Source organism: Bactrocera tryoni, chromosome 4 (genome assembly GCF_016617805.1).
Source record: "Bactrocera tryoni isolate S06 chromosome 4, CSIRO_BtryS06_freeze2, whole genome shotgun sequence".
NCBI classification, from domain to species: Eukaryota; Metazoa; Arthropoda; class Insecta; order Diptera; family Tephritidae; genus Bactrocera; species Bactrocera tryoni.
Window position 1 is genome coordinate 38,779,560 of NC_052502.1, and position 144,179 is coordinate 38,923,738.

The window sequence follows — 144,179 nt, forward strand, 5'->3', positions numbered from 1 at the left end:
TCGTTTAAAAAGTAAACAATTTTTTTCCTAAATTATATGAAAAAATATTATCACAAAATCTCAGTTTCTTTTCTGATGGTATTTATGGTTGTTAAGAAGAATTTAAATGTTATGAAAATCGTTTTTGTTAGTGGTGGATAAAACGCAAATTACTGAAGAGATGAAAATTTATTCAAAAATGTAATTTTATTCAAAAAGTTTATTGATAGTAATAGATTGGAGGGATATGTTCGAAACACTTCCCACAGTTCCTTGATATCATCTATGCAGTTCTCAAATTCTAGCTTGCCTCGTCCAGCTTCGGGAGTTTTCTGCTTACCAATGTTTCACCTTTCTATGTGATTCTAAAATTCGAGTCCTAGGCAATATGCTAACTTGCCTATATGGACAAACCGGCCCTTTGTGACACATAGTATGAGGGTATAAAACCCACTGGGAACCAGAGACAGTGATTGAACCCTATTCAGAAAGTTTGCAGAAAGTAATACCTAACACTAAACAACTTCCTTGCCACGCTCGAGAAATGCGATTAATCTGAATCCTTTATAATCCCCCAAATTATTATAAAAGAAGTAAGGAAGGGTTAAGCTCGGGTTTAACCGAACATTTCATACACTTGCAAAGGTGATGGCAAAATTTCATGTCAAAAAATGTTGCGAACGACTTCAAATTTCATTAATCGACTAAATCGTGAAAAATTGGTTTATAAACACTCGTAAGTTATTTTCTTTATGGTTCAGTTGCTCTTATTCCTTGACTCAGCAGCTTCTTCAGACAGCTCCCTAGTTGAAACTAATATATATTGAATGACATCGGAAGTGTGCATCAAAATTTTATGAACTGAAGAATAAAGGTAATACCAGGAATACTTGGATGTTAGTTCTCTTGCAATATCTACTGAAAAATTTTTAAATTTGTTTAAATTAGTTTTATACTCTGATATTAGCTAGTTTTCTATGGTAGTTATTTCATGTGATAATTGAAGATCTTCTATGACCTGTTTTTTGTTTGTCGACAATTAAACCCATTGTTTTTACGAAACTCTCCCTGAATATTTCGTTTCCCTCTTATCACATGAGCATGGATCGTTCTTTTCCTACTAATCAAATCCAACCATTGTCTGTCTTCAAGTTATAAGAAACGTGCAGAAAATATTCGAGAAATACCATATTAACCACCTCAGTAGATGTGACTGATGTGGTTTCGGTTAAGGCATTGCAGGCTTTGCCATGCAGTGTAGTTAGTTGAAGAATATGATTGGTATAGAATTTTCGGTTGGTAGATGTTTTGTATTCAATCGAAGTCAATTCTTGCGGTACAAAGTCAACCGGAAGTTCGAAAATCTTTATATTAAGTATATGGGGGCAAAAGGAAGAATTTTCCCGACTGGACACAATTTTGACATGTAGACATTCCATAATAAGAGAAGGATTATCCCTTCATTTCAGTTATATACTCACATATATCACACATTGACCGACATTTTCGATCAAAAGTCAGGGGTCTAAATATTCGGTACTGGGGTCTTGAGCGGCGATAGCTTCCGATTTCATCCATTTTCACACTGTCGATAGAAGATCTTATAATATTGGTGCTGCGAAAATTTAGTTGTTGCAGCTTTAGTAGTTTAGGAAACTTAAACTTCTTAGGGGGCGGGACCACGCCCATTTTTCTAAAATTTGTTTTCTCGCATGTGCCTTTTGCTACTTCGATCTCCTGTGCTATGTTATGACCTTTAATACGTTTTCGGTTAATGACGGTTTGTAGGCGTGGCAGTGGTCCGATTACGCTCAACTGAATTTCAACTGCAGCAACATGTTGTAACAGTATACAACCGTAATGTAGTACAGGAGATCGCAGTAGCGGTCTAAACATATTTAGAAAGTGAGGGCCATACACAACCCTATAAATCTAATACACATATCTTACAAATCACAATCGAACAGACAAATCCCACCAGCATTTCCTTTGATAGTGTGAAAATCGGTGAAATCGAAGTATAACCACGCCCCTCCTCGTTTTACGGTTATGTTGAAAACTAATGTAACAACTTATTACATAAATCAGAAACCTCAGAAACATTCAGATAGGAAAGATATTGTCCTCCCCAAAAAGCTGCTCATTTGCCGCCGATATCGGGCTACGATTCAAACTTATCGATAAAAATCAAGTCCTTGTATGGACATTTTATTTATTTGACAACATATTGGACCACTAACTTTTTCCAACCGGCTACATTTTTTAGATTGAGCACATGTATAAAAAAGTAAGGAAGAGCTAAGTTCAGCTGCCACCGAACATATTTACTCTTGCAACTTGCGAGAATCCAAGCATGGTGTTAGGTGTATGGGAGCTAAAGAAAGTAGTGACCCGATTCAGGCCAGTTTTGACACACAGGCAAACCATTGTCAGGAAAAGATTACCCTGAATTTCAATTATATACTTGTATGTATCTCACATATTGACCGATAGAGGGTCTTGAACAGGTTTTGTTGGACTTATACAATGTATGGTCATAAGATGGCATACGCTACAACATTATTCATATTGAAAAACCCGTTATTTCCACTCTTATATGTATTTTTACTTAATCGTGGTCAGCTTCAGATCCTTAATGGTAAATAACTGATTCCTTTGCTCGAATAACTATAATAATCAAGCCATCTTGTACTTATGGGGGTATTCTGGTCTAGAAGCATGAATTTCAGGTAATTTTTAAAGTGTCGTAAAAAAAGGCAATTCATATTTTTACTATCCATTTCTTATTAGTTATTTGTTAATTCTAGAAGAGTACAGAAAAAAAATTAAAAACTAAAAAGAGTAAAAAATTTCAAAAAACGAAGTGGGGGTCTCTAAAAATTTCCACGTGACCATACCCAGGATTTCAACCCTCCTAGTTATCTGAAACCAAAAAAAAAGATTATTAATCTAAAATAATATCGCAATGGCCGGAACTATGGAAAAGTGAGAAAAATTTATTTTCACAAAATGGCGACTGCCTTAAAAAGGTTTTTTGGATCACTTTTTCTGACTATTTCGAATTTTTTAAAAATCATAAAAATTTGGGGAAGGGGCTAGTTCCAACCATAGACAAGCCTGTAAAGAAGACTCTATAAAAATTTCAAGTAGAACCTGAGAAATCGTGGGTATCGTTTCGAAAAAGTCAGTTTTGAGAAAAACGCGTTTAAAGTTTCGCGTAAAGTCTTTTGTTCGATTAGTTCCGGCCGAACCAGTTTGGATGCCGGGTCAGAAAAATGCCTATATCTCCGAAAATAATTTGAATTTTAAAAAATCCTCTTGTACACATATTCTTGAATAGTTAAACTTTGAAAAGATTAAAAAAATTTCGATTTTTTTAAATTTCTAGACCAGAATACCCCCTTAAAGGTAAATAACTGATTCCTTCGCTCGAATAAGTATAATAATCATGCCATCTTGTACTTATGCTATTATATCTTATTTTAAATATATATTTTACATACAGTTTCAATTCACAAAGCTATTGGACTTTGTTAAATATTTCTTCAACCATCTGGGATGAACGTGGTGTCGATGTGTTTTCTATTAACCTTCCTAAGACCAATAATTTTTTAGCCTTAAAAAGAGAAAATAAAATTTGGTAACGCACATTCCATCAAATGTCTCCTTAAACTAATTTCGACAGATTCCAACGCTCTTTGATTTGAGAGCACTGTTTGTAAATTGAGTAATTGTGTAACAACTCATATTGCTCTTTTTCCATTTTTTTTTAAATCCGCGCATACTCTCGTTTCAGTATTCCAAAACCTTCACAACTCACTCGCTTCTTTTATTTTTATAACACAATAGCGCTCGTATGACAAAACTTTCTGAGTAAAATATTATATTAAAAATGTCAAAAATGCCTAAGCGGAATCGATTACGTCCACTTACGAGTCTACAGTTTATCTTATTTTTATCCGCTTGTTCAGCGTGGCTAGTAATATAGCCCAATAAGTTAATTTTTTTTAAATCATTAAAAATCAATTAATTGGTTTTTTGCGAGAAATATACCTAGTTTATAATTTTAAATTTTTAGTAAAATTATCTTACCTCGAAGTTCAGAAAACACACTCATTTCTGTATTGTAAAGAATTATCACAAAACCGTGATTTCAATAAATTTATGTATATAAACATGTACATATGTAGTTCATATGCATGTGTGATATACGAATCATGAGCAAAAACCTTTACTTTGAACTCAAGTTCACCAACGCTTTTCTTACTTTCTGTTTTCAACCCTATTATGGCATTTGGTTTTGGTGGTGGTTTCCTTAAAGACACCTAACTTCCTTCCGCATAAGTCCAATTGACCTTAATGGACACTGAAGAACCTTTGCCTTTCATCCTTCGGTGTCACTCTGACTAGAGCGATAAGGTCATTTTTGCTTCGTTGTGGAGTTCCGCATCTGGTCAAAAGGGATAACTGGCGGTCAATTGGGCATGTAGATGGCATTTAAGTCAAGGCACAATTCGAAATCTGCAGAGAATTGTTCTACTAAATGATTGATAGCTTGAGTAAAATCCAAAGTGTGCGCCTCTATGAAACAACCCAAGAAATATATAAAACAATTAGTTTTTGGGATCAAGTTACACACTTAGCCATTATCATATTACATATGTATGTATGTAAGTGTGGGCAAGAATGTAGTGTATCTTTATTTGTGTACATTTGTGCTTTTTGGCATGTGACACAAGCATCTAAGTAAGAAAAACGTATTGTGAAACGCTTCAAAGGATTTGGTAGCTGAAATAAGCAAATGTATTTAGCATATTAAAATCACATAAACCTACAAACATATTCGTATCCATACATGCGTTCGGTTGTATACGCGTAAAGCCTCTTTACTCTTGTGAAAATATCGAGTTTCAAAAAAGCCGTTTTAGTAAATATACTTATCGAAACAAACAAACTATGTGACTTGGAAAATATTACATTTACTAAACTTGTAAATGGAATCAAATTCAAACGTCATTCATTTGTGGGTTGTTTTCAAGGACGGTACACCGAAATAAATTCACAAGAGTTAAACTCCACGGTTATCCATTTGTTTTCATGTAACCCTTCACTGACCGGAAAGGTTTGATAGCTTTGCATATGCATAAAGAATAACCTAAAAAAGCTTCAAGAATACATACAAACATTGGTTTGTGTTTGTGTACATACTATTTGAATGCAAAGATTCCGTGCCAAAGACTGTGCATATGCTTAGAACAGAATGACCGAGTGAAATGAAAATATACCATTCATTCGAGAAGTATCCTATTCAGCATACATTTACTAACTCATGTTATGACCACCTTCACTACTGATTAAGAATGCACAAATTTATCTCCATTTGACCCTCTTCAAAGTCCTTTTTATAGTCATTTAGTGTGCTGGCCTTCTTGCCAGCCACTTTGAAGCACGCATCCACCGCACCTTATCAACCGTTACACCAGCCTCCCACTGCCCAATATTCGTATGCCAACTGCAACCCCAAAAGTGCGGTGAAGCCTTGAAAAAACATTCAGGCAACTGTTCGACCTGCAGACCACGCACTACTAGCTAGTGGTCTTGTCCCTTATTTTATGTTATTTATTTTTTGTGGGTGTTTCAAATGATGCTTTCGTACAATTCAAAAACATCTACATGCATGCACATGCGAGTGTGAATGTGCATATGTGGGCTTTGACACTAGTACGAGTATAACCAGTTTGTTGCAAAATATGTATGTATGTATGTTTCTCGAAATGTGTACATACATATGTATTTGGTTTTTGTGTTGTGCGGACGCCTTTATCCGCACAAGTGGACAAACAAGGACCAATGTGTGTATGTATATCAACAAATAGATATGTGTGCTTGGGCTTTGTAAAGGAGTACAGTATGGAATGAACTCTTCTCTGAGTATTTGAACAGTGATGCTGAATATTTGCAGATGTTATTTTTACAAAGTTTCTTTCTCACAACCTAGATTTCCAATTCCTTTGAGTTTTTCTTTCCCTATCGCTTAAGTGCATTGAGGCGAAGGCTTTTTAGTTTGCGTCCACACATAAATGCGATACCAGATGGTTAGGTACATACGTATGTATGTATGTATGTACATGTCTGCAAACATACTTACGTAAGTAGTTCTTAGATTGCAACTTGCTTTAGTTACTTCCTTAAAGTTCAATACGAATTGGCTAAGCAACCTTATCTTGGTGGTCTTAAATACTAACTTTGGATAAAGGAATATAATTGTGTGAAACACGATTTCAACCGATTTGTAGATTAAGATTATCACTACATTTAAAGATGCAAATTAATATCAAATTCTGGACTTGAGCTTTGAGGAACAGTGAAGAATAGTATTTAAAGTATATGAAAGGCAAGCCTAGGCATCTATTGGAAAGCGATATATGAGTTGCTTGTAAAATAGTAAGTTTTATTTGGCGAAAGAGTGACTCTAGCAGTGTTCTCGCTGTTTGATCCAAGCACTAATTATACCCTGAATAGGTTATATTAAGTATACAACTAAGGTTCAAGGAAATGTCGAAGACCCTGTAAAGTAAGAGTGATGAGCTGAGTTAATTTTGCCAAGTCCGTCTGTGTGTCTGTCTGTATATACTAAAACTAGTAGACAAACTCTTCAATGAAAACGTTTTTTATTTTATCTTCACGAAATTTTACATAAATTTTGGTTCTTAGCAGCATTATAATCTCCTAACAACTTATTCAGATGAGATCACTATAGAATATACATAGCTCTCATACAAGGTAAATATTATTTTACACCTTTCTATGTTATAGGAAGCACACCTGTAAAGATGTTGGTTTTGTTTTGTCATCGATAGACTATTAGTTGTGCCTAACCTAAATTATGTGCGGAAGTCCGAAGTTTGTTTGGTTCGTTGATATAGCCTTAGCCAATGGTGTCTTAATTTCTAAATAGGAAAAGTTAGAGTAATCGTTAAGGGAAAACAAATTTTGACAAAGAAAACGATCATGATCTGTTCCGTGATCGGTATTCTACTAAAAATTGAGTTTTATAATTAAGTTTGATACGATTTACTACGTATTCGCTTGCTCTTTAATAACCTATAAAGTAATTGTTGCTGTAAAATGCTAGATCCTCCCATTCTAATCAGAAAAAAAGTTAACCAATAGCAGCAGAGACATTAAATAATTGATAAATACGTACACTAATAGAATTCCTCCCCTAAGTATTTGTGTCGAGTGACCAACCGGTAGCGGAGGGATGATATTTTGTCTTTGCAACTTTAGATTACCTCTGCAATCTCATGCCCATATGTTACTTAACACCATAACTGTGGCTTAAGTTTGTTTTAGTTTACTATTTTGCCTTACTACATTATCAGCTAAAATAATAGTAGGAATTTGCTCCGGATAATTGTTTCCTATCATTATTTTGTAATATTAAGAATACTGCCAAAGAAACACACCATACGATTTATTCTTTCAGACGACTTAACCTGGATGACTTGAAGATGCTTTGAGCGATTGTGGAAATGTCAACAGCATTTGTAGAACTTAGAAAGTGTTAAATATTGGCATTGAGCCACGAAATAAAAGTTAATACAATTGTTAGATCTTCTACGGGGATGAAAATAGTAACTCCCTAGTTTGAAAGTACGTTTTTGTGGCTGGCTAAGCCTGTGACATTTTAAGAATGCTCGCACATCAAATGGATATTTTGAAACAAAAACTATTTTAATACGTTAGTAGTAGAATGTATTTGCTAAAAAACTTAGTCCCCGACAAAAATAAATAAACTGCAGTGTATGAGTTCATAAGCAACGAAAGCCCCGCCGAGGACGGGATTAATTTTTAATTTGGAAGTTTAAATGTGCCTAGTAAATTAATTTCTGTTGTTTATTTTGTGTTAAACGGCGTAAGAACTCGTTTATATTGTACTTTACCAGTGCTAGATTGTGCATTGTCCACGTCGGACACGCTGTTTCACGTTCCAAACTATTACATTTATGGTTTTAAACTGTCTATACAATCTTGGGTTAAAATTCTACTCTGGTATCAATAAACGGGCCAATCTTTTGCAAACATATTTTTTTTACCAACATATGTACATATGTACATATATCTCGAATACGACGGTGATATACTATATAATTACATAGCCTACAAAAAAATAAAAATTTTGATTCCGTGTCTCTGATATGATTTCACTCGGTCTTGTGGACTGACATAGCTATTTCAGTCGACAGTTTGTTGATATACATACGTATGATCAAGTTATTCTCTGTGTTGGCCATTTCGGTGGCGCCTGGAAATTAAAAATAACCTGCTTTAAAATAAAAAATTGTTTGCTTTAAGTCCGTTTTTTCACTTTGAGGTGCAAAAACAGTCTAGTCTTCTTGATGTCTATCCTTACTTAGGGAATAGGGAATGATGACAGGATTAGATGAGGCAGCGCTTTAAGTTTTCATAGATAAATTACGAAAAGATTTTTTTTACATGATAATTGTAAAGAGTGATCCATTTTAAAGGTCCTAACTTTTTTAAAGAAAAAACACAGAAATTTCAAATTTAATGTGGATTGTTTATTACCATTCTTTGGCATATATTTTTTTAAAGCTATCTCTTTCAAATGTTGGCCGCGGCTAAGTATCAGATGGTCTATCCGTTGAGTCCAATTTTCGAAGACTCGTTCTAACATTTCGACTAGTAACTGGCTGATGACATGCGTGATGTTTTGCTCCAAGGCCTGAATGGAAGCGTTATTGTTCATATAGACTTTAGACTTTACATATTTCCACAGAAAAAAGTCTAACGGTGTGATATCAATCGATCTTGGAGAGCAATCGAAAGGCCCAAAACGTGAAATTATCTGCTCACCGAAGTGTTATCTCAATTAATTGATAAATCCATTGATTGATGCGATGTGTGGGAAGTGACGCCGTTTTGTTGAAACCAAATATCGCCGAGATCAGCAGCTTCAATTTTAGGCATAAACAAGTGGGTTATCATTGCGCGATAACAGTCGCCATTAATGGTTATGTTCTCTTTTTGAAGATATATGGACCGATGATTCCACTGGCCCACAAACCACACTAAACCGTTGCTTTTTTCTGTATGAAATAGCAGCTCTTAAAACTTTTCTGGAAGCTCTTTGTCCCGAATGCTGCAATTTTGCTTATTTACATACCCATTGAGCCAGAAATGGGCCTCATCGCTGAACAAAATTTGGCTCGAAAACGTCGGAGCCGGGCCAGCGGATTCGGTTCTTGCACAAGCTAAATTTTGTGCGCTTTCAATTTAAGATCTCGACGTAAAATGCGTCAAGTCGTTTCATAAGTCAGTTCGAGTAGCTGCGAACGGCGACGAATCTACTTTCCATGTTCTTTGTGTATACTCTTAGCTACGGCTGCTATATTTTCTTCACTGCGTGCTGGACGTTGTTTACTCAGTTCAATATTATCCAATAATGAATACTGGGTGATGGCGTTGCGAATAGTACGCTCAGTAGGCCGATTATGTTGATCATAAGTTGAGCGAAGCGCGCGAAACACATTCTTTACAGAACGTGAATTTTAGGAATAAATTTGCACAATTTATCTTTCCATGATGAAATACCGTACAATACTGAACGAGAATAACATGACAGCTTAACAAGACACACACGTGATCAGTCAAAAACGGGCTATTGAAAAAAGTACCTCTATTTGGATCACCCGTTATAAATATAAAAGTATCGCTCTGTCAAGCGTTTTTTATTGTAACAAATTTAAGTAATTCCATATTTATTGAAGGATTTCCACGCTACATAGGGGTATATTTTCATTTGCATGTTTACGCGTTACACATACATACATATGTACATGTGTATAAATGCAATTAAATCTGGTTTTCCTATCGGCCGCTAGAGGGCGCCTGTCCCAATGGCAATAAACATTTCTAAATACTTAACCAGAGAATGTTAATTACATCATCTGTAATCGATTAACATTCTGCGCTATTGAGTGAGAACTTGCGAAGAATACTACTACTACAATCCTTTGTTGAATACAATGGGCGAAGATTTGAAGACGGGCCTTTCTAGAGAAGGGTTGGATGGATTTGATTTTAGTAGGATATTGGAAGGCCGATTTGAAATTATTCCAACATTATATCAAACTGTATAAAGACTACTACTATATTATATAATAATCTTCATGTTTAAAGTTAATATATATTTTTTTTTTAAGTGGGCGGTGCCATGCCCTTTGTCATTAACATTACCGTTATATGGGGAGTGAACGGGGTTGTCTTTCAATTTCATCAAGCTTGCTCGTACGGATGGACGGACAGACAGACAGTCAAACGGATTTCAACTTTTCTCGTCATTCTGATCGTTTATATATATGTATAACTTTATATCTATCTCATTTAGTTTTAGGTGATACGTACAACCGTTAGGTTAGCAAAACTATAATAACTCTGTAGCAACTGGTTGCAAGAACAGAGAATGTAAAGACATAGAGAAGGTACAAATTGAATTTTGTATGATTTTCGATTGGACGGCGCACAGAGCTCAAAAACTTGAAGTACGGAATTCACCATTTTCGCTGCTATTTAGCAGAAATGAGCACGTTCTCTGGCAGAAATATATGTAAAACGACTGATCTCACGCGAGAATGAATAAAGAGAAATGCTTTGAAGAACAAATATACAAAGTCACATATGCGTGATTATTTTGTATCCATTTTGAAGGAATTTTGTTTTTGGAAAAATGGCAAAAATTTTAATTTTTTTACAAAATCGGAAAAATTAAATAAACAACTTTTTATACTTTTTCATACAATAGGAATGTACAATGAGCCCTGTAAGTTCTCAAGCAGAAATTTTTGCAGTTTGCTTGCCGGCCGTAGATTATAGGTTTTTCTTCTTAAGGGGGTATTCTGATCTAGAAGCATGAATTTCAGGTAATTTGTAAAGTGTCGTAAAAAAAGGCAATTAATATTTTTACCATCCATTTTTTTATTAGTTATTTGTTAATTTTAGAAGAGTACAGAAAAAAATTAAAAACTAAAAAAAAGTAAAAAATTTCAAAAATTATGAGCTGACGAAGTGGGGGTCTCTCAAAATTTCCACGTGACCATACCCATGATTTCAACCCTCCTAGTTATCTAAAACCAAAATAAAAGATTATTAATCTAGAATAATGTCGCAATGGCCGGAACTACGGAAAAGTGGGAAAACATTTTTTTCACAAAATGGCGACTGCCTGAAAAAAAAGTTTCTTTGGATCACTTTTTCTGACTATTTCGAATTTTTTAAAAATTATAAAAATAAAAATTTAGGGATGGGGCTAGTAATCAAGTAAATCGGTCCAGTAGAACCTGATAAATCGTGGGTATCGTTCCGAAAAAGGCAGTTTTGTGAAAAACGCGTTTAAAGTTTCGCGTAATGTCTTTTGTTCGATTAGTTCCGGCCGAACCAGTTTGGATGCCGGGTCAGAAAAATGCCTATATCTCCGAAAATAATTTGAATTTTGAAAAATCCTCTTGTACACATATTCTTGAATAGTAAAACTTTGAAAATATAAAAAAAATCAATTTTTTTAATTTCTAGACCAGAATACCCCCTTAAGCTTTCAGTTCTGCCGCCATTTCTTCGTGTTTGAATAAATGGATATAAATTGTTCCGCAGCTGTTTTTCTTTAATTTTTATCATATTGAAAGGCGTCAAAATGTTCCCCCTTGTCCCCCTCTGAATACTTCAATGATGTATGTATGTATATATGTATATGATATAAATTCAACGTTAGTCCCTTTAGTATATTGTGTATGCGAGGAAATTTAAACCATAGGCCAAGATCTAGACTAATTTCGTTCATATTCAGCTCTAAGCCAAATTAGTTGAAGGAAAAATTGTTCTCTTAATTTTATAAAAATATTACTCAGTCAGAAATCACTATATCGGCTCTTTTTTAACTAGAGGAAGGTCTGGACTGAATGCATTAACATGTGGCTTTACTTACATGTGAAGATAACTCACACTCTAAATGACATAGGGGAGCTAAAGGTGGATCGATTTCACATATTTTCTCTAATAAACTATCGCATATCCTGTGATGTATGTTTAGTGAACATTTTCCTGAAGTTACTCACATATAGACCGATATATGCGATATAAAGCCAACTGTAAATTTGAAAATCTTGTATAAGGTATATGAAGACTGCGGGTAGTATTGATTCGGTTTTATCTATTTATAGCAGGAAAACATATTATTATCAGAAAAAGATGCTCTCGGAGTTGCATTATGATGTCTCAGAGTTTTACCAATATACATATAAGGAATAAGGTCAAGCAGATGTTTGAAAATCTTTATATTAAGTATACAATGAACACAAGAATATACTGGCATTAGAAAGATACTCCCTCTTAACTTCATAATTATAGTTTTGTTGACCTAACGATCTTGTGTAACACCTAAAACTAATCGAATTAAATATATACTTAAATGATGAAGAGTTGAATTTCGGTTAGATAAAATCGGTTAGTATATGCCCTAGCTGCATATACCTTACAATACCTTACATAAGAACTTTAATATTCCGGTTGACCTTATACCGCATGCATTAGTCAACCTGTAAGTTATCTTAGCAAAACAGTGAACATATAAAAGAAGATATACCTATCTAAATCGATATCGTTAAATGCCGAAAATGTGTGAAATGTATGAATTGTCTTCATAGAATTGCGTGAAAATATGTCCTTGAATATACTTTGAGTAAACTCGACTTTAAACCGGGCATGGCATAATGTGGTTTAGCGCTAAATATGAAAGTAGTCAAGGTCTTGGCCTTGCTCTAAATATTAATTCTCGATCTTTTGGTTGATATTGTTCTTATTTCCCCCTCTTATTAAATTTAACCCCTTTGATTGAATTTCTATCAAATCTACTCAGTGTAGAAGTTCACGCAAGTGAGGAAAGTTCTCTGATTGCCATTCACTTGGGGGTGACCAGAAACGATTATTTTACACATGACTCAAGCAGCTCACGACTTTCGGTCTTAGACCAAGTATTCTCTGGGTAGCCAAAGAACATCCGTTTGAAGGCGAGCTAAAATGAGTAGGCAAACCATCCCTCCCCAGGATTGCAATGAAAACCAAACATACTCGGAAGAGAAACCCCCTTTTGAAGACGACCATGGCAAAAGCGTTAAAGATAACCATTTAAGGGCATGCACTTGGAATGTTGGAAATTGAAAATGTGCCGATACCCAGCTCGTTGATGTCCTCGTAAAAATAAAGACTGACATCACCGCCGTCCAAGAACTGCGATGGACCGAGTACTATCATTCACCCCGGTGGATGAATGTCTACCACAATCCGCATCAAAGCGAAGTTTTTCAACATACCGCTGATCTTCGCCCACGCCCCAACGGAAAAGAAGGACGATGTGACCAAAGATGCCTTCTATGAGCGTTTGGAGGGCACCTATGAGAGCTGCCCTCGCCCCGATATCAAAATCGTGCTTGGCGACTTTAACGCCGGGGTGGGAAAGAAGGTATTTTTGGCAAAACAGTCGGTAAATTCAGCTTCCACGAGGAAACATCCCCAAATGGGTTGAGGCTGATCGATATCGCCGCGGCCCGAAATATGGTTATCTGCAGTACTAGTACGCCCCGAGGGAAGAGAAAGACGATGTGACCATAGATGCCTTCTCTGAGCGCCTGGAGCACACGATCCCCCAGAGGTGAGTGACTAATGCCCAGAGCATACTAAAATTATGGAGGGAACTCTTCTCCTGCCTGCTGAATGGCAGTGAAGCCATAACACCAGTAGATGGCGAACCCGATTCCCCAATCGTTGACGATGAAGCGGATGTTCCATGGCCCGACCATGAAGAAGTTCGAAGAGCAATTACCCGTCTGAAGAACAGCAAAGTGGTGGGGCAACGTATTTAAGGTTCTATTGAGCGTATTGTGTCAAAGATTAAAGCCCACCGTCAACAAACTGATTGGACCTTATCAGTGTGGCTTTAGACCTGGCAAATCAACAACCGATCAGATATTCACCATGCGCCAAATTTTGGAAAAGAGCAGTGAAAAGCGAATTGACACGCACCACCTCTTTGTCGATTTCAAAGCTGCTTTTGACAGCACGAAAAGGAGCTGCCTTCATACCGCGATGTGAATTTGGCTGTGTAAACTGGCGTTGAGGAATACCAAACGATGTTTCAGACAAGGCGACTCCCTTTCGTGCAATTTTCATTCCATGTACTCTTGGAGCAAATAATTCGAGCTGCAGAACTAAATAGGCAAGGTACAATCTTCTATAAGAGTGTATAGCTACTGGCGTAGGCCAATGATATTGGCTTTATTGGCCTCAACAACCGCGCCGTTAGTCCTGCTTTCTCCAGAATGGATAAGGAGCGAAGGAAATGGGTCTGGTAGTTAATGGGGGCAAGACGAAATATCAGTCGTCAAACAGTCGTCACTCTCGCGACTTAGGACCTACGTCACCGTTGACAGTCCTAACTTCGAAGTCGCAGATAGTTTGGTCTATCTTGGAACCAGTATTAACAGCACCAACAACGCCAGCCTCGAAATCCAACGCAGAAAATTTCTTACCAACAGCTGCTACTTCGGACTGAGTAAATAAACCAACCAAATTCTATAAATGGTGCAGAGGTATGCACGATGACAACATCTGATGAGTCGACGTTACGAGTTTTCGAAAGTATTTCGATGGAACGATGGACTGTATAAGCTATGCTGGATAGGTCATGCCGTCCGAATGGACTAAATCTCCGTTAGAAAGACCAGTTGGAGAAGGACCTGGCTTCGCTTGGAATTTCCATTTGGCGCCACATTGCGAAATGAAAAAACTTTTAGCGCTGTAAGCAGTGTCTATGGTAGTAAAGAAGAAGAAGTTGTCTCATCTATTTTAGTTGCTTGGTTTTAATATATGTAAATATTTTGCACAAGCAAAATATTGTATTAAATCTAAATTTGATTGTAATTCCGTCGGATTCTTTGAGTAATGAATGTTGAATTCTTGCTCATAATTTTTTAATATAAAATTTTGGAACCCCTTTGTTTGAATTCTCCTTTTTGAAAGTGTTTTGAAATATAAGCCTTGGACAATGGTAAAACTAGTCTAAAATGGGTAAATCAAGACTTAGTAGCAGTGAACATAACGGTTGTACCACTTTTATGAGGCATCCAAATACTTTCTTGTATCAATTCAATTCTATAATTATACCCTGAACAGGGTATATTAAGTTTGTCACGAAGTTTGTAACACCCAGAAGGAATCGTCGGAGACTCTATAAAGTATATATATACTATATAAATGATCAGAGCTGAGTCGATTTAGCCATGTCCATCTGTCTGTCTGTCCGTCCGTCCGTCTGTCTGTCTGTATATATACGAACAAGTCCCTCAGTGTTTAAGATATCGTTTTGAAATTTTGCAAACGTCATTTCCTGTTCAAGAAGCTGCTCATTTGTCGGAACTGCCGATATGGGACCACTATAACATACAGCTGCCATACAAACTGAACGATCGGAATCAAGTTCTTGTATGGAAAACTTTCACATTTGACAAGATATCTTCACGAAATTTGGTGTGAGTTATTGTTCATAGTAATAATGTAATATCGGAAGAAATTTTTCAGATCAGATCACTATAGCATATAGCTGCCATACAAACTGAATGATCGGAATCAAATGCTGGTATGGAAAAATTTGGCATTTGACATGGATTACTGCTTAAGGTATTAATATAATCTCCGAAAAAATTGTTCAGATCGGATTACTATAGCATATAGCTTGTATACAAACTGAACACATAGTTACTAAAAGAAATGCATCTGTGAAGTATATATGTATTAGCTTCGGTGCAGCCGAAATTAACGTTTTTTCTTGTTTTGTTGTTGACTTTGCATCTAATGTTATATCTCAGCCACTAAATAACTTATTAAATTCAAATACGGTACAGATGCTCATGTTTTTAAACTATTATAGATAGGTAGATATGTGTGTATTAAAATATTTAAAAAATTCGACAATTGTAGCATAAGCTGTATAATAGCTAAGTAAAAAGATTTTGTATACTCTTTTAAGGGGCTATACCACTGTGATACTTTCAAAATTTGTTTTTGTTTTTATTTTTCGATAGTTTATATATTCAAAAATATCCTGTGAAATCGGTATCTGTATCTTGAATAGTTTTTGAATGGCAGCGTTCTAAACAGCGACCGCTCAGAGGTCCAAATGTATACATACATTTACATATATGTATACATATGTATAAGTGAAATTTTAAACGCGTTTTGCTCAAAATGACATTTTTCAAAATTGCTGACAACATAACTCAACGAGAAATTGACCGATCGGCTTCAAATTAAAACTGGATATAGTTGAATACTTTTACTATACAATGAACTACGATATTTTTGATTAGCTGAAAATTGTCAATTTGGCATTAAAAACACGACCATTTTTTCGCAAAAAAACGATTTTTTTTTTTCAAAATTACGCAATTTTTTTATTTTTTGATATTTTTCAAAGATCGTTCATTGTATAGAAAATAATATTTTCTTAATTTTTGATATTTTTCAAAGATCGTTCATTGTATAGAAAATATATTTAAGTTTAATAAACATTTTGAATTTTTTTGTTTCAGCTACTCATTCGACCAGAATCATGTCAACAGTTGAGGCACTTTTTTCGGCACTTCCGCAGACAGCACATAACTCCGTTATTTTTCAATATTTTTGTAAAAAAAAATTTTTAATATAGCTAAAAATATACTTTATTACGTCCATAGAACATCGAAACATTCAATCTAGTACTTTCTTTTAAAAAAATGCACGAAAATCGCCTAATTTTTCATGCGTCACACTGGTAATAGCCTCTTAAGCTATAAAAATGCAACTGTGAAGGGTATTAAAGCTTGGCTTAAAATAAACGTTAATGTTAATGTTTTATTAATCTCAATTAATAAATTTATTCTGCAGATAATCTCTTGTTTATATTAATTATAATTTTATATTTATTTATTATAAGCTTCCATTGATGTAAAAAAACGAATTAGAATCATAAATAATATATACAATAAAAAAAAGCTTTCATAACATCCTCATACAATGCGTTGTTTTTTACATAACATAGTAATTACTGCACTTTAGAATTATTGTTGGGTTAAATTTGGGTTCTTTTTCTAACGACTTTTTCTCTAATTGTGCTACGTATGACTCAACAAAAAATTTAAACAACAATTTCAAGCTAATTGTTTAATTCTTTATTTAGCCAATGTTTTATATACATGTGTACGTATTTATGTAACAATTTAGATAAATTGAATCTTCTTCTAACATAGTTTTTATGCTCGTCTGTACCTAGGTATGTATATGTGCATATATGTACATATATACGCATGCATGTAAACGTTGCCGAACATTGCCATTTCCTAAATTTGCCATCAAAGGGTTACATTTTAACCCTTTATGTCCGAGCAGATTTCTTATGATGATAAATTAATTTATTATGTACGAATCACCTTTGCATTTTGCCCAAAGGGTTCAAGCGTTACCTACAAAATCATCCCCAGAATAAGGAGAAGCAACACAAACACATTTGGGTTTGAATGAATGTCTCGTGTCACAATGCTTCCAATGTCCATGCAAAACGGGCCAATACATTTGGTTATGTAAGTATACACACATGTGTGTATATATGTATGTATGTATCTATAAATAAGTATGCATGTGATATTAACGAGCTTAACATCGCGGGTTTGACCATGGCGTCTTGTAGCAGGGTGGGTAGAAACGCGTGTCCAGTGGGTGTATAATCTCCATTTTCAAATATGGCGTACGCAATACTTACGCTTGAAATAATCTACGACTTGTCTTTCCACTAAAGTGCCGAATACAAGTACTTGCTAAGATTACCATTGTTACCAACTTTTTGCTCCACGCATGTAAAGCTTTGAAATAAACACATCCTTAATTATTGCGTGGAGATTTTGTTTATTCGTTTCGCATAAATTCGTGAAGATGGATATATGTATGTACTATGTGCGGCAGGCAAACGTTGACCGTTGTCTCAGTTCTTGTCATTGTGGTCTGTGTTTGTATGCCTAAATACAATTTAACAAAAGAATAACATAAGCAATGAACTAAATGGAAAACAGTGATACATACAGATATACAATGTACATACGTTTGTAGGTTGTAACTTTAACAACCGCACTGTTAAGACAAAAGTAAGCAAATCTCTGTAGCACATATGTATGTATATTCATGCTGTAAGCATACGAGTACTTCCTCCAGCGGACTTATAAAACTCACCCTCTAATCTCCTAGTGGACATCAAGAAGAAACTTGAGCCTTTCTTTCATAGTTTCAAGAGCCATCACTCTATCCAAAAAGCATTGTGACTTTGCTTTTCTGTCTGCTTACGGTCCACACGACAAGTAAAGTACAGCTACGCTTTGTGGGCATATGCTACCATAAATACACATGAATGTACCGTGCTATGCTCAAATATATGAATGCGTGCATGAATGAATGCAAACCTTAGGCTATCCTATAGCTTCAATAGGTTTTGCCTTTCAGCACCATATTGTCAACCTGGAAACTCACAATAAAAGGGATAAAGCACTGCATAAGTGAATTATTAAATCAGAAACCCAGTAACGTGAAAAATGTGTTCGTTTTTGAACGCATTTTTTTTGTGATACCTTTACTGTATGTGCAAATAAATATTCATAGTAACCGCCATTTATTAAAATTGTTAAACCGTTATTGACAAAATTTAAAATGATAAAAAGCTTGGTTTCCCTGAATTCCGGAAAAATAAGATACCGCTATAGCCAAGTGTGTTCGGTATTAAGCCATTCATGTTCGTGCATTGGCCAGTTCTTCATGAGAGGGTAGCACCGATTTTCTTTACAATTTTGTATAACATTAAATAATTTTTTATTATTAATATACTTCTGTATCTTAATTTACAATCTGTCGTAAAACAATAAGTTAACATATTTGACAATTTTTATTCACATTGATGCTTTAAATGAAATTCGGTCTTTAAATAAGGTTTTGTAACTATTATTTAATAAGTTTATTAGGTAATGGAGGATGGAGTCATGTGAAAAAGTTCACGCAAGTGAAGAAAGTTTTCTAATTGTCATTCATTTGGGAGTGGCCAGAAACGATTCCCTTACATATAGCTCAAGCAGCTCATTACTTCCGGTTTTAGACTAACTATACTCTGGGTAGCCAACAAACATCCATTTGAAGGCGAACCATCCTCGCCAGGGTTGTGTGCTGGGTTTGGGACCCGCCACGTAAAAAACTTTCTTCTGACTGGTAGTGAATGAGGGCAAGACGAAATGTCTCCTGTTATCAAAGACACAGTCGTCGGACACGCGACGTCACTGTTGACAGTCATAACTTTGAAGTCGTGGATAATTTCGTCTATCTTGGAACCAGTATCAACATAAACGCAGAATAACTCTTGCAAACAGGTGCTACTTCGAACTGAGTAGGTAATTGAGCAGTAAAGTCCTCTCTCGACGAACAAAAACCAAACTCTATAAGTCACTCATTATTCCCGTCCTGCTATATGGTTGAGAGGCATGGACGATGACAACGTCTGATGAGTATACGTTACGAGTTTGCGAGAAAAAGGTACTGCGGAAGATTTATGGTTCAGTCCGACGAGATTAGCATAATTCAGCAAATTAAAAGACAGCGGCTACGCTGGCTAACTCACGTCGTCCGAACGGACGAAAGCAATTTAGCCCTGAAAGTATTCGACACAGTACCTGCCGAGGGAAGCAGAGGTAGATCTCCACTCCGTTAGAAAGACCAGGTGGAGAAAGACCTGTCTTCGTTTGGAATCTCTAATTGGCGACACATTGCGAAAAGAAGAAACGACTGGCGCACTGTTGTTAACTCGGCTATAACCGCACCAAATCGCAATTTTTTCGGGATGCAATGGTGACTCATGGTGTAAGTGGGAATGATCAATAACGCATATTTTGCTTATGTACGAAGCAATTCAGCCAGAAATGAGCAACATCGCTGAAGATAATTTTTCGATGAAAATCCGGATCACTTTCAAGTTGTTGCTCAGCCCAATTCACGAACATACAACGGTTCTGGTTGAAGCGGTTTTAGTTCTTGCGTCAATTTGTTCTTGTAAGGATGTAAGCCAAGATCTTTTCGCAAAATTCGTCACAACTACGACGGGTGGGAGACTGATTTTAGTCTTCCTCAAGTGATGCGCTAGCGGCAGCAATATTCTCGACACTACGACGTGTACATACTTCTTTGTCTCACTGGTACGGCAACATTTTGTATATGAGATGTTCCAGTTGCGAAGCCAACATTGTAATTCGTTTAGCAGCGCGTGTGCAGTTTCAGCAGTTTCGCTAGACGATTAGCAGTGTCATCTGCATACGTAGGTTTCCTTTTATATTTCGGGAATTGGTAGCACTAGTGTTGAGTTCTGGAAACTCACAATTTTATCATAAAGTTTGACATTTTTGATGATATCCATATTCAGAACGTTTTAACACATGAGCACTATTAAATTGCAAGTATTTTCACGCGATTATTTTTTGCAGTTAATTAACACGTCAAGAGCGCATAGATGATATTAATTCAATTTTTGACGATGAAGCTGCAACAAGGACAAATTTGTATCGATGGTATGGTGAATTAAATGGAGATCGTAGATCACTGCAAAACGCATTTCGGGAAGATCGTCCAAAATCAGTTGTTGTTACGGAAACTGTTTATGCTGTCCGCAAACTAATATTGCCAGATTGTGACCTATCGTGAGATAGAGGCAACTATAGGCATTAGTTGGACATAAGTTTATGCCGTTGTATCCCACAAAATTTGTCGATCGCTCAAAAAAAACCGAAAGCCAAATGGCTGTATGTTTTTTTTTTTGAAAAATGGACATGCCGCAAGCATAATACTGGAATAATGCAGGACAGTAAATTCAAGGTGGAAAGGAACCATTTGTTTGTCAGTAGTCTTTCAGGAAAATAGACCGTCGAAGAGGGATCACTCTTCACCACGAAAACTGCATTTTTGAGCACACAAAGCATTTATTTGATGAGTTATCCTCCGTATAGCCCTGACGTGACAACGAAACTTCTTTTTATTCCCGGTCGTAAAAAAATAAACTAAGAGGTCAACGTTTTTCGACACTTGAAAGAGCGGTTGAGACATTCAAAAGACATGTTTTGCAGATACCTTAATCAGAGTGTTCCACAATTAGTTCAAAAAGTTGCAAAAGTGTATAGATCTTAATGGAAAAATTCCGCTGCGCCGTGCATACATATGTATGTGTATGTATATCTGAAACCAAATTGATGGTCTGGAATAATGGACAATAATTTTCGAAGAAATATTCTTTCAAGTTTTTTCGACAATATTGTCAGTATGAAATAGTAGTAGATAGGCTTGTTTGGCTTTGGGATCATTATAATTTCAGCATATTTACAAAGCGTAGGGAAATGGCTTAATTTGAAGCTACTGTTGAAAAGCAATACCAAATATAATAGACACTTCTTATAAACAGCTTTAACACTAGAACTACCAAGACCGTGATTTTGAGGGTTTTCAAATAGTTGGCAACAGCGTGTGATTTGCATATGTTTGATCTGCAAAAACTGCATTTCAGAGATTTCATCAAAATACCTAGAAATAGACTACGATTTCGAGAAGCTTTATTGCTACAGTTGGCTGCGGCAAAGAAGGCGGCTTCGTGTATTTGGTGAGTAATTATCTCTACTACATCATGTAAATCTCGAATTGAGTTTCTCTTCATGTTGAAATCTATATTGAATTCAAGTCGGGCTTAAAACTGTTTTATGTCGGATCTCTTTTCTAATATACGCTGCATTTGAGCGGTGAATAGAGCAGGAATATTAAAATGAATAAGTAGAGCGGAATGGACTGAGCTAAGATTGTAATTATTTGTTATTTCAGATTATTGATATTCTGGGATCTAAGTATGTCCGTTTAAAATTTTTTTCATTGTATATTTATGTATATATGTAGTTCCCGACTTTTGAGATTAGTAAGATGGGATCCCCATCTTGGCTGGTTGGTTTTGAAATCAAATCAGCTAAAAATTTACTACCAAGCTTGTCGAAAAATTTAGTAAATGACTGTTTACTTATGTTGAAATGGGAAGGTAGATACAATGTGGTTATGATGGACGCAATTTCAACTGCAGACAACGATATCGGTTCTAATATCTAATATTTCAAAGTTGCAAGGGTGGTTGCAAGTAATTAGATCGTAAATATTAATTTGGAAAAGAGACTAGTTAGTAAAATGATTTTCGGAATTCAAGAAGATACCGATGTTGTTAGTTACAATGTAATATTCGACTTCTAATATATGATTGCTAGGTCCATTGGCCTTCCAATTTGCCACCTTAAGGCTTAATTGCATCCTTTTGAAACAAGAGAAGACATCATAGTTATTAACGCGGAGGTCAGCTCAATTTGTTTGGAAACTTGGTACACATGTTTCTCGGCATCTGCATCAGTTGGTATTGCAGACGGGCGAAATCGGACCACTGTCACGTCCATAAAACGCGATTAAGCGAAAACCTATAAAGTGCCACAACTAAGCACCAAACTAAAATAATGAACTCTAATTTGGCACAAGAGATTGCAGTGAGGGCACCTATGGACTAAAAGTTTTGAAAAAGTGGGCATCGCCCAGCTCTCTAATTGGTTTAATGCAAAAATCTCTTAAAAACCTAAGCTACGTAAACCAAATTCCTTCGGTACAATCCCGTAGGCACCTCAACCGTCACTGTAAAATGTAAACAAATCGTAGAACGGTATTTCTAAAAGCTACTAAAAGTGCCATAAATCAATAACTGAATACAACACAGACATAAAATTTAAATAAAAACATCCGCGATGAGAAGGGGCAAAAATTTTATGGTACCGCACACGTTTAGGTGAAATCACATATCTCTTGATCCGACCGACCGATTTCAACCAAATTCGGTATGTAAAATTCTTCTCGCATTCCTATGTAACAGTGGCAAGAAGAATTAATATAATGGGATAAAACTTTACGCGAATAATGACTTTAGAGTATAACATTTTCGTTTTTCTGGCAAACCTTATGCCGAATATGTCGGTCAGTGTATTTATGAGTTATATATAGTGCATGTATATATGTATAACATTACTTAGATTCTGATAATCCGGTTGACGTTTTACATCTTAAGGTATATCCCTGGCTTTGGTTCTTCCCAGTTGCAAGAGTACTATTGTGATGAAATTGAAAGGGGAATTTTGTCCATCAGAGTCTTCTTCGATTCAGCTTTTATATCCTCAATTGGGGCAAAACGGTGTCCTCGGAGTGGTCATGTGTATTTGCTAAATAGGCAGAAGTTACACGAAGGTAAATCAGGCGAATGCGGTGGTTGCGACACGATATTAGTTGAAAATGTGGCGAAATGATCACGATTAACTAATGCAGTATGAGATGGTGCATTATCGCACTTCTTTGTTCAATAAATTCAGACATAGTAAAATCGAAGAATTCACTTTTAGGGCCTCACAAAACTACGCGTATCTCGAATACTATTAAATATTCTGACGTGAAATTTAGCATAGATGTCACTTACAGTACTTCCAACTTACAGAAAAAAATTTACCGATTCAAAAAACACGCGAAGTATAAATTAAAAATTCACCTTTCCTTTTTTCAAATTTTCACATCTTTCCGTGCTGTGGTTTTGGCGTAACGCGCGGACATACAAAAAAGGCGGTTCATTTGATTTGCTTAAAGCTTGACAACCTTGATGCAACTTACTACTAAATTTTCCTCATATTCCACAGTAATCGACCTTAAAGTTTGGTGATGTTAAAGTTTTCTTGATATTTTGGCTTTCATTAAATCCTAAAAATGTTCTATTGGATTGGCGTCTGGTGATTGTGATATCCAAGGTAAAGTAACAATTTATTTTCTTGTTTTAATTGAGTACAGAGTCTGCTGCTATGTTTCAGATTATTGTGTTTTTGCAGAATCTAATCATGAATATTTTTGCCATAAAGCATTTCAGATCGGTTAACTACAGTAAACCATTTTTTTTTACATTTTTTTTGTTGTTATAGCGTTCAGGTATTCTGAGAAGCACTTCAAACCCCCAAATCCATTAGCAGAGAAACATCCGTAAAGGCACTTTTTGGGGCGTTTAACACTCCTTTGAATAAATGTTTGTTCCTTTCTTATCCAAACACGTTTCAAGCGGTTGAACAATACAAAAGTTGACTCATTATTAAATATTAAACTGCTCCAATCGGGTTTACTATAAAAAAAGGGGTTTGGTTACAGTGCAGCTGCGTTTGATGGCAGATCTAAACCGTTTTTAAATAAAAATTTTTTTGCTTTTCTTAGATTGAGTGGTTTCCTCACAAAAATAAGGAAACATTACGAAGATCGAAAAAACTAAACAAATTGTACCCGTCAGGTCGCAATTAAACATGTGTTTATTTGCAAAACAATAAAACAGTTTTCCGCGAATTGGTCTCCCAAACAAGAAACCTTATTTTTTGAACGCACTGTATTTTTTTTTCAATTCATTCAATTAGTAATTTGCCATCATATGGCGATTTTAACAACTTTGATATAATTTCTTCATCACTTTTAGATCCTGGTTGAATGGTAATCTCTGCTCCTTACTATAATTTCAAAATTTTTTCGAAAATTTGTCCAGATTATTGCGAAGATAGTAAAACTTCATACTCAAATTTGTTTTTTTGAGTCTAACAGTTTGCCAGAATATTTTGCACTCTTTTTTCATAATTCGGTACTTAATGGTGGGAAATGTTCAACAATCTCCACAAAACTTTTCCACGATTCACTTTCCAGAACAGTCATAATTTTGATAAAATCTGTATCATTCTGTAATTGCCATATCAAGTATTTCACCTTTCAGCTTTTCCATAGTAAGTTCAGAAATTTTCTACAAATGTCACTAAAATAATATTCTTCTACGTCTAAAGCTTTGACAAATTGTTTTATCATTCCTAACTTCGTAACGTATTAAGCAACATAAGTAGTTCATTTTGAAGAAAATAACTTTGGTGTAGATGTTTCAGCCTCTGATTTAAGAACATCCATCAGTAGATTGTTTCGATATACATACATATGTACATACATACATACATATTCCATATTTTCATGAATAAGATCCGCACATTTAAAGCATCAAAATTTGCTAAGAAATCTAAATTGTATATTTCTGGTTACGTGGTGTACCTTTAATTTATACTCTTGTTTTTAAATTATTTATATTTAATGATATTGCAGAAGTCAAGCAGATTTCCGAGGCTTCTTAAGGGGGTATTCTAGTCTAGAACTTTGAAAAATTCGAATTTTTTCATATATTTAAAGTTTAGACCCTTAAGAACATATCCTCCAAAGGATTTTTAAAAATTAAAATTATTTTAAGAGCTACAGTTACTTTAGTGACGCAGTACCTAGCCCGGTTCGGCCGTATCGAATTTTTAAAACGCGTTTTTATCGAAACTACCTTTTTCCACACGGTATCGGCATTATCTCAAGTTCTATACAACCGATTTACTTGAAATTTTGTGTGAACCTTCTTTATATAATCCTTTATCGTTCCTACCAGCATCGTGTCAAAATTTTTGTTTTTAATATTTTAAAAATTTTTATTTTAAATTTTAAAAAAATTCAGGAATTTCAAAAAAAAACGTAAAAAATGATTTTTATTTTCAGGCAGTCGCCATTTTCAAAAAAAACTTTTTCGTGTTCCCTGAGGTCGGGACCATTACAGCATCCTTACTGATTAAGAATTTCTTTTGATTTTTGTTTTCAGACCACCAGGAGAGTCAGGATCAATGTCACCAGGATGCGCCATTTTTTTTACACCGGTCTCTCCCCCCCTCTGATTATTTTAATTTTTAATATTTTTTGTATAATTTTTTTCCTGTATTCTTAAGATATCAATAAAAACCCCATAAAAAAATCGAAAGTAAAAATATTTTTTGGTTTTTTTTTAAATAAAATTCTAAAAACTGCCCAAAATTTGATTTCTAGACTAGAACACCCCCTTAAAAAGTACAGAAATTATTATGCTTGCTTGTGTAGTTTTGAGTTTTGATTTTTTTTTTAAATCAAATTTGTCAACAACTTATTCAGCCATGCATACATTGAAATACCGGTTTTCCTTTCTCAATCCTTACATGTTATGTATGTATAAGATACCACGTTTAGTACATTTTTTTATTTGCATGAGGATTATATTTATGTACACAGCTTCTCCTTAATTTTTAGTTTGGTTCTTATAAGCCCATTGCTTAAACTCGCCTAATTTTAACTTTAGCTAGCCTGTGTTGTCCGTGCACTAATTAATTTATCTGTCTCTTCTCTTTCGACAAATTGGCGGGTGAAAACTCAAAACATGACTATGCTAGTAAGGGTTGATAATCAATAAACATTTTGATTTCATTGCTTGTGTGTCCGTATGTACTTATTATATATATACATATATGTAACTACATATGTTTACGCTCTGATTTGTATGTACCCAACATATGGATGTATGCGTTACAAATATCTAAGCAAACCAACTTATAAAACACGTTTCAAAATTTATCTGGTTAGAATTTTCTACTCCTATTTTTTTGAATCTATAAATAACTAATTAAAATAGTGTAATTTAAGGTAATAAGTGACTAAAACAAAAACAATTACATAATTTTTTAGTTTCTCTTCGATTTGTGGAAATATTATTATGACTATTGCAAAACATTTATGTCTTTAAGCCTTTATATAAACTGCCAAAAAGTAATCGGTTACTTTACTAGTTATTATAAACCGAAAGCTGCAGCTTTTGACCTTGTAATTAAATATTATTTCATTTATGTAACTATCAGCTTGTGAAATCTTGTATTAGCATTTCCATATAGTCAGTAATTGTAATTATTCGATAATAATTCTTCATATCATTTCTATATTTATTTTAAATAAAAATTAATTCAAATACTTTTCCGATGTGTCCTATCGCAAGATTCTCATTTCTTTTTGATATTTCTGCAGGAGTATATCAAATGATAGCCGGCCATAAATGAAATAACAGTTGCTAATTGGGAAAATAATTGCGGCAACTAGTTCCGACAGCAGTTCAGAGCAATTGTAACTAGTTGCTTACACTGTAGGGTAAACATACATATGTAAGTGCTTAGTCTTGGGTATGCGAGCGTTAAGTTCACACTTTTTATTTACATTGGCCAGCCAAAACTGTACGTATTAGAGAATTCTATGTTTGCATGCCTGTTATTTATTTCCTTGGAGCAACGCCAGGGGATACACTAATGGTTGCAGAGATGTTTGCTCGAATCCTCCATATCTATAATATTTTGGAATCTTTGTACACTTTTTCCCATTCCAAAGTTGAAAATGAATTGTACAGATATTCTACGTACAAACTGTTGGCTTGGCAACTTTCAACACATATACATACATGTGTATGTACATATGTATGTTTACTATATTACGAGATTCGCCTTTTTAAGTGTAAATATTTTGGACGACGTATCCTTTCGAAGACCGCAAATATTTACATGGCGCAAGGTTGAGGTTGGGGTTTGTGGTCGGTTTCGCCTTAAAACATTTGCTTGTTGGTTATTTTTGGGGCCTGCGCAGCGGACGGCGGTCTGCCGAAAAGGCCAAAGCTTATTTTTCAATCTGCCAACCAGTCAAACCAACTAATACATTTTACTCGTTAATTTTGTACCATACTAACATGCATGCGATAATATTAAGTGTGCTTGTGATGTGTGGACAAGGTATTCTAGCCTATGCAAACATACATATATGTATGTATGTATATTATTGTATACTGACAGTTCAACAAAATGGCCTACAGGAATGTTGTCTAGTTGTAACTTGATTGATTCAAGGCTTTCCACAGAGTTTTCGTAAATATGTAAGTGGTTTAAGTGTATTTTTCAATACATTCATATGTGCATATGAAAGTAGCTGCTATTTATTGTATACTTGTAGTTATTATTCAATCATTTTAGCTGTATAATTTAGTTGCGCACAGACGCATAATTTTTGATATTATAATCAAAAATATTACTTTTCTAACACTACTTTTTTTAACAGAACCACGCTGGCTTCGATCTAGTGCTGTAAGAGGATTTTGCCCAACAACATCTTTCTTGTAAGGTGTCTTACAAACGCAAATAACGTAAATATACATACAAGTTTGTCAGTATGTGAACTCATGAACATACCTGTGTGCGTCATATGCAGATGTTTGTATATCAATATACTTGAGTGTGAATGGTTATGAAACAGAGATGAGTTAAGATTAATGATTGTGGTTTTGCTTGGAGCTTGGACATCAGGTGAGTTTATGGAGATAACACGATATTATTTGAAATGCATCAGCGAATATATTCATATGTACACTATCTACTTGTCATTTACATAGATTAAGTCAGAAATAAATAGGTACATTTTCGCACAGTTTGAGCAAATCTGTCCGATTTTTATATGCAATATCTCGTCAATTTTGACTTTGATTGTTCATAAGATTAAGCTTTTCAGGAAAGAAATCAATTAAGGAGTACTCTTGTTTTATTTTACTTTGAGCATTGTTATTTTACTTTTGATAATTTAGTTCTCATGTTAATACTCAATTTGGGTGACTTGGCTGTTTTTTCCCAGCTATTTTTTATGTCATTGCATCCTTTGTCCCACAATCACGTCGCATTCATTCGTAGTAAGATCGAGAGTTACGTGATATTGTTTGTGAAAGCTTTTAATGGTCGATTTGAAAGGAAAGAGACGTTACCATAGCCCATCTCAACATTTATTCAACAAAAAAAAAATGATATATCAAGCAAAATATAATAATTAATATTACAAATAACCCTTTTTAACATACTGATGTGTATGAACAGTAGTTAAGGAGTAAAAAACGAGTTTATGTATATACATACATATGTATGTATGTGAAGAAATGTTTATAGGTATTTTCAATTGTTTGTTTGTGAACGTAACGAAATGTTACCCCTACAGCATCCAAGCTTTTAGAGCACTCAAAACATCATTTGGGGTAGTTTTACCGGATTCTTGTGCTGTTTTATCGTTTTACGTACCTATTATATGATCATTGACTTTATCAGTTAAATGGATGCTGTTGTTTCGGATGACATTTGACCTATGCGATGACCCGCTGGTAGATGGTCAATTAACACCTATTGTCGTTGTTACGTAAACACAGATCATGGGTATAAATATGTACTATAATTATATCTAGATAGATAGATATGTATGGTAGGTCAACAGATCGGAAAGTACCCTTAAAAAATAATTCTTTCCATCTAATTGCTACCTAATATAATATATTTGCATGCAAACCCTTGTTTGACCTTTTGGAACTGCTAATCCAGCAAAAAGTTTATTCATCAGAAAATTGTTTTAATCGAAACGACTCTATATCAAGGTTATTCCTGACGAAACTTGATTGGCATATTTTTTGAAAGAATGAGCATGTTGGTAGTGCAAATGTTCGGAATCGGACCACGCTCATAAAACGTCGTTATTCGAAACAAGTAAGAAAGGCATCTACCGGGTGTAGCCGAACACTCTATAAACGCGCACTTTCCAAGCATTAAAAAAAGGAATGGAAAAGCTTTTGAAAATGATAGTAGAAAAGAAATAAATTAATACGAATACGAATGTTGAAACTCAACGGAAACGAAAGATAAATTAACAAACTTTAACGAAAAAAATTAATATACGATTTGTATACTGTAAATTTTTTTTACTTTCGCGAAGTTTTATATAAATTTACCTTTTATTAAAAATTTTTATTTTTTATTCTTATATTAACCTAATGTCGAAAAAACCCAAATTTCCAATCACAAATTCGCACGTTGGGGGTGCTGGGTAACAAGTCACATCCGTAGGGCTATACTCATTTCCTACTTTTGCATCCTCGCCGCGGACCCTGGAAACGTGAGCAATCCTTGTGTAAGATGCGGTAGCAAACCCCGTTTGGAGCCTGGGGTCATGGCTAAAAGAGAAGAAGCTTTAGCGGAGCGACTACGACATATTCGGTTTAAGGGGTCGCAGAAGTTTAATAGCAGTGTCTGTGCACTTGAAGTGCGGCTGGTTGTGCGCTGGGTTTGGGAACCCCCACGTAAGATTCCAATGTAGAAGAAACAACAAAAGACTCAGTCGTCGAGCCATTCATTCTGGTGCAAAATTTTCAGAGCAAAATTTTTTTACATAACACTGATTTGCGCCCACGCCTCGACGGAAGAGAAGGACAATGTTATCAAAGAAGCCTTTTGGAAATTTTAACGCCATGGTGTTGTATCAAAGATCAACAGTTGGAAATTCAGCCTAAATGGCGAAACCTCTCCAAATGGGTTGCGGCTGATTGACTTCGCAGGAGCCCGAAATATGATTGTCTGCAGTACTAGATTCCCACAGAAGAAAACTCATGAAGCTACTGGGTTGTCTTTACATCGAAAAGTTTGAAACCAGATCGATCAGGTTGTGATAGATTGACGACATTTCTCCAGTGTCCTTGACGTGCGTACGCTCCGAGGACCTAACATCGACCACTATCTTCTTATAGCGAAGATACGCGCCCGTCTCTGCACAATAAAGTACGCACGTCAATAAACACAGAGAGTGTACGACGTCGAGAAGTTACATATTATCACAATCGACAGCGAAACGGTTTTCTATTCAACTTGCAGTCCTGCTCTCTGAGAGCACTCATCAGCAACTCGATATAAGGGAACTGTGGGACGGCATTTTAAGCGCTCTTTACGTACAGCTGCAAGCATAGCCATTGCTGTTCATAAAGGTCGAAAGAACCGGATTATCGGCCGACCTTTTCAAAAACGGCAGCGAAGAACTGAAAATATATCTTTGCAAGATATGGTCAGATGAAAGCATACCCGATGATTCGAACCAAATTATGCTCTGCCCAATCTACAAAATGGGGGACACAACATTCTGCGTCAATTTCCGTGAGATAAGCTTATCAAGCATAGTGTGCGAAAAATTACAGGCCCACCGTAAACAATCCGATTGGACCAATACGGCTATGTAAACTGAATTTGAGGAATACCAGATGCTCCATTCGTTCAATAGGAAATGTGACTTCTTCAATCTATTACTAGAGAAAATAATACGAGCTGCAGAGCTGAATAGAGAAGGTCTTTGGCTTCAACAAACGCGGAGTTAGTTCTGCTTTCTCCAGACTGGATACGGAAGCGAAGAGCACGGCTCTGGTTGTGAACGAGGACTAGATGAAATATCTCCTGTCGTCAAACAACCAGTCATCGCATTCTCGACTTGGTTTAGACAACATTATTGGCAGGCAGCCACAACTTTGAAGTCGTAGATTACTTCGTCTATCTTATAACCGGTATCAACATCGGTATCAGCTTTTAAATGCAAAGCAGAATCGCAACAGGTGCCCCTTTGGACTGGGTAGGCAAATGAAAAGTAAAGTCCTCTCTCGACGAACAAGGACTAAATTCCATAAGTCTTTCATTATTCCCGTCATCATCTGATGAGTCGGCCTTAGGAGTGTTCGAGAGAAAGTTTTGCAGAAGATGGTCCTTTGCGCATTGGTAACGGCGAATACAGCAGTCGATGGAGCGAGGAGATGTACGAGATATATGGCGACGTTGACGTAGTTCAGTGAATTAAAAGACTGGGTTTGCACTGGCTCTATCATATTGATCGGATGGAAGAAAATTTACCATAGTAATGTATACGCAGGGTTTGTCCGGAAAGTTATAGGACTGAGTCAATTTAAAATAATTTATTGAACTAATCGTTACAATTCGTTAAAAAATTTCAAAATAGGCTCCTTCTGCGTCAATGCAACGCTACCAGCTCGATTTCCAAGCATTGACGTCGTCACGGAAGGATTCTCTGGAACAGCTTTGAGAGCCGAGGTGTATGCTGCTTGGATCCTCTTTCGTCCACACACAGTGGGTTGTAGGGCGGCTGCGGAAGCGTTGGGATACCGAGTTTGGTTAGGTAGCTGTTCACATGAAAGGCGGTGTGAACCGGGGCGCTGTCGTAGTGCAACTTAGAATCGGCTGCGATGTCTTGTCGGACTCGATTGACCCTTCGTTTGAATCTCTTGGCGACTTCCACGTAAAATTTGGCACTTTGGATTTCTCACGGCACGGTCTTCATCAGCGACCTCTTCCCGGCCCACCAAAAAGGCCTGGTGCCACCGAAACACACCACTTCTTGCTAAAGCAACATCCGGGTGAGCCTGTTTGATCATGTCAAACGTCTTTGTCGCAGATTTACCGAGTTTCACAGAGAATTTCATCGCGTATCTCTGCTCTAACGAACGCTGCATTTTCGGCTTGCACCACACACAGAAACATGTCGCACGAAAATGTTTGTCCTGACTCTCCAGGTGTTCGCTCGTTCGTTAGCTAGGAAAGCCCTCTACCGAACCCAGTCGCGCACGCTTCGAAGTGCTTCGCTCGCATTTAATTCCTAGAATAAATATCAAAGATTATTAATAATTCCAAATTACTAAATAAATAACATAATATGTGCGCGAATACTTTGCAGAAATAATACATTTATGTACATACATACATAGGTATTTCTAATATAAACAACCAAAGCTGTTCAAGCCTCTGGGTGTCTCTAGTTAATTTTTTACCAAAAATATCGGTTAATGTCTGAGGTATATAAATGAAATTAAGAAAATATCCTTTCCTGATAATAATACGTCTGAACACTAAAAATGGGCTAAATAGGGTCAAGACTTTCCTTAGCTCCCATATACCTAATATAAAGATTGTCGAATTTCCAAGGGACTTTATTCCGCTTATATCGGGCAATATGTGAGTTATCTCAATGGAAATGAGAGAGCGTATTTTACAAATCGCAGTGTATCTTTGTGTCTTTGATCTTTCAAATTCGATGGCATAAAGCCTGCCAGAATAACCAAAATCATTACATATAGTATTTGGGGTCATGTAGACAAATTTAGCATACTTTCGCAAGGTGTATATCACATAATTTTTCTAAGACATCTGACACATTGAGGAAGATATTCGGATAATCCAACCGGAACGTAAAATGTAAAACTCACATATGGTATTACCTTATTCAGCTAGGTATAGCTTTCAAAACGGAAACCTTCTCGTGTTTTCCCCATTGGATACAACTTATGAGAAGTGTCAGAATTATATATGGATCATTTCTTAAAAATACTTGGGTTTGATCCATACACTCCCCAGTGAAATTTCATACCTCAGCAGCGTCTTGAACGATCTGAAGAAAATTTGATGTGTAATATTCCCATTACAACTTAATATATGGAAGTTGAAATCAACAATTCTGCACCGAAACTACATTACCCTTCAGAGACACATTTCTTATAGTAAATATCCAACGAAAACGTCTTTCCTGTTTGAGTCGAATGTTATAGTGGTCCGATCTGAACACTTTGTCAAATAAAAAAGTTTTCCATGCATGAGCTTGTTTTTGATCGTTCTGTTTGTATGGCACTTATGTATGTATATCCTAAATTTTTTTTAATGGTTCCTACCAACAAGCAGCTCCTTGGAGAGGAAAGCATATGTGTAAAATTCCAGATAGATATCTCAAATAATGAGATATGATTGAATATGCTGATCATTTATATACAATTATACCATATAGGGTCTCCAACGTTTTTTTTTTTTGTTTCAAACTTCGTCACAAACTTACTATATGTCCTGTTTAGGGTACAACAAGGAAGGAAGGGCTAAGTTTCGATGTACTTGAACATTTTATACGCAATTTGCAAGAATCAAAGCCGGGAAATACTTCCAGGTGTTGACAAAACTTTGTATACAAAAATTTATAGATTAAAATGTATTTATTTATAGGCCTGCTTTGCCGACGAGCTACTGCTATGATACAAAACTTTTCTGTAAATTATTATTTTAGTCAAGTTTCAAACAAATTATCTGCGTGTTTTCATCATTTTCTCTTAAGGTTTCTATAGACAAACTGTGTAATATATTTGCATATTTCTGCACACAACGACAATTCATCTGTGAAAATATTAAGCACACGTCCGTTCAAAATATTTATACAATGGCAACCAAAGAGGTCTTCTCAACCTTCACTGGCCTTTATAGCAGCTGTTCAATAATTAAAAAGAGAACTTGTATCATAGGGTTGATTATGAATAAACCTGTTCTGTGAAGAATGGTTTTCTGTAAGCATTGCGGAAGCCAAAGTGCAAAGGGGTAAAGAGATAAACTTTATTTTACTTATTTTGCGAGGGTTAACGCATAACGGTAGATAGTTACGTTGCGGAAAATTTAAAATAGAAAATGTTTATAGTAGGCGAGGTTGCTCTTGAGGGAAGAAACTAACAAAGATGTCCAAGACACCATATTGTATATTGTATATGAACTGTCCATAGCAGATTCTGCTTAATGTCAAAAATAATTTTTAAGTATTTATTATTTAGTCTGCCTTTGCATATGCAATTCTATAAAATTAGTCTTAATTTTAATTCTGATTTTAATTGTAATAAATATTTAGTAATGTGAAAAAGAAATTGTACTAAGAGAGAATGAAAAAAATGTCCAGTTGCTTTATAGGAGAATTACCTGTTTATAATATACATAGATTAAGGACTGCAAAGCCGGTAAATTCAATATTATAAGCCCGGGAATGGGTATAACTAGTATAGCCTACTTTTAGGAAGAAAATACTATAATATAAATATTAAACATATGTATGTATGTTTATAATATATTCGAGAAAACAACAATGTCTCCTCATCTTATGTTCCTCGTTAATCTACATACATACATATTTGTACATATGTATTTCCTTAAGGGGGTACTCTCATGTGAACGCATACATTTTATCACTTTTTAGGAAAATTTTTTTTTATGCGACAACAAAATTCAATCATTTTAATTTTTTAATATATTTTTATTTGTATTTTGAAATGTACAAAAATTTTTTTTTTTTCGTTTTTTACATTTTTAATATATATTTTTTTTAATCAAAGTAGTCCCCAACAAAAAAAAGTAGTTCACTGGTCATGGTGATAGCGGCTGTTCATGTTGTCTGAAATAAAAAAATCGAATGGATTATTATTCAGTAGTTCTGCGGCTATCGTCCCTACCAAATATAAGCAATTTCATTAAAAAAAATGTCGAACTTCAAAAAAAAGTCACGAAAATCTTGTTTTTTTTCGTTAAAAATCCTTAAAAAAATGAAAATATTTTCGAAAATAAACAATTCTGGTAGGAACGATAACTATTAAAGAGTAGAAAAACATACATACATACATATGTAAATTTTAAAGCAATCGGTTGAATACTTTTTTTTTAGGACCATGACAGTTTCAGAAAATGATGATTCGAGAAAAATGCGTTTAAAGTTTCAAGAGACTGCAGAATTGTCATGGCGCCTGGTAGACAGTCGCTTACGACACGTCGGCGACTATGAGCTGTAACTTAACAAATGCTATGAATTTCGGTCTGAATTTTTCACAGCTTGTTTTCAATAGGTTTTACTGTCAAAATATAAAAAAAAACAATTTTTCGAAGTGTTTACATGAGAACACCCCCTTATGCTATTACGCACTGCACAGGGCAGTAAAAGTATAATACCACAAAGAACACAAAGTTATACGTACTTATGCTTAGAGCACAAATTGCTGTACAAATCATTTACATTACATATTTATATTAATTGTTACGACATTTGTGAACATTTTGTTTGCGTTTTCAAACGGTTAAATCGTAGAAATATTGTAACTTTGGTGGTGTATGGCCGTGACGTAATGAACTTAAAGAAAAAATTATATATAGTATGTTACACATAAATATGTACATATGTATGTATGTATATGAAAATTTTGAAGAGGAAGGAAGGAAGGAGTAAATATGTAAAATATTAACTGAAACTGAACTAAATACTTACATCTTCTTAGATGTACGATAATTCCGATAATTATTCAATTACCTTTAAAGACAATATTATTGGAATGAAATTAGAAATCGGCCACGAAACCTGAAATTCCTTAAACTTCCTTGCGGAAGCTTTTACAATGAACGTATTAAATGCTATTGCTGTTTACAATGTGAAAATATAAGTGATGTACATATGTATAAACAAAAGCAATTCTACAAAGTAACGGTTGTAGATCTAATTTTCAATGTTATCTCTGCACTTTCTTACTGGGTTTTCTCTTACTAACACAAATAAAAAATACTCCCACTACTGTTCAATATGTTTGCTTTACTCTCCATTATACCACCCACAAGTACTTACATATGTATATGTATGTACATATGGATACGTGAGTAAACTCTTGGTGAACTTTTTAGAGCGGTCATGTGTATGTGTGTATGTACATATATGTATCTATACCATACATTCATATGAGTATTTGTATATGCGTAGGAAGCGGATCGTATAAATTGTGTGCATATATGTATGTATGTACATATGAAGGAGTAGAAATATACTTACTATATGTATGTATGTATAGTATACGCGTAATATTGGGATTGAATGGCTTTGTTGGGTGGCAACATGACATTGGATTGGTCAAATGTCGACAAATGGACAATAGCCAACGTGTGGCCATTGCTTGTATTCCCTTGCAGAGAAATGCTTTCTCTTCCTGCCGGGGAGAATGTTCGTGTGAGCCAATGGACCCTTTTGAAAAGTGAATAGCTTGTTGTGCTTTAGAAATACTATGGAAACTGAGTAGCTTTGCACGAATGTGAATGGACTTGAGCATGTGTATAAACGGACTCTCATGTGTGTACTCTCTACATCCAAGATACACACATTAATATGAACAATGGTCTCTCACATTTCAGGAATTGAGAATGTACGGGTGGACTTCGGGCAGTTTGTGGTAAGTTTGCTTTCAACAAAATATAAAGGAGAAAGTGTCTCAATACGTTTGGAAATATTGTCATACATATTTTAATATATTTGTTCGAATAATATAATTACAAATGTGTAAGTGGAAGTGAGTAAGTAAGTAAATGTCCATGTAGAAAGCTCTTACATATGTTCATATGTATGTATACTAAGAAGTTCACAAATGCATTGTGGAGATATCTTTGTGAATAATTAATTCTAAGAAATAAGCAAAAAAATAATATCTTTCGAATATAGGAGAAAGTGTGTAAACCACTAAAAGAGTTATACTTTGAAAGCTAAGTTGGCTTTTTCAAGCTTCTTAAAAAAATGTGTTATATTGTGCGTCCATAAAATTATTTATATAGCAAAATTATGGAAAATTTATGATTTTTTCCGAATATTACTCAATTTAAGGGGTTATATACAGTTAGGAGATCGAAAAAAGGCATTTTTCAAGAATTTTTTCTAAGCAAACTATTTGGTTTATTGATTTGAAACTTGGCAGGTATATTATGACAACCTTAAACTATATTCAAATATTTTTTATTGCCAAAAATAATTATCGAGAACGTTGATATTGCCAATTTTGATGAGGTCCGCAAAAAAAAGGCCTCTTGCGGTGAGCACGATATCTTTGGACTGGATCATCTAAAATGCAAAAACCAAATAAATTTCATTAATATAATAAATAATCTAGTGATTGATCGAAGGAATTAGCAAAAAAAAAAATTTTCACAAAATGGCGGCTACTCAAAGCAAAAGGTTCGATTTTCGACCAAAATTCGGGTCTTTAATTGTTTATAAAAATAAGAAATTTTCATCGGATGGGGAAATCCTTCGATTAATTACTAAAAAATATAGTTAAGAAGCTTGGGTAAAAGTTTCAGACCGATCGGATCAGCCGTTTCTGAGAAATCTTGCTCACCGACTTTGAAAACACCGTTTCGAAAAAAACTAGTTTAAAGTTTTGAAAGCACTTTACATGTAGTCCTTCACTAATGTGTCTATAACTTCGAAAATATTCGTCGCATCAATAATTCATACAAACATTATTTGTGTCTATTTATAGTATTTCCCCCGTTTCGCTCATTGCGTGGTGCATTTTTCTTATCAAATCTATATTTTTCAATGTTCTCTCCTGTGAAAACTACAAATTACTACTTTTTAACATGTGTGCATTCTGTATTAACTAACAGTTAACTAACAGTTTCTGCATAAACATTCTTTGCTATAATAAATGCATAAAAATAATTATGGCTCATAATTTCGTTGTAGCATGCTTTTAGGCGTTTCGAGGATCGCCGCTCATTATAGCAGAAAATGCTTACAAATTACTAAGGCACAATTACACCACCCTGTAAGTCCTACAGGGAACAGAAATTTAAATAAGTACAGAGTGCTCTCACATGATCAATCGAAGCGTATGGCCATTTATGTACATATATTCCTTTCCTTTTGAAAAGAATTAATAAAATCTTTATAACAAAATATTTTACTATTAAACTTAATAAGAATTCATGAATAGTTTAAAATTTAACTTTAATCATTTTAAATGTACTAACTTTTATTAACCATAAATAGTAGGTATATGACTAAAGCGGACTTTACTGTAATCATAAATAATTATGCTCAAATCCTACAGGATATGAAACTTTCTTGTTTTCTTAGTTTGAATATTTGTGAGTGTCAATATAGATAATTAGTTCCAAAATATATCCTCATTTCGGTAATTTCAAATATTTTTGAAACATATGAATATGGTAAGAGTAAAAGTTTATATGGAGCGCAAATATGATAAACACATACACAAATACACTTACGGTAATGTTTTTATCTACACTTTTGATCTTCTTTCAAGATCTCCACTTGTATTGTTTTGTGAGAACACTTTATATGAAGTAACATAGACGGCTGCAGTCATACATAGGTGTTCATATATTCGTCAATTATAATTTTAAATTTTGTTAACTTGCAAAAAAGCTGTGTATTTCCTGTTTTATAATATTAAAAAAATTATTTTTTCATTTCAAACCAAGCAGAATTATGAACATCGCTGTATTTTTTGTCCGCATGTCGATGTTGTCAGGAATATTTTGTTCGACAACGAAGCGGAGTAAAATTGTGTTGGTGGTAAAAAAACTACATTTTCATAAAAACAGGAAGATAAGCACCGATTTTCTTACCCATAATAACTTAGCCAACGAAAGTACAGAGATTTTGTGCGATTGGTTTGAATACGATCTTGCAATCTTGTAACAATCTGTGCTAAGTTGCTACATTTGTATTTTGCACAATGCTTTGTTATTGTGAAATATTCGTTTGCTTTGATTTTTGATTTAGGTGAAACCTTATGTGAATAGAGAGAGCTAAACTGAAATACTTTGAATTAGATACTTAGTCACCATTAAAACTTTAAACAGCTTTCGGCTTACTCGAATTCAATTTTGACTGAGGTACTGAATATATTTGAGTGTGGGTCAGCCCCTCGAGTAATGGTAGATATACGTATTGTGGTTTGAAGAAACATTCGTGACGAGTCCAATGCAAGAAAGACCAAAATCATGCTTTATTAACCAATATGTGTCTATTGTCAGTTTCTAATTGAATTATCTTCTGCTCACACAACTATAGATCGTCAAAATGACAGTTAATGTCATTGACAGTTAATGTCATTTCGTGAATTTTTAAGTAAGAAAAATCTACATTTCTGTTTTACTTTACCTAAAACATTTGTTCAATTCACAACCTGTCGTAAAGCATCGTAAAATCGTAAAATTATAAATTTTTACACTTGTTTTTTTATAATTTTACGATTTTACGATGCTTTACGATAGGTTGTGATTGTTTTTTAAAGAATGTTAATAATGTTTATGGTATTCATTTAGCTCATCGATTCTCAATTTCGATCAACTATAACACCTGATGAATGAATGATGTCGTTATGCAGTTTGTAGAAGTTTGGTCGAAGGCGTAATAATCATAAAGCCAATAATAACACATTGGAGTTGATCTTACCAATTTTAATTTTATTTTCATTTTCATTTTTACTTAAAATCTACTTTTATATGTAGCTACATAATTCTATAACTTATCCTTGCACACACATATAAAATATTTGAAATATTATATTTACATTAATTTTTATATATAAACGTACATCTGTATACAATTGTTTATTGTGATTAAATTTTTGTTTTTTGTTATTTTTTTGCTCGTTAAAAATCATAAGGTGTTATTATTTTGTTTTTATTAAATAAACATCGCTTTTAATGTAAACAATTCAATATATTTTCTTTAAATCATAATCGTTCATATGTATGTACATATGTACTTATGTAACATTTGACATTGATAATTAGCTAAAATGTTTGCGCTCTTTACAAGATGCACACATACACTCGTCCACAGATACATGCATAAGTTACTTTCTTTATAAATATTTTATATAAATTTATGAACACTCTTGCGCGCAACAAACACTCCTATTTATTACAAGATTCTGTTTTAAGCTAAATACATTTGTAATTACTATAAAAAAATCATATTAAAATTTATGTATAATTTTTTACATAACATTTAATTATTATTTTTTCATTAATGCCTGATTTGTATTGGGAATAAAATTAAATTAAAAGCAGCGGACTGGATCTCAATTAATATTGTGATCTAAAAATGTTTTGCTTTAAATAAACAAAGGCCATTGGTGAAATGATAATAATGAACAAGAAACCAGTTTTAAAATTAATTAATAAATGAAAAATTAATAGAAATTAAATTTAAAAGTGATTACTTGAAACATCTTTTGCGAACTACATTTTAAAGACTATAATTCGGATGCGTTTAAAATAGCGGTGAAGCACGAATATACGCGAACTGAGTTTAGTGGTGTCCACCGGTGATCTAAACCCATCCCTTTTATCCACACAAAGTTGCCACTGAACGTTAGCGCGCAAAAAGTAATGATCTGCTCGAAAGCAATAATTAATTAAAACACCTCTAGTACAATTATAGACAATAAGAAAGCATTTCCACGGTAAAAGTTATAAAACAATTAACATTTTGAGAGTAGATTGAAACAAATTTTTATAAAAATATATTACAAATGTGTCACTTATTCGTTACACCGTTACCGATGTGTACATACGCACATATTTGTAATTTCTTAACCCGAATTTTCCGGCGCGCTTGTACACATAATGAAAAGTAAAAATTAAATTATAATATTCACGCAATTATTTCAGTCTTGGATATACTTATAGAGCCTTGTCTTTCAATTGCGTTGTATTGTTCATGATATCAAAAACAGAATACTAAAAGTCGAACATAATGTATTTAGTGCTATATATTTTTAAATATTCATATACATTTATATTTTCTAATAATTCACAATAAAATATTAACAAGTACACAATTCGTTAAAATCTATTCAACCTCAAGCGGTCTTTCGATAGTACTGGTATAAGGTTGGGTAGATTATTCTAAAAACAAAAACAGAAAATGTTATTGTTTTAATACAACTTATTATTTAATTTTCTTTTTAATTTTAAATATACATTTATGTACATGTGCAAATAGTGTGTACATAAGTCACTGGGCTTGAAACAAATTTACACTGGGGAAAAATAATCTATTACAATTTCAAAGTATTTCACATATTAATTAAATTAAATGTAAGTAAGTCGATAAGGCAAGTAAGGCCAAAAAATCAATGGATAACATCCATATACATACCATATGCATAGGGCATGACCATATGAGCGCACGTATGTATGTATGTATGGAAAAATGTGAGAAACTTATTGCATACTTAATTTATATACATTTATTTAGATTATTGCTTTGGTATCGAATGCCTCTGGTTGTATCTCAAAAAAAAAAAAAAGCAAAAAACTATGTGCGGTCGAAAAGCAAAAGTGTTCAGTGCCGTTTCGACGTAAAGGAAATCGAAACAATCGAAGAATCTTTAGAAAATGCGCGACATCATACGATTTGCCGTCGATAACTGTTGAGACTGGCTATTTGGGGGCAAGGCATGTTGTGTATGATGGTGGTGAAGGTGGGAATCGAATGGAAGATGTTGATGCTGATGTGATGGTGGCAGGGGTGGCAATAACCGTGATGGTATGTGCTGGTGATGAGGACTATAATTTATAGAGTTATCCGGACCGCTGCTTGTGTTTCCAATCCAAGGAGGAAAAAGTCATGCCTCTTCCTTTAATGAGATATGATGTGTTGGTAGATTTGTGGGCAAATTGGTATCGTTATCGCCACTAATGCTACCGGGCAGTGAGATATTGTTGCCAGTATTGCTGCCAGTGATGCCAACGTATTGCGATGGGAAGGATGAGAGTGAGCTTGCAGGTGATAATTGCGCTGGTAATTGTGATTGTAGATGTTGAGCCGCAGCTGCCGCTTGTGCTGCTGCCACAGCGTTTGCAGCGTTTGCTGCCGCTGCTGCTGCTTTACCCTGATTGACAACACATTTGCGCATGTGCTTTTCCAGTGTTGACGGAACACTAAAAGGCATATCACAAAAACGACAACGGTAAACGTCTTTACCAGTGCGTCCATGCGTTTTCATGTGGCGGGTTAATTTTGAACTTTGCGCGCAGGCATAGGAACACAATTCACACTTGTATGGTTTTTCTCCCGTATGACTTCGGCGGTGAACGGTGAGGTTGGAGCAGTTTTTAAAAACTTTACCACAGAATTCACACGTGTCATTACGTTGCCGATTATCTTTTTTTAACATTTGATTGTGAAGCATTGAGTTAGCAGTGCCAAGACCCAATGGTTTCATTTTGAGATTCTCGAAAATCGAATCATTCCGATGCAGAGCTGACATATTCCACCAGTCATTGCCATCCATTTTAACCCGTTTAGATAGTTCGAATGGATTTTGAAATGGATTGAATAGGGGTACTTGATTCTGGCCATCAGATTGCGGTGATTGCTGAAAAATGTTCTTCGATAGCTCATCCCGCAGACGTAATGCAGTTGGGAAGCCATTCAATTTATCAGATACGTGCGATATTGCTGAATTACTTGAGTTGTTATTGTCTCTATCCTTATTTGTTAAATATTTGAATTTTCCAGACTCCTGCAATGCTTGCTTGTACGCTTCGGAGTATTGTGCTATATTGGACAAACCAAATTTGTCCATTAGTTCACCTACCAGCGATGTAGGACCAGTACTTGTAGTCTTTGGACTTTCACTTTGTATATCGATCCTATTACTAACGCTTAGGTCTTCCGCTTCATAATCGATATCTTCGCCATCTTCGATATCGTCCTCCTCGTCGTCTTCCAATCCGTCCTCGTCAATGTTTTCTTCCTCCCCATCGATTTCCGTTTCTCCTTCGCCTTCAGCCTCTCCGTCAGCATCGGCGTCAGCTTCTGAATCTCCGGCATCGTTCGAACCTATAGAGCCAGCATTACTTGTGCCATCTTCTGGGCCACGATGTATTCTCATGTGCTTCATCAGTTTATTGATATGGGAACACTCAAATTCGCAGGCTGTGCATTTGTATGGTTTTTCTCCGGTGTGTATTCTCTGATGAATTATCAAATTATTTTCAAATCTAAATTTCTTTTCACAGTACGCACAAGCAAACACAGCAGCATTCTCTTGGCTGGGCTTTGAAGGCGGTGTAGAAGCTGATCGAGGCGTAGAATTGATGTTTTCGATTTCCTGCTTCATAGAATCACTCTTTTGTGGAGGAGTTAGTGAATGTGGTCTCGTATTGTTTGTCACAGGTGTAGGAGGTAGCTGGGATGGTGATGGGCTCGCAAAATGAGGCGATTGCTTTTGTCGTGGACTCGGCGAGCTCGAGTTAACAATATTTCCAGCCCCAGGACTTGTTGTTCCTGCAAGCTGACGCAATCGCTGCGAGTAAAAATCCATCTGAGGCTCAAGATTTATACCAGTCTGAGACCCCACCTGATTGGCGGTATTCTGTTGTGGCAGAATTATTGGTGGAGGTGGAAGTGGTGTGGGCGGCGCTGAACCACGGTGGCTATTACTGTTTGAAGGAGGTCGTGATTCCATAGGGTTGTTCGAGGATCCATTAGTACTTTGACTAAATTGAGAAACACCAGAGTGTGGGGTGGTGAGTGAACTTGCTGCTGCTACAGCAGCTGCTGCTAAATTCAAGCCATGATGCCTAAATTGCTCAGATACAAGTTGTTCCATTCTGTAATGGTCGGGATGGGGTCGCGAAAATAGTGGTGTGACAGTAGGAACTACAGGGTTTTGTGCCAAAGAAGGTGGTAAAGGCATTCTCAGCAGATTAAAAGGATTTGCGTGCATGTCAGGCGGTGGCAACAGCGTATGATGCCGCATGCCCGCAGCTGCAGCGACCGCTAAGTTTTGGGCATTTTGCATTGCTGTTGTAAGATTGCTTTGTTGTTGTTGCTTATGTTGTTCAACCGCTGCCGCAGCAGCAACTGCTGCTCGATGCTGTTGAAGTTGTTGCTGGATTTGTTGATGTTGCTGTTGGACAGCATTTGAGTGACCACTACAAGTAGGGGCTGGTATGCCGGTAGAGGTGTTGTTAGTTCCACTACCGCTGCTATTGCTACTAATGTTGCAGTTTGTACTCGAGTTATCAGTTTTGTGTGATTGGTGACTGACGGGCGGATATAAGGAAGAAGCGGCGGAGGGTAAAGTCGATAAGGGCTGTGCAGTTGATTTCGCTGAGGTTATAGTTGGTGCCGATACAGGCACAGATGCTGATAGAGGCAAATTCGACAACGCAGGATCCGACACTAAATCGGAATTCGGAGATAGAGAGGTGGGGAGTTCTACATATATCTTAACATCATGCGAATGTTGCACATGCTGAATTAAGCGCCAAGCAGAAGTGAAACGAGTCTTGCATGTGGAACATGTATAATTGCTGGGTTCTGAAAAGACATAGTAAAGAGATTTTTAATTAGACAATTAATTTTTTATTACATATACTGTTTAGCCTTTAGGTGAAACCACTGTGCCTAAAGCATCACAAGTTACATTAATATAACTATAGAGAAAGTTTTTCTCTAAGAGCGGTTAATTAAGACGAGAGTATTTAAAACTTGTTATGAAATTTCCACATACATACTTTTATGTACATCTAGTTAGCGCTATATTTTGGAATCTATGCTTTAAAACAATATTTTCTAAATTTCTAAATTCTGTTATTTCGTCCTCACTCTTTGAAAATAAGTATACACATTGTCAATATATGCCTTCTTAGTGAATATTTAAATAAGCACGAGCTTGTAGGTACATACATATGTAGTTGCGGCCAACCTCTCCCACTTCTTATCTAACAACGTTGCTAATACAAAGAAGAGTGTCGCGCTTGTTGCATACAAATGATCACCAATTACGAATGTTACGTATCGGATACTCGTATATTTTCATCGGACGTCATCCCCTCTTCTTATCTACGAGTAAATATGTATGTGTATATATTCTCAGCAAAGAAGAGTCCAATGTGTTAACGAACCACAAAGTAGTGGATGAATCGAGCGGTTTGTAAAACATTTCCCGCATTTATTTGCGGCTGCTCCAGTTTTTTATTTCACTTTTTATGGGTTAGCCATATCCTCGAGCACGTATGTAGACATAATAGGTGTATGGCTTGTGTCGTGAAAGCGTGTGTATGTGTCGAGAGGCATATGTTCGCACATATCAGGGCGACACATTGCGGTATCCATTGGTTTGCAAGTGTACATCATCGATTGACAACACACATTCATGGGCAGACCAATACAAGACCATGTGTATATATGTATGTATGTGTGTGCCCGTGTATTGCAATATCGATGCTTTTAAAATTCACAACGGTGATGACAGTGCCAGATGTTTCTTCAAAATGAATAATTGTAAATTCAACTGTGTAATGTCAAAGCGAGGAAAATCCATCCTGTAAGGTTTTCCGTAAGAAATAACTGCCGTAGGAAACTTCTGATGAGAAGTTTAAAATTAAATGGACAATTTCACATGTGTAACACATTTGCCATGCCACAGAATTTTCACCCTTGGTATTAAGCTAAATCAGCTCTGAGCGAAATCCATTTAGTACACATGTGCTTGCGGTCGTGGCTTTTATTGCTTTGTGTACAGTGCGATATGCCATTCCTTAACCATTTACTCGTATACTGATAGTGAAATTGTAAGAAAAGGCAGCTTGATGCCTGTGTATACAGACGGTTCAACGGCAATTCGGCGAAAAGCTACTGACCATAGGCGGCAATTATTGATCTCGAATCACTAAATGGTGTACCGAAGAAAACTGTTCGCAGCACTTTCATGCAAACAAAAGCGCTTGCAAAATTCACTCGATAGCTCATAGCTAAAGCATGAAGGTGAATAGTGTTTTCATGTACGTACATACATATGTATGTATTCGTAGGAATACACGTATTTTTTGCATTCTGTGAGCATCCTTTCTAAACGTGGCAGTGTTCCTTTTCCTCTTGCAAATGACATCCTCTGGCATCCTTCGCTAACACATGAATAAACAATGTCAAAGGTGAAAACTGCGTTACATGATCTCCGGAGATGATGCTATAACCTCGAAGCCCCTCTGTACCGCATAAGCGGGTAACTTTAGTTCATTAGAGCGAACTCCTTTCAATAGGGTTGATGAGTATGTGTGTATGCGCATATGGACCTAATGTCGTATGTTTAAGTGACAGCAGTAGCAACATGCAAATGAGGCAGCAGCGATGACAATTGCTGCTGATCGCAGCTAAAGCATAATCGCGCGAGTATCGTATTGACAACGAGCGCATGTCATGATGAAGGGCATGTGCAAGAGTCCATATGAGCTCACACTAGTATTTCGGGTAGGTATGTATGCATGTATTTATTATGTTTGAGTGTCGTTGCACAAGCGTGAGCGGCAGACGTGCCAATAATTAAAAAGGGTTGCATGAAACCTTTTTGTATATTCATACATACATACATATACATATGTATATTTATGTGGATATGTGAATGTGCGTACATAAATTAATTTTTATAGAGAATCCTTCACTTCCACTTTTTATTTTGCATAAATTACAAGAAAAAGTGTGTTTGGAAAGGTCGACATTTTCGTCGAAAATGGAAGTAAATATAGAAAAAGGTGAAGTTTCTATCAAATAGATTAGCATGGTTGAGTTGCCCTTATTTGCGTACATTTGCCTATACATTGAAGTCTTGGTTGAGTTTGTTGTCAGACACGAGCATGTCACGCGCCACTCATATGAATCCACATACATACATACATATGTATGGATGTAGGTGCATATTAAACACATTAAAATAACGTTTTATACTGGATTTTAATGTTGTTTTGTTTCCCTTCCTTTTTAATATTTTTTCATATATTGTGTTTTGGTACCTCATAGCTTTGCCTTGCCAAAAACTTGTCATCAGCTTTGTTATACTCTGCATGCATATACAAAACTGTGCATATTATCAATATAAAACAATCGCAAAATTTTACTTATTTGGCTTCGAATATTCATAGTAAAAAATATCCTTAACTACCTCCTTTAATCCATATTCCAATAACAGCGGGGTCACTGCGTTTCCGTTGTAAGCATCTCAAGAGCAAGTAGCAACGGAAATGCCAAATTGACAGAACAACCGACCGCCTGCAGTTTTGATAACAGTGCAGAACAACGAGCAAATCGTACACAAACTGGTGAATGGGTTAAACCCCCACACGATGCGGTAATTGTTTATGGTGTTTTATGTTGCTAAGCCTTTTGTTAGCACCATAGCACATATGTATGTATGTATGTACATAAGTGTATAAATACATATGTATGTACACGCATTTGTTTGTAAGTAGCCTACTAGCTGGGCTAATCGGATTTTTCATATGTGCTTCATTTTTGTTTTGTTAGCGAAGGTGATTATAGCAGATTCATTGTACATTCTATCGATCTTTTAATGCACAAAACATGAATAAACGGATCTGCATGGAGATAATAATGAAATTGAAAATAACTCGTGTTATAATATCTTGACTATAAAAAATACCAAACAATTTTTCCGTTAATAAAACAGCAAAGTTTGCCGAAACAAGTGAATATGTTTGGAATTTAAGCTATCCAAAATTACTATAATACTAATAAAACTGTAGGCTTTAAGCTGATGGCTTAACCGCTAGTGCTATTTATATAAATTGTAATTGTAATTTAAATTACCTTTTTCAATTTACAAAAAAAAAAAAAAAAAAAAAATGGTGGCTCGGTGATTAAAAGTGCTGATGCCCTTCATCTCTATATAACCACGTTGGAACGACCGACTCTTTAGCTTACAACTCTGTGACATTATAATTTCGCCATCCAATCTCATGTAATGAGCAGTGCCATAGATTTTCTTTAAATGGTTCATTGTATTTGATACTCTAAGATAATACTGAATAATTTAACATTTATAATAAAAAAAGCAGAAATTGTTTTTCGATTGTTTTTCGTTTTCTCACTATGTAAAATTGCAAGTCAAAAGGTTAGGATGAATATTTAAATATATACAAAATCCTCATTCCTGCATGATTCATTCCTAACTGACAACTGGTATAATATAATTCTGATAACAATAGCTCAACGAAAATAATACATGCTTTACAAAGAATATTAGTTTTAAATTTAGAAATAATGCAACATTTAATGTGTAAAGTGGAAAAATTATTTGCCGTCGGGCATATATTTTATAATTTGCTGCATGAGTAGTTCAAGTTCACATGTATTATATTTTTCTCTGCAAAAGACATCCCAATAAAATAATAAGCTTTCAGTGCATAGTTGCAGACAGTTTATATAGACAATGGAATACAGAGGGTTAAAGTTGCAAAAATTTGCAACTCCATCTAAGGCTGCTGTTATTCCTAAACAACAAGCGTAACAATAACTCTTTTCCCACTTTTTTTTTATTACAATAGTATGTTCTTCGTAAGGAAAATCAAAGGAGCTTCTATTGTACTGGCAGCTCAAACTCAAGACCAAGGCATTGTTAATGCGTATGCAAGTGTTTTGTGCAAAGAAGAGATTGTTTTTGGCCGGCAGTGCGTACTCGTCATGCTTTCACGTACAATTACTCACGTTCAGTTTGTGGCAGGGCTAGGACTAATATGTGTGGCTTTTGATTTACACATGTTTGTCCAATTTGTGGAGGCAATAAGCGCTTTCGACTCCAATTGCCCGAAAATACCCTTATGTGTATGCATTTATATCTGGACGATTTAGATTGTTGAAACGCTTGTACAATTTACCTTCTATTGTTAATGAACAAGTCTTAAAGGATCCGCTTTTATTATGTCATTGTTTATCAATTGTGAATTTAAATCAAGAAAATAAAATATTTAAAGATTTTACTTCTAATATTCTAATAACATTATATTGCTCGGATCAGTTAGAAGTGACTAGGGAAGTTCAAATAATTATGTATATTATATAATAAGATATGATATTTGAAATAAAAATTTAGAACCGTTACTCATTCCAACTAACCAGGTTCTACTCTGATGTTCTTTAATGTCTGCTCAACTTTCAATCATTCAGACTTACAAATACTTACATATATGTACATATTCACAAGCATACTGCTTATATTTGTTATGTATATTTATATGTATATACATACATTCAAGTATATTGCATAAAAATTAAGTTTTTGTACTCGCTTGGCACATAAATGAAGATAAAACTAATTAAAGAAAAAGGTTATTCAAATTGAGCAGCACAAATAAAAACACACATACACACATAAATGTGTGTGGTAAATCCACGAAATTCTGCCCTTTATCATCAATGAGGGCATAACCATTACAGATAATTCTTATCTGTTTTGAACTCATACTTAAAAGTTCAGATTAGCTTTTGATGTCAGGCTTACCTGTTTTTATTTGGCAGGATCTCGATGCTCACACTGCATTTTTGAAGGGTGAAAATCAGAGGTCAAGAGTGAAGTGCTCTCATACCTACTATGTACATACACACCTCCATGCATTTGTTCGTATGTGTGGCTATTGTTTTTCGGTTGACATACTACATGAGTTTGGCTTTTTTCTTGCGTTGACATATCAAATAAATCTTTAACATCAAAAACATTTTTGCCAGGAATTCTTTTTAAATTATACATTGCGCTGTCAGTCAATCGCTGTATGTACTACTCGTATGGTAGAGTGAATGCCAGTTCGAACAGAAAAATTTTAACTATTAAATTCTGATATGCTTTCCCTACCTCTCTCTACCTCTCTCTCTCTTATTAACCAAAGTGAATGTGGCAAACCCGATTGCATTATTTTAGCTGGATAATTGTAATTAAATATACATATATGTGCATATATACACATTTTTACATTACAATTTCTGTTAGTAGCGTTGAGCATACATACCTGTATGTAATGTGTTGGATTCCGCGTCAACCACTTCGATTTTAGGGCGTTTCGGTAACGGCTGGCCATCGTTATTGTCCTGGTTGGAATCATTTGCATGCAATGCAATATTTATGTTCACTTCATCACTTTGCTCTTGTTCCTGCTTTATCCTAATATTATTTGTTTTTACTACATCACTTCCTACATACGACTCGGTTAAGTTATTGTTTGCAATTTCCAAGGATGCGCTCTTCTCCACAGCCCCTTCATTTCTGGGAGTTGTGTTATCATTTTCTGTTAATGAATACCAGAGATATAAATCTAAATTTAATGTGGATGTTAATAGTTTAACTTACCGTCCACTAAGCGCTTAGGAGTACTGGACGCGCCATCAGCTAAAAGATCCGCAGGGCTTGGAGGCGGCGTATGTATACGTGATCCAGACCCAGAAGTTTTTCGACTAATTATTGGCGCCGATATCGAGGGTCTTCTGTTGACTAAGCTTAAAGGTCGGCCATCGTCCGTATCCCTATCGGTCGAAGGAGCTGAAGAAATTTTCAATAAAAAATTGCGAAATTAAACTTATTTCTTATTCACTTTCATAAATATTAATCTATGTTGCATGTTACAAAAATATCTGTGACCTGGTCTACGAAAAGGGAGCTAACGTGCGAAAACTAGTTTTCTGGGAAAAGCTGTTAAAAATAATCGTCAGTTTCTCGTTATCTCATTAATTGTTCTCCTTTTTTGACACCTAAGCCCCCTTTCCGTAGACCAGGTCACATACATATATATATTTTATATTTTATATTCTATTATTTTATATTGGTAGACTATGTTACATACCCTGAGTCGAGCACTGTCCATAGTTCTCTTTATTGCATTGCAGCACTTTATGTTGAATAAATTTAACTATATCAGAAAGAGCAAAAGTCTTTTGGCAGGATCCACATGTAAGCATATCCTGTGCCGAAGGGTCTGTTTCCATGGCATCTGAGTCTATAAGAGAAAAGATATGTGTATCAGCGTTTTATTTCAATTAATCTATATGGGCGACGTAATACGTGAAGCAATTAATTAATAGTATGTAAGTAACGAGATGGAAATTCGCCAATTTCAATAAAACGAGTATATAAATTTTGTCTTAATTTGCTTGTCGTAAGCATACATATGTATGTAGAGGGTATAGAAAGAAACAAAACAAGCGGCGACTAAGCAAAGTATTTGTTCGGCTTGCAACTAATAGCCTTACAAGCATATATTTAAGTATAATAAAAGCTTATATGTATAGGGTGCATAGGACGAGTAGTCGCAGTAGTAACTTAGTTAAGACTTGCAAAAATTTATTATTCACGAACTCACCCCCCTAAGTGTACGCAAATGATTTGTACGCGCCCATTCGTAGATATATATACATATATATGATTTCAATGCGTTGCAAGTACCAGGGATTGGATATCTCGCATGGTAATAAATTCATAAGATCTCTAACAATTAATTTGCAAAAAACGTGCACAATCGCTCGAAGGACAACTTCCATCCACTGTTAATAGGCAAAATGTTAAGTAGGTAAATTGCTAGGTACATTCATACGTTCATATGTGTGATAAAATGTCATACAAGTGAGTACATATAGGAATGCTAATACATTTAAGAATATAAGTAAATATATTTGTATATTTGTTCCTCCGTTTGTTTGAAGTCCAATTGTAAGCGTGATTGCGCCAGTGGTGGGTACGATTAATTAGTGTTTTTATTTTAGTAGCTACTTGGATCTACTTTAATTCGCAACATTATTGTAATTTATTGAACTTTAGCGTCTAACCTTTAGCTAAATCTATCCATATAACTGTTTCTGGTGGCGCCACCTATTGGTGGGTATATGAAATAAAAAGTTTGATCTCTTGTTGACATTTCATAACAATTTTAAGACAATTGGATAACTACAATCGATGTTATCGATTAAAAAGTGACAGCAGCTTTTGGTCATCGGTCGTAAAATGCATTTTGAACAAAGAGCAAATATTAAATTTTGTTTTAAACTTGGGAAAACGTTTACTGAAACATTTCAAATGATGAAAAAAGTTTATGGTGATCAGTGTCTATTCCGTAGTAAAGTGCATGAGTGGTTTAAGCGATTCCAAGAAGATCGTGAGGACTTCTGTGACGATCAGAAGTCGGTCGTCCTCAGAGGTCAAAAATAAAGACAATGCTGATTTGTTTTTACGATTCTGAGAGTATTGTACACCGAGAGTTCGTCCCACCTGGCCAAACGATTAGTGTTTTACCTTGGTGTTATGAAGCGTCTTTTGTCATGCATTCGTCGTGCTCGACCACAATACCGTGAGGCAGGCTCCTGGCGCCTGTTGCACGATAATGCGCCGTGTCATCGGTCGACGCTTGTCACTGAATTTTGGCAAAAAACTCCACATTAACCATTAATCACTCACCCTACTCACCTGATCTGGCACCCTGTGATTTTTACCTATTTGGAAAACTTCATTTGCCCATGAAAGGACACTGGTTTCAGGACATTTCAGCTATCCAAAAGGCGACGACCGATATTCTCAAGAGCATTCCGAAAAATTACCTTAAACACTCATTTGAAATGCTAATTGACCGGGCTAAACGCTGTATCGAAGCACAAGGAAACTACTTTGAATAAAAAAATATAACTTTTGAAAAATATTAATTTTTTGTTGTTTTTTTTTTAACAGTACTGTTTCTTTTGCGACAGACTTTGTATATTGTGAACACAGTCTTGCAATTATCCTGCGTGTTGATATAGAGCTCTTAAGCATTCATTCAAAAATATATTACAAATATAAGTAAATTCTTTAAACTTCTATTATTTGTTTGTAAATCAGCTTTTGGTTATTTTAATTTTTTTTTTTGTTTGAACCACAGGCGCTTCGTATATTAAATACAAAATATGGGAGGCCTGGTTTAGTTATTAGATGCTATTTCTCGCTCAAACAAGTGCGCGTCTTTTGACACATGCTACAATGAGGTATTTATTGAAGGTTTCAATTTCCACACGCTACAAACCCCAGCGTAGGGGTTACTTGTATTTCATTTAGCTGCAGGCTACATGCTGTTATCGTCTCGTAAAAAATATTCATGTGGCAATAAAAGACTCGTATTATGGTTTATCTGCGTACGTACGTATATATGTAGCATGGGGCAATATGTTTGTCTCGGTCTGTATTTTGTGACCACAGTATTGTCCATCCATTAGTCATACAAACAAAACAAAAACTTTCGAGTCTGGCTGTTACACAGAGCACTCGTTGATTCAGGACAATGCATTGCTTTAAGTGCAGTTGTATTTCATACAGGCAAACACACTTATACGCACTCGAACGAAAGCCAATTTGCGAAGAGATAACTGCCAACTTATCAATTAGAAAATGTATGGTGCGTTGATGAACACTTAATTATTTATGAAGTTGGCCACGGCGTCCCGTTGACTGATTGGGTTTGCATTGGCTCATAAAGTAATGAGAAAATCGATTCCGGTAAGGATGTCAGAAATCAATTGCATCACCCACATTTATATTAACACTTACTCCACGCAACTATTCATATTTGCACATTCTCTGTATTTCTAATGATATGTTATGAGTTCTTGACACTTGCGGGAGGGTGGCGAGCATGCTTTCTGTTCCCTATTCTTTATTGCCGAGGGTGATAAAAAAAGGTCATTGATACGTAGGAAAATAGTATTCCACATGTTCCTGTACGTTGGTAAACGATTGATTGACTAAATTGGGTAAAACAACAATAACGACAAGGGCGGTGATGGCAATATCCGAATGGACAAAAAATATGTTTTCCTTATTTTTTATTAGCCCACAACTTTATTGACTCAGATTAAAGCGGAAAATTGTAGTTACATTGAAGTCACTATGATTACAATGTTTATCAATAGAAAAGTGCTACATATTGCAAGTCAATTTGCGCAAACACAAATTAGCAGGGTAGGGGTTGTCTACTTTCATAGTATTATATCTTCTTTATGGTTGACTAAAGAGCTATTATTTATTACGAAAACATGACTTTTGTATGCTACCGACTCAAATGTTCTTCGTGCTATTTATTTTATGAATATTATGTAGTATCATATATGTTTGTATACATAAATCTGCACTCTCCGTAATGTAAAGATATCCCCTGTTTGGTCATTCAAGCTGTTGTATATACACATGTGAATATAACGCCCATTGGTCAATAGTTTGTACTTTTATTCATTTTTACTAAACTGGTATTTGTTGAAAGGATGTAAGGTGCCTTCAAATGAGTTGGTGTGTATGCCTGTTCTGTTTCGGGCTCAAATAAACTGAAATATCCTAACTTTCTATGATTGGTTGGTTGGTTCAATCTTTTGGTGGTAGTAAAATTTTCATGTGTTGGTATTTCTTTGTGGCACCAAAATTACTGCCACAAGTCAGTAAGAACGTTTATGCAGACATTCAAATGCACAGGTAGTTCTACTGCAGATACTAATGCATATAATGAACATACAATCATACAAATACGCATCAATACCATATATGTATATGTACTATGTATATACATACATATATATGGATATTGTGTGCTTAGTGGCACATGGTTGCGTGTTTGTTTTGTGGACAAATGTTGTGGATTACGGAAGCTAGCAGGTAGAAGGTTTACACCCACAACTATCCAATTTGTTTATATTTATTTATGTGATAAATCGTGTTAGTTTGCGTGGCTGAACGACAGGAGGAGCGGTATGAGGGACGAAGGTGTGTCATATTCAGTCGTAAATATTGACTCAATATTGCGTTTGCTGCGTGAGCTCGAGGCAATCGGTTGGTTTATCTCCAGGTTATAAACAGTGGAACAGCAGCTGATGACTGACGGGCCGATGGCATCTGTTGTCTTCAATAAAATAAGCCGCTGCCTAAAATCCTTACTACAAATTGACATAATGTGAATGCGTCGTATGGCATCGCTATATACATACATACATGTCCATTCGGCATGATTCATTAGAAATATGAAAGGGTGTTGAAAGTTGTCACCAACTTATGGCGAATGATGACAATCAGTATGAACCGAATATGTACAAGTATGTATATATTCTCATAGCCATTCCATGCTCACATGTACAAAATGCAATTCAATTTGCATGCATGGCTTCCAATGAGTGTGTGTGGCAATCGATGTAAAGCTGCAACTGCGTGAATTACCTAAGTAAAGTTTGGCACTGGAAAAAGGAATTGACTCATTGTATAATCTCTGACCCACATTACATAGGGACTCTTGCTTTCACACTTTGTTTAACCCTTTCTATCCGAAATATTCGAAATGTGTTCTCTATCCTGCATGAAATACGCCATAGATTCGTCACACTGATTTTAACGCCCGATATTAGCTGTGATTATGACAACATTGATTATTGCTATTGTACGGGGATTGTGAGCTGAATCATTGCCGTGCATTGTGTTTGCTCAATGCCATCCAAGTGGCGCGTAACTTATAGCTTTTGACGCATCATTTGATGAGTGGTCTAATGCAATAAATAGGGATTTTTCCATTTAAAGGGTATATGGATATCCTTTTATTGGCATTCATATGTTGCAAAAATCATCTCATAATACCTTCACTTTGATGAGATTATTTTCTTTTTGGTCAGGCCAGACCAACTTCTTTGTTTGAAAAAGAATGTCAGAATGTAATAGTATGTTTGTACAAACGATATACATATGTACATACATAGTCGGTATACTAAATACTTGTATGTATTTGTAAATATCTACATATGTATCTACAAGCAATATTGATTTGAATATCGCTTTCAAAAGCACGGCGCTTAAAAGTTATGATTTTTAATTTTCTTGCTCAAAATAAAATATAAAAGATCAAATTTATTGTATGGTATTGATACCAGGGGCGGATCGATAATAGAATTTTCGGGGGGTATTCTGGTCTAGAAATTTAAAAAAAATCGATTTTTTTTATATTTTCAAAGTTTAACTATTCAAGAATATGTGTACAAGAGGATTTTTCAAAATTCAAATTATTTTCGGTGATGTAGGCATTTTTCTGACCCGGCATCCAAACTGGTTCGGCCGGAACTAATCGAACAAAAGACTTTACGCGAAACTTTAAACGCGTTTTTCTCAAAACTGACTTCTTCGGAACGATACCCACGATTTCTAAAATTCTACTGGACCGATTTACTTGAAATTTTTTTAGAGTCTTCTTTATTGTCTATGGTTGGAACTAGCCCCATCCCCAAATTTTTATTTTTATTATTTTTAAAAAATTCGAAATAGTCAGAAAAAGTGATCCAAAAAAACTTTTTTTCAGGTTATCGCCATTTTGTGAAAAAAATTTTTTCCACTTTTCCGTAGTTCCGGTCATTGCGACATTATTCTAGATAATAATCTTTTTTTTTTGGCTTCAGATAACTAGGATGGTTGAAATCATGGGTATGGTCACGTGGAAATTTTTAGAGACCCCCACTTCGTCAGCTCATAATTTTTGAAATTTTTGAAATTTTTTACTTTTTTTAGTTTTTAATTTTTTCTGTACTCTTCTAAAATTAACCAATAACTAATAAAAAAATGGATAGTAAAAATATTAATTGCCTTTTTTACAACACTTTAACAATTACCTGAAATTCATGCTTCTAGACTAGAATAGCCCCTTAAGGGCGGAACTATATAATTGTGTACCAGATTTGAGAAATGAGGAAAAGGATCGTTCTGCGCTAGCATTTGTGGCTGGCAAAGTGAAAAGTACGTGAAGAAGAGTATGAATCGTTGGATATATAACCTTATCGCAAGTGCTGAGGGTTTCTAAGGCAGATAGCACTTGCGTTCTCTGAGTTATTTGCATCTACCATTGTTGTTGCCAAAACGCTACTTCTGCTTGGAGCTGCGATTTTTGCAGTTCTTGCAGTGGTTAAACGCTCCCACAGTTACACTATTTACGGTTCCTGGTTTAAACCCATAAATTTATATCCACAACATAATGCTGTTAAGTATATATGGCTGTATACATAAAAACCATTTTATAGATCATTTATGTAAATATATATGTAATTAGCCAAATATTATAGGGTTGGACCAGCATCTATTTAGTTACGAAAGATCCTTTGCCTAGATATGCACACATACTTATATACTGAATGCAAAGTAGTTTCTGTGCTTTATTACCCATGCATACACCAAGCAAAACTAATTGTGACATACATACATATGTATATACTATATTACGTGCATGTATTTAAGTATGCAGGGGGGAATTCTGGAAATCAAGCTACTAAAACTCATAATTTATTCCAATTTTTCTGAATAATACGCATTTGTATTGTTATATCTGACAATTGGACATCTGATAAATGCAAAGAGTTGGTGAGAGGATTATATTTTTGGCGTCTTGAAGTAATTTCAGCAAATGTAAGAGTTTTGGATAAACGAACAATAAATTAGGTTTTGTGATTTTCGATAGTATGTAATCGATTGATTCTGTTTGACTACAATATACCATATATGTATGTATGTACATATATATTAAATATATAATATAATTTGTCACCATGTACCGTATAGCGCAAAATGTGTTTTATGAAAAAATTTATATAGTACAAATTTATGATAAAAATCGAAAATAGCCATTTTTCGAACATTTTTAGGAGATATATATATGTATGTATGTATATGAATATTTTTATTTATTATCTATAGAACTTATTAACTTAACTTAAACTCATTTTTTTATTTTTTTTCTTAATGTACATGTATTTAAGATTAGAGACAGAATATTTCATATCGTACCAATGAATATTTTCGAAGTTACACGCAAATTTGAAAAGGCGTTTCAGAGTGCTTGGAAGTGCATTTCAAACTTTAAACACGTTTTTGTTAAAATTGTGCTTTCAAAATTGGTGGCCAACATTACTCGAAGAGTATTTAATAAGTCTCAAATCCTAACACGAGCTTCTTAAATATATTTTTTAGTATTAATCGAAGACTTTTTCTCATCGATAATTTTTTATAAACAATTCAGGCCAAAATTTTGGTCAAAAAATTCTTTTTTTTTTTTTGAAACCGTCATTTTGTCAAAAACATTTTGCTTATTCGTTCGACAAATTACTAGATTTAACATTACTTTAACGAAATCTGTTTGGTTTTTTTTAATTTCAGAGGATCCAGTTTAGAGATATAGTGTTAAAGTTCTTTCCAGATAAATATTTTTACTAATACTAAGTCTTAGAATACAATTAAAAGATACCATAATATATGAACAAATCTTTGGATCAATAAATTTAACAACATTTTGAAAAATCCTTTTACCATGCAACTTCATTAGTCTGTCGCAAAAGAAACAGAACGTTTTAAATATAACTGTTTCTGGTAGCGCCACCGATTGGTGGGTATATGAAACAAAAAGTTTGATCTCTTGTTGACATTTCGTAAAAATTTTAAGACAATTGGATAACTACAATCGATGTTATCGATCAAAAAGTGACAGCAGCTTTTGGTCATCGGTCGTAAAATGCAAAGAGCAAATATTAAATTTTGTTTTAAACTTCGGAAAACGTTTACTCAAACATTTCAAATTATGAAAAAGGTGTATGGTGATCAGTGCTTATCCCGTAGTAATATGCATGAGTGGTTTAAGCCATTCCAAGAAGGTCATGAGGACCTCTGTGATGATCAGAAGTCGGTCGTCTTCAGAAGTCAAAAATAAAGACAATGCTGATTTGTTTTTACGATTCCGAGGGTATTGTACACCGAGAGTTCGTTCCACCTTACCAAACGATTAATGCTGTGTTTTACCTTGGTGTTATGAAGCGCATCTTGTCACGCATTCGTCGTGCTCCACCACAATACCGTGAGGCAGGGTCCTGGCGCCTGTTGCACGATAATGCGCCGTGTCATCGGTCGACGCTTGTCACTGACTTTTTGACAAAAAGCTCCATATTAACCATTAATCACTCACTCTACTCACCTGATCTGGCACCCTGTGATTTTTACCTATTTGGAAAACTTCATTTGCCCATGAAAGGACACTGGTTTCAGGACATTTCCGCTATCCAAAAGGCGACGACCGATATGCTCAAGAGCATTCCGAAAAATGACCTTAAACACTCATTTGAAATGCTAATTGACCGGGCTAAACGCTGTATCGAAGCACAAGGAAACTACTTTGAATAAAAAATATAACTTTTGAAAAATATTAATTTTTTGTTGTTTTTTTTACAGTCCTGTTTCTTTTGCGACAGACCTTGTACATACATATGTTTGTGACAATATGCTAAGAAATCTCAAAATGAGTATTAACGAATTTTTAAATTTTAATTCAATCTACAAATTCTTAAAACAGTTTTGTAGAAACCTCTCTAACGCTTTGTTTAGTTCTCGATTCTTATTTTATTAAATGTGTGATCATATTCTCTTGGTGCAGATAAATAAGTACACGTATACATACAAACGATTTAAGCATGTGCACAACAAATAAGCACATTGTATAATTGTATATAACATTTGGATTATTCGTCTACCCGAAAAGTAAAAATGCTGTGCAAATATTTGCCGAAACGGGCAATACAGCTTTATTCGTGCATTTAACGATACTAGGTATGTATGTATGTATGTATATAGGTGTGTATTTTTTGTTTTATCACCGCCTCAAACATATCCAACATTTCATGGAAAAATGTTAAATAAATTAAGTTTGAATAACGATAAATGTTGAGGGCGTTATGGGCCCAGTTCTGCTCGCACTTATCGCATCGGTGGCCGCAAGTCGTGTCAACCGTATGCAATCATCATTATGCGGACATTCACACACACACATTTAAATATTCTTACGCACATAACATGTGCGCACTCATTTGCGATTGTGTACTTAAAAACTTACTATTTTGTGGTCTTTTATAGAAATACATATATCTGTATGTATGCGCATACTATGTGCATACTCCATTTATTTGTGTGGTTCGGTGAAACGGTCGAAAAACTGTTGCCCGCGTTAACATTATAAAAAAGTAGTACAAACAAAAAGTACACCCACAACAATTAACATACATACATATAGATTTACATACTCGTACATACAATACATACATACATATGTGTACATTTGGATACATTTAGCTACGTAAATTCATATAATGTTATGTGGAAATAAGCAAAACTGCATGTGTAAATAGAGAAGGAAAGAAGAAGAAGAACAACAACAACAACAATAAGTGGCAGGGACACCTAAAGCCCCTCCGTCGTCGCGTAGTATTTATTTTGGTGTGTAAAGGCCGCAGTCACAACACTGCACTGTTCTTATCAGCGCCACAGTTATAACAAAAGCAGGAACAACAATGTTCGCAGATAGGGCGCAGACAGGGGGATGGTTTTAGTAGCGACAGCGAGCCAGGCCGCGAACGTCGCCAGGTGGAGCAGCAAAACACCTTTGCTTGTTTATTGGCGTGGAGCTAGTGAAAGCAGACTGATAACACCCGCATGAGGTGTTTACGTGGCAAGCATAAAAGTACGCATATGTACATATGTTTGTGCATACACCCGGATATGTATCATTCTCCGAATGTCTGTCCGCATATTTACATACTACGTACAATACATACATATACATACGTACACACAGTCCGTTTTGTAGCACATAACATTATTGAAAATGAAAAAACCCAAACACATACCCACGTACAAAAGAAACCAGCACAGACCAAAAAAAAAAAAACTTTCGGCGCAAGGTAAACTTAAGTAAAAAAAAAAAACAATATACCAAATATGTAAATAGATTTATCATTATTTAGAACTAAAGAACTCTAAGTAATATTGGAGGGGTGATACATGCATACATATGCGATGAACAAATACACGGCAAGTCAAAGAAAGCATGTACTGAGCTGTTGTTTTGATCTGCATTTATGCCGGTTATGTGGGGCCCATCTTTGGCAATGAAAAACAATTAACTGCTTAACTGTTTGCTATCTCTACATAATTGTGCTTTAAAATATATACACACACAAATTAGTTTTTACAAACTCCATGCAAAGTATTTTGACTTGAACACAATCAACTCAAATACATGTTAGGTTGTCAAAAAAGTCTTGCGGTATTTTCGCTATATATTTATATTTCGCATACCTTTTTGGAAAGCTCATTTCACGCGCTAACACGTGTTTTATTGATTGTCGTTTCTTTTAAGTCGTTCGTGAGTTATAGCGTCGCAAACATGGAGCAAAATAAAGAGAAAATACGGCATATTTTACAGTACTACTACGATAAAGGCAAAAATGCATCTCAAGCCGCCATTATTTTTGAATTTATACTCAGATTCTTTAAATCAGTGAAATCCCTGCAGTGTAGCATCAAACTAGACAGACAATTTATTAGTTTACAACTAGAAGTTCCTGTTCAAATTCCAATTAGACTAAAAAATGTAAGTATAGTGTTCTTCAAGGTAGTAGCCTTCCCCTTTTTAATGGAGTCATTTTAACAGATAAGTGGTTCAACTTCATAATCCGACTAGAAATGTATATGCACTAGTAGGCCATCCCGGAAAGTGACTACAACCAGTGTTTCGAAGATTGGAAAATCCGTTGGCATAAGTGCATTGCGTCGGGAGGGGATTACTTTCAAGGGGATGAAATTGATTTGGAAGAATAAATAAAGAATTTTCAAAATAAATACAATGTCACCTTATTTTTTGGGCACAGTAGTACATATACATATATACATATAAGTAAGTATGTTTAAGCATGATATGAACTGATCAGATTTATAAAAAAGACCTAACAGTTATCATTTTGCGTGACATAAATGAGAAGAAAGCCGTTACTTTAATTAGTTTAGTCTTAGCTCTCAGAAGTTGTTAGTAGTTTATAACAAGTTTATTTGGTGTATGGTGTACCGTTGGTTATACATCACTTGTTTAAAAAAAACGAACGCAAGAACAGTATTATTTTGCATAATTGTTTTAATTTAACTTATATCCTCAAATAGAAAATTTTCAGCTTTACACATTTGTTAAAAATGTATGTTAGTGCTGACATATACATACATACATACATACAAATGTACATATACACAAACATTTTTCATACTTATTATGTCACAATAGTCACAAAATCACTCTATAAGTAAACTTTTAGAGAGTTTTCACGGAACTTACGACTCATCGAACGAAATCCGTGATCTTCACTAACTGACAGCATCTTTACTTCTTGAATTATTTGATCTTTCTTCATTATTATTGTCCTTGCAATTTTGAAGGTTTCACATTTCTATTCGTTGTTTTCTCAAATGAAAAATCACTATTTTTGCCCGAAAATTGATAACTATGCGGCTTTCACAAATAGTATTTTGGAAATTCCTTATTTTCACAACTTTTTCAATGTAGGAATTTATATTGAAGTCAATGTCAAAATTTATAAAGCTCACTATGCGATCCGATTTGAAAACTGCGTAGTATCAAAGTTATTATATTAGCTGTGCAAAGTCGCGAGCATGTTGATTCCGCAGAATCTTCAAGTGAACTGATTGTAAGTGACTATGTCCACTCTCGCTTAGTCCCCCAGATGCTCACCTAGTTGAGAGTAATGCTGACGGTCACACAGGGATTTTCGTGCCTTTGCATCAGGGTGAGTATTGTACAAAAAGTGAATAAAAAACGTCATAGCCCAAATAAGAATGCTGTTGGGGTGAGTGAGTCTGGCTATCTCTTTTCTGTGATACGATCCTGCATGTAGACTACATGTGTGTACTGCGGTCATATCTACGAATTAAGGGATGATGAGCGAAGAGTGGTCAGAAGTTCTGCTCAAAAGTATTCTATATCGACACCGACAATTCTGAAGGAAGTCGGAGAAACTCTTTATAAAAGTCAAGCTTATTTTTGAACAAGATCGCTGCATTCGATCAAAGCGAGTGCACATACATAAGTATATATGTATATATAAGTATATTTATACATAAGCGCATCCATATGTGTCCTTCATCAAGCCATTATAATTTTGATCCTTAAATGTGCAGCTTATAAATTGTAATAGTTAATATTGGATAATTCTTGCACATATACTATACATACATGTATACACATACTTATGCATGTGCGTCTATTTATTTAGACTATAATAATTTAAGATGTCCGCAGTGGCGTAGCTACAACTTCGGGCGCCCGGGGCCAAGCATGTTCTGCCGCCCCCCTTAATCTACCTGCCTACAAGTTTCATGAGGTGGTTCGAACAAAAGTGAATTTTTACAAAATATCTTCGATATTAAGTATATAAAATTTAGGAACTAGAAGCCACGCAAATTCTGAAGTTCTAAAATTCTTACAAAAGGTTTTTGAGGAAATTTTTAAATTTTTTTATTATACATTTCTTTAACGGGACTGGAAGTCGACAAGACGTTAGCGACAGCTTTAAGAATACTACTCACTATACCTGTATCAGTTGCATTTTGTGAAAGATCTTTTAGCAAACTTAAATTGATCAAAGCTTACTTGAGATCGACCATGAGTCAGAGTAGACTGTCCAATCTTGCGATTCCCTCAATAGAATGTGAAACTGCTTCAACTTTAAATTACAATGATATGATACTATGTTATTTTGCAGCGATCAAAGCTAGAAAAGTACATCTTTAAGTTCTATCACTATTTTTAAGAAAGATATAAGCCAAAATATATAAGACAAATTCAAAGACTGAAGAGTATTCGAGTAAAAATTAATGTTTTTCATTGTTATTCAGATTATTACATTGTGAGTGTACAACTATTTATCTTTTATAATAAATTTTGTAAAAAAATTTGTTGAAGTATTTTTCTGAATACTGAACAGCGAAGATCGTTTTGCTACCCCCAAGACGTTGCGCTCGGGGCGACGGCCTCCTTCGCCCCCCTAGCTACGCCACTGGATGTCCGTTATACTAATAAACCTTCTTTGCTTTCGAATTTTAAAGTGAATCTGTCATATCGAAGATGAAGGAACATTTTGTTATCATGTTCGAGATTCAAAATTAACCTCAAATACAATCCCTTGGTATAATATAGGGACAATAACGTTTTCGTCGTACATACTTATATACATATGTATATAATATTTTGACTGAATTTAATAGTTTATTGTAATTGTAATTGTATTTAATATACTTATACTATGTATTTTATAGAAATGTCCTTAAAGTATCCTTTGTCTCAGTTCTTTACATTTTTCCAAACTGTTTTTAAATTTTGGCGGTTTTGGTTAATCTGGGCATCAAGCAATGTGAAAATACTTTTTTAAAGCAACAATAAAAGGTCTGAATCGTCCAATAGTGCGCCATAAGAACTTTGTGTCTTGGAAGATGTATGTATGTATGCATTATAGAAAATTAAAAAAACACCTACATACATACATATGTATATAAATACATATAATTCTTAGTTTCAAGTAGCTTGATGCCATTTATCTAGCAGATAGCGAGTGATGCATTCGTGCCTTCATTCATACATATACATACATATGTATGTATGTATGTATATACCTACATGTATAAAATAGATTTAAATTAATTTAGCGGCAATGCTGCACTTTCGCACAAACTTACTTACATATGTATATAGAGTACACCCTAGTTTTGGTTTCTCAGTCTGAATATGGACTTGTAAAAACTGTGCAATATGATACCAACCGTGCGCGCATGCGCGTAACGCTCATCGGTTCCCTTCTTACCGATTGTTCATCTGCTTCCCAATAACTTGAGGTAAAAAATGTGTCCGTGATTTTTTATTAAGATTTTAAATTAATAACGAACAAGCGGAAATCATGCATGGGCATGAAGACTACGTTCACGGTGGACATGAGCTACGAGCGAAAAAGGATGCTGCTAATGTCTCTACAAAATTCCGTCAAACAAAAGCATATTTCATTATCCCTTTCATTTTTTGTGATACTTAGCAGCATCGGTTCGCTGGTATGGCCAATATGGGTACACACACATATGGGTACTTACGAATGCCGAGTGTTGCGCAAGGATAAGAAATCCGGTTGCAGGCTGACGACCGACTATCTCCATACCCAGCATTGTCGGGTTTAGAACATAATGTACGCACACACTTACATACATGCCACGTACGTTGGCACTGTTTCACTCCAAGTAAGCATTTATGTATGTATGTGTAAGACTCGTGAAAAATTCGTTGCTTGTTTACCATATGAAGCATTGTTTTGCTGAGCAATGTTTTTTACGTAGCGGTTTTTTACCACATCTTCAAGAAAAACACACGTAGAATTACAAATACGAGAGGGCATTCTTACGGTGTGGAAAAGGTTTTTCACCCCTCACACTGCATCACACACGAGGCGAGTTTAAAGACGATGGGAAGACTTTAGAAGCCGGCTGGTTGTAGAGTTTTGTGTGTGATTTTTTATGTGTATGCGCGCGCGGAATTTTTTTCGGGATATATGATTACGAGCGAAGGAATAACAAGAAGGAAGCGGGATGGAGGGATGGTGACGAGCTACGAAAATTATTACGTGTCCTGTGCATTCTTATTGTCCTCCTTACGTTATCCTTAGGTAAGCCAAGGGCTGGCGTATTGTAACGGCATTTTTTATGCAAATTTTTGTCCTCATATTAATTTTTTTATCGGGAGAGTGTTTGCTCTGGTACCAAGCTGCTGCCGTCACCGCATGGAAATACACGCACTTACATACACACATATAAGTGTATGTTTGCGACACCCGGAAGAAAACTCGGAAGGGCGGAAGGAAAATATAAAAAATAGCAAAAACACAAATGTATGATTATTTTTGTTTTTTGTGTAGTATGGGTTTCTTCTTTTGGTAGGGTAAGATTTTCCCAGGACATCTGAGAAAAAAAAAATGCGCTGAATCCGTGATTGCTATTATAAGAGCACCTATCAAAAGCGAAGTGATTGCATTAATGCAGAAAAAAGGTAAAGGATGATTGCTCATTATCTACAGACCAAATTAACAAAAGACGAAGTAACCTCCCGTTTTGCAGATAATTCCTATTGATTTGTGTTCACAGTTTTTTCTACCACCCAAAAAACGACAGTTGTTCAATTAAATTATTTTGGCGCGCTTTTTCAATCGCTTAGAATATGTAGATTCACGTTTTGGTTTTTAATTTTTTATTTATATTTTTTATGTGAAAATTTGTGCGTGTTTTTTCATAAGCTTGAATCGAGTTCCTGGCTTTTTAACTGAAAATTTACAACGAAATTCTGGTTTTTGTATGATTTGTAGGTATAAACCAAGATAAAAATTGCGTGTTGATTCTGGGGTAGACAATGTGAGCATTCATGTGTTTCTGTAACGGATTTACTCATTTAACTGCGAAAGTTTTGTATATTTTTTATTACAAATAGAGCAAATTATGCGACTGCACATTGGAAGTTTCGCTTCGGATATTCAACGTGGTCAAACAACAAATAATTTAGATCTGTGCATGCACACGTCCGTTCGATATTAATCAAAATAGTTTCAAACGAGTCTTTGGCTAGTATTTTCTGTTACACTAACGCATACTCGTACATACAGAAACATTTGCTCATCAAAAATTTGTGACAGTTATTGTCATGAATATCCACTTAAGGTGACAATCTTGTGTCACAGCCACCTTAGCTGTGCGATCGCTCAGCCGCATAATCCCACGATCCGGTCAGTTTTTCGTGTCAGTGTTTTCCATTACAAAACACCTCACGTCCGAAAACAAAACTTACTACAATTGTACAAACATGCATACACTTGTATGTACACATACATACGTATATATACAGGTGCGCTTGGAATATTTGTACATATTTATGGATAAGTGAACACGAGATGTGTAGGAGTTTTGTTTTTAATTTTTTTATCTTTTCTCCTCGTTATATGTTGGGCTTGTCACTTGCCACGAGGTTGTCGGCTATTCCATATGGGCTCCGATACTGAATACATGACGTGATTGTTACATCTCAGACAGAGCAGATTGTCGGCGATTGCGCAGATATTTTTCATGGTGGCTTAGTTGCATGCGTATGTATGTGCATATGCATGTATGTATGTATATTCTTTGGCATTACATAATTAGTGCCTGCACAAGGCGCGGTGCACTTGATGTACATATGTATGTAAGTATGTACATACATTTATCAAAACAAAACGTACACATACATATGTACATATGTGGATACCTATATTGTATCGTATTGAAAATGTTTCTTGGACACTAACTCAATTGAGAGTTTAAATTATCTTTAAAACATATTTCAATGCAAAAATGTGTTACGTTAGAAGAGAACGAAAATATATGTACAGCGAGATTTCTATATGCAATTTTGAAAACTGTTAATGCAAAGCAATAAATTGAATGTTAAATTGACGGGCATATTGTCTTCTCATCATTATTTATTATTGCTTACTGGTTTAAGCCACAATTGTATTTGTGCGGACGAGTTTGATTTCTGAAAGGATCTTTTCTCTCATATTTGGTTTGAAAGCGATATTTTGAATTTGACCAACGAGTTGTGGTGACCATGCGGCTATATACATATGTACATATGTATGTATGTAGGTTCACTGAAAACTGTGAATTTGCACAAAGTGCACAACTAAGCAAAATACGATACATACATACTTTTTTTTAATATGTATGTAAATGTTCATAGACGATTTTCCCACTAATTTGCGGAAACAGATTTAAACAGCCGAAACAATGAAGAATAAAAACACACCGAAGCCCAATCGAAAATTGGCATTAATTGCTTTAAATGTCGACTGCTTTTCATGTGCAGTTCTTTGCTGATGTCCACTTAGTTGGCGACGGCTGCATCAGCGCCTCCACAAGTTTAGACTAACTGCAGCTTAAAGTTGGCATACATAAACACACACACACAATAAGCTTGAACTATAGTTTTCGTATAGAAATAAATAAAAATACATATAAACATACATACATATGTATGTATGTATATATTTTTGGCGATCGGCGGTTGCGCATTCTAGTTTTGCTTTTAGTGAAGATGCTCACTTCTCTGTAGGACAAGTTGGGATTAGAGTTACATAGCTACATACTATATACTATAATGACGGCATCACAAATGCAGTTGCAACAATACCAGCAACAGTAGCGATGGTAATAATAAAAGCAAGCATTCCCATAAAATAAGGTTTTGTACTGTAGGTAGATTAATATGGCATGGAAATAGTGCAGCGACCAGCCACATTCGTCCATCGCAATAAAAGTTCGTGAGAACTCGATGCTTATCGTTGCTTGCTTTGAAGTTTGTTCAAGTCAAGAACGCCGTTTTCACTACAACACTTGCATGACTTTTGTCCTTTGGTGCGGGGGCTACATGAGTGTAACGTGTATGTTTATATGAAGATATGTATATTTGAAATTTTATACCGTAAGAAGTGGCTTACAAATAATTCTTGCTACTTATTGATGGCAAAACTTGAACTAACCTTACTAAATTTCATATGTTTCAAAATATATTAGTGGGTAACCACAAACATTGATATATGTACATGTACCATATATGTACATACATTTACTTTTACTCAGTTTTCTGCATTAAATTTTATTCCAATTAAAATATATATTTATTGATATATTATTAATAAATTAAAACAAGAAAAAACGTTAACTTCGGCTGCACCGAAGCTAATATACCCTTCCCAGGTTCAGTTCATATGGAAGTTATATGCTATAGTAATCCTATCTGAACAATTTCCTCGGAGATTACATTGTTGCCTTAGAAAATAACAAATATCAAATTTCGTGAATATATCTTGTCAAATGTGAAAGTTTTCCATACAAGTACTTGATTCCGATCGTTCAGTTTGTATGGCAGCTATATGCTATAGTAATCCGATCTGAACAATTTCCTCGGAGATTACAGTTTTGTCTTAGAAAATAACATATACCAAATCTCGTTAATATATCTTGTCAAATGCAAAAGTTTTTCATACAGGTACTTGATCCCGATCGTTCAGTTTGTATGGCAGCTATATGTTACAGTGGTCCGATTTCGACAGTTCCGACAAATGAGCAGCTTCTTAAAGAGAAAATGACCTTTGCAAAATTTCAAAACGATATCTTAAAAACTGAGGGATTAGTTCGTATATATACAGACAGACAGACGGACATGGTTAAATCGACTCAGCTCAACATATTGATCATTTATATATGTATATATATACTTTATAGGGTCTCCGACGCTTCCTTCTGGGTGTTACAAACTTCGTGACAAACTTAATATACCCTGTTCAGGGTATAAAAAAATATATTACGAACAATAATTTTAATTGTATTTTAGTCCTTTTTAATATTATTAACATACGTTAAATCACGTTTTAACGCAGCGGACTGACATTATTAATTACTACAATTTTTATTCCCATAAAGTTTATAAATATGCGAAAACCTTCAATTCTAATGTTTATTATTTGATAGACTCAACATCGCCATCGCTCCACTTTTTATCAGTTTTCTCTAAGTATGTAGAATATTGACTATAGACTTAGACCTTTTCTTAATTTTGTGTTTCTCTTTCCAAACTGTAAAAATTTACTGGCTGAAATTCGTTATTTTTCCTGTTTAGGCAATCATATACTTCATCATAACATATCATTGCAAAAAACCACATATAGAAAAAAAATTATATAAATGTTAAGTATTTGTATGTATATAAATATGTATGTATGCATGTACATATATGTGTGTGCATATGTATATAATCGCTAAAAAAGGAACGTTTTTTTTTTAATTTCAAAATCAGGTAAAACCAATGAACCTCTTGTTTCAACTGTGTAGCAAATTGCATTTGCGAATTGATGAACAGATTTGGCCGATTGTGTATGACAGATCACAATCTTCTATTTTTGAAGAATATTTCACTTTTACTAACGCATACATACATACATATATGTATAAGGTTTGCTCGTACAGGAGCATTATTTTGCTTGTTTGAAGACACACATACAAAGAAAAGCGTTTATAATAATAATGCTGTTGGGCTGCTACGGATCAAGATCATGATGATTAGGATGATGTGCAAAAAGAAGAAATTGCATTGTTCACTGATTGATATTGAGAGTGAGTACATGAGCAGAAATGTCATATGTATACGCATGCACATACAAGCATTGTAGGTAGTATGTGTGTGTGTGTGTAAAAGGTGAAAGTAAAGGAGTTCACAGCACTTCCAAGACCGGGAGCAAACGCACCTGTCCGAATTTCCCATCATCACGTCGGGCGTAGTGTATGTATGAATGGATTCCAGTGAGTGCATACCATCATGGGAACAATGACACCGAAATTCCATTGTCCTTTTATGCGATCGGATTTATGTGTGCCCAGGAGGTTTATAGCAATGCAAAATAGAAATTGTCCTACAAGGCGAAATGAGGCGTGGTAACTAGAGCAAAGTGGCAAAAGTAGCCAAGTGCACTTGCGCACCTTGCTGCAGTTTGTAACTTTACACCTACGAACAACCTTCCTTCAAATTGCAGTTTTTATTTGGCATATAATTCAAACTGCACCACCATTATCTACAGCTAAGTACATTTGACAATAACTTACTGCTTGATCGGAAGGCATGGTTCCAACATTCACATGTGCTCTTAAATATTCACACACATTCGTGAGTGTGTGTGTTATAATCATGAATATGGAGCGAACGAAATTAGTATTGGGATATCCAGTATGGATCTTGTCTACATTCAGGAACCAAGGCATTATATTTATAAATACATACATATATATATTACAGTTACAGCGAGATATGAATGTAAATCATTGAAAGTTTTAGAATACATAGTTATTGTTTGAAATATATGCACGCTTGCTACCTAGATTCATCGTCAAAAATCATAAATGATGACTGTGAAAACCGGAGAACTCTTTCAATATTAATCGAACTGACTCTCGTCTTTAGTTAAGATCTATGGTATTAGAAAACTAACAACTATGTCAAACATAATATTTATGGTCTGTATCAGCAGCTGTAATAATAACAATTGCTTAACGACTCGCGTGATCGGCATTCGTGCGGAATTAGCCGCGCTTGAAAGACAAGTTATTTTTTGAAATTTATAACTGCTAAAAAACACTAAACTTTAAAATTGCGTCATAATATTTTTATATCCTGAACAGGGTATATTAAGTTTGCCACGATGTTTGTAACACCCAGAAAGAAGCGTCGGAGACCCTATAAAGTATATATATAAATGATCAGTATGTCGAGCTGAGTCGATTTAGCCATGTCCGTCTGTCCGTCCGTCTGTATATATACGAACAAGTCCCTCAGTTTTTAAGATATCCTTTTGAAATTTTTCAAACGTCATTTTCTCTTCAAGAAGCTGCTCATTTGTCGGAACGGTCGATATCGGACCACTATAACATATAGCTGCCATACAAACTGAACGATCGGAATCAAGTTCTTGTATGGAAAACTTTCACATTTGACAATGTATTCACCAAATTTGGTATATATTATTTTCTAGGGCAACAATGTAATCTCTGAGAAAATTGTTCAGATCGGTTAACTATAGCATATAGCTGCCCTACAAACTGAACACATATGTAGTTACTAAAAGAAATGCACCTGTGAAGGGTATATTAGCTTCGGTGCAGCCGAAGTTAACGTGTTTTCTTGTTTTTTTTTTTGTTAATGGAATATGCTATTCCTTCTAGATTTATATGTCCCTATACTATATTATAATAGTCCATAAAATAATGCGCTCTCTTAAAGCAAGTATTCTTTCATATGTACGTATGTAGATATGATCAAAAGAAATCTGCAAAAAGTTCGCACTGTTAGGTAGCGGAACTTCTTAAGTATTTAAGTTAACGGCAACACTCATTTCATTAACTGAATATAAATCGCCAGGTGTATCGTGAATTCACACCCGTAACAATAAATACTAAGTACAATAATAGTGCTAGTTTCACACCACCAATGCCGAACTATTATGCTTAGAAAGTCTTATTCGCATGTTCTGTAACGCGAAAAATTACACAAAATACCTATACATACATTCACATACATACATAAACGAACATATGGTGGTAGTGAAGTAACAGCGGAGTTAAAGTGGGACAGAAACGATTGAAATGAGACCGGGAATAGTTGCGAGCGCAGAATAGATGCAGCCTCAAGTGCAGATCTGTACATGACATTGTACGAAAAACGACGGGATCAGGTCATCACGACCACTGGTGTCCACACAATTCGCAAGAGTTTCACGGTGCAATTGTGTTAGATATTGGCTCATCAGCTAAGTGCATTTGGAGCACAAATGCGAGCCATTGCTTTTCACGGGTGATGACGCCGCGGGCAGCTTCTTGCTAACAGCACAGCAAACAATAGTGAGAACTTTCTCATATTATAAAATCGCGATTGCATTAAAGTGCAGATAGAAATGCCGCAAACAGGTAAGCAGGTTGGCCAACACAGCAGCACCAAGGGCTAGTAGGTGTTGTGCTTGGCTCTGACCAACTCGATTGTCGTGTCTAAAAGAAACGGCCCAAAACTTGTAGCGCCAGACAACAGTTCAAGATACTTGGCGAGACGGTTTGATTGCAAAAAAAAAAATGCAGAAATAAGAATCAAAAGCCAACAGAAACCGCAACGTCGTTACAAGAGGAGAAACTGTAAAGTACAAGCCTAATGGGAATGTAACAACAAAAATGCATATACACAACGTTATAAATATAAAATGTTACATGCACATGCATGTGTGCAACGTACAGTAGCTTTCGACATGCATCCTTACATGCATCCATTCAATCGTTCAATGTGCAATAATTTGCTTATACACACTCAGCACTCACATAAATATGTATGTATGTATGTTTGTATGTTTTGTATACGAAGTATGTGTGTATAAATGCGTTCATTGAAAAGTTGGAAGTAAAGGTTATTTAGTGTGTAGCAGTCGTTAGTGTAAATCCATATGTACGTAGTCTAGTCTTATAGAGTTAGACTAGCAATAATTGAATGTGTGAACTTTAATACCTACATATATGCAAATATATGTACATACGCATGTACATATGTATATTTATGTTGATTGCGAGTTAATAAATTTGTGAAGTTGAACTTATTAACTCATTGGTGCTAGGCAATTTCCCGTGAAATAATTTAGGCCCGGCGCATTTATGAAATAGAAAATCAAGTTTTACGTTAAACATTAACAAATATGAATGTGCAATATCAAATTTCCTGCACATTCTGGGACATTCATCCACCTAAGGACGTTCAAGATACGATTTGTGTTATATGAATGGCCGTTCCGTGCAGTAAAATCAACTAGTAATAAACTTATTTACAAATTAAATGAGCTGGAAGCCTAACTAGACAGCAGACAAACTATTTTCGATACCGTCAATAGACATCTCTGACATATTGGTAGCTTATGAGATCACAATTGTCACATTTCGAATAAGAAATATACATACTTTAATAGTATATTTCTTTCTTATTCGAAATGTGACAATTGTGATCTGATAAGATACAAAAATAGTAGATTCTTGAGCTTTGTTTAGATAAGATAATTGTTAAGAAACTTAAATATGCCTCAAGTACTTCTGTGGGTGAAAAAGAGTAAGACTTTTTTATTTAAATTTCGCGCGAAAACCCATTCGTCGAAATATTTTTTCTAGTTTGGTATGACTGTCAGTGACATCTGTCTCAAATGCCACATCAAAATAATCATTCATGTTTAGTATACGCTAGTCTTTCTGAAATATAGTACATAAAGTGCATACGGCGATTTTTACGATAACTGAAATTATACAACGAAGAAGTTCCGTTAAATTTTGTGTTCTGGTACCGAAATGTTGGCATAGGCCACAATGGTGGAAGAGGCCATCGGTGATAATTGTTTGTCGCGAGTAAGTGTTTTTGGTAGGTAGTGCTCTCCGAATTTCTGCCGGTCGGCTAAGCTGTCAACCAGAAATACTATTTGAAATAGTTTTGTCAATTATCTAGAGATTTCCAGTTTGTACATATTTTATTTACAGTAAATCATGTTCATCGTAAGGCTCGTTTGTGCGATAATCGATATGTTAGCTAGAAAAGCATATATACAAAATATACCTACACCTGCCGATGGAAAAATTCCGAATTTAATATAAAGGGTGTTCTAAAATAAATAAATAGAAATCACCGTTTTTAGTGTTTCGATCGTAATTATTATTATATTTTTAATTATTTATGGCATAACACATCGGGTAAATAATCTTCACGGACCAACAAACCCATCAAGGTGAAAATGTGCTTCATCGCTTAGTATGAGAATTGCGGCCGCTAAGCTTTCCTTATTTTTGGCATATCGTTTAATGTTGGGACACCCTATACTTACTAAGTATATAAACAACCAAATAATATTAAGTTATTATTTGTAAAGTAAAGAAATGAGTAATCTCGATTAAATATGCTCACCTAGGTTATGAATTTGAGCTAATTTTCAACCGCATGTGGCATACAAGTGCATGCACATGATTATTTGCTTTTGTTTAGATATCCGTCAGTCACAACTTCGCAACAATAAAATATTTGTGTGTGTGTATAGTCAATCTTTGTCATGCGAAATCCAGCTGTCAAACTCTCAATGGGGAAATGCAGTTGTCTAGCCGTGAGAACATTTGTAGCCTTTCGAGTTTTAAATTTTGCAAGGTGCCCGCAAAACAATTCAATTAATGCGTGAGCGCGCATTATACCATAAGAATGTAAAATATTGAAGTTACCAATGTGGATCACATATCTTTTATAAATACGTACATATGTGTATCCGTATATACATACATACATACATATACACATACATGTACAGGTATGTACACTTATTGTGGTTTTGAATTAATTTTCAAAGAAAAAAATCTAGATTCAATAACTGTCTAGCCGAACCACTAAATGTGTGTCTACATACATATGTAGTTTAAATAATATTTTGATAATAATTCAAGAATACAAAAATATTTTATATAATATATATTTTGGCAGTGAAAATTTAATATACTCTCCTACTTTAACTTGATATCTAATAATAATGTATCAATATAATATAAAACAAGAAGGTATAGACATGTGAGCTGATGCGACGCAGAATAGCATTAGTAAAGCTATCGAACTGAAATTTATACTCTTATACGTCGGCAATTGCTTACGAAATTTTAGAAATCTAATATTTTATACCGAATTCGAACGACTTCGTTGTTTCGTTTCATTTTAAGCTGTTTATATCCGTTTGTGTATAATACTTGTATATTCCAAAAAAGGCTTAATATCTACATATAACTGAATTGGTTATTCTGGTTAGTTATACGCTGTATATCGGTCAGTATCACGCACGGATCACGGTCGTGGATCATGCATTAAGCAAAGGCGTATTCGACAAAACTACGTAACTTTTCATAAAAGATTTGTCTAAGTTAACATTTGACTGTTACATTTATTATTTAAAACAAGAAAAAACGTTAACTTCGGCTGCACCGAAGCTGATATACCCTTCACAGGTGCATTTCTTTTAGTAACTATGTGTTCAGTTTATATGGAAGCTATATTCTTAGTAATCCGATCTGAACAATTTCTTCGGAGATTACATTTTTGCCTTAGAAAATAATCTATACCAAATTTCGTGAATATATCTTGTCAAATGCAAAGGGTTTCAAATGCAAAATTTCCAAGGTTTTTTTCGTTCAGTTTGTATGGCAGCTATATGGTATAGTAAGCCAATCTGAACAATGTCTTCGGAGATTACATTTTTGCCTTAGAAAATAATCTATACCAAATTTCGTGAATATATCTTGTCAAATGCAAAAGTTTTCCATACAAGAACTTTTTTCCGATCGTTCAGTTTGTAGGGCAGCTATATGCTATAGTTAACCGATCTAATCAATTTCTTCGGAAAATTACATTGTTGCCTTAGAAAATAGTCTATACCAAATTTCGTGAATATATCTTGTCAAATGCAAAAGTTTTCCATACGAGAACTTGATTCCGATCGTACAGTTTGTAGGGCAGCTATATGCTATAGTTAACCGATCTAATCAATTTCTTCGGAAAATTACATTGTTGCCTTAGAAAATAGTCTATACTAAATTTCGTGAATATATCTTGTCAAATGCAAAAGTTTTCCATACAAGAATTTTTTTCCGATCGTTCAGTTTGTAGGGCAGCTATATGCTATAGTAAACTGATCTGAACAATTTCTTCGGAGATTACACTGTTGACTTGCAGTTTCAAGAAAAACACGTTGAGGTATGAGCGAAAGACCTTAGTTTCTCCGTCCTGTAACTTTTCATGTATGTATCACATTCAATGAATGCTCTGGATTGGATTTATGTGAAAAACCGATGTTTTGAAACCGTCACACGGAAACCTTAAGTACAAATTTGGGGATTTATGACTAGGTTTACTTTTCCATAAACATCATTAGTTTACGGTTTGAAAAAGGACAAAATCGGAACAATAATTTCCATATCTCACAATTTTAAAATACATCTGATCATCTTACATTAACGTAACAATATATGTATACAGTGTGGTATCTCTCAATAATACTTAGTAAAAAATAGTTGAAATCGGACTATAACTTTTCAAGGCCTATAGAGGAAATATTTTCCTCATAGTAGTGTGTCCTATTTATATTGATCAATATATTCTAACCATATAATGATTTCAGACTTATTGGTTCATTTCTTCTTCAATACATATACATATGTATATATATATATATCAGTATATTTTTCATATTGAATTAATTCTACTTTACAAGGAGAACTTTAAGATCGTCTGTTATGTATGTCGATCAGCTGCAGATACAATTCCCCTAAGCAGGCCCAGGTCATTCATCTCCTTCAAAGGTTGTTTGAGATAATTTTACTCTAGAGGAACATCTCAGGTGTTAGAAGACAAGCAACACAGGGCAACCACAAAGTTACTTTGGGATATTGTTGTTGGTGGGCAGACCAAAAAGTTCCTACTTCTGGGTAAAAGGGAGCATAATAACATTGTAGGGATCATCACAGGCATCTACCCTTCAGATCCCACTTTTACAAAATTTAAAAAGTAGATTCGGTGGAATACAGGGTATACGAGGAGAATGATGAGACGCTGAAACATTACCTTTGCGAATGCCCAGCTTTCAGCAGTATAAGACGGAACATAGTTCACGGCGCTCTATGTTCCAACTTAAAAGATATTGGGTAGCTGGATTGGAAAGGAATCAGGTATTTTACCAAATCCACGGATTTACTGATACAATGACTTTAATGATTATCAAACGATGCGGGTTTCTTAATGTAATAAATCTAAGTGATTCAAATATTATATTTATACTCTTGCAACATGTTGCTATTGAGTTTAATAGTTTTGTTCACCTAGCAGTTGTTTGTATCACCTAAAAATAATCGAGAGATTATACTACTGTGATCAAATTGAAAGGTGAATTTTGCCCATTTCATTTCCTTCAAAGTAATCCCCTCCCGCTGCAATGCTATACACTTATGCCAACGAATTTTCCAGTCATCATAGCACTTGGAAAAATCCTCCGCCGTGATGGCCATCAAATCCTTCTTCGATTCAGCTTTTATATCCTCAATTGAGTCAAAGCGGTGTCCTCGGAGTGGTCTGCTAAATAACCAGAAGTTTCACGCAGGTAAATCAGGCGAATGCGGTGGTTGCGACACGATATTAATTGAAAATATGGCGAAATGATCACGAATAACCAATGCAATATGAGATGGTGCATTATCGCACTTCTTTGTTCAATAAATTCACTTTTAGAGCCTCACAAAACGACTCGTATCGCAAATACTAATGAATATTCTGACGTGAAACTTAGCATAGATGTCACTAACAGTACTACCAACTGGCAGAAAAACACGCGAAGTATAAAATTCACCTTTCAATTCGTTCACAGTGGTATATACCTAAATGTATTTCTGTGCTTCTATCCGTGCAAGCTGACTCTTGAGGAAAAATGATGAAGCTTGGTCCACATGTTTCTTGGCAAAAACGTCTATAACGAGTTTATAGATGGGTAATCGGTCCACTGCCAAGCCCACTTTTTAACGAAATTATCGGTAAATGTATGAGATATATAACTGAAATTTGGAGAGAATCCTTTTCTGGCAAGTCTGAATGTCAGAAAAGCGATGAATCCGGTCCACACTTCTCTTAACCCCAAATACTTAACTAAAAGATTTTCGAACTTCCGGGTGACTCTATGTTGTATATAGTATATCGCCAATATGTGAGTTACATATCTCAATGAAAATTAGAGAGTGTGTTTTTTTAATAACGGTGTATCTTTGTGCCCAATATGAATAAAATCGGGGGAAAGCTTGACCAGACCCCTATACAAGGTCTGTCGCAAAGGAAATAGAACTTTTTAATAATAACTGTTTCTGGTGGCGCTACCTATTAATGGGTATATGAAATAAAAAGTTTGATCTCTTGTTGACATTTTGTAAAAATTTTAAGACAATTGGATAACTACAATCGATGTTATCGATCAAAAAGTGACAGCAGCTTTTGGTCATCGGTCGTAAAATGCATTTTGAAAAAAGAGCAAATATTAAATTTTGTTTTAAACTTGGGCAAACGTTTACTGAAACATTTCAAATGATGAAAAAAAAAGTTTATGGTGATCAAATTACTATGCCTATCCCGTAGTAATGAGTGCATGAGTGGTTTAAGCGATTCCAGAGAAGGTCGTGAGGACCTCTGTGACGATCAGAAGTCGGTCGTCTTCAGAAGTCAAAAATAAAGACAATGCTGATTTGTTTTTACGATTCCGAGGGTATTGTACACCGAAAGTTCATCCCACCTGGTCAAACGATTAATGCTGTGTTTTACCTTGGTGTTATGAAGCGTCTTTTGTCATGCATTCGTCGTGCTCGACCACAATACCGTGAGGCAGGCTCCTGGCGCCTGTTGCACGATAATGCGCGGTCGACGCTTGTCACTGATTTTTTGACAAAAAACTCCATATTAACCATTAATCACTCACCCTACTCACCTGATCTAGCACCCTGTGATTTTTACCTATTTGGAAAACTTCATTTGCCCATGAAAGGACACTGGTTTCAGGACATTTCAGCTATCCAAAAGGCGACGACCGATATTCTCAAGAGCATTCCAAAAAATTACCTTAAACACTAATTTGAAATGCTCATTGACCGGGCTAAACGCTGTATCGAAGCACAAGGAAACTACTTTGAATAAAAAAATATCACTTTTGAAAAATATTAATTTTTTGTTGTTTGTTTTAACAGTCCTGTTTCTTTTGCGACAGACCTTGTATAATTAATATCAGAAATTTGGAAGATTCGTTTTTTATTTTAATGAAACATTGAGCATTTTTTTTTTTGCAAAAATAGGTAAAATCGGAACTATCTGCAACTACACTTTTTTATTATAAAATTTTGCCAGCCAAGGGGTTTTTTTGGGGTAAAGCCGATCTTAGTCTTTCCTTGCTTGTTTTAATATAAAGGCTTTGATTCTTGCAAATTGCACCCTTCTTTACTTGTTTATTGTAATTTTTCGATTAGTTAATTTCTGCTTTGATGCGGATCTCAAAATGGATATGTACATATATGGTCATTTAAATTTGTAAGCAGGATTATTTTTAATGAAGGACGGTAAAACGGCAAAAACGTTAAATAATTTTGCGTAGTTCTCTCTCCCAATAAATTAGAAAAACGAAAAACTTAATATGTAAGACAGTATCTAACAAGCATAAGTGACAAACATACTAAATGTTGAGCGGTTTATATGGTGCTCCAATGCATTGATACAATGTACTCTATTCCCAATGAAATATTATTTATATTGCATTACACACTCGTACAATTTCTTAGACCGTACAAATCGTAAGACACGTTTATGATTTATGAACGGCTTTTGGTTAACCACAATACTGTCCGTTTGCAACCAGAGTCAGAGTAATTGTAAACTGCAAAAAGCATTACGATACATGGATTGGATAGATCGGTGTGACAGAAAACCACAAAAGGTTCAATGATCTCAAAAATTGATATTAATACTAAATCGTAGGATTTGTTTTATCCACTGGAGTTAATATAAGTAATACTCGTCGATTTCGAGTTGTAAGATATTGCAAATGAAGATACTGATATTCTGCATTTACCTATGTACATGTACGAATAAAATGCATCTTAACCCTCTAATGGAGAAATGTAGGAAGTGTATAAAATAGGTTCTTTTTAAAATTCGTAATTTTTCAAAGAATTCTCGTTTTTATGTGGATACAAATTTAAAAGCAAGCGCGAAGGGCAGAATTAGCAACTGCTAGATCGTTAATTATGCATTGAAGCTAAAAACGGGAAACTTGGTTTCTAGCGCCATTAAACCATCTTCAAATCGAATTAAGATACTTAGAAGATCACCTACATAGATCACATAGAAGATCATTTATGAAGATATGTATTTTCATTTTGATCTTTCAGTATATGGCATGTAACCAAAATAGTAATGCAACGAAAAGAGCTTTAGACTTGAATATAAAGTCAAAACTTTCAGTTGTTAACTACTTCTTCTTCTTTACTGGCGTAGAAACCGCTTACGCGTTTATAGCCGAGTGAACAACCACGTGCCAGTCGTTTCTTCTTTTTGCAATATGGCGCCAATTGAAGATTCCAAGCGAAACCAGGTCCTTCTCCACCTGGTCTTACCAACGGAGGGGAGATCTTCCTTTTCCACTACTTCTCGGCGACTGTATGGGTGTTTCAAGATGAAAGTTACCAAGCAATTGGTTACCTGCTTTTTTTTTGGAACAACTGGACATATCGCAACTACACCACTAGGGCAACGCAGAACAGTAAATCACAACCATTTGTTTGCCAGCTGTCTTTCAAGAAATTGAGATAACCAACCGCCAAAGACAGATCAATCTTCACCACGATACGAGCACTCAAATATCGGCTGAAAGAACTGCATTTTTGAGCATTGATTTGATGAGTCATTCACCGTATAGTCCTGACATAGGACCTTTTATTACAATATGAAAAAAATATAAACTAAGAGTTCAACGTTTTTCGACACCTGAAGAGCTTGACGCGCTTGAAACGTTTTGGAAGAACCTCAATCAGAATGGCAAAAGTGCCTCGACAATTGATATAAACTTTTGCCAAAGCTTATACGTCTTAACGGAGAAAATTTTGAAAAACAATAAAGTAATATTCGATGATTAAAAATTGTTTTTGTTCTCTAATCCAGAAATATAAAGGCAACCTATGTTTTAATTACGGGTTGTATATATGTATATAAATGATCAGGATGACGAGAAAAATTGAAATCCGGTTGACTGTCTGTCTGTCCGACCGTCCGTCCGTCCGTGCAAACTGTAACTTGAGTAAAAATTGAGATATCTTGATGAAACATGGTATGCAGATTTCTCAGTGCAAAAAAAGTTCGAGTTCGTAGATGGGCGTAATCGGGCAACTACCATGCCCATAATTAAAATTAAATAAATTAAATCCAATAAAAACTGTTCAAGCCCTAGGTACCGAATATAGGTCAATGTGTGAGACATAGAATTGAAATTCTGGGATAGTATTTCTCTGACAATGGTATGTCTGTATGTTAAAAATGGCTCGAATCAGGTCAATACCTCCTTGAGCCCCATGTTCCTAATATAAAGATTTTCGAACTACCAGGTGACTTTGTACTGCATATATCGGCCAATATGAGAGTTATATCAATGAAAATGAGCTAGCTACTCAAAACAATGTATCTTTGTGCATAAAATAGATACATTTGTGCGAAAACGCTCATATAACTAATATCATGATTTTCGAACATCCGGCTGACTTTACTCTATATGATTGTTTTTTAGTATGTGACATGTTAATAGTATGTGGTATTGGGAAAATTATATAAAATCTGGTCTGGTACGTGTCTGAAAGTATAGGAGTTATATATGTATGTATGTATGTATGTATAGTATATGTATATATAAAATTGCTTGGATTTCGATCTTCAGGTTGACGTTTTACACTGTAAAGTATTTCCCTGGCTTTGATTATTATTTTTAGTATTATATTTATGTATATGTATCTTCACATACATATGTATATAAAGTCATATAAATGTAGATTTTTTAAATATCGAAATATGATTGCAACCGAGCGCTACCATCATAAATACTCTATCCAAATTGTTAGTGTAATGTATTGTGTATTTTGATTAAGGACAAAATCTGGTTGTTTAGTAGGTGAAAATTTGCGAGTATTTTTAGTTGTTATATTCATATATTTATGTACTCTTCCACACTAAACATATAGCTGAACACCTATAGCTGCATACATATATATGTATATGTGTTTAAAGAACAGAAAAGGTCCGACGCCAACGATAATAAACCTGATTCGTTCAACTCTCTCGCTCTCAAGTGTGAGCGAATGAAAAAACGAGCTTGTCCGATCGATGTTGACTTGTAATCTTGAAATGAACGAATAGGCAGGCGAATGGCTAACTGCTCCAAAGTAAATAACGAAACAGTTAATAAAATACAATAACAACTACATTGCCATCAATTATAATGGAAACGAAAAAGGGGAGGTGTCCAAGACCGAATCTGAAGTATGTACATACATATATACACCCAGGCACAGAAAAGCTGTGATCTTTAATCTGTGTTTTGTTTACCTACATATATGTATGTATATGCATGAGCGCACACACAAAAACATCTGTATGAATCGAAATGTTTGTGTGCTATATATCAACGCAACAAAATTGATCGCAGACATTTACAAGTTTGCGCTTTATAAAGGTATTCGATATAATACGATAGTAAGAAGAAAGAGTAAGTTAATCATTTTCTATAGAAAGTTAACGTAGATATTTATAACATGAATTATGCATACAAATAATAATATCTATGGTTTTAAGTAGTTTAAAGTACATCGAATAATAGGTATTGAGACTATATATCAGCGCTTACACTTTGTTAATTGTTTGAGAAAAACGAGAGGAAACCTAAAATCTGTCAAATGAAAAAATCGCGCGAAAAGCTGAGTTAAACTTCGGATTGGGCTTCACAAAAAAAATCTTTAATCTAGATCTCTACTATTTTAAGGTGGTATTCTGGTCTAGAAATTTAAAAAAATCGAAATTTTTTTATATTTACAAAGTTTAACTATTCAAGAATATGTATACAAGAGGATTTTTCAAAATTCAAATTAATTTCGGAGATATAGGCATTTTTCTGACCCGGCATCCAAACTGGTTCGGCCGGAACTAATCGAACAAAAGACCTTACGCGAAACTTTAAACGCGTTTTTCTCAAAACTGACTTTTTCGGAACGATACCCACGATTTCTAAGGTTCTACTGGACCGATTTTCTTGAAATTTTTATAGTCTTCTTTATAGGCTTGTCTATGGTTGGAACTAGAACCCATCCCCAAATTTTTATTTTTATTATTTTTAAAAATTCGAAATAGTCAGAAAAAGTGATCCAAAAAAACTTCAGGCAGTCGGCATTTTGTGAAAAAAAATTTTTCCCACTTTTCCGTAGTTCCGGCCATTGCGACATTATTCTAGATAATAATCTTTTTTTTTTGATTTCAGATAACTAGGAGGATTGAAATCATGGGTATGGTCACGTGGAAATTTTTAGAGACCCCCCACTTCGTCAGCTCATAATTTTTGAAATTTTTTACTTTTTAGTTTTTAATTATTTTCTGTACTCTTCTAAAATTAACAAATAACTAATAAAAAAATGGATAGTAAAAATATTTTTTACGACACTTTAAAAATTACCTGAAATTCATGCTTCTAGACCAGAATAACCCCTTAAGTGATTTGAACCTCGACGGTCGGCTTACTCGTTCATACTTATGTAAATAAGTGAATACTCAAGGGTTCGTAAATCATTTATGGGTTACATGGATTTCCTCGGGTAACAAACACCCTTCTTTCAACAATTTTTTTCCCACATAAAAAATGAAATATTTTTTTTAGTTTCCAATTGTTACAAACATACACTATTAACAAAGAAATTATAATATTTTTGCAAAAAAATATTTAAACTCGGCCATTGCGGCGCCATTTCCGATGACCCCTCACCCGCGCTGGCAGGATAACTCCTTACAGGATCATCTAAAGTGAAAAAATACGTCTTTCAGTTAAAAACTTAACTTTGAACTTGGACAAAGAAAAAAATTTAATATTGGATTTTTGGCAGACATTTTTACAAATAAAGACAATTTCAGTGAAAATTTGACAAAACTGATATTTTTTCAAGTAGTTAGAAGCGAGATATAAATTTTTCTATCTGATAATAAGAAAAAATAGAAAACTGTATGTAGGAGGACCTTTCCGTTACAATTAAAAACTCATGTTTTGAGAGGCTTTCTTAGAGGTGTCTAGGAACCTATTTTTCCGAGTACGAAACGAAAAAAAAAAATTTTTTTTTTGAATCACTCTATGGTTTATGTTTTCAGCCGAATTTTTAAGTTACCTCGTATTGTATATCTGTAAAAAAAAAGCTTTAAAAATGGCATTTAGAAGTGAGTATTGAATTTTGATACTTGATTAACTAATTTCAAAGTAATGTGCACATTTGGTCCAGCTGACTGAGTCATAATTAATCGGCTCGAGGAAATAACTTGCAGAGCATATCTGAACATTTCGGTCACTATGAGGAAATTTGGCCACATTCGAACTAAACATAATCATACTTTTAAAGTTCGTTGTTATAAACAGATACAAACATACAATATGAGCGTGTCTCTAATTCGTGAAGCATATGCCAAGTTTAAACGGTACGAGTTATCTCTTCATTGCGCTAAACATTACTCTGCTAAACTTTTGGGATCCTTTACCATTTTTATACTCTACGAACACATATGTCTTGTGTGGTAGTTCTTGATTGCGGCATGGTTTAAAATTGTCTTTTTCTTCGTATGTGTTGGAGCATACGTACATATATATACTACATGTATGTATATATAGTATTTATATAAACTTAGATTTACATGCATGTGTTCAGCTCCAACTCTTGCAGGTCCACGATTTAACTTGGGGCCAAATCAACATATTGACCACGTATGCGTTTTCTGACTTGCTTTCTTTCCCTCCATTTTGTCTGTATGTGTATATGTATGTATGTACAATTTAAGTTGGTTTTTCGTGTTGATATACTTTTGCTTCTAAGGATACTAGCAAACGCTTGAATGGGCTTCCTCTCATCTAGTGAGCTTCGCATGAGTGTATGTATTTGTTAGCTTCCACACATGCAATAAATTTATTTACATGTATGCCAAGGTAGAACATACATACATACATATGTACATATGTACTTCCAACGAATGCCGTTTGACTTTGTTGCCTCTAAGTTTTCGTTTTGCAAGTAGTTGTTGGTTGGCTAAGCTTCGTGTTCTATCTCAGCATCTTTCAGAGCAAGATTCAACTCGCAATGTGGTCGTTGCTTAGTGTGGGTATGCAGTTACCATCAAAAAGTATGTTGGGCAGTTGGCACTAGCAACATACATACATACATACATATGTATGTATGCATGTATTATACAAATACTCGCATGGCGAGCGAAACTGGGCATACCGGCATCAGTTTCGGATATTGGTTTGTAACATTTTGTATTGGAAAGGACAATTGGAACTTTAATATCGAATGCTATCCATTTGTACATGTATATACGCTCGTTTTTATTCGCATACCTATATGTTGATGTGCCTTATACATGTGTATATACATATGTATATATTCACATACATTTATATAAAAAGTTTGTACATTATGAAAATAGGATAAACATGAACATTCCGATCCAGTTGTGTGTAGCTAACAGTAGCCTAGAGAGTTGTTTCACCGAAACTCACACATTCATATCCTGCATATATGTACATCCATATCCATGTGGATGAGAACTCGTGTGCACACATACAGACAGTTTTATATTCACTTATAAGAGTTGAGTTGGGGTATTGCTGAGTTCAGGTTGGGGAAGTGGATTTTTAACACCCTTGAAATCATAACGGTGACGAGCCAGAATCAACCAACTAGGGTGGAACAAAGCTTTGGGGCAACCGTCCAGTATAAATAAGTGTAGGAAATTACTTACATACATTTCTCATAAGTATGTATGCATCATTGACCACCAGATTCGATATAACTCCGCCTACAGCTATGCTTGTATTGTTAATGCAACATATGGCAAAATGTTTCCGAATTGTTTTCTATTTTATGCTTGAACGTTTTTTTTTCGAATGGAGATATACATACATACATATACTACAGAAGTGTAGAGTATATTTGGGCATAGTGTCTAACGAACCGGTCAGAACATAGCAAAAAAGTATGAATAGTAGTATAAATCGTGCGGAAGAATGATTTTGATATTCTTATTTGGACTTGCCCATTTTCATAATTATTTATTTCAATGACAACCATTCTTACAGGTGATACCAGGTGACTCTGAGTATTATCGCGTGGAGTCTGGAATATTCACTGATAATAATCATACGTACAACGAAGACAACATCGATCGATAATAACCCAAAGAACCGTTGAAACTTGGACAACTGTTTTATTTGTTTTTTTGCTCTACGTTGCATACCGTAATACAAAAATCTGAGGAAAAGAAAATTAATTCGAATTTTTATAAAATTAAAAAGGGTTGTAATTTTTAAAATTGGAAAAGAACGAGTATTGACAATCTTCAGAACAAAAAAATTAACAAACCCAGAACCCAAACAATGACGAATTGCTTGAAATCCAGCTTTAGTCCCACAAGAACAGATTAATTTGACATTACTTGCTTCTTGAATTTGTGGGCTAATACTGACCTCAGTTGGCGTCACAAGTGAGCTTGTAATGTAGTAATATAATCAATTGTTCAATTTAATTTCGTCTTTCTTTGTAAAATGCTAGGAACGCAGAGCTAATAAATTTGCATATTACATGTTGCGTATATGTATGTAAGTATAGTTTAAATATATTAAAATGTGCGTCTGTGCATCTTAGCTTACATATGTATGTATGTATGTAAGTATGTATATATGGATTGTGCCCATTCTTGATTGATTTATTTTCATACTGCGTCTTATTTTAAATGAATAATTATGAAATGAGATTTTGCGTCCATCCGGCCGCACCCACACCTACACAGCAAATCAACAAACGAAGTGATCATAACAATATACACAATCGCATAAAATGCCGCAACCATTGCACATACCCAAAGAATTGCGTTGCCACACCGATCTGGGTTTGCCTCATCATTGATGCTGAGGCCCTCCTTTTTTGGCCTGACAAAGGGCTAGTCTTGGCGCGCGTGTCACGCTACATACTCGCCTTTGCAGCGAGTACAAGTAGGTAGAGGTAGATACGACAAACGTACTCGTGCTAGTTAAATATGTTCATATAGAGTTTGTAGGCTTTTGTTGTGCTCTATTGAACGATCACCGTGCAAACGAACTGCAAGTGATCATCACCAGCCAATTTTGCTTCCTGCCTACGTCTTTCTCTTGTCCTCGGAAAAGTGACGCTATGATTATCTTCAGCTACAAACAGACTTGTGGTTAAGTCTGTCACGGGCTCGGCCGGACTTCCAACGCGTGCTGAAGACTGATTGCGGGACCATCTCCAAAGCTGTTGCGTGGGTTGGATTTTAAATCTTTTAGATCGTGCTTTGTATCTGTCTGTTTCGTTTTTTGATTTGCAGTTTTCGGTCCGATACCAATGTACACACACACAGATGTACAATAAACAAGCATGCACGTACGAAAACATACATACATATGTATGTACATATGTATGTATGTATGTATATATTTAGTTATAAGCGAATCGATACAGATATTTAGGTATTCCTGTGATTATAAGCAGTACTGTAATTGTTTTCATTCAGTTTCATAAGTGTCGTTAAATTAAAGCCATTTCCAGGATTATTGAAATTTCATAATACAAATACCGTCTCTGACTTTACATCCATTAGTACTCTATATAAATAATAGTTGAAGGATGGTATTTAATTCCTCGACATGAATGAAAGTGGATAATAAATCTGGATGTATTAAAGAATCTATTCCATTGAAGAAATACCCAGAGATGCCGGTTGTTGGAAAGCGGTTTTGATTCCAGCTCCTGAGTAATGGTAATACACACCTCAATCCACAACGCCAAATTCTTCTTCTTCTTTACTGTCGTAGAAACCGCTTACGCGGTTATAGTCGAGTTGACAACAGCGCGCCAGTCGTTTCTTCATTTCGCAAGTTGGCGCCAATTGGAAGTTCCAAGTGAAGCCAGGTCCTTCTCCACCTGGTCTTTCTAACGGAGTGGAGGTCTTCCTCTTCCTCTGCTTCCCCGGCGGGTACTGCGTAGAATACTTTCAGAGCTGGAGTGTTTTCGTCCATTCGGACGACATGACCTAGCCAGCGTACTCATTGTTTTTTAATTCGCTCATATCTCATACAGCTCATCGTGCCATAATCACCATAAATCTTCCGCAGAACCTTTCTCTCGAAAACTTGTAACGTCGACTCATCAGATGTTGTCATCGTCCATGCCTCTGCACCATTTATCAGGAGGGGAATAGTGAGTCATTTAAAGAGTTTGGTTTTTGTTCATCGAGAGAGGACTTTACTTCTCAGTTGCCTACTTAGTCCGAAGTAGCACCTGTTGGCAAGAGTTATCCTGTGTTGAATTTCGAGGCTGACGTTAATGTTGGTGTTGATACTGGTTCCAAGATATACGAAATTAACTACGACTTCGAAGTTATGACTGTCAACAATGACGTGGGAGCATAGTCGCGAGTGGGATGTATATTTGTTTGATGACAGGAGGTACTTCGTCTTGTCCTCGTTCATCACCAGACTCATTTGCTTCGCTGCCTTATCTATTCTACAGAAAGTAGAACGCGGCTGTTAAGGCCAATGATATCAATATTACAGGATCTGCCAGCAGCTGTACACTCTTATAGAATATGGTACCTTCTCTGCTTGGTTCTGCAGCTCGAATTATTTTCTCCAGCAGCAGATTGAAGAAGTCGCACGATAGGGAGTCGCATCGCATATCGAACGGCTCGGAGAGGTCCTTCCCGATACTGACGGAGCTTTTCGTGTTGCTCAACGTCAGTTTACACAGCCATATTAGTTTTGCGGGGATACCAAATTCAGACATCGCGGCATAAAGGCAGCTGCTTTTCGTGCTGTCGAAAGCAGCTTTGAAATCGACGAAGAGGTGGTGTGTGTCGATTCTTCTTTCACGTGTCTTTTCCAAGATTTGGCGCATGGTGAATATCTGGTCGGTTGTTGATTCGCCAGGTCTAAAGCCACACTGATAAGGTCCAATCAGTTTGTTGACGGTGGACTATGACAACAAAAACAGAAAATAATTTAAATGGTTTTGAAAACCCAGTTGAAGGGGTGGGCTTGCCTCATAAATATACTCTGCCCATTAACGTACTTCCTTATTCGTTTATATTGCATTTTAAACAATTAAGGACTAATTAGCTATGTAAATTAGAGCAAATATAGTAATCGGTTTGTAATTTTTTAATATATTTATATTTTGAATTAAAATAAAATGGATTTGAAGATACATACATACATATATCTCGTGTTCAATCGTCAATTTTTGCTCAGACCTGAGCCGTTGACAAAATTTGACGCCAGAAAGATTACCACATTACAAACACAGTATGTATGTAGGATATTTCGCGGAAAGTAGATTATTACAGTTATTTTAAGTATATAGATAAGTATATACATATGCATGAATACTACGCTTTAAAAATTCTCAGCTCAAGCTATCACACCTTCATACCTCATTTGTCGAAATTTGTACTTTTACTCGTGCTGCTGCGAAAGATTGCAAATAGCCACCACGAGGCAACCCCTTTGTGGAACTATGCAATAGAACATCTCGACAACGCTTCGTTTACAACGCTTGCAATCGCTTTACAACAAAATATTCCGTGCTTTCGAATTTTTACAGTGTATATGCAGGCATACAAATATATGTAAGTATATTGTGAACAAATGTATGTGTATTTGTCATTATACAAAGTTATTATGGCCGTATATAAGTGAAGGAGTAGTTTTACAGACGTTCTCCCACTCGGCGGCGCTAAGCTTCAAAGCGTGGATGGGGTGAGAAAATATTTCCAGTTGAAAGTGAAAATTGCAACACTAAAAGAATCCGCGAATAAACTTTTTACGCAAGTTCATGATTCTCTTTTGATTGTATATACGTACTACATATGTATGTACATATGTACAAGACATACAAATGTACAGGTATGTACGCATATTTTGATATACAACCGTGAAAATGGTCGTCGTGCTATGGCACGTGGTATGTACATACGTACATACATATGTAACAATATAAACTAATTTGTTTGCAGATTTTTGTTTGATTGTAGAATTCACTTGTGTACTTGTACGTGTTCTTTTTTTAAGACTATTTACAAGTTAAATACTACATCAATAGTGTAATGTAACTTTACCATAAGATATTCTCCGCAAAATCAAATGAGCATCAATTGGATATACATACATATGACTTAACTTTAATATAACAGTGGCTTTAAAATTGCTGCACTAACAATTCCGGATAACTAACTTCTGCATTCAAATTAACCGTTACATATGAACATACCGTTAAGGGGGTACTCTCATGTGAACGCATATATTTTACCACTTTTTAGGACATTTTTTTTATGCGACAACAAAATTCAATCATTTTAATTTTTTAATATATTTTTATTTGTATTTTGAAATGTACAAAAAAGCTTTTTTGTCGTTTTTTACATTTTAAATATATTTTTCTTTTTGTAATCAAAGTAGTCCCCAACAAAAAAAAGTAGTTCACTGGTCATGGTGATAGCGGCTGTTCATGTTGTCTGAAATAAAAAAATCTAATGGATTTTTATTCAGTAGTTCTGCGGCTATCATCCCTACCAAATATAATCAATTTCATAAAAAAAAATGTCGAACTTCAAAAAAAAGTCATGAAAATCTTGTTTTTTTCGTTGAAAATCGTTTAAAAAAATATGAAAATATTCTCGAAAATAAACAATTCTGGTAGGGACGATAACTATAAATGAGTAGAAGAACATATGTAAATTTTAAAGCAATCGATTGAATACTTTTTTTAGGACCATGAAAGTTTCAGAAAATGATGATTCGAGAAAAATGCGTTTAAAGTTTCAAGAGCTGCAGACTTGTCATGGCGCCTAGTAGACAGTCGCTTACGACACGTCGGCGATTTTGAGCTGTAACTTATCAAATACTATGAATTTCGGTCTGAATTTTTCACAGCATGTTTTCAATAGGTTTTGCTGTCAAAATAGAAACAAAAAAATGGAGTTTTCGAAGTGATTACATGAGAATACCCCTTTAACCTTTACATATGTTCATATGTAAACACATTAGAGCCCAATTACACGAGGCAACTTTTGTTGCGGCAACTCTTGGTTTATAGGCGAGGGGGCGACGAGGAGAGAGGAATTGCGCCGAGTTTCCAGTGTTCAGCAACTCGCTTTGTGTTCTTATTCGTAACAGTTTGCTGCGACGTTTTTCGGCATTCGTGTTCTTTCTTTCGTAGTACATAGTTGCATTTGCGTATCTTTTTTTGAAATTAATATTTTGTATATATTTAAAAAATTTAATTTCATCTTTTGGTAATTAATTTGCAAATATGTATACAAATATACATAATATAATATAAATATTTTAGAAAATGGAGTATGATGAAAAAATTGAATTAATTAAAGATATTGTGAAATGTATGGAGGAAACCATACAAATTGATTCAGACGATAGTAAAAAGGGTGATATATCTTTGTTTTAATAAATAAAATGTATTTCTTAATTGACAGAGCTGATTAATATATGTGATCGAGTGGCCCAAATACCTATAAGGAAAAAGAAACGACAATGGGTTAAAGTAAAGTGAAAGAGAATGAGAAAAAAACTCGAGCAGAGTTGCGCAACACAAGTTGCTCGTGTGAAGGTAATGGGCGACAGCAAAAGAGAATCGCCCGAGAATTAGCAACTAAAGTTGCCTCATGTAATCGCGAACTTAAGGGCCGTTTTCTCAATGTCTGGTTAGCAACCAACCGTTAGATAAGTTTTGATTAACTTTAGCGGTAGAAAGAGTCTTGGCTGAGTTAACCAGAACTTCAGATAGGTTGTAAGCCAGACATTGAAAAACGTCCCTAAGATTTATAATTGCTTTGTTTTTGTTGTTTTTCTTATTGAACGATATTTCTACAGATAATTTGATACCACTTCCTACTAACTCCATTATTTTTAATTGAAAATGCACTCACCTAAGTTAGGTATGAAAAATTTTCTGAGACAAACGTTAATCGCTTTGTGAATTACATTTTATTTAAACAATAAAAGATTTAGATTTAGACTTTAATTATAAACATTCAAGCTAAAACCTATATACTTACACATGTAAATGAATATATGGCACATACTTATATAAATAGTAAATAATTAATAGTAATAAAATTGAACATAAAATAAATGTGTTGTGAAATTATTTTTAATTATTATTATAAATTATTACAATTTTCTTCATATAAATGCTGTTTAAAACAAAAAAATTCTCCATATTTACGCTTTCTGGTTCTTGTGGGATAAGGGTTTAATTCTCGTGATTTTAAATTTTACACTAAATCTCGATACTTGTGGTATTTTAATTGTATGAATTTGTATGGAGCTTCGGTAGGAGTGGATTAGCAAATAGTCTTCTATGATTTAGCGCGTACATATGGGATATGAGGCGTACGTTGCGGTAGCTTGAAATAAAATAATGTGTAAACAAAAAGGTTGTACCCAGCTGCACAGCAAAAACATATACTAAACTTTAACAAAGGGGATGCTTAAAACAAAGGAAAGTAAAAAACAATCGCATCCTAACACTCGTGAATGCAGTTGTTGACTTGCTGCTGGGTTGCTAGCCCAGCGAGCCACCGCGTCGCCGCAGCGGAAGTAATTCCCTTTGCGCTATTGTGGCTGATTATGCTGCCAGAAGCAGAAGCCGCCACCATTCCCACCACCACTGGGGGTATTGCGGATAATGCCGGGGTGGAGAGCAGGCTGCGAATAGATGTCATCCTTGCCCATTATTGCATCGTCATATCAAACTGTGTGCATATTTGTGAATATTACGTATCATGTATTATGACAAATACATACATACATACATACATACATCCATATGTACTTAATCTGTATGCTTGCAAATGTGAACATATTGAAACTCATACAAGTTTTTCTTCAAATATACGCTTTATGTTTTTTGTAGGAAAAAACTAAATTAAATTGAAAATGTCTCTCCCGGTGAGTTTTTTATGTCAACTCTTTCATTTCTTGCATATACATACATACATAATTATTTGGCTTTGTCCATTTATACCCGTATGCAACCGTCAGGATCGTACCGCCAAAATCTTTACTTTTGCTGACTGCTGACTGTTGGCTTAGTTTGATTGTCGTCGGCCAGTTGGATTCACTTTGGTGCATGTTGTACTGTTGGTGTGCTTTTCAGGCTAGCATTTTTCGTAATGTTTTTTATTTATCGCACAATGCATTTACCCATACCAATCTTCACAGTGCTTAATATTTAAATATACACACACACACCGGCGTATTTCGGATGAATCAATATGCATACATACTATGTACATACATATGTATGTAGTGTTGTATGTGAATAAGCGTGAACACCTAGGTTGAAATGTGTGCTTGAATGTGGTGGGAGTGCTTAGCATCCTTCTCAGTCACTGGCTGTGGTTGTTATGAGTCGTGTTGTTATTTTTTACAAACAATTAGAACATTTTCCAGCTGTTGGCAATTTCCAAAGCAACCTTGGGTCAATAGCTACAATCATTTCATTGCTGTTTTTATCCTTGCGGCTTTGCGCAGTGTTATTCTTAATCAATAAACAGCCGAGTTTCCATGGTGATATCCTTATTGAATGGAAATAAATTTTCAGGACTCAAAATATTAATACACGCTAATGACCACGGTTTGGTCGATAATCAAATTAAATTTGTAATTTCTTGTCAATACAAATTTATATGTACATATGTAGACATAAATGTGCTTATATTATAGACTGACATACATTTCGATTCCAAATTTTTGCATGTATGTAAGCACATATCATTGAAATTTCATATGTAATAGTATAATATTTTAGCCAAATCAGTTGTAAGCCCATTTTTGCCTTTATTAGGATAAGAAAGTTGGGGACCGTGCGGTACACTCTTTTACTATATGTGACCTGGTCTACGAAAAGGGAGCTAACGTGCGAAAACTAGTTTTCTGGGAAACACTGTTATCTCGTTATTTCTCCGTTCACCGTTATTTCTCGTTATCTCATTAATTTTGACACCTAAGCCCCCTTTCCGTAGACCAGGTCACATATAATCAAAATTTATAGTTATAATTATGACTTGCACAGTCGTTGGTTCATTTCTAAATTGATGCAAAATCTTTACTAAAACGATAATTTTTACCACGCACCTCAGCATTAAGGGTCTTTATTTGAACTTAATTATTTTAAAATTTAAAACTTAAAATTATTAGTCTTATAGTTATAGTTATAGTTACAAAGGCAAAACGTGTTTAGATATTTCTGAAACGATGTTCAATATCAATTTCGAATTTTTACCTAAATCTGTACTGTAAAATACCTTTAGACACAAAACATTTTAACCTGTTGTATCACTAAAATAAATACATATGTATGTATACACCAACAAGATGAAGGTATTAAGTCGCTCCAAAACGTATGTTCTCGTATGTCCTTTTTCAAGATTATTTAGTTATGGAATTAATAAATTTTAAAATTATTTCATTGAATTATTTTTACCAAAGTAAATTAGCACATGATTAAAAATGAATCGAGAAAATTTAAGGTTATGGTTCAAAGTCCATTTTTTTGAAACTTGTAGATTCAAACCTAATTAAGGCAAGCGGTATTGCACGAAACATTATATTCTAAGATTCGGTCTAAATAGCAATTTCATTTTATAATAAGTTGCATTATTCCATACAAGAAGTGCATTTCGCACTTCCCATTTTCTTAGTCTCTCGAAAGTTATGTTTACTAAGATTCGCGCTAGAAGAACGGCTGCAAGAAGCAAAAGACATACATACAAAGGAGCGTACGACAAAGTAATAATTTGTTTCAACTTGTGTGAATGTTTTAAAATGTTTTGTTCAAGCATGTTTAGTCAATACGAATTTTATTTTATACACTTTAGCTTCTGGAATATTGTTTATTTTATAAACATATTCAGTGGCGTAGCTACAACTTCGGGCGCCCGGGGCCAAGGATGTTCTGCCGTCCCCCTTTATCTACCTACCTACAAACAAACAACAAAAGTGAATTTTTATAAAATATATCCGATATTAAGTATATAAAATTTAGGAACGCCACGCAAATTCTGAAGTTCCAAAATTCTAACAATACGGTTTTTGAGGAAATTGATAGTAAGTTTACAAGACATCTTATTAAAGGCCATAGAAAAAAATCATTTTTGCCCTATATATTGTACACTTTTGACCCAATTTGCAGGGATTTTTGCCCGAATTAAAGTTTTTAAATACCATTTTGCCGCCCCCCAGAAGTTGCGCCCGGAGCGACGGCCCTCTTCGCCCCCCCTAGCTACGCCACTGAACATATTAAATCACAACAATAGAAATAAAGGATTTCGAACACCAAGAAATACTAAATTTAAAGTGAGAATATTTTAAATTCCACCAACAAATCGCTTAACAACGTTTCAACAGCTAAATTTTTGACACACAGAACGGATGATTTTTAAAGAAGTAAGTAATTTTTTGGTACATACATACATATGTTTGTACATAGATCGTTTCGGATATTTCGACATTTTTTGGTAGTTAACACTTTCACAACACCGTTTCCGATATTAATTTTCATTTGTGTGTCGGTATGTTAACATGTTTTATTGGAACGTACAAAAGCAATCAAAGAATAACACAACCTGATAAGACGTTCAATTAAATGGACAAGTGCGTTCAGAAGACAAGAATTAATAGAGGAACATAATAATTATTTTCGAAACCTGGGCCACCACACAATAAACTGCCGTAAGGTAAATAGCATAGGTGTATAAGTATTTATGCTTGTGTATGTATGTATGTATATAAATATATATATCTATATTTTTTTTATTATTATTATTATTATTATTTTTTTTAAATTAAAATATACATATATTATTTGAATGAATATATATATTTGAATATCAATGCGAGCCCATATATACTTATATATATGTACATATGTATGTATGCTAAGATATGTTAAAGATCTCACATAACTATATTACTAGGTTTGCGCTTCCTTTGCTGCTTTAGTCGTTGAAACAAGGTTTGAAAGAACCTTTACTACTTTTAAAATTTAAAATTTAATTGTGAGAATTCGTAAGTTTGTATAAAAATAAAAACTGACTGCACTCAATAATCTATTCCTCAACCTTAACTGCGGAATTCATACTTGTAACTACTTTCAGAAATCGTCATACATGTTTTGAAACTAAAATGAAAAGAGCAATGCTAGCTTTAAGCGTGCGATATTAATTGGCCTTCCGTCGGTATAACGAATATTCCAAAATTTTTGGGAAATCGCATACATGTTTTCGGATTCAGCATAATAATTCTGAAATAAGTCTTTGATTTTGAGCACTATTTATTAACTAATATTCGGAACTTTTTAGACTTCAAGATATAGAGGTTAATGGGCACATAAGCATATCGAACAAAGTAGTCAAAATATATACATACATACATCCTATGTACTAGTAGATCCGGCCGCGAGTTGCCATAACTATGGTAAACATTAAATAGTACTATAAGAAAACTATTCAATGCAGTAAAATATTATATACGAACAAAACGAAAACGTTCTTGGCTTCATAAAGATCCATAAAGATCCAAGACATTATATTAGTGATTTGATTTTGAAACTGATTTGTTAATAGAAAAAATTATGAATTTTCCATTTTGCATTTTACTCAATACATTTTTTACATGTTGTAATTTTTTTACTTTTAACATAAATCAGATATTCTAGACTATCCTTTCTTTGAGGTTGTATCAAACTGGAAGTGACAGTGTGCTAAATTTCACTAAAATTTTAAGTAGTTTAGGTCTAAACTTGATACGTAAGCTGTGCATTAGGAAATTACAGCAACATAAGTAAAAAAAACAAGTCCCTACATGGTACAAATTGAAGTGCATACTTACATACGAGAATTACTGAAAGATACATATGTATGTATGTATGTATATGATAAGCAATGCCCGTGATAAATATTGATAAGTAGTGAACATTTCAGAAAGTATATATATTTACTCAATAAACACCTTCAAATTTATACTAAAATTGTTAACCATGCCTTAATTTGTCTGTAGTTTTGTTTGTTCGTACGTATGTATACATTTATCTTGTGCATTTTATGAATTTACTGATGTGATTTTTTATTTGAACCCTTGCCGACTGCTTTCAATACTTCATAAAGTATGTTATCATGTGTACATATGTATGTATGTGAACTGGAAACGGGCGCTGGCTTATTTACAAAAAAAAAATAAAAAAAAAAATAAAAAAAAACACTAGACATTAGAACATAATTAGATAATATTTTGCATGTAATGAGATTTTTCGTGCACTTGTAAACATATTCAGATACTTTTCTTTGCTATAAGATTTATTTTCAAGATAAAAAATATTCTAAAAATTTAAATTTAAAATATTGCTCTGATATGTAGAGCACATATTTATGAATTTATATACTCTTATATACATACATTGTATATTATATAAGTATATTTAAGTGTTTATGTATGCATTATTGCTTGTTTGTTGGAATGTTTATAAGTGAGAAATTCTTATGTAAATAAATGATAACATTTATTGTATTGTGACAATTATACTATAGCAATTACTTTTTGCAAAATCTTATCGCTACAAAATTACCAGGTACAATAATGACCTGGCATTATAATTTTTGGTTAACATTTATATTTTTCCAGAATTTGTGTGCCCACTGAAGATTGAGAGTATTCATACTTGGATTAACGGTGCTGATAATAAAGACTCATTAATTTAAATTTTCATGAAAGAAATTAAGAAAATTGTTCAATGGATCGGTCGCACTGTTTTATAAATTCTAACAATTAATAACCAAAAATAAAAAGTCTTTTGACAAGTTCGAACTCCTATGTTAGAAACAACATCTATTAAATTGAAAAACTTTTTATTTTTATTCAATTAATTAATTCATCCAAGAATACCTATATACTCTTTCAACAATGAACTTTACATAACAAAAACCATGAGCGTATAAACGGATATTTTGTTGAACTAATTAGAAAAATGTTATGAGACTCATCTCACCAGGATAAAACGTGAAAAGTATAGTAGAGCAAGTCTCACAGTTGTTATTCACTCACCTTGAGCAATTCTGACGGCGGGCATTTTAATTCTCATCTTTCCTGAGTTAAAAATTAGTAGGGTTTATTGAAGCCTGGCGATGAGTTTATCCACATCAAGAGGCACTCCGACCGCGGCTACAATATTTTAGTTTATCCGGTGCGTTGCGTGTTTAAGCCACATACGCACGATGTGATATGTAAATATATTAAAAGGATTCAGTCTAAAATATTAACTATGTGCCACGTTAATTTCATTCGTAGACCTTTGTTGGACCGATCCAAACGCGGATTTCACACAACAACACTTGGCTTTTAGGTTTTCGCAGTAAAGAGCTCATTTATATATTTTTAAAAACATATTTTGAGAATTCAACGTACCCACAGTGTTAATATTTTGATTTTCGTTGGAAACATGCACTTGTTCAGCTTTATGTACATATGCACTGTATACTTGTATGTAAATAATCACAATACTTTTTTTTAATATTTCTAATTAACGATAGGAACCTTATACACTTTTTTTTAAACAAAATATAACAAATGCAATTTGTCTTATATACATAGGTTTGTCGGCATTTGCGGAATGTTACTGCAGCTGTGGAAACTCCATTTCTATTTAAAATTTTCGCTACTCTTTTGTTATTGTAATTCTGTATCAACGCGCATTAATTTATATATTTGTGTGTGCTTTCATTCTATGTATTTATTGAGGGTTTGGTATGTTGTTAATTTTATTGTATTTGTCACACTTTTACGCGTTCACCTATTCTAATTCGACAATTCGATTCCAATTAGAATATTTCCCAGAACACTTGTAAGGGAGCGAACGAGCGAGAGAGTTAAATAAAACAGTTACCGGTCACTGGTTGTTAATGTTGGAGAGAACACTACTACAAACTCGTATGCCTTTCGCTTTTGCACTTCCTGCGTGCAAGTGCGAGTATGAGTGCGTCCTTACGCGCCGATGTCCTGCGACTGACTGTGGCCACATACATTGGGATAATTCAATTTTATCTAACGGTTTTTACACTTTGATGCCAATTTGAAAATTTGATTTTGGTTTATTGGTTACGTTGTTTGTGTCGTCGACTACGGCGGCGGTAACGGCGCCCGTATGCTGGCGGCTGGAGGTGGCGTTGGTGGTGAAGTCGACTTTAGCACCGATGGAAGGTATGCAGCCAACTCTACTGCATTAGCGACGGGAATGGATAAGCAGCTGATTGACGAGGCTGTCTCTCAGTTAGTTAGATGCGGCGGGATAGGGGTGGCATGTTATTTACCGCCACACTCTCACATAGGAAGGCCTCTGTGCTCATATGTTTGTACGTATCCATGTGTACAGTAGTTCAAAGTTATGTATGTACATACATTTATACATACAAACTTACATACATAAACAAATGCGTGTATTTCTACTCTTAGTGGGTGGATTCATATCACTACTCTGTCGCACCACTAACTTGTCCGAATGCCGCCTCTCTGCGTCCGATTCACATGCGGTGTCTAATCTGTTTGTTTATTTCCGCCGCTAAAGTTATTAGAAGCGTTTATTCACAACTGGACAAAGGAATAACTGATAACTGTATAAACATTTCCGATACAGGTAGATAAATGCTCGGATAGTTCCCGCGGCGGCTTTACAGCGCAACTTGTTTATTTACGTTTTTTTTGTTTTTAATTTTTAATGCGACACTTGACTTGTTTGTTAAGTTCAATTTGTATGCATAACTCATTGGAAATTGGCCGAAGGTATGTGGAACAACTGAGGCAACACTTATTCACTGATAACAAACCTTTTTTGATTTGTACGTATAAATGTGTATATGAGAGTAACATCGAAATACACGTTATTGGAAAAGTACACAAATATATAAAAAAAACACCACTATTCATAAACTATTTTGCAAGAAAGCACGTCCTCACAACGCGACAGTCCGTGTGCGTCTAACTAATAAACTCACATTAGTCGCATCCGTCCATTTACCATTTACCATTCATACGGCTACTGGCTCTGTCATTCTGTCGCGCTTGGCTTTCTTTGTTAGTTTTAGCTTTGCTCACTTCTCCTCCATCGTTGACTAGCCAACCGGCCGACCTTTCAGCTCGGTTGAAATCGACTTGACTCGAAAGTCGCCACTCGCCACTCACGAGTTAAATAATAACATACAAACAGCCAAAAATACATATATTTGCATGCATGTATGTATGAATGTAGATATGTATGTACGTAGGGCTGGCTGACTGCTGGCCTTACTTGCTTGCTCACTCGCGCTCACCACAAACACCGTGATAAAGTGGCGCGGCGGCGTCAACAACTGTGTTGTGTTGGTGGAGATGGTGACGGTTACGGTGACGGTGGCGATGACGACAACTACGACTACGGCGTCGACGACAACGACAACGACCACGGCAACGATGCCTATAACAACGGAGTTGGTAAAAGCACCTTGGGCAGCAGCAAAGGCAGCAACAGGGGTTTCTCATGAGCACACTTGTGTTTCGTTTCGGTAACATTGGAGTAAGATGCGAAGGAGTGTAGTGTTAAGATAAAGAGCGGACTGGTGCGTTATGGTTAGCGTTATTAGGGCGGCTGAGGGGGGATGTGTTGTTCACCGAAACAACAAAAACAAGAATGAAATGAAGAGGTGTGGAGTATAAACGTTCGGACGCGCCACCACACAATCTACATACATATATTGTGGATGCGTTGTTACTTTTGACTAGAGTGAGTAAATGGACTATTTGTGTGCGTGAGTGTTCGTCAGTCGGCGTCCGGAGAACGGAAAGCGGAGGACGATTTGTGTCGTCTGCTCAGCAACACATGTACGAGTTCGAACAAATCTACAAGCGTGCTTTGTGGTAGTATGTCTTCGGATGTATGCACATATATATGTACACATGTTATATATGTATATGGAAATTTATGGTATGTACATACATACGTACTGTACGAATGCATGTGACAAACGGTGTTGTTGGCAACAAAAGGCCGCAGAGTTGTAGCCATTGATGCTGTTATATATGCGTTTAAATCCACTCACACGGGCCTCTACATATGTGTCTACATATGTATGTATGTACATGTATTTATATACATATGAGTGAATAGTAGATGAGTACATAATATATAAATGATCGTTCAATATTTCGTTTCTAGCGTATCTTGTTTACTTATTGCTTTGACAATACTCTTTTACGATTGCCGCACCTTGCGTAGCTGGTCTGACCTCAACTTTGCCAATGACACTAGCAACAACAATTGTACACATATGGATACGTTAGCTAGTTGTTAATGTACTTTGAAGATATTTACACATAATTATATATTATCAAGTATTATGTATGTATGAACGCGTCAGAAAATGCATGCAAATATAATATATAAGAGAATACATTGACATATCCATAAATATATATGTATGTATGTATGTATGTGAATATGTACATATATGTATGTACATATGTATGTATGTATAAAAAATAAATATTTTTAATATGTTTTGAAACATTAGCCTTAGATACAAACATATGTATGTATACTTTCTATAATAATATGTGCTTGCTGACCACCATATACATATGTACATACATTTGTTTGTATATGAAAAGGTGTGATATTTATACATACGTATGTATGGGGTAATTTTTGCACGCATTTAAATTGGTGGATGTACTCGTATGTCCATATGTATGCACATATATACTTATACCATAGCATTTAACGATTTAACGAAAATTGAGATTTTGTGGTCATATGTGTAATCCTTCGGCCTCTATGTTATACTTGTGGGTATGTATTTGCTTAAGTATATATTTCTGTTTACATACATCCATACATATGTACATTCATACAAATTATTTAAATTTCTACATATTTACCGCCATATTTGAATACCTCTCTCACTTGGCAATGCTAAAACGATTTTGATGCTTCGACTTAAGTTAAGTTATTTTATAAGGTATGCACGTACATACATATATATATTTATACAGAAGCAAGTACAACGATCTGAAATTTTAAATATCTTATTTCCAACAAACAACATACATACATACATATACAAACGTAAATGTTGTTAATCAAATACGTATATATGTATGTATGTACACACATACATGAATACTGCTAAGTACGCAAAAGTTGTCATGTGTGTATGATATATTCATGTATGTATGTACATATGTATATGCTTATGTTCCTTCAACTTGCACGTATCTCGGAGCATGCAGCATCCAAAATCTCCTTACACATGTACATAAGTATGAAAGCATGTGAGGGATATGTTCCATGGCGTAGTAGTTTAGCTAACCTACTCCTATGAGATTTATCAAATTACTCAAAGCCGACTGAGTGACGGAAGAATTGAAAGAAAGTACAAGAGAACGTTTAAATGAGAGCGCGTTTGAAAGCAAATACAAAAATCAACCAGCCACAATTTGCCACTTCGGACGCTTGTATTTCTCATTTCATACACACAATAATTCATATGTACATAAAAAGGGCAAAACGAACTGAATGAGACATTCGATCTAAAAAAGTACGCAAATGTAAATACTAAGTAAGCTAAGTTTACCTTGCTCATAACACAAATACCTATGTTTAAGAACAATTGCGATTTTTTTCTCTTTTTTATATGCGCTCTCTCTATTTGCTCACCTCTTTCTCTGCATCTCTCCGTATATTATACAACTAACACAAATGTATAAATAGTGACCACAGCTTGCAACAACCCGCAGGACCAACACTCCACCCACTCTGCCAATGCCCATAGTCGATGCACCCCTTACCAGGTATCAATTGAACTACCCCTTTATATCTGCCCGAGGGCTGCGTGGCTGTTTCATGGGGTGGGTGTAAGCTGTGAGTTGAGTTTCCGTTTCCGGTGAAATGAATGATGAACTTGCGAGAGATATTCATTTTCAAATTCACATTTTCTCTTCACAGTTTTCTCTTTTGTTTAGGTTTTGAAAGGCGGTCTATAAAAGAGTAATCACGTACACATTTATTTGCATTCAAATGTTTATATGTATGTATGTATATGCTTATAATGGTAAGCATTGGGACGCTTGATTCAGAGAGCAAAGAATCTGGAAAGTTTACCCTTTAAAATGTCAATTGGCAGAAATACAAACATACATTTGCATAAGTATTAACGCACTCAAACTTGTTATTAGTAGAAATTTCCAACAGAATGTTTTGCTGCAAAAAAGAAACTTACTATTATAAACAGTTACTATCCAATTGGAATATAAGACCAAATTGAACAATTTTCAGTGGATTTTTTCTTGTTGAAAATAAGGTTTTTTTGTCACATGACAATAGTAAATAGTAAACACTAAAAAACCCACAATGTGTCGAATCGCTCTAGTCCCATCAGTCTAACTTTCCGTCTATCAAATTTCCAAAGTTTTCCAACAGTATAAGTTATGTAAACTTCGGGCACATTGCAACCAAGAAGTGCCATAACTTCTACAATAATCCTTAGTTCTTTTTAGTTAACTCACTTGATGGCCGATATGTAAGATATAAGGCCAGTCTAGAGAAACCGAATTCGACTACTTAATCACTTATACCAGTGGCGAATTCAGAGGGGAAATGGGCAAAATTTGAATTTCTGCGTGAGGACTTGCGAAGAATACTACAGGGTCTCAGTGGACATTCCTTTGTTAGATACAATCGGCGAAGATTTGAAGACACGCTTTTCTAGAGAAGTATTGGATGGATTTCAACTGAGCTTGCTGCTTCCAGAAAAAGTATGTGCTTTGAAAACCAAAGAAATGGAAAATCTTATTGACTGTTTGATAGATAGATTCAAAGGGCTTTTGGATAATGACAACGTCGTTCGATCACTGGCAGTGCCATTGGGGGCAAAATCAAAAGTCTAAAGACAACAAGTTACCGATTACTGCACTGGGAACGTTTAAGAACTGCGATGTAGACCTATACCCCATAATTCACAGTTTTTTTCGCTTATGCCTATGGCGAATACGAACTCTTAACGCTCTTTTTCGACACTTCGCCGCATCAAAACGTGGCTAAGGACGAACATGCTTCGAGCAAGATTGATCGATCTGAAGTTGCCGCACACGTAAAACAAGTAAGGATGTAATTGAATATTTTATACTCTTGCAACTTGCAAGAATCAAAGTTCGAGAAATTCCTTCAAGCAAATATGGGAGTTGGGGGTAGTATCGATCCGATTTTATCTATTTATCTTGAAAAGTTTTAGCTGGATTTGGAAAGTTTTTGGTCATAAGGTGGCACACTCTGAATGTATTATTCGTGCAACATTTCATACCGTTATTATTAATTACTGCTTGATTTGTTTACTGTAAAGTGAAAGATCAAGTGGAATATAAAATTGTGTTATATGGAAAGTGAGCGTGGTTGTGGGCCGATTTCGTTTATTTTCACACTGTGATATACCAATATGAGAAGAATGCTACGTTCTTAATTTAGTCGAAATCGGTGTGTCAGGTCCCGAGATATGTGATTTAATGAAAAAAGGGCGGCGAAACATCTTTCGTTCAATTTTCACACCGGTACCCATAAAGCCCTCTCATAACACTTTGGGGGTAAAATTAAATGTCTCTGGAGTAATTAGTTGTTGATTTATTGCTCTTTAGTAGTTTTAAAACAGTACCGTTATATGGGGACTGAGTTGGTTTATCTTTCGATTTCATCCATTTTCATACTGTCGATAGTAGTTCTTATAATATTTCCCCTCAGCAAATTTGGCTGTTAAACCTATTAGTTGGCGGACCCAAAGCCCACTTTAGAACATGTTTTTATCCGCAATGAGACTTGCTACTGCGATTCTTTTCATATCTTAATTTAGTGCTAGTTATGGCCTTTTATAGTTTTCGGTTAATGACGATTTGTGATCGTGGCAGTGGGCCGATTACTCCCATCTATGAACCCGTAATTTTTTGTACTAATAATAATAATTTTATCAAGATATATAAATTTTTACTCAAATTTTACTCAACTCCGGGCGCAACGTCTTGGGGGCGGTAAAACGATCTTCGCTGTTTTTTAAAACTCCAATTCGGGCAAAAATTCCTTCAAATTGTGTCAAAAGTGTACAAGATATAGGGCGAAATGGATTTTTTCTATGGCTTTTAATAAGATGTCTTGTAAATTTACTATCAATTTCCTCAAAAACCATATTGTGAGAATATTGGAACTTCAGAATTTGCGTGGCTTCTAGTTCCTAAATTTTATATACTTAATATCGAAGATATTTTGTAAAAGTTCACTTTTGTTCGAACCACCTCATGAAACTTGTAGGTAGGTAGACCAAGGGGCCGGCAGAACATCCTTGGGCCCGGGCGCCCGAAGTTATAGCTACGCCACTGTTCCCTTGTAAGAGTATAAAATGTTCAGTTGCACCCGAACTTACCCCTTTCTTACTTATTTCCGTTTATAACTAAAAATACTTATTATTTAAATATCGTTACTAAAAACTAAATACTAAATAATAAAGTGGACATATGATTTTTTATTGAGTAGGTTATTTAATTAAGCGGAATTCTTGTAATTGTATGATCGGGTGCAATTATCCGAGGGATACTGTACTAGCTTTGAGATTTCTAACTATACACATACAGTTAGTCAAGTAGTGTTTGACCTAACTATCAACAATTAAATATCGAAAAAGTATTTTCGTATTTCTAATCAAGCTTCAACTTATTTGTTTTTTTATAAAAAAATATGTACTATTTTGGTCAACCACTTTTTGTAATTTTTCCGCTAGAGACCATCAGTGTAACACTTTATCAGTCTAAATCGAAATTTCGAAATTTTCAGAACGGAAGCGAGCGAACCATTGTTGTGCTACACCAACTGCTACAGCATTGTCTCCGTAAAGTGCACAAATCTCATTGGTGGCTTGCGTGTCATTCTTCCCTTCTTTATACAAAAATTTCAAAATATAGTGAATTTCTTCATTATTTTCACTCAATTTGGAACAGCTGTAACTTTTTTTCAACTTCCCCGAATCTAATTTTTTTGGTTAAATGAAGCTTAAAATCTCACCTTTCCAACAATTTACGGTATGACACAATACGGAAAAACTTTTTCGACTACCTTATATACTCGCTGAAACTGTCAAGCCGACATCGGATTGAGAAGAGCTCCGTTGTGATCCTTTTGAACCGAAGGCTTACTCACAGTACTGGTAGTAACAATGGCCCAATATTAACCAAGATTGGCATTTCAACCATACTGATAATTTATGCATACATAATACTATGTCTATATCGATTAGTATTACAAACAACCGTTAGATGGACAAAAATATTATACTATGTAGCAACATGTTGCGAGAGCATAAAAATAGTGCGGCTATTTTCAAAGGGGACTTCGGTACAGCTATGTTATTAAGAATAAATGTAAGTAGGAGTACATACTTATATTTTTGTACATATGTCTACGTAATAATGCGGCATATCACAAAGCATTGTAACCAAATTCGAGTGTAAGGTACTCGGCAGTTGCAAAATGCAGAGTGTTAATTGTCACAAAAGTGCATGGAGTAATATTTTCGTTTTTGTTTAGTTAAAAACGCGTGTATTCCACCACTAAGCTATGAGTGTGCTGCGTATACAATAGCATACCCATGGATATAAATAAGTTCGTATGAAAAGTAACTATATTTCTTCTTAAAAACTAAACATTTTCATATTCTATTCATACGCTGTTTGCTGGGATATTACTTTAACATAAAATATCACTTCGGAGGATAATGTGGTCTCGTTCCTCATTTTGTAATCTGGACGATCTGCGCTCCACGCATTTAGGGCTAGGCCATGTAAAGTTTTGAGTCAAGGCTGAAGCAATATAAGACTCTATCGATCTTGTTGATTTTACACTTTCAAGTCACTATCATGGAATTAAACCAGAGAACATATTGATGTTAACCAGATAACTTCGTCTTTTTTACATTCGAAGGTCATTGAGGGGTTATATATGTATGTATATGTATACAGTTAGACGGTCAAAAAAGCGAATTTTGCCAAAATTTTTTATGAGAAAACTTTTAATTTATTGATTCAAAAATTTGTACACATATTATGGTATCATTTAAATGTATTCTAAGGCTAAGTTTAAGTAAAAATATTTATTTGGAAAGGAGCTTCAACTGATTTCAGGGAGCACCTCTCAGAAAAGACGTTTTGCGGTGATCACTAAAGCTCTGAACTGGATCTTCTGAAATAAAAAAACCAAACAGATTTCGTTAAAGTAATGTTAGATCTAGTAATTTATCGAAGGAATAAGTAAAATAATTTTTTTTTTTGCAAAATGGCGATTTCTAAAAAAAGTCTATTTTTGACCAAAATTTCGGACTTAAATTGTTTATAAAAAACCTTCGACTAATTACTAAAAAATATATATATGCACTTCCAAGCACTCTGAAACGCCTTTTCAAATTTGCGTGTAACTTGGAAATATTCACCGGGACGATATGCAATTTTCTGTGTGTATTCTTCAAATATGTGGGGTATTCTATACCAAATCGACCACTTTTGAACCCGACCCCTTTAGATTTTGCTGAAACTTATCCATCCTTTTCTACCCTTTGAAAAACATTTTTGAGAATTTTTTCACAATTTTTTGTCCAACTTCAAAAAAAGTTATGCATTTTTCAAAAAAATGGCTTTTTATTTTCAAATAGCCATAACGTTTGTAAAAATTTACTTTTGAGGACCTTTTTATTCAAAAAAATTTTTGTTTTTGAATGAACTTTTCGAAAAAATACACGAAAAAAATTTAACACGATCAATTATATAAAATAATCGGTTTTTTTAAGTAAAATCGACATTTTTTTCTCAAAGAAAACTTCAGTTATTACCCAGCAGCGCTATCAGAGATTTCTATTAGAGTTTCTATGAGTTTCTTAAGGTCTATTGACCATTCTAACCGAGACTTTTGTATACATATGATCGTTCATTCCTTCATTACACATTGGGCTTATGAGTTGGACGGTGTGTGTGTGTTACTTTTCGCGTAAATTCCTATAAAGTCTTGGATTGTTATCCAAAATAAAATTTTTTATATAAATTGGCTATTATCAGACTATATTATTATGTAGCTTTATTACTGACTGTTCAAGGATTACGTAAACACTATGAGGAGGCAGTGAATACCCCACTTTGCTTTTTTTTGGCTAAAAGGACTATGTTTTGAAGCACACTTGGCATATCTAAGACCATGTTATGCTGCAATGGACCATGTCAAAGGGTGCACATTTTTTTCGTGATTGTTCGGCTATTTTATTTGGTTCTGCCAATTTCCAAACATTAACCCTTACTCAGCTGGTCATTTTTTTTCTAGAAATAAGACGCGTCATTTTCATTAAATTTTCATTTCCAATATTTGGTATTTTGTGTATATTATTATAAAAATAATAATTAAATTTACAACACTAATTGAGTGATTAGTGAGTTTTAAATTTCAGTGTTTCAAAAGCCGTTTGAAACCCTTCTTTAAAGCAAAAAAGCAGCTAGCAGTTGCAAATGAGGTATCGGATAAATGCCATTGCGGAATAGAATAAAAAATTAAAATATAACTCCTCAAAAAAGATATATATTACACAATTTTATTTAGAGGTTTATAAGCAAATAAAATATCATTAATATACCTACACTAATTTATTTTTACCGAATTAGGTTATTGTTCTTGGTGTTTTAGTAGAATATACTGTGCTTTTAGAGAAGCTGTTTTAAACCGAGAGGAGCATTGCATAATTTCCCTTAGAAGAGATGATAATATGCCCAACCTCGAGGCGGAATGAAATGACAACAACCGAAAATCTGATTTAAGATTAATTTGATTTACACCTTAAAACAACCGTTTATTTTGAAGGCATTTTCTATTAAGGGGTTAGGGGTAGTCAGAGGCACGAAAAAATGTGAGTTTTCAGAATTTTTTTTTGCTATTAAATCGTGTTATTTTACAAAAGTAGTAATATGGCATTATTATAGAATGTGTTGACTTGAAGTCACGAAAATTAAAAAAAAAAACAATATTTCCAAAGTTATAGTTGTTTGTGTTGACCCTTTTCCAGAAAAAGTTACTTGCGGCGACAACCATAAGTCCTTGGGGATTCATCTAAAATCAATCGGACAAAAAAAAAATTAGTTTTATAAATAGATAAACTCGGGCCTGATCGAAGGATTTTCTTTTTTTTCAAAAATTAACAAAATGGCGGCCTCAGGAAATTTTTTCTAAATTTTTGCGAAAAAATCAACAGTTAATTGGTCTTAAAAAATCGAAATTTTCGAAAAAATTACAATCCTGCGATCAGGCCCGAGATTATTATGTATTGTAAAAGCTGTCTAAATTTCATTAAAATCTACTGAGCGGTTTAAGAGTTACAGTTATCACCGATTCAAAAAACATAGTTTTGAGAAAAACGCGTTTAAAGTTTCACACTAGAGCTTTGAAGTGCCCGAGCTCTCTTTGTTATTTGTCGAATAACTCAAAAACTAATTATCGGATCAACGTGAAATTTTCAGAGAGTATTTTTAAGATATTACACTTAACGAAAATGCAAAAAAAAATTAATTTTTCGAAAATTCTAACTTCCCTAACCCCTTAATACTTTAAATAATATATGCTCAATTTATATAAAAAAATATAGTAGTAAATAAAAATTAATGACAACGAAAACAGTTGTTTTATTGGACAAAGACAAGGATGGCAACGCTGTATTCAATTATCTTTCACTGGTCCAAAACGTGGTCGAATATAACAAAATAATTGATGATCTAGTGTAAGTAGAGTATATGATGGACTAAACGTTAATTAGTTTGGTGAGTGGTCCAATGTTAAGCAGCGTTGGACCAGATGCGGTCAGGTTCAATGACATCGCAATGTTATTGTAACTATATTTGTACCCCGAAGAGGGTATATTAAGTTTGTTACGAAGTTTGTAACACCCAGAAGGAAACGTCGGAGACCCTATAAAGTATATATATAAATTATCAGTGTGTTGAGCTGAGTCGATTTAGCCATATCCGTCTGTCTGTCTGTATATATACGAACTAGTCCCTCAGTTTTTAAGATATCGTTTTGAAATTTTGTAAACGTCATTTTCTCTTCAAGAAGCTGCTCATTTGTCGGAACTGCCGATATCGGACCACTATAACATATAGCTGCCATATAAACTGAACGATCGGAATCAAGTTCTTGTATGGAAAACTTTCACATTTGACAATGTATCTTCATCAAATTTGGTATAGATTATTTTCTAAGGCAACAATGTAATCTCAAGCATCCAATGTCATCAAAAATTTAGAATCATGGATTCGAGTATCATGAACTGAAGAAGTTTGTTTTGAATCGTAATATTACTTGAGATTACAATATTTTACTCTATGTTGAATACCGTGTCAGTAAAATTTGATGAACTGAGAATCCTTTATATTAGAGATATGATGCTTAGACCTATAACGATTCCAACTATACAAGCGCTAAGTCGCATTATTGGTAAGATAAATTAATAAATTTGTTTGTATCCAATTTTTCTTAAAGCATAAATTAACCGGAAGACGGAAATTATATTGAGTTTTCGAATGCCATCTATTGCTCAATATTAAACAATTTCTTTTCAAAACCATATGCTGTTCAAAAAAACATACTTTCTTAACATCGTTAATGTAGATAGGTGCCTAGCGGAATATATGGCCCCCAGATAATTTCTATGGATAACTTTTTTACCATTATTACATACTTTTAAAAGGAATGTTTTGCAAAATATTGAAAAATATGTTTAGTTATTTCAAATAAGCTCACGAAAAGTTAATGAAAATTTTCTAATGTCCTAAGACTGGCCACTATTAAAACCATTTCCTGTGAAGTTTTTCCCAGCCAGCATTTAAATGGTCAATTTTTAAAATCAACCATTACAAATTACTGTAAGTATTATGATATGATGATATAGGAGTATTATAATATTCTATTATGCTTGTTTTAATGCCACAAGGATTACCATCCGTTTTTTAATCACACCAAAAGGGGTGGTACTATGGCAAACGGATCGTACAATGTGTTTTAATTCTTATACAAGGGAATACATAAATATACAAATATATACTGCATACATATGTAAGTGTGTAAATATGTGCAAGTTTAATCGATTTTTATCAGAAAAGTGTGCTGACTTTTTGTAAATTAGTACATATATACATACATATATACATAGTTATATCTACGTATATAAGTATATGTGATTGTCATCATTAATAAACGGAGCATTTCCTTTTGTGAAAGTATTCTTAGTAACCATCCGCCAGCTAGAACTACGAGAATATCGCGCTAAGCGACGACAATCAACGGGCACTGCGCTCGTGTATAATCGATCTAACAAAACTGATTGCGACAATTACTATACGTGAGGTGGGTTACAAACAATCAGCCGAAAATAACTGCTCCAAACGAGGTTATAAGCTCACACACGACTATAAATTGCACATACCGCCATACAATAGTAAAAGAAAAACATATTTAGGTTTATTGTTATGAAAACACAACGTTATGTTGGCAGTATGAGCAGAATTCTAGGCGAAGGTATGAGTAGGAAGTTTCGAAGCAGGAACAAAACAGCAGCTGGGGGGATAATAGCAGCTTCCAAAATTGTTACGAAATTAGCGGCCAATCACGTCATGCACTTGTGTTCGTATTAAACCTATAAATACCATACAAGTAACAATCAATGCTCGCGCGTTTGACTCGTGACTGGCAGCGGACAGTGGGTATCTAGAATGGAGCTTTGGCTTATTGCAGTTACTTTGAATTAAGAGACTGCAGTTCCCATGTTATGCCTGCAAAGCCGGCCAGCTAACTCACGCTCCTTCGTTGCGTGAGGCTGGTGTCCATATCGCCCTGAGGGCACGTGCACATTGTGTTCGCAACTGAAGAGGTTACCCCTACTAAATTAGAGACAAATACTTTTTTCGCACAATGATTATCTTCGTTGTGTCTGAATAGTCGCACTAGAAATCATTTTGAAATATACTCGTATCTATTCATAGATATATAAATTTTTATAATTATTTGAACACTCTCATTCGGCTTATGTAAGTTTAACGTACATTGCCGCTAACTCGTTATCACACAGTGAGCTAGTTTGTTTTACATTTTTTGATGGTGTGAAATCTTGGAAACTGTTATACATACTTATATCGTTAGTAAATATTATAACAAATAAATTTATGTTTTTTTTTGTTTTTTTTTTTTTTTGAAAAACAATAAAACTATGTATTTTCGTTGATAAATATTCCTATTTTCATTATTAAGCCAGAAATATATATAGCAGCCCTCGTAGTTTAACAAAAATAATATATATAGCAGCCCTCGTAGTTTAACAAAAATCTTTCAAAAAAAGAGTTTAGGGAATAAATAGTTTAATTTTGCCGCAATATAACTTTTTTTATACTCTTGCAACCAGTTGCTACAGTGTATTATGGTTGTGTTTATCTAACGGTTGTACGTATCACCTAAGCCTAAGCGAGATAGATATAGGGTCATATACATACATACATATATATAAATGATCAGAATGACGAGAAAATTTGAAATCCGGGTGACTGTCTGTCTGTTCGTCCGTCCATGCAAGCTGTAACTTGAGTAAAAATTGAGATATCTTGATGAAACTTGGTATGCATGTTCCTTGGTACAAAAAAAATTTCGAGTTCGTAGGTGGGCGTAATGGGACAAATGTCACGCCCACAAATCGCCATTATCCAAAAACATATAAAGTCCACAACAAAGCGCTAAGTTAAGTTATAAAATTGTAATTTGGCATAGGTGATCGCAGTAGCAAAGGACATCTCTGCGTAAAAAAATTTGGAATAGTGGGCGTGCCAACGCCCTCTGATATGTTTAATGCACATACCACCTAAACAACCAAAGCCACAACAACCACATTTGCAATTACATTTTGCTGAGTACAAATTTTATAAGAACTTCTACCGACAGTTTGAAAATGTATGAAATTGGAGGATAACCCCGCTAACTCCCCATATAACGGTACTGTTCAAAATTACTAAAAGCGCAATAAGTCCATAACTAATTACGCCAGGAACATTCAATTTTAACTCCATGATGATATGAGAAGGCTTTAAGAGAGCCGGTGTGAAAATTGGATAATGGGCGTGGCATCGCCCACTTTTTGGTGAAATCCCATAGCTTGGGGCCCGACCAACCGATTTCGACTAAATTTAGTACGTATCATTTTTAGAATTTCCTATGTTGCAGTGTGAAAATAGACAAAATCGGACTACAACCACGCCTACTTCCCATATAACACAATTTAAAATTCCATTTGATTTTTTCACTTTAAAGTACACAAATTAAGAAGTAATTAATATAACGGAATAAAATATTGCAGTAATTATTCCCTTGAAATATGGCACCTCTTGACCAAAAATTGTCCAAATCCAACCAAAACTGTTCTAGACCCTAGGTGCCGAATATGTGGACCCCAGTATCTATAGTGGACTTTTGACTGAAAATATCGTTCAATGTGTGAGCTATATGATTGAAATTCCGGCATAATCTTTCTCTGACAATGGTATGTATGTATGTCAAAAATTGTTCGAATCTGGCCAATATTTCCCTGAGACCCATATACTTAATATGAAGATTTTCGAACTTCAAGAATGCTCTATACTGGATAAATAAGCCAATAGTTGCGTTATCTCAATGAAATTGGGAGAGCGCGTTTTCAGTTTATCTTTGTGCCTAAAATGGATAAATTTGAGGGAAGCTTGACCTAATTTAATTTTTTTTTAATTTAATTTTAAAAATTAAGCCTCCACTAAAATATACCTAAACTCAAGGCTTGTTTAATTTTAAGGAGTCGGACTGTACGAAGGCATTTTAAATTGAATGGACTTAGTAGACGCCGACCATCAAAAAAGTCTATAAAAAGCTAAAATATACCCCTTTAACATTCAATGATTCAAAAATTCCAGAGAAAAATGTCATATTTGGTTACTGAGGGCCAGGATTTCTGAAACAAAGGTCTGAGTCAAAAGTTGTTCGACACTTTCGATATGAAGTCAAATATAGGTACTGAGGTCCCCCTATACGATGTTTGTTGTCTTGAAAGTGTATAGTCAGATTTCGACCTTAACCGCTCTATTTTTGCAAAATTATATTTTTCTATTCATTGGTGCTTGAAATATATGCTGCAAAGTAAAGGAATTCACAATTGTTATGAATAGGACAACAGGTATAGGAAACCACGGCTTCGGTTGTGTCTAATTTCGCCTGTTTTCACAATAAAACATTGAAATGTCGAGAAAAATGTTATACACCAAATTTTAAGTAATTTTTGCGATATTAAATTTCATTCAAAAGTGGTTGATATTTGTCCAAATTTTACAATGACGCCTATGTAGTCTTTTGGTATCTTGAAATTTATTCTCAGGAACTTTCTTAGTTAGTTATGGCACTCTTGAAAATTTTCAACATAACCATTATGTGAGTGTGGGCATGCTTATCATTGCCAGAATGATATTCATACTTCGATGTCCTGTACCAAATTGCAGTTCTCCTTCAGTTCAGTGCCTTAATTAGTAGCGTAGTTATAGATTTTCGAATAGCGAGATTTGTAGATGCGGCAGCGGCAAGTAAATCTGCTTTGAGTACGAAAAATCATATCCTTGGGTCGCTCACTAAGTAATTTAGTTTTTTTTTTGGCGCAATTTAAATATTCTCTATTGAGATTCAATACCTTATGGCATCTTTCGGGCAAGAAATTAATTCCACGCTCATTAAATTTTTGATCACTGCAGACAAAAAACTGATGCAAGTGGTTTTTGACCTACCCGAAAATTTTGCATAAACCGGAACAAGTAAAAGTCCACATCCAATTAGCTGCAAACGCTTTTGTCGCGTCATAAAACTTGTATGAGTATTATCCTATAATAGTAGAACACTACACATCTTCTCTTGATCAATTCTGGCCTCCCCTGTTTGAGTGCATCACTCAATTTGTCCAGTTAATTTTGCAAATCGATTTTGGCATCGGCGTTCGCTCAACACATCTTCTTCATACAAGGTCTGTCGCAAAAGAAACAGAACTTTTTAAATATAACTGTTTCTGGTGGCGCCACCTTTTGGTGGGTATATGAAATAAAAAGTTTGATATCTTTTTGACATTTCGTAAAAATTTTAAGACAATTGGATAACTACAATCGATGTTATCGATCAAAAAGTGACAGCAGCTTTTGGTCATCGGTCGTAAAATGCATTTTGAACAAAGAGCAAATATTAAATTTTGTTTTAAACTTTGGAAAACGTTTACTGAAACATTTCAAATGATGAAAAAAGTTTATGGTGATCAGTGCCTATCCCGTAGTAATGTGCATGAGTGGTTTAAGCGATTCCAAGAAGGTCGTGAGGACCTCTGTGACGATCAGAAGTCGGTCGTCTTCAGAAGTCAAAAATTAAGACAATGCTGATTTGTTTTTACGATTCCGAGGGTACTGTATACCGAGAGTTCGTCCCACCTGGCCAAACGATTAATGCTGTGTTTTACCTTGGTGTTATGAAGCGTCTTTTGTCATGCATTCGTCGTGCTCGACCACAATACCGTGAGGCAGGGTCCTGGCGCCTGTTGCACGATAATGCGCCGTGTCATCGGTCGACGCTTGTCACTGATTTTTTGACAAAAAACTTCATATTAACCATTAATCTCTCACCCTAACTCACCTGATCTGGCACACTGTGATTTTTACCTATTTGGAAAACTTCATTTGCCCATGAAAGGACACTGGTTTCAGGACATTTCAGCTATCCAAAAGGCGACGACCGATATTCTCAAGAGCATTCCGAAAAATGACCTTAAACACTCATTTGAAATACTAATTGACCGGGCTAAACGCTGTATCGAAGCACAAGGAAACTACTTTGAATAAAAAAATATAACTTTTGAAAAATATTAATTTTTTGTTGTTTTGTTTAACAGTCCTGTTTCTTTTGCGACAGACCTTGTATACACCACATCATTTTTGACTTGCTTGAATTGCATTCTTACCCTTTTGATAGTACAACAATAAAATATGCCGAAAATGCTGTTTTCGATCTTCCATCTTCGATAGGTCACCAAAGAAAAACTATTCCAAAAAATGTAAGAAAATTTTTTGTAAACAGATCATCTGCTGTAATTTAACGACACTACTTGTGAATCACACAATATGTTACAAGTTTTATCAAGATATCTAAATTATGGGTCAAGTAATCGCTTGAACGGGCAGACAGTCATTCAGAATTCAACTCGTTTTCTTGATCAAATCTATCTGGATAATTTTCAGTTATTACAAAGCAACTGTTTGGAGAGCAAAGCTGTTATGCTCTCTGTTGCAACATGTTGTGAGAGTATGAAAACAATATGGACGAGCAATTATCTTTTTCTGTGGGCATAATACCATACACACCGGAAGAAAGGTGGAATACCGTTGGCGATGCCAAGCGATCGACAATTTTGCATCGAAGATAAGTTTCGAAATGTGACACACCTCATAGCGTCCAACATTACTCAAAAATTATTCAGGGTGCGTCTAATTTGAGGCAACAATTGCGATTGAAGTGTACACAATTATCATGGATGCACGTACATAAATATGTATGTATGAGTGAGTATTAATGTAAACTTAAGAATGTTACATTTCTATATATGTACATACATACATATGTACATATATACGTAAGACTAAGACATGGATATTGATCTAACTGCCAAACTGGTGTTATACATATAATATATACATACATACGTACACTTTTGAAATCACAAATGCAAATAAATAATATAAGGAGTCCAAAATATATATTACAAATGCAATATAATATTGTAATTTTTTCAATCAAAGAAAACTTATCAAGTCAATATTTCCCACATTGAGGAAGTTCGTGTTTCGCTCAATTGACAACTGTATATTTTTTATGGGTATACACACATACATATATGTATACTGATACCCAGTAGTGAAGCACCAGACAATCAACTAAAATTTCTGTCTGAACCCAACTGGACATATCAAACTTTAGCCAACCATAAAGCTAACAAGTTCCCGAAATGGGATCTCTGATTTTGCTCTACAATCCAACTAAACTGTATTCCCCTCTTTTTTGAAGTGGTTTAAACTGGTTGGGTGTCTTATCGAAATTTGACAATTCACACATTTGATGACATTAAAAAATACCAGTTTTTACATATAAGAAGACAACTGGTTGACTAGTTGCATAGTAGTTTGAAATTAGTTGTTATGACTGCAGGGTATTTAATGCAACAATATCAGTGAATATCAAGTAGGCTAAGCTGTTGATTAGCGCGTGTGATATAGACGGGGCTCCGGTGATGCTTGTTGCTGTAGTGACAGCACGTAGGTGTTTGCTTTGCTGACAAGATACTGCTATTATTTCAAACAATCACCACACACTGGGCCTTAAAGGCCAATCCTATTTCGTACCATCCCATTTTCCAGCGAACACATATTCGTGTACCCATGTACATACAAACATATGATAGAATAGATATGTATGTATATGTTTATATGGTTTATGGGTTTATGTTTAAATATGTATAGCGTGTCCATTCACACATGAATTCATACTTCCAGAAAAATATAATATATAAAACTTCACAGTCGGAAGTCGCATAATATACTCTCCCTTGCAACATGTTGCTACAGAGTATAACATTTTTGTTCACCTAACGGTTGTTTGCATCAACTAAATGTAATCGAATTAGATATGGGGTTAATACTTATATAAATGATCAGGTTGAAGAGACGAGTTTAAGCGCCCCCAAGTGTCCAAGTCTTGACCTCACAAACGCGGGACAGTCAAGAAGGAAGTGCTAGCTTGTTTCTACCGCATGTTCTTCCAAACAACTTCTGCAGACGGCGTCCGGTAAGATTCCCAATCTTACAGCATGTATGCCAATAGGGCAATGGCCTGTTAAAAGCCCCACTACTAGTGAGAGGCTAGCCTTACTAAGGGCAAAGAGATCGCTAGATCTCCGGCGATCAATCTTGGGCCAAAAGGCTTTTGCGACTGCGCAAGTACCGATGCTGGCCCAGCGTTGACCAAGCATGCGCGAGACCCAGCTTTCTAGTAGTAGAACACGAGAGGATGCCGTTTCTCGTTCTACCGATAATGATTCTAGGGTGCCTTTCCTTGCCAGCTCATCAGCTTTGCAATTACCTGCGATTCCACTGTGGCATGGCACCCATAACAGTCTAAACACAAATACACTCGCTGCTAGAGATAGCGACGTTAGACACTATTCGACCAAGACTGAACGCACTGTGAATGAGTTCAAGGCTAGTATCGCCACTCTGCTATCTGAGTGAATGAAGCAAATCTGCTGCTACCTAAAAAAAAAATTATATTAACTTTAAAGTAACAGTTCATTGGTCAAAAGCGAGATCAATTATACACTACAATATAGGCGTTTAAGTGAATACTCGTATATTTGTCACCATATTACAAGGGGAATACCCTGTTCCGATGTCTACGGATACTTTTTCCGTTTGATTTAAGTGAGTTTTTTTGTTTTTGTTCTGGGATCTTGGTATTTCGTTCACTAAGCGGAAACATTAACAATTAAGAAGAAGAAGAAACATATGAATTGTCATAACTAAGCACCAAATTAAGAAAAGGAAATGTAATTTGGCACTGTGGATCGCAGTAACAAGGAGCACCTGTGGGATAAAAATTTTGAAAAATGTTGGCTTGGCTCTGTTCACTAATTGGCTTTATGTAAATGTTTCCTAAACCATATAACGGTATTGTTAATACATAAACATAAAACATAGACATACAATTTTACATCCGAGACGGTATGAGATGATTTATTAGGAGCCAGTGTTAAAACCAGAAGGTAGACCTGGCACCGCTCATGAAATCACATATCTCGAGACTCTCTCTACCGATTTCAACCAAATTTGGTACACGACATTTTTCTCATATGAAACAGTGGGAAAATGGGTCAACCACGCCAGCTTCCCTTTTAACACAATTTCAAATTCCTTCTGATTCTTTCACTTTCCAGTGTACAAATCAAGAAGCAATAAATATAACGGAATACAACTTTGCACGAATAATGTCTTTAGAGTATGCCACCGGTCATAAGGTAAATTATCCAAATCCAAAAAAACTGTTTAAGTCTCTAGGTACCGAAATATTTGGACCCCACTACATAATTTACATTCAGAGAAAATTCTCTCCTAATAATAGTATGTCTGTGTGTCAAAAATGGGTTGAATTGGATCAATTTTATGTACATTATAATTCCCTTTAACCCTCATATACATATGTACCCAATCAAAATATTTTCGATCTTCCGGGTGACGGGAGACTGAGTCTATCTTGGTACCTAAAATGGATAAAATTAGAACTAGGCCCCATATAACAATGTGTGGCATATTAATGTATTATTGTTAGATAAAATCGGGTCAATGCTACCCCAACTCCCATATACTACATATGTGTTTCATTTTGCTAACAAACCTTATGTCGAATATGTCGGTCAGTGTTTGAGTTATATATATAATATTTTGTATAAGAACATACTTATATTGCTTGGATTCCGATCCTTTTCTGGTTACACCTCAAGGTTTTTCCATGGCTTTGATTCCTGCATGAATCAACGTAAGTATGTACATATGATGGTAACGCGAAAGATAATTGTCGAAAAAAGGCCATTGCGCGATCAACATTTAGTACACCTGGTATTACAATAAAACCAAAAAGCATTTACATATATATAGCATATATGACTTTGATTTCAGAGCAAAATTTAAGGGTGTTTCAAACATCGACTTCTTCTAACCAAACCTTAAAAGTTAGACTTTCGCATCACGTTGCCACAGAGGAGTTTTTTCTTGTAACACGTAACCCTTATCGAGATAGATATAGAGTTATCTATATCAAATTGACTTTGTACCTAAACATAGTACTCGTATATTAAGTTTAAATGAAGTTTGCAACACACTGAAGGAAACATCTAAGATATAATGAATGAGCAGCTTGACGAGCTGAGTCGATTTAGCAATTTCCGTCTGTCTTCCTGTATATGTATACGGGAACTAGTCTTTCACTTTGAATCTGTCCTTATCTCCCCAGGAAGCTGCTCACTTGTCGGAGCTGCCGATATCGGAGCAAATAACTGTCGTGCAAACTGAATGATCAAATGCATATCCTTGTATAGAAACATTTTTTATTTGGTAAGGTATCTTCACAAAATTGGCAATGGTAAACTCTCCAAAGAAATGTTGAAATTGGAGCACTATAGCATATAGCTGCCATATAAACTGAACGAACAAAATCAAGTTCTTTCATGGAATATTTCATCGATAGAATACATATCCATTTTCTCTATTTTTGGCAGTTAGGGCAAGTTTTCAACCGCTGCCACGCCCATCATCCAATTTTCACACCGAATCCCATACAGATTATACAATTTCGGTGATGTAATTTAATGTCAATGGCGTATTACCTAAGTTATTGATTTATTGTGCTTTTAGTAGTTTTGAAGAGTACGGATATATGAGGAGTGAGCGGGATTTTAATCCAATTTCATCCATTTTTATACTCTCGCAACAAGTTGCTAAGGAGAGTATTATAGTTTTGTTCACATAACGGTTGTTTGTAAGTCCTAAAACTAAAAGAGTCAGATATGGGGTTATATATACCAAAGTGATCAGGGTGACGAGTATAGTTGAAATCCGGATGTCTGTCTGTCCGTCCGTCTGTCCGTCCGTCCGTGCAAGCCGTAACTTGAGTAAAAATTGAGATATCATGCTGAAACTTGGTACACGTATTTGTTGGCTCCATAAGAAGGTTAAGTTCGAAGATGGGCAAAATCGGCCAACTGCCACGCCCACAAAATGGCGAAAACCGAAAACCTATAAAGTGTCATAACTAAGCCATAAATAAAGATATTAAAGTGAAATTTGGCACAAAGGATCGCATTAAGGAGGGGCATATGTGGACGTAATTTTTTTGGAAAAGTGGGCGTGGCCCCGCCCCTACTAAGTTTTTTGAATATATCTCAGAAACTACTATAGCTATGTCAACCAAACTCTACAGAGCCGTTTCCTTCAGGCATTTCCATACACAGTTCAAAAATGGAAGAAATCGGATAAGAACCACGCCCACTTCCCATACAAAGGTTATGTTGAAAATCACTAAAAGTGCGTTAACCGACTAACAAAAAACGTCAGAAACACTAAATTTTACGGAAAAAATGGCAGAAAGAAGCTGCACCCAGGCTTTTTTTAAAAATTGAAAATGGGCGTGGCCTCGCCCACTTATGGACCAAAAACCATATCTCAGGAACTACTAGACCGATTTCAATGAAATTCGGTATATAATATTTTCTTAACACCCTGATGACATGTACGAAATAGGGGTGAAATCGGTTCACAACCACGCCTTCTTCCAATATAACGCTATTTTGAGTTCCATCTGATGCCTCTTCTGTATAATACGAGTATATATGTACATTAGGAACCAATGATGATAGCGGAATAAAACTTTACAAAAATACGGTATTTGAAAAATATTTAAATGACGTATAATGAAATCTCGATTATCACTTTATCATGCGAGAGTATAAAATGTTCGGTGACACCCGAACTTAGCCCTTCCTTACTTGTTTATTGTCGGTTGGTGTTCTTATAATATTTGTGCTAAACAAATGTCATTGTTGTAGCTTTAGTAGTTTAGGAAATACTTATATATGTACATATGTACATTAAACTTATTTAAAAAATGTTTGTCCACAATTTTTGCCACACAGTTTTAAATCTTAATTTACTGCACTTTATAGGCTTTCGGATAATATCCGAGCCAATGTCAGACAGGAGTAAATGAGTGACTAATTCCCAATAGTTTCCGTTAAGACAGCGCGAACCAGACGGCGCACAGTGCAAGTCAATTTGACTGCCATTATTATTTAACGTATTTTTCTTAAAAATAACTGTTCCAAAACGAAAGGAATTAACAAGAATTTATACAATTAAGCGGAGACCATAAATTCCACATACATATTTTATTAAATCTTGTCGTTTCATCGGAGATATTTTGAACGGCATATTACCAGGATTGTGTGGAATGACAGTACTCGGCGACGGAGTTTCTTTCCCACTACGAATCCCACCAAACTTGCGTACCTTTAGTTGGCCACTGTAGTAAATGCCACAAGGACCCACTCGCCTCAGTCCTTGTCCCGTCCATCGCATTTCTTGGACGGCGGTGATGTCAGTCTGTACTCTAACGAGGACAACAACGAGCTGGGCAGAGGCGCCTTTCCAATTTAGGGACCGGACATTCCAGGTGCATGACCTCAATTCGTAATCATTAGTTCATTTGCCATGGTCGTCATCAAAATTGGGGTATCTCATCCGAGTCTGATTGTGTTTTTCATTGGCAGTGTTTTTTACCAGCCCGGTCCCAAACCCAGTGCACAACCCTGTGGAGGGGATGTTTCCCCTTCTCACTTTAGCTCGCCTTCAAACAGATGTTTTCTGGCTACCCAATGGATACTTGGTCAAGGGCCGAAAGTCGTGAGATGCAAAATAATCGTTTCAGGTCACTTCCAAGTGAATGGCGATCAGAGAACTTCCGCACTTCCATGAAAGGCACATGTTGAGTTTATATCACATATTTCTCAAATAATTTGATTGTTATTCATTCATGATCTCGTCGAATAATGAATGTTGTATGTTTTATCGGGAGCTTTGTACGCCTTCCACCGAACAACCATCCGGCAATGGATACAGCTGTGAAACTGTGTTTAATCAGATCCAGATTGTCATTACCCATACGAGTTCAAAACCCTTTCATTTATCTACACGTTCAATTTCAATATTTAATAGTTCCACTAGGCAAGGCAATGAATGATCTCTAGGTACTCCTGCGAGGCGATTGCAAGAATGATGATGTGAAGCGGAAACGGACGTGAGGCGAGACATTCAGTCCATTCGTTTTATTTGGATTAAAAAATCTTCTAATTTAAAAGGATTCGAAGAAAAACTAAAGGAGTCCTTTTTGTACATACCAGCATTGAAGTGATGGTTTAACTTCAGCCTGACATTCCATCCAAGTTTAATTATTCATACATACTTCTGTACACAAAAGAAACTCAGCCTATCCTTCGAATTTCTCTAATTAGAATTATTGATGAAATATTAAAAATTTCAGTAGTTCGCATAAGCATAAGCATTGAACGTTTAACAGCACATGTAATATGTAAGTAGACATAAATATTTTGAAGTGATCACATAAGCTTACAACACCTTAAAGCGTACCTTTGCATATACATACATATATGTTTGATACTCTGTTGAAGGTGGTACGGTCGTGTGTTACCTGAAAACATTATCATTATCAGAAGCCACCGACCATAGCGACTGCTGAATATTGCCCGCAAGTACATTATGTACAATGTTTTCACTGCGATTGCAGTGGACAAACCGCCACATTGTTGAAGTATAGTGTCACTTCGACCGCACTTACCACTATGATCAACAACTCGTTAAACCAAAGAAGTAGATGGTAAAATAAATACCCCGCAGGAAAACTTTAAAAGTTAATCATTTTAAAAATATCTACCAAAAACCGAAGAATCTCACTATAGACTTTATTTGCTGTTGTTTACCTTGCTAAGTGATCTTCAGAGTGGTTAGCTGGCTCTGCATTAGTTTGGTTAAGCTAATTGAATTTATGTCATTGCTTTGTAATTAACAATCAAATTTGATTAATAACAAATAAGAACAGTTATTTCTGAATTTGATCACGCGATTTTTCTCTTGGAGTTCATCTTTATTTCCTACTGGTTTGCTTATGTGTTCCATTTTTTTTAAATATGGAAACGTACATATACAAGTATACTTCACGAGTAAAGTAATCTATAGTTGTTGAAGAATCGTTACATTTCACCAGTGTGGTAATTGCAGTACTTTGAATGTTGCGCTCTGAATAACCATAATCGGTCAGAGGTTAAACTTATTTCACGCATTATAATTATTACTTAAATATAAAATGTAAACAATGAAGATGCATTTGGAGTATTAGGCTCCAGAGAAGACAATGCTAATAAGGAAAACTAATTCGCGGCAATTATTATAGAATAGAAAGTGATTCCAAATTGAAATCACAATAAGCCTAAGGATGGCAGTATGCGCTAGAGCACAACAGCACTCGAGTTTTGTAAGTAAAAGCCGTCTCTCAATAGCTCATAGTAATTCAAGAGGTCAAAATAATCAATTGCGACAAAAAAGCACCCGGAAATTGTAAATAAAACGCTAAATATTGAATTATTTATCAATATTTATCATTGTCGCCTTCAAAGTAAACAAGTGACTTGTAGAATTTGGTCTTTGTTTCCAATATAGTGCTTTGTTACTCAGTCCGAAGTAGCACATTTTGGTAAGAGTTATGCTGCGTTAGATTTCCAGGGTGACGTTGTTTTTGGTGTTAATGCTGGTTTCAAGATAGCTGAAATTATCAGTGACGTGGTAGCAATCCACGCATGCGAGTTCTGTTTGTTTGATGTTAGGAGATATTCCGCCTTGTCGTTCACTACCAGACCCATTTGCCTCACTTCTTTGGTTATGGCCAATGATATCGTTGACATCAACATAAGTCAGCAGTTGCACACACTTCTCTATTCAGCCCTGCAGCTCGAATTATTTTAACCAGCAGTAGAAACCTCGTTTAGTATAAAACGGCTCGTAGAGGTCCTTCCCGTTCCTGACGGAGCTTGCTCAACGTCAGTGTACACAGCCGTATTAGTTTTACGAGGATACCAAATTCTGACATATATAGGGGAAATAAGGCAGCTATTTTTCTTGCTGTCAAAAGCTGCTTTGAAATCGACGAAGAGGAGATGCGTGTCGGTTCTCTTTTCGCGGCTCTTTTCCAAGATTTGGCGCATGGTGAAAATATGGTCTATTGTTGATTTTCCAGGCCTGAAGCTGAGGTTATATTACCTATATCTATTATCCTTATTCTAGTGGACATAAAGCTAAAGTTCTATCAAGCTTACTTTTGTTTAGTGCCAATAGTTATGCAATCTGTCCAAGCCTTCTTTAATATACTCAGTGTGTTAATCTTAATTACAATATCTCTATTTCAACTCTAGTTACAGTTTATACAGACAGGCGGACAAACAGACAGACAGACATGCAGATTTCAACTAATTTAAAATTATTTTTAAATGAATATTGGAATTCCGAAAAGAGGGTTTCGTTAGTGCAGCGGTACCATGCTTTGCAGTTCGTCATTTCCGTCCAAAGGGAAATCAGATGAGATTTTGGTGGCACTCCCCTGAGTAGATGGACCATTATGAGGTTGGTAAACAAATTTGCCTAATATGGAAGTATCGCAAGAAGACCGTACCATCGAGATCCGTATTTTCGTGTTCAAGAAACAATCGCTGCTGTTGTATCGTCAATTCAGTTAAATCTAAGAGTTTCGACTCGCAACGTTTCGACGCAACTTGAAATTAGCAGACGGTTATTACAACGTATAATTCATGATGACTTAAACCAGTTTCCATACAAAGTTAAAGTCCGATTAAACCCTCTTGATTCGCCTGGAATTTTCTCAAAAAATTATCGAAATAGTTAAGGAAGACAGTAACTTGATAAATTGACTGTTTATGTCTGATGAGATCCATTTTGATCTAAACGGAAATATAAACAAGCAAAATTGCCATATAGGGAGTGAATCAAGTCCAGAAATAATCCTCGAGGCGGAACTTCGCCCAGAACAAGTTTCCGCTATTTTGAAGAAAGGGGAATATACTTACATATCTACATATTATAGTGGAGCTCCTACGAAGATTTTAGAACAAAGTAGTATCAAGAAGACCCACTGCTGGCTTTAAGGTCAACTGACCTGACTGCAACAGTCTTTTTTATGGGGTTATGCCAAGCAAGAGGTGTACAAAACAAAACCGACACATCTGACTAAATTGAAGCAGTTCATTAAAATGGCAATCCTGATTTCAACCCTTCAGACCGCAATGAATAACTTTCTAATTATGTATCGCATATGCGTGGCAGAGCATGGAGATCATTTACGGTCCATATTAATGCATGTAATGCATTGATTAACTATATATCACTGCATATCTTTTAATTAAAAGATGGAAGTATGGCTTCCAATCTCAACAATCACAGGAAGGGGATACACTGTTAGATTCCTTCTGAATTTATTTAAGATTACTTACACATTGCCAGATAGATGCGGTACAATCGGAGCGGAAATTCGAAACTATTTACATCAGGTGTGTATATGGGGGCTAACAAATTTTACTCATGTTTGGCACATGGGCCTGCAGTCACTATAAAATTGTTTCCCCAATTTATATACTAGACCACACGGATATGATCGGTAAAAAGTTAGTCATCTGCACTGGGGGCAATATATGTGGTGTCGTGGTTCTGTGAAGTGTGAAAATAGCTGAAAACGGATGATAACCCCGTCTACCCATATAACGGATTTGTTAAAAACTACTGAAAGTTCGATATATGTAATAACTAAATGATAGAGACATTCAATATTACATTCAGGATGGTACAAGAAAGCTTTATCAGAGCCGGTGTCAAATTTGGACGGTAGGCGCTCACATTTTGACGAAACCCCTTATCTCGGGACCTGCATTTCCATTTTCAACCATATTCGGTAGGTAGCATTGTCATGACACTCTTGCATTGCAGTGCAAATATGGCGAAGTCGCACTGCAACAGCACAATTTTGAATTCCATCTTATTAAGCCTTTTACCAGTATACAAAGCAATCCAATGAATGCATCGATATAAAACTTTGCACGAATAGTATCTCTGAGATGTGCCATCTTATGACCAAAGTTGTCCAAATCGGGCCAAAACTGTTCCAGCACCTAAACCTAGATACCAAACCTGTAAGCCCAAGTTTGTATTACGAACTTTTTATAGAAAATATCGGTCAATCTGGGAGATTTATTATAGTAATTCGGAAGGAATCCTTTTCTGATAATATTAAGCCAGTATGTCAAAAATGAGTTGAATTCGATCAATTAGCCCTTATCTTCTATATACATAATAGAAAGATTTTCAAACTTCCGACTGACTTTATACCGCACATATATAGCTAATATGAAAGTTATCTTAATAAAATTGAGAAAGCATGAATTTCAATAATGGTGCACCTTTGTGCTTAAAATGGAAACCATCCGGTGAAAACTTGTCCAGGAGACCATATAACTTCCATTTCGTCGGAAAAAGAATGTTGGACTCTTTCGCAACATTTTTGTACTCTTGCAACCAGTTGCTGCAGAGTACTATAGTTTTGTTCACCTAACGGTTGTACGTATCACCTAGAACTATGGGATATAAATGATCAGGGTGACGAGAAAAGTTGAAATCCGGTTGACTGTCTGTCTGCCCGTCCATCTGCACTAAATTCAGTTATAAAATGAAAAGTAATAAACAGTCTCCGAACAAAAAACCACCCTTTGATGACGACCACAGCAAATGTAATAAGGACTATGATTTAAAGCAATGCACCCGGAATGTCCGGTCCATTAATCGGGAAGGGGCCACTGCTCAGAGGGTTGATGTTCTTGTAAAAATGAAGACTGATATCACCGCCGTCCAAAAAATGCTCTTGACGGGAAGAGGATTGAGACGAGTGGGTCGTTGTAGCATTTACTACAGTGGCCATATAAAGCAGCGCAAATTCCGGTGAATGAATGCCTAGCCACAATCCGCATCAAAGCGAAGTTCTTCAAAATATCGCTGATTTGAGATCCCCGTCGGAATAGAACACGATGCGACCAAATACATATGTATGTCTTCTATGAGCGCTTGGAGCGCACCTATGAGAGCTGCCAAGATTTCAAAATCGGGCTTGTCGACTTAAACGCCGGGGTGGGATAGAAGGTATCTTTGGCAAAACAGTCGGTAATTTAAGCCTCCACGAGGAAACATCCCCAAATGGGTTGAGGCTGATCGACATCGCCGCGGACCAAAATATGGTTATCTGTAGTACTAGATTCTAGCATAAAAAAATTCATCAAGCTACCTGGCTGTCTCCGGATCGAACAGCCAATAACCAGATCGATCATGTTGTGATAGACCGAAGTCACGTCTCCAGTGTTCTAGACGTGCGTACGCTCCGGAAGGTTTGACGTCGACAAGCTACAATCACAACAGACAGCCGAACGATTTTCTACTCGTCTTGTACTACTACTCTCTGAAAGCACTCGTTAACAATTCGGTATAAGGGAATTGTGGAACGGCATTTCAAGCTCTTTACGTACAGGAGCTGCAACCGAAATTATTGGTTTTCGGAAAATGCAAAAGAACAGCTGGTACGACGAGGACTGCCGAGTTGCAGCGGAGAGAAAACTAACTGCCCACCTCGCTACGTTAAGATCGACCACAACACGTGTAGAATGGGATAGATACCGAGAGTTGAAGAGGGAAGCGATACGCATTTGCAAAAAAATTGGAGAGGCCAAAATGCGTAAGCTTGACAAGCTGACATGCCCAGCAATTGGAATTTAAGTGTGCTCTGCCCAATCCACAAAGGTTCTATCGAGCGCATTGTGATTAAAGCCCACCGTCAATAAATTGATTAGACTTTCTCAGTGAGGCTTTAGACTTGGTAAATCAACAACCGACCAGATATTCACTATGCACCAAATCTTTTGGCAGCGCGAAAAGGAGCTGTCTTTCAGCTGCGATGTCTGAATTTGGTATCCCCGTAAAACTAATACGGCTGTGTAAACTGACGTTGAGCAATACCAAAAGCTACGTCAGGATAGGAAAGCACCTCTCCAGACCCTTCGATACCAAACGAGGTTTCAGAAAAAGCGACTCCCTATCGTGCGATCGAGCTGCAAAACTTAATCGAGCAGGTACAATGAGAAGGAAAGTCCTCTCTCGACGAAAAAAAAACCAAAACTCTATAAGTCACTCATTATTCCCGTCCTGCTATCCGGTGTAGAGGCATGGACGATGACAACACTGATAATTCGACGTCACGAATTTTCGAGAGAAAGGTTTTGCGAAAGATTTATAGTCCTTTGCGCGTTGGCCACGATGAATATCGCATTCGATGGAACAATGAGCTGTATGAGATATACGAAGGCATTGACATAGTTCAGTGAATTAAAAGACAGTGGCCACGTGGCTAGTTCATTTCGTCCGAATGGACTTCACTTCAGCTCTGAAAGTATTCGACGCAGTATCCGCGGGTGGAAGCAGGGCAAGGCGAAGACCTCCACATTGTTGGAAAGTCCAGGTGGAGAAGGACCTAGCTTCGCTTGGAATCTGCAATCAGCGCCACATTGCGATAAGACGAAACAACTGGCGCTCTGTTGTTAACTCGGCTATAACCGCGTAAACGCTAGTAAAGAAGAAGAAACATTTTTTGGAAGGGTACGTACTAGAATCTGTATGACACTAGGTACTGACGGAAATGAAAAACGAATGAGCTAGCCTATTCTGATAATGTAATTATTCCTGCGCTTATATAATATCTCACCTTCAGATGCTTGGTAAACGTGCATGCACGGACATGAGAACATCTTCTTCTTCTTAATTGGCGTAGACACCGCTTACGCGATTATAGCCGAGTTAACAACAGCGCGCCAGTCGTTTCTTCTTTTCGCTACGTGGCGCCAATTGGATATTCCAAGCGAAGCCAGGTCCTTCTCCACTTGGTCCTTCCAACGGAGTGGAGGTCTTCCTCTTCTTCTGCTTCGCCCGGCAGGTACTGCGTCGAGTACTTTCAGAGCTGGAGTGTTTTCGTCCATCCGGACAACATGACATAGCCAGCGTAGCCGCTGTCTTTTAATTCGCTGAACTATGTCGATGTCGTCGTATATCTCGTACCGCTCATCGTTCCATCGAATGCGGTATTCGCCGTGCTAACGCGCAAAGGACCATAAATCTTTCGCAGAACTTTTCTCTCGAAAACTCGCAACGTCGACTCATCCGTTGTTGACATCGTCCAGGACTCTGCACCATACAGCAGGACGGGAATTATGAGTGACTTATAGAGTTTGGTTTTTGTTTGTCGAGAGAGGACTTTGCTTCTCAATTGCCTACTCAGTCCGAAGGAGCACCTGTTGGCAAGAGTTATCCTCTGTTGGATTTCTAGTCTGACATTGTTGGTGGTGCTTACGCTGGTTCCAAGATAGACGAAATTATCTACAAATTCAAAGTTATGACTGTCAACAGTGACGTGAGTGCCAAGGCCACATTAGAACATAATATTTGCGAAATTATAGTCTTCAGTCAGTGGTGATGGGAAATCTTTCTATTCCAATTTTGTATTTTGATTAGAATAGTTTAAAATTGGGTAGCTCAAATTAAATCGTTTTAGAATGTTATCAAATCCACCAAGCTGGTCAATTATACTTGCGATCAGTTGGGAGCATAATGAGTCTTTAAAACAAATTTTAATATCTATTAATCAAGTTACATAATTAAATAGTTAAGTTAGGTCTATATGCATTTTATATTGTTATTATCACGCAATTAATATCGGCAAAGAGCCGGAAGATTTGAATAATTTTTCATTTTTTTTCATTCAGTAGATCATCTCTTAGAAAGACACGAATACTTATAAAGACATACATATTTACATACTATATATTTATACAAATTAATATAAAGTGCATACACAGATAAATAAACATACTCATGTGTGTTTGTAATATCGTAACTGCTGTAAAGCAATCGTGCTCAAAATCAACTCGTTTCGTGAGCTTAGAAAATTTCGGAAGTATTTGATTGACTGCGTCTTTCTTTTAACAAGTCCGACAGGCGTCAAATTGTCGCCTAAATGCGCCCCGATCTCTTTTGTTTCAGCAAACCGAATGAAAGCTACAGAAGCACGAAAATACGAACCGCAAGCACACATATGAGTATATGTATGTATATGTAAATATACATACATATATGCATGTAGACACATCGAAGATCGGCATTTGAGTCACTCCATACAAAAACGGAAACTTTTGCCAATCTCCTACAAAGTCACTTATTTGTCTCATTAGCCGAATGCATTGTTACTGCATTATTATTCCAGTGATTTATTTTTGTGCCAACCGCTAGTGTGCTCCTCTGTGCCGTTTATTGACTTTTGTCACCAACGGCTAAAATTTAACGCTCTTTACTTCCCACACACATGTTCGTATGTAAGACGTGTGGGAATGCATGTGTGGCGTTATGCTTTTCGTCTGCACGATATGCGCTTATACATACATACATACATACATATGTATGCGTGTATTGAGCGCAACATGAATATGTGAACGTACTTGCAAATTGATGCATGTGTGTTTGTGCAGGTGTATACCCGTTCATATGCTCAGCTCCATACATTGTACATATCTATATATTTGCAGTTATAGTAAATGTGGCATGAGATTTTCCAACTGTTTCCACGCTTGCTGCCCACAAAATGACAACAAATACTGCACCGATTATTATCTGAAAGATTGCTTCGGTCACAATCGGATTCGCCGATGCATAGTGTTTCAGTATACAACAAATATCGTGCTAGCATTTGTAGTCTATTCCACTTATACATCAGTACCACAACTGAGCTAATTTTTAATTTGTTAAAGAATTCAAATTTAAAAACTTTAGTTTGTCTTTACCGATGGTTTTATATTGTTTGTTGCTAGCTGAGTCTTGTGGTAAATTAAATTGAGCCTCAACAAAATGTTCACGACAAAACCGAAAACAACTAGACCTAATCAGCACAAGCATCTTTTAAATTAGTCAGATCAGTCACGATAGAAGGATATAAAGATCGATCTTTGTTTGTTTAATGTTCATATTGATCTTAAATTAAAACATTTGCTAAAGATACTTGTGAAGACGTTTTTGCCGTGCTCATATAACACAATTTTCTTTCCAGGGTATATTAAGTTTGCACACAAAGTTTGTAATATCTCCGAAGGTAACTTCGAAGACCCTGAAAAAAATATATACATATATGTCCGTCTATCTATCTGTCTGTATATACGCGGACTACCCCAGCTTTAGAGATATCGATCTGAAATTTAGCATCTCAGTTGTCGAAATCATCTATATCAGATCACTAACTATAGCATAAAGCTGCCGTACAAGGAAAGGGTATTACAGCTTCGGTGCAGCCGAAATCAACGTTATTTCTTGATTTTATTAGAAACACGTTGCATTTGTGTACACTGTGTGTTATTATTGTCGCCTTCTTAAGGCATCAAAGGCGTTGTGGACGCATTACCGGAGGTGAGGTGTGGAGTGAAAAGTTTTCGTTATGCTCTGTACACTTGCGCGTGCATGCTCGAGCGATATTTAAGTGGCAAATTAAAGTCCAAGTGAGAATAAATGTTCAAGACCAAATTATTTCTACCTCCGTAAACTACCGCTTTCTATAAATCGGCACACAAACATCTAAATAATAGCACACTATGTAGATATGTGAAGAGGCTTATATTCAAATGGTACATACATACATATGTATATGTGTATAAATGGATATGAAAGAATACAAACTTTGTACAGGTATTATTGCTATTAGGTCCGCTACACAGCCGTTAGGCACAAAAATTACCAGTGCCGTATTAGAGAAGAGGTTCCAAGCGCCGTTCATTTGTTATCGTCCAAAAATCATGAGTTTTATCTACTTATGTATACTTAATTGCAAGCAACATAAGTATTGTACTTACAATTGAATGAACAAACCAGTTACAATCTGTAGCCATGTCAATATTCGTAAACGATAATTGGTTAGACCCATTCAGACTTTTATAATTGCAAGCTACAAATACATACACTACTTAGTATTCCGAAAGTACAAAACCTAAATATGATACAATTCAGATTAGTTTTAATATATTAAACAAAATAATATAGATTTTATTAATTTACTTGTGGATCCGGACACGCGTTGCTGTGGTATACATTTTATACTATTATTTACAAGGTCTGTCGCAAAAGAAACAGTACTGTTAAAAAAAAAAACAACAAAAAATTTTTATTTTTCAAAAGTAATATTTTTTTATTCAAAGTAGTTTCCTTGTGTTTCGAGTGCGTTTAGTCCGGTCAATTAGCATTTCAAATGAGTGTTTAAGGTAATTTGTCGGAATGCTCTTGAGAATATCGGTCGTCGCCTTTTGGATAGCTGAAATGTCCTGAAACCAGTGTCCTTTCATGGGCAAATGAAATTTTCCAAATAGGTAAAAATTACAGGGTGCCAGATCAGGTGAGTAGGGTGAGTGATTAATGGTTAATATGGAGTTTTTTGTCAAAAAATCAGACGATGACACGGCGCATTATCGTGCAACAGGCGCCAGGACCCTGCCTCACGTTATTGTGGTCGAGCACGACGAATGCGTGACAAAAGACGCTTATAACACCAAGGAAAAAAACAGCATTAGTCGTTTGACCAGGTCGGACGAACTCTCAGTGTACAATACCCTCGGAATCGTAAAAACAAATCAGCATTGTCTTTATTTTTGACTTCTGAAGACGACCGACTTCTGATCGTCACAGAGGTCCTCACGACCTTCCTGGAATCGCTTAAACCACTCATGCACATTACTACGGGATAGGCACTGATCACCATAAACTTTTTTCATCATTTGAAGTGTACCAGTAAACGTTTTCCCAAGTTTAAAACAAAATTTAATATTTGCTCTTTGCATTTTACGATCGATGACCAAAAGCTGCTGTCACTTTTTGATCGATAACATCGATTGTAGTTATCCAATTGTTTTAAAATTTTTACGAAATGTCACCAAGAGATCAATCTTTTTATTTCATATACCTACCAATAGGTGAAACAGTTATATTTAAAAAGTTCTGTTTCTTTTGCGACAGACCTTTGTATATAATAAACTAATCAATACAGTGAAAATTTTGGCATTTACGAATAATGGCAAAAACTGTTTTGAGGAACGAAACTAACGAATATAATGCTGTTTTCTCAATGTCTGATTACCAGCATTTCTGTCCAGTTAATAGCGTTGTCCGCTTAATAGATTGCACTTAACAAACATCAACAAATTGTGGGACCGGCCAATGTGCATGGTTAATGGAGATGTCCGCTAAATAGAGCGTCCATTTAACAGAGCTTTCACTGTATTTTTTATTTATGTACTGTTTTTACTATTCTATCTTCTAAGTTGGTTCGAATTGGACACATTGTGCTAAATTTTGCTCAAATCGATTCAGTAGTTTAGGAGTCCATCGCGGACAAACAACTTGACACATAATTTTTATATATAAAGGTATATATTTTGAAACCGTATATTTCCAACGAAGACTTAATATAACTAATTTGATTATTATTTATTATATTTTATTATTATTATTGTTCATTCAAGCTGTTGCCAAATTATAAACTAAAATAGTATGGATATATAAAAAGTTATTTTGAAATGTGTGTAAATTTGTTTGCAATTCCTTAAATATTATTGCGATTTTACCGTATATATGAGACTTCTGAATATATTTAACATTTTAAAAACATATGTATATGCAATTAATTATCAACCAAAATTTGGTGAACGAACACGGTCTCCGGAATCCAAATATGAGTCTTCGAATTTTAGAATTGGACTCAGTACAAAAAAATTCTCTTAGTTACTGCAAATGAATTAATGAAATCTAATTAAATTATCATATTCTTATTTCAAAGGTGCATAACATTTTTAACCAAGATTATAAGTCGAATAAATTACAAAGAATTAATAGTCAGATTTGCGAAGAAAATTATAAATTATTAATAGTTGTCTAAGAATTAAGTTATGCTAGATATCAAATTAAAATTAAGTATCTGTTAGTTTTGGCAAAGTACTAAACTTTGCTTATATTTCATTACATTGGAGTAATAGCGAAAGAAAATTAATTCAATCAAATTTAAAACAAAATCAATATGTGTTTAACAAGTAAGGAAGTGCTATGTTAGGGTGTATCCGAACATTTCATACTATCGCAACTTGCCAGGACTAAAGCGAACGGCAGCCATATTTGGCATAAGGCTTGTTAGAGTAACGAAAATAATTATATGTAGTACTATATGAGAATTTGGGTAGTTTGTAGACAAATTCGACATATTTGTGCCATTATATTCAATATTCTACTTTCAGTTAATTTTGACGAAAATTTCAATATCTTATAATAGGTATAGAAGAGACAGCATTGACACGATTTGGTATATGTTTTGCCAATACTACATGCAGTTAAAAGGCCACAGACTAATAAAAGGCTCCGAAAGATTCATCAAGTTTCCTCACATGCAATTACCAATCATGTTGGAGTAAATCCAAGTCCGGGTGTTCGAAAATACTGATATTAGTTATATGGGGGCTATGTCAAGTTTTGGGCCAATTTTATCCATTTTAGGCACAAAGATACATTGTTGGGAGTAAAAAACGCTTTCTCAATTTTATTAAGATAACTCACTAGTTGGCCGATATACGCAGCATAAAGTCACCATAAAGTTCGAAAATCGTTCCATTAGGTATATATATATATATAGGTTATATGGTGCCTAAGGGAAATATTGATCCGAACCACTCATTTCTATTCCACATATTACTATCAGTAAAGCATTCTATATCAACTTCAATTATATATCTCACACATTGAAGGATATTTTCGATAAAAAGTCAAATATAAGTAGTGGGGTCTAAATATTTGGTACCTAGGGGCTTGCACAGTTATGGTTCGATTTGAACAATTTTTGGTTATAAGATGACGTATTTCAAAGACATTATTCATGAAAAGCTGTATCCGGTTATACCGGAAAGTGCAGGAATCAAATGGAATTTTAAATTGTGTTAAATTGTTGAGCAGCAGGTGCCGAGATATGTGATTTCAACTTAAAGAGAGCGGTGCCACGATCACTGCCGAATTTCGACCTCGGATCTTATAAAACTGTCTAATAACTTCTTGGCGGCAGAATTTGATGATCTCTAAAGTTTTGGGTTATTGATTTATTGCGCTTTTAATAATTTCTAATAGTACCGTTACATGGGTAGTGGGCGTGGTTAAAATCCGCTTTCTCCCATTTTCACACTATCAAAGGAATTTTTCTGAGTAAATTTAAAATAACCGTAATGGTGAGATATGTACATTAACTCTATTAGGACCGGTTATATGTCCATTTTTAATTATTTTCATGCCACAATTGCCCATTGTGGGATTGTAAAACAATACCACTACTTCCTACCACTTTTCAATTCAAATACTGTAGATGGCAGTGTATTGATCCAAAGTATGTTGCTTAAGTCTTTGGTTTCTTGATTAAAGTTGCTGTTACCTTGTGAGATTTAAGATAGTAGTGCATTAGGTTAAGTGTTATATTTCTCATGAATTGTTATTTCATTTAGTTAATTTTCATTTAGTCCTTCTCAGTTTATCCTCATCTAAACTACGAGACCACGACACGTGAAACTACTGGATATTATTATGGCAGAGAAGAAAAATTTCTTGTTAATTTTTTGTTGATCTAATATATATCATTAGAGAAATTCAGAAGTAATTTCCTCAGCCCACTCCTAAGGTAAATAATGAAAATGAACATATTTTGTTAATTCGAAAGAAGAATTTATAAACAGCCGTTTACTGGTTTTTCCATTGAAATGACCTTCACATACATTTATAGATGTATATATTAAGTGCGGTGAAATGCTAAAACCGGTGTACTATTTATATGTGCCCTTAATACCACCATTCCTAGTTGTATAAATATTCCATAAAAGCGATAAGTTGTGTGTGTTTGTAAACACGTATAGTAATGAAACAATAAATCCATGTAAAGCAGACAACAAGTGTTTCTAACAAACAAGTGGTATGACTGAGTTGTAGCCTTGCATCTTCTCACCTACAAAAAGGCTTGCTTCAAATGAGTTTGAACGGCTATTTGGCCTAAACAAGAGTGGCGGAGCGGAGGTCAACGTTATGTCACCCGAAGCATTGCAGCACCCCGAAAGCTAACTATGAGGCTCACGAATCTTCATCGAAAGGCGAGAGACTGTGAGAGACAAAGTATTTGCACAAAAATATCAAAATATTCAGGCTGGCCACTGTAGTTAGTGAATTGGTGAAAAAAGACAACGCTTACAGAGATTAACAATTTGCAAGTTTGTATATACATACATCACCTTAGCTGTGAAAGAATAGTTGGTAGCGGTTTTAAGGAGTGGATTACTTCAATTTGCGGTGTGCTGTAACTTCCTTACACCACATTACTGCGGCATGTCGTGCCGCAGCGTTGTCGGTAAATATGCGCACGTTGTAAGGTTGCAAATGCAAATCAACGGTGGTAGCTACAACCGCTGACGCTGTGAGGCACAAAATAAAAATAGCGCTCCAAGCAGCAGTGCGACTAGGCTGGGCACCGACGCCATCTAAATGTACGCTTATGCAATGCGATTCAGGGCAGAGAGTCTTATGGACATGCGATGGACGCTCTCGTGCTTGAAAAGCGTCAGCAGTGATTTTTAGCTTCGTGGCTTGCCTCTTCTTCTATCTACCTTTGGCGTTTAGCTTCTGCATTATCCAATACAATGCAATGCACAACTGCCCAGCTACAACAACTAGGTGGCATTTGAAAGCATGCTTTACGAATGAATGGTTGACCATTTGACTGATGCGCTGGATTAGGTAGTCGGATGAATGGGTGTCTTTAAGAATGCAAGTGAATTCTGTAGTTGATGAAATAGGTAAAAGTTCAAATGGTATGAACTTTGTACCGTGCGATCCTCAATCCACAACGTACTGCTGGATCGAAAGATTGTCCCCATTGTCATACCACCACACCGGTAGATGAAAATGCCGTTTACTGCTGCCGCGTTGAATGCATTGTTACCTAGACAAAATAAAATAAATGATAACACTGTAAGGGGCGACTACCATCAACCTTCCCTTTAGCTTTTTATTTGGAATTAACCATTGCCCACAACAACACTGCTGGTGCTAAAAAAAAGGAAGTACGTGTTTATGATTTTTAAGTTTAGTGATACAGCCTTTGGATTCGATTTAAATAATTTGTTATTATCCCTTGAACAAGTTATATTAAGGAGGTATGCTAGTCTAGAATTTTGAAAAAATCGATTTTTTTTGCATATTCTTAAAGACTGGACCTTCAAGAATATATTCCCCAAAGGAACTTTTAAAATTCCTATTATTTACCGACTTATAGCTATTTTAGTAATGTAAGTATAGACTGCCTGCAGTTAGACTCAAATCTTTAATCGCGTTTTTCTCGAAACTACTATTTTCAACACTTCTGACATGATTTCTCAAGTTCTAATGAACCGATTAACTTGAAATTTGGTGTGGACCTTCTTTATATATCTCTCTATGGTTGGAACTAGGATTATTAAAAAATTTTGATTTTTACTATTTTTAAAAAATTTTGATCTTTGCCAAAAAAACGGGCAAAAATTCAAACAGTCGCCATTTACTGAATTTTTTTTATTTATCCTAGTTCAGACGATAGCGGCATTCGTACTGATGAATTTTTTTTTTTTCAGAGCACCCAAAGTGTTGGAATCGTGTCAGGAAGGGCGCACCTTATTTTCAACCCCCGCCACGCCACCACGCCGCAATTAATCAAATTATCACAAAAATTTTTTTATATTTTTTTTGTATTCTTAAAATATCAATATCTGATAAAAAATTGGATAGTAAAAATGTTCTTAGTTTTTTTATTGGACTTTAAAAAATGCCGTTAAATAGCACTTTTCTAGACTAGAAAACCCCCTTAAGTTTGAAGGTTGAAAACGTTTCTCACGCTTTCAGTTTTTCAGATATTGCTCATAAACTTTTCAAACGTCCTCTTCAAAACAAAAGCCACTCATTTGTCGGAACCGCCGATATCGACCCATATATCATAAATTGTTATACAAACCAAACGATCAAAACAAAATCTTTTACGGAAACTTCTTTATTTTTGAAGGATATTCTAGCTCCAGTGCAGTCGAAGTTATTGTTTTTTATATTAAAGGTCTGGTTTGGTTACTCTGTAAATTCATCTTTGATATTAAAATATCGACTTTTATGAAGAGTGTAGGCGTACATTTGCCTGCTCAATTATAATTATATAATAAATTTAAACTTATTCTAAAGAAATTTGTATTATAGGCAGGAGTCAAGAACAGTTCACGCAGAGTGAGGAAAGTTCTCCTGATCGCGCTCATTCACTGGGATGGCCAGATTCTTTTACACATGGCTCAAGCAGCTCACTACTTCCGGTCTTTGACCAAGTATCCTCTGGGTAGCCTAAGAACATCCGTTCGAAGGTGAGCTAATGTGAGAAGGCGAAACATTCCCTACATAGGGTTGTGCGCTGGGCTTGGGAACCGCCACGTAAAAAACAATACCAATGAAAAAGAAAACACAGCCTCGGATGAGAGCCCTTTTGATGACGACCATGGCTAAACCGGAATAAGGACTACGATTTGAGGGCATGCACCTGAATGTCCGGACCCTTAATTGGAAGGTGCCGCTGCCCAGCTGGTTGATGTCCTCACAAAAATAAAGGCTGACATCACCGCCGTCCAAGAAATGCGATGGACGGGACAAGGACAGAGACGAGTAGGTCCTTGTGACATTTACTACAGTGGCCATATAAAAAAAGAGCGCAAGTTTGGTGTTGGATTCGTGGTGGGAGAGAGACTCCGTCGCCGAGTACTATCATTCACTCCGGTGAATGAACGTCTAGCCACAATCCGCATCAAAACGAGGTTCTTCAACATATCGCTGATTTGCGCCGTATGGAACGATGAGCTGTACGAGATATATGACGACATTGACCGCAGTTCAGCGAATTAAAAGACAGCAACGCTACGCTGCGGCTGGAGTCATGGTTGTCCCGGATGGAGCGTATCGTTCCATTGCCCGAGAAATGAAGAACGCGGTACCCGCCGAGCACGAGGAAGAATAACTAGCTCCCACTCCGTTGGAAGGAATATGAAGGTGGACGAAAGACATGCCCTTCGCTTGGAATCCAGTGATTGGCGCCTGCAAATCCACAAAAAAGAGACCCGACAAACTGCGCTAATTACCGTGGGATAAGTCTCCTTAACATCGCGTACAGCGGTGTCTTATCGAGCGAATTAAAGAAGAAAAAGAAGAGCCCACCATTTCAACAAACTTATTCTAAAGAAATTTGTATTATTTTTGAACATAAACTGATTAAATTAGCGTGAAAAGAATGGCTAAGCAATGAGAAGATGGGAAACAAAATTCCACTACTTATTTAATAGCTGTCTTCGTTTCGTCAAGCGTTACTCTCCAAGCGAATCGAACAAACTATACCGTATGCCCAAACAAATGTGTTTTGATTTTTTGCCGTTGCCGTAATCCTTTATTTTTCTTGTCTATGAATGAAGTCTTATACCAAGTTCCGACCGACAATAGGTTATCTCACTAATCTACTAGATTTCGCCATGCAGAAGTGACACTGGTTAATCTGGCCACCGAAAAGAATTGAAGTTAATCTAGTAGAAATACAGTCAAAACTGGAATATGTCATAGCTGAATTAGACACCACAAAGAGAAAAGATATATTATATACATATATAATAAATTAAAAGCAAAGGATCCGAAATCACCTGGAAATCGTTTTCTAAAATCAAAAATGCCTTCATTATATTTATTAAATGGAAAATATTTAAAACAAGGCGACTGTTATAACAAAATACCACATTATAATATTTTCCTTCACTAAATAAAAAAAAACTGAATTTTTAATGCCAAAAACAAATGTTTTGTAAGTGTCCAATGGTGCCTAGTGAATAGATTAATCTTGGTCTAGTAACCGATGCCCAGAGCATACTAAAATTATGGAGCGAACACTTCTCCAGCCAGTTGAATGGCAGTGAAAACATAACGTCAGGAGAAGGCGAACGACATTCCCCAATCGGATGACAATGGAGCAGACAGTTCCATTCACGCCGGCTAGGTCAAACACGCCGGCGAATAACTAATAATACTCCAGCTTTGTAAAATATGGTCAAACGAAAGCATGTCCAACGATTGAAATTTAAGTGTACTCTACAAAAAGGGAGACCCCACAATCTGCGCCAACTACAGTGGGATAAGTCTCCTAACCATCGCATATAAGGTTCTATCGAGCGTAATTGTGTGAAAGATTAAAGCCCACCGTCAACAAACTGATTGATCCTTATCAGAGTGACCTTAGACCTGGAAAATCAACAACCGAACAGATATTCTCCTTGCGCCAAATCTTGGAAAAGATTCGTGAAAAGAGAATCGATACACACCACCTCTTCTTCGATTTCAAAGCTGCTTTTGACAGCACGAAACGGAGCTGCCTTTATGCCGCGATGTCTGAATTTGTTATTTACAGCTGTGTTAACTGACGTTGAGCAACACCAAAAGCTCCGTCAGGATCGGGAAGGTCTTCTCCAAGCCGTTCGTTACCAAACGAGGTTTCAGACAAGGTGACTCCCTTTCATGTGACGTCTTCAAACTACTTCTGGAGAAAATAATTCAAGCTGCAGAACTAAACAGAGAAGGTAAAATCTTCTACAAGAGTGTACAACCTAGGCGCTGATCCAAAATTTTAAATCATTTATGAATAACGTGTTGGTGAATATTTGTACATTCAGTATCACCATATCGATGTGCTTTAATGGTCTTTACTTAGGATACCTACAAATCTCCGAAAACTAAACGAACTCAACTATTGTTATTGGGTAGGGATTAATACTTACAAAATGTACATATATACCTACATATATTCATGTAAATATGTATGTAAGGCTTTGGCTATAAACATATGCATTTATATACATATATAAATATACCTATGTACTCACAAATGTAGCGCAAAATGCGGGATCGCTGAACATGTATTTGTCAGGCTTTCCCAGTGGCAGCAGTGGCGGTAGCGGGTGACGACCACATGCTTGTAAATTACTCACGATCATTAAAGATTGTGTTCATGCTGCAATGACCGCGTTGTGAAGTGTAGTAAGTTGTTGCAACGAGTTCGAGTAGTACACGTCGGTTAGTTGTGTTGTTACCACTACGTTGGTATCTTCTTCAAATGTTTCGCTAGCAAACTAAAGTAATGAAATCGCTATCATTGCATATCACCGTAAACCACTGTCAGTCAGTGAGTCTTCACCGAGTGCACTCCTTCGCCAGTTGAATCTCGATATAATCGACTTTATACGTACATTGATATGTTAAGAAACTATGCCTGCAGAAAAGTTTTGTCAGCACCATTCAAAGAACACTTTCGCAAAAATATTTTTTTTTAATTTTTATTACACGTTAAAATACAAAGAAATTTAAATTTAATAATTCAATAAAAAAGTTGAGTAATTTCAGCAAAAGTAGATATTATTTAAATTAGTTACTTTATATTAGCGAGAATGTTTGAGACAAAATTGCGAGACGTCTTAAACCATGTGTACTGGCAAATATGCATTTATTTTTCCGCCAAAGCCCCCCCGCAATACGTAATAAAAATGTCCGTTAGCGATATTTATGTAAACAAAATTTTAACTGGACGATCGGAATATAGTCACAAAAAATTAAATTTTAATTTTATTGAAGAAAATTACGTCATGACTAGATATTCTTGATTGAAATTGATCTTAACGATCAAATTATAAATTCGGGCAAGAAATTTATGATCAGAAAGTGTTAGTTTATAACTAGATTAAACTGAACTAAATGACTTTACTTATACCCATTATAAAATATTTTTTTAAAGAGTGGACAATATTTATTCTTCGATCAGGGGTATTCTGGTAAAGTCAGATACAAATGAAATATATCACAAAATCTGAAAATAAAATGTAATAAAAGGAATAACCCTTTCTCATCATGGTCAGTGCTGAATAATTTCATTTACCATAGGGATCTTGCGCATACACATACATACATATGCATATGTACGTAAGTACATAAAGTATGATTTCAAGCGCTCGGTCATTTGGGACACTAACGCCAGTGCAAGTGCACCATTACAGGCCGCCCGGAGGTTGTGCTACTAAATGGCATAGTCATGATCGCATGCCCCGACATTTATACATATGTACACATCTATATGTATAACTACGTACAACTGTTTCTATACATTAGGGTGACCGTTAGTTCATTATCTAAACCATTTAGTTAAAGTACTTGAACTTTAAGTATGTATATGGTACATCATTTCAATAACCTTCTTATAATCATTTAATTAATAATTATAAATCTTTATCAAAATATTATCAAAAGTTAACAGTTGCCAAGCTACAACATTAATACACAAGTTACACATATGTAATTACATATATACACATCAGCCAAAGTGATTCTTCTGATGCCCAGATGGT

At 35.3% G+C, this 144,179-nt stretch overlaps 1 protein-coding gene across 2 annotated transcripts; it reads right to left on the reverse strand.

The window, feature by feature from the left end:
* Nucleotides 1-42,057: 42,057 nt before the first annotated feature.
* On the reverse strand, nt 42,058-100,726 carry LOC120774847 (B-cell lymphoma/leukemia 11A). 2 transcript variants are annotated; one of them, XM_040104669.1, is made up of 5 exons: nt 98,815-100,726; nt 51,165-51,317; nt 50,675-50,863; nt 50,337-50,612; nt 42,058-44,859 (listed from the first exon to the last, which is right to left on the reverse strand). In XM_040104669.1, exons 1-5 carry the CDS (start codon nt 98,849-98,851, stop codon nt 42,155-42,157), a joined length of 3,360 nt encoding a protein of 1,119 aa, XP_039960603.1. In that variant the 5' UTR covers nt 98,852-100,726; the 3' UTR covers nt 42,058-42,154. The 2 variants fall into 2 exon arrangements, with proteins under 2 accessions (XP_039960603.1, XP_039960604.1); XM_040104670.1 differs by lacking the exon at nt 98,815-100,726 and adding an exon at nt 62,490-62,580.
* Between the last annotated feature and the right edge of the window lie 43,453 nt (nt 100,727-144,179).

Bases quoted from the DNA above. Each gene is read 5' to 3' on its own strand.
- LOC120774847 (XM_040104670.1), bottom strand. From the start codon at position 62,565: ATGAAGAAAGATCAAATAATTCAAGAAGTAAAGATGCTGTCAGTTAGT. The intron at 51,318-62,489 runs GTAAGTTCCGTG...TTTCTCTTATAG, and splicing joins CGGATTTCGTTCGATGAGTC to ACTCAGATGCCATGGAAACA. The intron at 50,864-51,164 runs GTATGTAACATA...AAATTTCTTCAG, and splicing joins TGGACAGTGCTCGACTCAGG to CTCCTTCGACCGATAGGGAT.